Below are 144,179 nucleotides of genomic sequence, written 5' to 3' on the forward strand. Positions count from 1 at the left end.
TTTGTTATTGGCTGATTGAGAGGTCATTCCAAAAACCCACACCGGCCCTCCATGGACCAGGATCCCCAGCCCTGGTTCACAGAATATTCAACTGGTTGGTTGAAACAGAACCTTGGTTTGGATTCCACGTCTGTCTGTAGTGGGTGAATAAGTTCCCCAACTCAGGATAAGAAGGTGCACAGTAGCTTAAGAGTACAGCAGATAGGTTAAAATACATTTGCTTTTATCCAAAGTAACTTACATCTTTGAGAAATAAGATTCAGGCAGTCAGCAAACATGCTTTATTTGCCTTTTCCACACATATACTGTAGTGCTTCTCTTTACCTACCTTATCTTGCTCTCCAAAGCTTGGAGGTCACAGTGCAGGGTCAGCCAATATGCAGGCGCCTCTGGAGCTGGGGGTTGAGGGCCTCGCTCAAGAGCCCATGGACATGTGACTGTTCAGGCCAAGGCTTGAACCAACAACTTTCCAATCAGAGGCACAAAGGCTTAGCTCAGTGAGCCACTCACCGCTCACTCTGTGGAGCAATGTGGGGTTAAGGGCCTTGTCCAGTGATGCAACCACTATGCTGGCCCTGGGATTTGAACCAGCAACCTTCTGATCATGGACGCAGAGTTCCAACACATGCAGCCCATAAATTATACATTCACAAACAAATTGTGTCCAAGTCATTCTCGGTGTGTGGAGTTTGCATGTTTCTCCCATGCTGAGTGACTTTCCTGCTCATGCTCTCAATTCCCCTTGAGGTCCAAAGACAAGCAGGTGGGATAATTCGCAGCCAATGCCGTTTCTGTCTGTGTGTATCCTGCAATAAAATGACATCACATCCACAGTGTACCCCAGACTACTGCCCGGGCCTTGCCTGTGATAGGTTCAGGGCCCCTGATGACCTCACACCCTACCGATAAGCAGAAAGAAGATGTATGTAACAATATTATATGAGCCTATTTTAAAAATGCATTTTAAGTATTCAAACAATTTTATTCCTCGTCCCCCTTTTCTGTCTTGAATAAGATAAATATAGTGAAATTGAGAAAATGAAGTAACCATTAGCCTTGCATAAAGCTGAGGTCCATTAGAACCCTAACAGCCTGCATAGTAATTATCTTTAACGTGTCTAGCGATGAAGAGCCTGTGATTGCGTTCCCGCTAAGTCCGGGGGCCCCCGGGCTATTGTGAAGGCAGAGTGGTTAGTCATTTATAAAATTAAAAATGAGCCAGAAAGCGATGCAAAAACGAGAACAGTGAAATGTTAAAACTACTGTCCAAGGTGACAGCTCTTGGAGGGTAAAGACCAAATCTGCGCCTTAGACGGAAGCGTAGGTCAGCGCTGATGGATTCGTCAAAGTGTGCACATTGTTACAATGTGATTTTCAAGTATTATAAATGGCGGAATGCACTCGGACACTGCCGCGTTATGTCTTTATATATCTCGAGCACAGTAATAGCCGAACAATGGGGGAGAAAGCGATTCAATTTTGAAAAGTGGAAATCAGCAGTGCTGTGTGGGGGTAATTATATTACAAGTAAGAGTGTAGCGGGATGACCCTAACTGCCATCCCGGGTCTTTTAACCCAAAGGCGACGTTCATGTCGCTTGCATCCAGGCACGGTGTTAATTGATATGCAATTAGGCAGCTGCAGCTTACGGATACCAAAGCAGTGGGGCGCATCCGTAGGTGGCGGGGAGTGGAGGGGCACGGTGGGAGGGCGGTAGGCGAGATGTACTGGTGAAGCTGGCAAATATATACCTGCTTATAGTCGCGTTTCCTCTGATTGTCCAGCATTACCTGTCCGATTCGAGCGAAACGGAGCCGCTGCACGTCCGCGCCGCTACTTCTCCCGGGGTCACCCATAACGCACGAGCGCTTGCATTATTTATTTTTTAAAGCTAAAATTCATTACCGCAGAGTCCCGTAGAAGTAGCCCATGTTCTGCAGTTAGAATTGCATTTTATATATTTTATTATTCAGATTACTACACACGTGGTAATTCGATTATTCCCAGATAGCAAAAATCATTTGGCCCAGATCTGGCCCAGATCCTTCCTAAGTTCTGGGCCAGATCCGCACAACGGACTTGGGCCGGTGTCCTTTGGCACAACGGGCCAATACCGGCGCGGATCCGGTTTTCTTTATCTGGACCAGAACTGGGCCAGCTCCAGACCAGATGAGGATTCTTTTATAGTGATTTGGCCCAAATCTGGGCCAAATGTGGACCAGTTCTGTAGTGAATCTGGTCCACATTTGGGACAGATCAGGGCAAGTCTGGTCCAGATCCGTATTGAATCTGGACCAGCTCATTTCGTGGATTTTATAAATACTTAATATTACTAGTAAAGCAAGTAGTAGCATACATTTGCTGAATGTCAAGCTAATTTTATTATGCCACTAATTCAAATTAGTAACTAAATCACCACTAGGAACTAGATGCTTGAGGAACAAACTCCTTTACGACAATAAAGTGGCAATTCTGGGAATTTAGCAACATGACAGCACCACCTTGTTAAAATACATTTATATTTCAGATTGGAAACGTAGCATTTCTGGCATTATGAAATATGACTCAAGAAATTTGAACATTTGAAATTTATTACAAACAAAACTATACAAAATTACAATGGTTTTACATAAACATTTTGTTTCCCAACGTAGTGCTTAATCCTCAAGAGGCATCTGCAAACAAAAAGACCAAGAAAAAAAGCTGTTAGTTGAATATTAAAGATTTCAGCCAAAAACAATAAAATTTCAGGGCTTCTTAAGTTTCAAAAAGTTAAATTTAAGACTAAGATCTCTTTAGACCTCTTTGGAGACATTTCACATTCATACTGGCAAAAAAGTACAAAGGCTATGAAACAAAAGTGATCTGAAGTTTTAATCAAATTTGATTTATAGGTGACATGAGGGAGAGGTGGGTGATTAACCGATGTTCAATCATTTCAGGTAAATGAAGTTTTTATGTCGTCCAGCTCCTGTTTCTAAAAGGGTTTACACGGGTCCTTAAGTCTTAAAATATCTTATTTTTATAGTTCTTAAATGTATTGATCATGTCTTACGAACATGCTTTTTAATGTTATGTAAACTTTACCTCTATAATGTTGCATTAAATGACGTGACACCTGTGAGCTAATTCAGGCAGCCACACTTGAATCCTGCACTGTGCACTGCATTCACATGGCACTTCCTCTCATTGAAACATAAAACATCAAAGCGCATTAACCATGGCAGCAAGGTAGAGCACTGGTGTTGCTTTGTCACCCGGGCCCAAGATAACGGTGCATTTTGCTGGTCCAGAATACAATTTACGGTAGGCTAAAGTTTCGCTCAGTGTCAAGTGGCTGCATGACCCAGCTACAGACAGCCGTTTAGGAAATACATTTTGTATGGTTATACTGTAATATTATATCTTGCCATACAAATGTGCTGCAGCTGCATTCAGGGAGCACTGTTATTGTAGCAGGGTATGACATTAAATGCTAAATGTCCTTTTCCTTTTGGAGGTCAGCACCTATTGCTCAGAATATGATTCCACATACTAACTGTACTATGTTGTGAACACGAGTCAAGTCTAAGTCTCAGAATAACCAAGACAACCCAAGTTACATTTTTAAAATTGAACCAAGTGCAAAAATCAAAGCTAAAAAAACACACACTGCCATAATGCTTCTTCCATAGAAATTTCACCTCAGTTGATGCCTCTTTGGCTCTTGCACGTTCTTTCCGGCCACCTCCACGGTCAGACGCCAGGTTAAACCAACGGATGGTGTAAGAATCGACCTCACTATCTGCTACACCGGAGGAAGACTGGTTCTTCCTTACAGCTCCTGTTGAAAGAAAACATGCAGCACTTGAGAAGCATCCCCAAAACCCCAAGCTAATAAGGCCTTGATTGAAAGCTCTGGTGTGATGTAGATCAGGTAAGGAAAAAACAGCTATGTCAGTGATTAAAATATAAATTTTAATTGATCAAAATTGATCACATGATGCGCAACTTGAGGAAATACTACACGTGATGAATTACTACATGCTGTGCCTTTCTGTTTGCAAGGACAGAGATAGAGGTTTATGGACTCGGGTTGTTTTGCTCTCCAGGGCTAATTCTTTTGGCAATGAGTTGGTTCACTATATTTTACCTGTACAGAAACTCTGTATAGAAATAGAAACTCTCAACCATCAGTCAACTCAAAGACATGCATAACCTAATGCTGAGACAAAACAGAGCTGCCCAAGAAACATTTATAGCCAATTGTCCAATTATTTGAGTTCTTGCAATGTTGAAATGTTTAAAAGAAATACTAACTTGCATAGTTAAAAAAACTGTTTTAAAAAAGTAGCATCTTTGCCCCATGTACCATGAAATTCACATCTTTTATAACAGTCCTGCAAGAAAGGTGTCTAATACCCAGCTTCTCTGTATATACCATACTTACTGATCAACAAACTTCTTGTATGCATTTCTTTAAAGCACTTTTTCCCATTAACTCCTTTCCAGTTTATTTTTTTGGCTACTGCATCTGAGAAAAGTCTTGAAAGTATGTTCCATGTGACTCGTTTAGCGTTTTGTCCTCCTGTAGCACCCAGAGCAGAAATCTGAAAAGACAAAAATATTTCATATAAAAAGGCAAAGATAAGTATACATACTAACTGAAAACCAACTGTAGAAGATCCTGATCGTACATCAAATCATGTCATACAAACAATTCAGGGTTTATTAAACCTAATTTATTATTCGGTTTTGCTGTTTTCATTAACTATGTTAAAGTTAATCGATGTAAGAAGTCAGTTTTCAGAGATCTGATACAATAAGCAGTATATTGGCCCAGCAATGATTGTTTTATTTAAAATTAAAATTTAAAAAGTTACAATACCATGTTTTGCTTAGCATGCGAGTTTCTTGAATCTTTAAGCCACTCCTCCAACTCCTCAACTTCAGACATGGTGGCCAGTGGCAAACTGATATTGGGAGGCATTTCAGCAACAACAGTGTCTGTCGCCATACGTGCAGCAAGATTATTAACGATAGCAGCAAGCTGCATCTGCTGTTCCTTGATATGTTCCAACAATGTTAGGATGTGCAGTTGAGCGGCTACAAAGAGTTGGGAAAGTATTTAATTAAAATAGTTGATTTACATATTTTTTATAATGTGGTCACAAGGTCAATATTATCTACCAAGTTCTCAATATTTATTATTTTAAACATCGTTTAGTCACAGACTCAGTTTCCAAATTAAAAGAATTTTACCAGAGCAAGGAATAGGTCCAGTGCCTGTCCTCCCCAGTCTAAACCTGGGGTTAAATGAATGGTCTTGATGTTCTTCAGAAATAGGTGTAGCAGAGACCTGGCTCATAGAGCTTGAGGGCATGTGAGAGATGGGGGTGGTAACTGCATGCACTGGAGCTGGAGAAAGGAAAGCAGAATGCATGTAAGTGATCGCTTTCATGAGCAAAGCCTTATAAAGTAATCATAAAAGTATAGTACCTGTGTAACGGCCGTGTTCAGAATGTCTAATGGAGAAGTGGTGAAGAGGACTGGAAGGCATGCCAAGTGTCGTAATGGGGGCAGGTGGCACAGCTGGGAAAAATGACAATCATTATTTTTATGTGAATATTAGAAATAAACACAGCTATTCGTATATAAAATAATTCACTATCATAGCAGTAAATTAAGTTTCAATGACTCATCTGACTGAGTTCTGCTAAGCACATGAAATTACAGTAACTGTCAGTCCTTCAGAACTAAGCCGACTGAATAGTAATATTAATGTTTAATAGGTGGATATTAGCATAACCGGTGCTTACAGAATAATTCAAAGACAACAGAGGAACATACTCGTAAAACAGGGATATTCAGTATGCCTCAGGTTTAGCAGAGGTCCAGTAGAGGTCTGGCAAGCTGAATCAGAGGGTATGTCAGGAGTAGGTGGAGGAATAGGTGGTGCTGGTGCAGAGGAGATACTGCTGCATCTCCTCTTTTTACCCACTTCTAGTTCATTGTCCGAGTCTGTATCACCAAAAACGTGCCTAACAAACAAAACAAATCAAAATCAAGCACAGTTAATTTTTTGGCACGACTAAAAACAGTCAAAACCGACAGAGACTCCTTGTATCAGACTGTGTTCAGTTTGTTTAAACTACATCAATAAACTACATTAAAATGAGTAAGAATTGCTTAAATTCAACCAGGCACTAAATATTCAGTCTACTCTATAGATCTTGTCAATGAATCCCTGTGTCATTTGAAGTTGTGCAGAAGTAATAACCACACTACAAACTACCTTTTACGTATTTGATAATTAGGGAAAATTACCATAGCAGCACAACATATCAGTTTTGCAACACCTAGTATGTCCTCTCTGGTTAAATATATCTGCCTAAATGTTCTTATATTTTCAAATGTTGCCTATGTCTCACATATCAAACCTTGGCTTAATTTTTCTTTTCCTAATCACTTCTTCCTCGTCGTCTGTTTGTAACTCAGACGTGTTACAGGTCAGTGAGGCCCTCAGTTTCTCTCTTGCCTTTCGATAATCACCTGATCAGAATTCACAAAATGTCAATAAATGCAAACTCACACATAAGAAATGCTTAAATGTATCACTTTACACAAAATACACAAGCAGTTCCATTTTGTGGCATGATCTGGCCCTTTAAGTAATGCTGTTTTCATGCATGCGAACTCCAACATGAAGGCTACAACCTTACCTGCTGTTGTGTCTTGCAAAGCAGATTATTTACACACTGAGCTCTAGTTGAACTATTATTTCCTATTGGTCACTATACTAGCTAAGTAGTTTATTAAGCAGAGTACATTTTTAAGATTCCATTTAAGAAATAATTTACACTGCTGTCCTTTTCTCTTCTTTGAAAAGAAACTAATGCCAAGTTTATAGCAAAAAAAATAGTATGTGTTCCAACTCAACCAAATGCAGACTTAAATTTATGTAAATTAAGGGATACATTAACATAGTAACAGACATTTGTATAAAGCAAGTAAGCAAATCTTGGTAAAGCAAGTTCATAATTAGAATTTTAATTGTGTTCATAATGGAGTCCGTATATTTCAGAACACAGTTGGGTTGAATTTTGTCTCTACAAGAGATCCTTACCAGTTCTTGAGAGGACTCGAACATCATACTGTTTCCAGCCTGTTCTTGGTTCCTCACACTTTTGTACAGCTCTGTTTATGCGTTCATCATTACTATAATTTGGCCACCAAGTGACACCATCCTCAAACCATGACTCGGCTATAATATTAACAGTCTTGGTTTCCAGAAATTCAACAACCAAAAACATCTGAAAAAGAAATTGTTATACATTTAAATACACAATCCATAAAATATTACTACCCCTTTTGAATCTATGCTCAAACCTTTTTGACCAAACCTCAACATTTTCTTTCAATAGTCATTTCATGTCTTTACATTCTGTGATGAATTCTATTACAAGCAGAGTCTGCCTTTTGTTGCAAAACATTCAAAATGCACACGTACAAGGAATTGTACAGTGTAATCCAGTGTTATGGTACATAATTTAATCTTATGGTTAGAAATCTTTATCACTTGCTGTCTTTCAGTCACAACAGGGTTAAGGTACAGTAAAAGCAATGGAGAATGGGCTAACAAATAGCACCAGCTTACTCTCACATCAAGACCTCCTCCTGTACTAAAGATATGGTTGATTGATAAATGTATGAAGTGCAATTAATAATATTGATTTTGCACAATATTACCCAGCCCCATAATGTTTCAACATGATCAACAAGATTTACATATATTATTATGTATAAGATTTAACATATATTAATTGAAAATGTTTCAAATGGGCTGCAGCAGCTAGTTTTGGCACCACTTTTATTATTATTCACTGGGTATACTCACATCATCAAAATGCACATACATACAGAAACTTTTGTGGAAAAAAACAGTTAATCTTCAGTTCTTCAAAAAGTTAAGTCAGTTGTCAGTCAACATAAATTTTGTCGCCCACTACTCTGCTCCCAAACATAAACTTTCCACAACTCCACCTATAACCTAGTACTAGAACTGTTGATATGTAAGAGGGGCATGACAACAAACCTCTCTTTATAAGGCAAAAGCACACACTTATGAGAGACCTGTGATGCTTTGGCCACCTTCAATGGCCCTGTAGGTTGAGACACAATAAATATTCTGAGAAAATCAGAGCTCATCGGGTAGTTGAAGAAAGTTTCCATTTGTGTAAAAACTTTAATTACTACATATATTCCGTCCACAGACTGAATGATGTTATGTATGACACAAATGTCTCCATCTATAGCAAAAACATTATCACCTGTGGAAACTTTCATTGACCATTGCTCAGTCTGCAGCTCCCTGTACTGTGCTGTTGCTTGAAGGCCATCAGGAACAGGTCCAACATAATGTTGCATCCTTAAATTCCTACAGGGCATCTCAATAATACTGATCTTTTTAACCTCAGATAACCTTCTTATAATTTGTGCAAGGGGAAATTCTGGCTTTCGTACAAACCTCTTCAATTTACGGAGATAATTTTCATATGGAAAAGCTGAGACAGAGTCCAAACAACCATGCAGTTGGGCATCTGCAGATAGGTGGACCAATGCATGGACATTATACACTAAGGCATCCTTGCCATAAAGTTCCCCAAAATGACTTACAAATGTTGTAAGTAATGTGTTTGCATAGTTACAGTACAAGGAGCACAGCTGAGGACTGACAAGGATGCAAATACCTGTATAAAATAACACGAAATTGTTATATAAATTACTATCTAAATGTGGTGCCAGAGCAATAGAGCCAGTATACAACAGAAACTGCCTTAGTTCAGTTGCTTTCCAACGGTCTATCTCTCTTAGAGACCTTGGCTTCCTTGCAAACTCCACTGGTATATATGTACGCATCTGAATCAGACTTTGAGAAATTCTATCAACGACATTAGAGGATAAGCGAAATTTCAAAGGCCCCCTCAGCCAAACATTTAACAATCTACGTGTGACACCTAAACATGCGAGGTGCATGTAATCTAGAGGGAATCTAGTTACCATACCAACATCTAGACCAGAAAATCCATGTGGTCCATTGTGGTGATGGTCCTTGTCAACTCTGTCTGAAAATGATGAATCATTGCGCAATACAAAATTATTTATGGGGTATGTCATTCTGTTGTTAACGTAAACACCTGGCTGGCAACACTTGTCACATCCATGATATGCATTGTGAGCCTTTGTGTTTTTTACAAATGCCCTAGCAGGGGTATCACATACAACCGAAGCCAGTTCAATGAAGACCTTTTTCCCTCTAAAATTAAATCCTTCCTGCAGCTGCTTTAGCTCATGGGTAAAATCACTTAAAAATTCATCAGGGGCATTTGGTTTTTTTGTACCACAAAAAAGGCCAATAACAATGGGTTCCTTCATCGGGACACTTAACAAAAGTCCTAAAATGGGCCATAACTGTATATTTGTGCTCTTGAACAATGGCAAGCCATCAATATTTATCTGTAATCTAAAAGTAAAGCCATCTGCAACATTCTTAATTAGCTGGGTTAGTGTGTCATGCAGTGCTGTCAAGATACCTCTATAATGATACAAACCACCACATTTTTGTTGGATTTTATATTCAGTGTTTGTTTGAAGGATGGTTCGAGCATCCTTGGGCAGTTCTGGGTGGTACACTCTCAACAAACTAAGGAGGGCTGTGAGTGCTACTAAAGAAACTCCAAACTGTACAGACCAATTGGCTAAGCTTGCAACAAGGCTGACTGGCTTGTCAACAAACTGAGACTCTGACTCAGAATCAGACTCTGAAGCATCTAGTCTCTCTGCCTCTCCTCCAGTATCATCTGTGCAAAGTGCATCTAAATGGTCATCTATCGGAGAGAGACTTGAGTCACTGCAGCTATCAGTGTCATTGGTGGTGAACTGAGAGTCAACTCTGTCAGCTGTTGTTTGCTCTGATTCTATCAGACAGTCTTCTGCAATGTCATGCAGTCGTTTTTCTAAAGAAATGCGAGCCCTCCGCCTGACTCCAGAGCTTGTTAATGGAGATTCCCTCCTTTTCATTGTCTCTAAAAAGATTTAAGAAAAACAGCTTTACAGTGCATATGTACTGCAGGAATATGTTGCCACTAGCCAGTATAATTTAGCTGCACGTGCCTTTAATGCGTGTGTGTGTGTGATATATATCTCAATGACTGAAGTCATTTTTACTCTAAAAAAATTTTTCACATTCAACTAAATGAGCAAAGAAATATGAAGAATAGAAAGCATGAAATATACAACTATGGTACAGTTACAGAAAGAACGTGAATGGCTTTTTCACTCAGAACTGATATCACAATTATCTCACGATTCTGCCTCGAAACGCTAATTTATAATGTTCAGTATAAATACAGCGTTCAATACATGTCTGTATGATTTCTGAAGGTATATGCGAGTGGAGCATCGGTTTGATTCACAGGCGAATCTAGCCAATAATACTCAAAACAAAAACCAAATGACACTGAGACACTGACCGTGCACTGAGATTCTGACCTATTCATTAACGTTTAAACGTTTCCCCCCTAATTTGTATTGTATAATTATCAGACAACAGTTTTACACGGTGGTATTTCAAATTTTTCCAGATAGCTAGAATATTACAATAAAAAAAACACTTACCCTTGGATATGTGGTCGAACCTAAAACGGAGAGAGTATGCTATTGAATGTCAAATGTCTGCACTTTCTCTCGATTAATCTACTAAATCACCCGAAGAACACAATTAATTGAAATACATAACATATTTCATGGTATTATAACTCTCAGTTACCTTTTATTAACCGACCCACGCTTATTTTAGTAAGAGCTATAGCTAACAGTCAGATCAGTTGCCGGTTAACAAACTATATAGCGACAAAAGTCACACATTTTAAGATTAACTTAACAATTAACGACCCACCATAATCAAAAAGGTATTAATTTACTTCTAACACAGTTTAACCGCACTGTGTGTCTTGTACGTACCGGAATAAAACTGTTTCCTCAAACTTTTCCTGCGCCTCGACCCAAGCTGCGGTTATCCTGTCAGATTCCAGAAAATGAAAATTCGCGCGCTCGTTCCCCGGATCCGGCCCGTAGCTGCTTTGATTCTGCTGACATTATTGCGTTCCCGCCACTGAAGCCTAGGTCCGGCCCTTGTCCGTATCGCAGCTGTAAAACGGATTTGACTGTAACGCGGATTTGCCGGCTTAGATGCGGATCCGGATCGGAGTCAGCTGCTGTCTGGGTTGTTATTAAGACATTTTTAGTCGTACAACCTGTACACTGTCAGACAAAAAGAGTACCAGTCTGTACCTCTGTTTATCAATGGGACTGTACCCTCAAGGGTCTGCCAATTGTACCCTATAGCTACAGGTACATGTATACCTTTTAGTATAATTTAAGGTACAGAAATGGACTCTGAGGAATGTCCCCAAGGTACAAACAACATTAATACCCCAATGATACAAAAATGTTCCTCAGAGTTCATATCTGTACCCGAAGAGGTACAAATACCTACAACTAAGCGTACAATTTGCCAGGGGGCTTTTCTCAGGCTTAGCCATACTGGCTAACCCCAGATAGGATGGTAGTAGTAACACACTCATTAAAATAATCAGTCACATTTTTATATGGTCTGTTGTTTAATTTTAGTATTTCTATATAACAATTTTCCTTAATTTATGCTGTCACCCAGAAACCTGAGCCTTGAAAACACAGGGTGAGTATTTCACTCAGATTAAGCCCCAATTAACATAGGGTGAGATGGGGTTGGCTTGGCTGGGGGGTTAAGATGATCGGTGAAGTACAGTATGGCTTTGGATACTGCGACCCGAACTCATTAGAGAGCTATGCTGCCCCCCCACTAAATATGTATGCTACTTTGGTCTGAAATAAGTGTAATATTATTATCGTTATTTACATTTATATATGTGGGGTAAAATGTTGTGCGCTGGGAACAGGCGAAACACGAACGTAAGCACATTTTCTTGACGGATTCTCGACGCGGGTGCGCTGGGTGGCCGAGTCGCTTCACTCGGCGAAAAGCGATGTTAACAACAGAACGAAATAATCAAGCTTGTGGAAGCAAGACAGTCTTAACGAGAAATCAGAGTGAGACACATATTTGTGAAATGTAGTGTAAGAAATACTGGGAGGACATTAAGGTCAAATACATCTGCCCCCCCCCCCCAACAGAACAATTGGCCCCAGTCGGGCCTCCCAGTTTAAATTGTCTAGAATCATGACTGTGTTGAGGTATCCAGAGCTTGGTTTACAGTGGAATGCTTCAGTGTAGAAATCGCAATTTAGTCTTGACCAGAATATCTATTCAAAGTGTAACGACAGTATAAACAAAATTGATTTATCTGGTCTGTGACGCCATTTTCCCATGTCGGCTGAAGAATCGAATTCTTCGTAATAGTGTTTTTGTAGCCGCATCCATGGACTCCTGCTGAAATGTTTACTTTTTAAAAACGGGCGTGCTAATAGTGATGGATGATGATGAAGATGATGACGATGGTGATGGATCGCTCTCATATAGTGCTTTCCGCATGGCCGAGGGCCGTGCATTGTTTATGGGTAGTAGACGGAGCTTAACTGGCACTGATATCAAGCAGCTCCTGGGTGATGAGCGCGAAGATATGGTATTATTTTAGCCAATTAATGTACAAGGTGATTCGATAGCGTTGGCTGTAGATTAATTACACATCAACAGCGACATCTCAGATGAGATAGGTTAATGCAATGCCAATATAAATTGTTATCAGTGACTAATTATTGTGTAAAAAGGCATTTGGTTTTGAATTCCTAGCAACCAAGAATGTCATTTATAGGGCCGCAAATTAAAAGAGTATAAATCAGACAGACACAGATAATGACACCACATTTAAATACTTATTGGAACATGTTGAACATCATTAATTGTCGAGCCGGGCCAATCGATACAAGAAGGAACTTTGAAATATCTCCCGGTGAAATGTGATCAATAGTCACTGATAAATTGTTCTCTAAAGCACCGTACTAGGGTGACTCTTGGGTCCTTGGGTGTTTGGGGCAAAATTAAACTACTTTGTCAATCTTTAGCACTACCGTAGTTGATACTTGATCATGTCTGGATGCATTGAGTATCGAGCTAGAATGCTATAGGTGTTACAAGAGGGCTGCACTTGAAAGTGTAAAGACTGCCTCGGTATGGGCCTTGCCCTAAATGCCTCTTTTACTGGGGTGGCAGACCAACACTAATTCCCCGGCTCAAATCCGTAAAGGTTGCAGGCTCACCTTGCTGCTTGCAGTAATTCTCCCCGTTAATCCGGTCTCATTTTATCAGAGCTCCACTTTCTCCGTTGGGAAAATTCTGCCCGGTACCAAAATCCAGAGCTGTAAGGCGTTTGTTGTTGGTGTTCACTTAATCAGTGCGAACAATTTGAAGTTTAGCCCGTATTTCAATGTTGAATATCAGCTTTACTGAACACGGGCACATACATGAGAGATGCACTACGCATATGGTTAATTATAAATGATAAGAATAGTAAGATGCGTCAGACCTGCATTGAGTAAGAAGTTTGACGAATGAATGGAAAATAAAATAAATGAATTATTTATATATGTATTACTTGCATCTTTTATTTTGCTGAATATGTACAATATATTCAGTTTTAATTTGCAAATACCATCCATCCATCCATCCATCCATGAATCACCGTTTCCCCTCTGCTTATCGAAATGAGGACAGAGGCTCCTCGTGCAGTCATGCCTGAAAACCACAGTACACCAGATGAACTAGACAATACAGCGTCTCTAAAACGTATTTGAATTAATAATAATAATAATAATAATAATAATAATAATGATGATGATGATGATGATGATGATAATAATAATAATAATAATAAATCTGCGTTACGCGTCCACGGGGATCAAGAAAACAAAGATGCGCGATTTTCGTGCCGTTGTCGGGGAGAGATTACCGGTATGGCGTTGTGCAGCCTTCGCAGTTTCAAGAAAGAAAGAAGAACTGGCACAAGTTGTGAAAAAAAATGCGGTTGCGGCCAGTAAGGGGCGACACTGAGGCGCCTGTGTGAGCTTTTCCGTACCGGAGTTACTGCCTCAGTATCACACCGCGATCTCAGTACGGAGCGGAGTGCGGAGCCGAGGGTACCTCATGCTGCCGTCTTTGTTGTAGGAAACATTTTAAACCCGTCAGTCCCGAGCAAGAAGGATACATCTCTCACGGATACGCCTAAAAAGCGGGGAAATAAAAATATACATCCATGTTCCTGAACGAGGGCTCGGGAGCGCTTTTGCTTGCGCTCCTGGCTGCTTTGCAGGTAATATTTCCAATACGATTCTTATTTGTTTCATTTTTATCTTTTGTGCGAAATGCTGGAGTTGAGTTGGGACCGTGGGAGTGCGCTTGCCTCCCTTCGAGATGCTGCCGGGAAGTGTCAGTGTTACGGGCTTAGAGGGTCCGCGACGCGATGTTTTTTTAACCTTGGACATCATCGGGGTTTGAAACATTTTCTTTTATGTGCCTGGTTACTTATTGCACAGCGACTGAGTTATTGTACGGCGACTGAGTTATTTCAGTAATCCTAGACCGGGTTCGTACAGCTAACATGAGTAGCGTTAACAGCGGCAGGTTGTCCTCTCTCCTGCGGGTTTCGTGTCTCTAATCACTGGGGTTGCAATAGAATCCTTGCACCTTTAAATCGCTCCTTTACATATAAAATACGCCTTAAAAACGCTCACCCATACTTTAAATTTAATATTGAGTACCGCAGAACAAATCGTATATGATGAATATCACCTAACAGGAATGATAAATAGTAAATGATAACGTGCAAATATACATATACTGATGCAACCAGTTTGGAGCATCCTATGTATATTGAATAGCCGATAGGGTAGAGAATTAACCTGGGGTGGCGTACTTTATAAATGGGGCATTTCGTATTTTGGGAAGGGGCCCAGAGATATGTGGGTGAATTGCAACATCCGCGCTGTTTTTCCCTGCGAGAAGTAACAAAGTTGGTTTTGTAGCACAGTCCATCTTCACAAATATAAATAATGACACTGACGATTAAATTGCAGCTCCTAAGGCACTGTTTCTTTTATATATAAATATACATAAAAAAAACAGCAAGCGAGCTCCAGGGCAATTGTGATTTTTCCGTTTCCACCCCTTTAATCCTTTTTAATGTCCCATCGTCTACATAATTGACCTTCCGTTAGTTCTGTGAACGCAATACACGTTTTGGGTTACGAAGAAGAGGAGGATTAGTTGTTATTTATAAGTGATGATGTCTGCGGTGTTTAGATTAAATGACCTTTTAAAGCACTTCGTCAGTTTAAGAACGCTGTTTATCAATAGTTTATAGTGGACCTTGAGTCCCCCCCAACTCCGTGTCTTTAAAATTGGGCACAAAGTTATCTTAAGTTTTAAGACCGATCTGTTATGGTAAAATAACAAATAATTTATTAGCGAGCATTTCGTCACGAGGAGACACGTCGAATAATAAATAAATAATGAAAACGCACATTGGAGGTGTTACTTAATATTATGTTTACATTTAACATTTGAGGGTAATTTTACGGGATAGGCCTAATGCCTTTCACCCTATTGCCCTTGCCCCTGAAGGCCCACACATCCACGCCTGTAATGTGGATTAGGCTGAAGTGGTCGAATACCCATTCAAGTGATTGAAATAGCAAGTGGCACGGACTCCCACAATGCACTTGGCTCAGACCACATTCTTCCAGGGTCCCATCATTGGGGGAGGGGGAACTAGTGGTATAGGGACAGGGGTGAAGGGGCTTGAGTTTGCACTGCTGGGTACAGACCAGCCGCTTGTTTAAAATGTGATATACTTTATTAATTAGCAGATCTGGTGCCATCAATTATAATCATTTTATTTAAATTTATGTCAGCCTGAAATTGAATCTATATTAAGGTTTAATATATCTCATTAAGATGCATATTATGAGCAATGCAGGTCATTCTGCAGCAATTATTTCTATTTATTAAAATGAGTTATATTGTTTGATTAAGAACTGGGAGTTAATGGATGCATGCTTGTGCAATTTTTAAGGTACTTTGTACAGATAAGACAAAAGCAGTAAAACACTAATGTGTGCTAATTAAATGTGTATCGTATTTAATGAATCGCCATCCGTCAGTCTCTTCGGCTTGCATCTGTAGGACGCCTTTGTAAGTGGCTGGATTATGCATGCTTTGCGTTCAGTGCTCAGTGGGTTACGGGTCGATCTGAGATTCCTCCCAGAACCCCCCCCCCCCCCCCCGCCCCCCCAGCACCGCTTTGTCTGAAGCCTTCCTTAAAAAAAAGAGAGCAGGGTGTGAGAAGTGAGAGTAAACTGGACGCATGGCTGTAAAGCACCTTCTGCTTTGCACCCCGACACTCAGGGCGGCTGCTCTGCCCTCCTACATCCTGATTTCCTCTCCTGCTCGCTCTTTATTCGGAATATTAATCTGCCGTGTGGCCGGCCAGGTGTGAGCTGCCGGCAGGCCTCTCTCTCTCCGCCTCTGCCCTCGCTGAGAAATGTTTAACCCATTTGGCCCCATTATGCTAATTGGGGACCCCTTTAAAACAACAGATGAACCCCCCACTGGGTCTTCCAGGGTGCGTTCGGGGAATGATTTATGCACTGTTGCCTCCCCAGGTCTCTGCAGAGGGCAGAGGGACCCCAATGTGCCAACCTGGATTTTCGGAAGACTTATACGACGTGACCATCTCTGGGAATCCCACTGAAGGACAGCCTTTTCTCAGAGGTAATTTATTTCTGAGTTTGCCGCCGCTAGCGGGTCTGTCACTCCGCCCCCTCTGTGGGTGGTCAGTGCCGGGATAGAGAACGCCCCCCCCCCCCTCCACGCACCCACATTACACACTAAGGGAGCCCGGTTCCTGCAGATGATGTCCCAATCAGCCAATCCTGCCTTCAGTCGGCGAGGAGGAAGGTGCACAGAATATCGGAATAAGAAAGTCTATTAGATGGCGATGTCACGAGGAAGGCGGGGGTGAAGCGTCCCAGGCTCTGTGCTTCTGCTTTTAAACGGGTATTTCCCTTCTTCCTCATTCAAACTCCGGTCATGTCGCCGTGTCCAAATCTGAGTCACGGAGCGTCCAGTGGCCCGCAGCTGGCGGGCTGACGTCACGTCTCTCGCGGAGCCGCAAATCCTGCCGCAGCTGTGCCCCCCTCCGACAAGTCCATTTTAGTAACTCCCTCCTGTGTGACTCAGGGACTCTGAGCCCATCCATGTGCCAAGGGGGGAGGGGGGCGGACAGTGTTCGTAGATGACAGTTTAGCTTTGCATTTTATGGTTAAAGTGTGTGTGTATATATATATATATATATATATATACTACACAAGTCACCCAGTTGTACAAATATAAAGGTATTTTAGAGGAAACTTTATTTATTTGCTTAATATTTCTGTGCTGAGGAACTTTTAGCCGTAATATGTGATACAGTTCGTATGGGAGTAATCACCCAAGCCCAAATGTCAGATAAGGGAGGTACCTCTTGCAGGAAATTAAGGCAGGAGGTTTAGTAGGTGCATCGCACCTCTGGGGCTACAGGCCCTATCCGACTCCTAGATAAGCTGCTGTAACAGTCCACACTGTCTCTGCTGCATTGTGACGGCTCCAAGAGACAGCTGGGGCGAGCGAGGGAATGTAAACCACCCTGATCGCGGCCTGTCCGCGTAGCAGTGCGTGCGTTAGCACGGCCTACCCTGATCGCGGCCTATCCGCGTAGCAGTGCGTGCGTTAGCACGGCCTACCCTGATCGCGGCCTATCCGCGTAGCAGTGCGTGCGTTAGCACGGCCTACCTTGATCGCGGCCTCTCCGCGTAGCAGTGCGTGCGTTAGCACGGCCTACCCTGATCGCGGCCTATCCGGGTAGCAGTGCGTGCGTTAGCACGGCCTACGTTGATCACGGCCTCTCCGCGTAGCAGTGTGTGCGTTAGCACGGCCTACCCTGATCGCGGCCTATCCGGGTAGCAGTGCGTGCGTTAGCACGGCCTACGTTGATCACGGCCTATCCTGTCTCACACCCTGCCACGCCCCCATGTCCACATGGACAAAGAGTGGCAGCCGAAGATCTATCAGAGGAATTCCAGAAAAGGGACTGCATGCATTTTCCAGCCAGGGCGAGGGTTCAGCCTCTTAGCGATGCCGTTTAAACTAATTTAAAATGGAATCGATTTTTAGCACCTCTGTCTTAACGGCCGTGCGTCTTCCCTAGTTATTCACGTCCATGCGGAAGAGCACAACAGTGGCACAGCGTGGTACACGACAGTCTAAGGGAGCGTCACACGCATCCTTAGCTTGGGTTGTATAATCAATATGGCCGCCTAGCTCAGAACCACTCTACCGCCACCAGCATGCTGTGAAAGGGGCTGGAGGGCAGCTTTCTGTACTAAAGATGTCCTCTCGCTCTGGATTGCTCAGCAGGTAGCGAAACTACCCAGTCTGACAGGATTTTAGGTTGGGTATCAGGGTGGGGGGGGGGCATCCGATTAAGCTGGTGTATTCAGTCGCCGTTTGATGTTTTGGGGTGATGGGTTCTCCTTCGCTGGGTCCGCAGTGGATGAACCCCAGCCTGCTGTAATCAAACGACCCTTTGTTTCGCCTTCCTATTGAGACCCCGATCAGTGGGAATCAGTCCTCAGTCATTTCAATAGACCAGTGGGGGGTTGGGGGTGGGTTTGTCATGCGCTGTGGAATAATGGTAATGAATTCTCATCTGCTAATGAATGGCTGCGATGTTGACTCCTAATAGCTTTGTTATTGGGGCTCTGCGATCAGTTTGCGTCAGGTTTTTTTACACATTTGATTTTACTTCTGGTTGCGTGTTACGTCTCTGCTACTTGTTCCAAGCACCCGAGGCTTTGCGAAGATGAACGTGTGTGTGTGTGTGTGTGGGGGGGGGGGGGGGGGGGGGATGGGTCAGTGGAGCTCTGTAGACTTTTTATGGGGGTCTTTGTATGTACAGTAGCGGGATTTGACCCGGAGTGTGTATGAGGAGCCACTGTGTTATTTGAATGATAAAGGATGAGAGTCTCTTGGTTCACTAATCGGTGACAGGGACCCCAGACCTTACATTTGTGTGACAAAGAGATTTCTCAGAGCTGATGGCAGCCGGGAGGTAGAGAGGGCAAGCGGGGAGGCTCAGGAAGGGTCAGCGGGGGACATAGGCGTGTTTAGCTTTTGGTCTAGTGTGATTCAGGACAGGCCAGGAGGGGGTGCGGGGAAGCGATGGGGGGATGGACCTTTTTAGCATTCAGAGTGGGGTTTGGGGCGCAGGGGAATTTCACAAGAGTGAATACCACAGGACGGGTGCACAGCAACCCCCTAGGACCCTCCCCCAATGGACGAACAAATAAGAGTTCTTTCCGGCTGCCGATATGCTGCACAATAATTCCGGGCTGGGGTGGGCCCTGAATGTGACCTTGTGAGACAGAGATTGGGTAATAGACATTTGTTGGAATCTGCCTAAGCCAATAGCTGCTGCTTTAGCCTTTAATGGCCTCAATCAGCCAAATTTGATAAAGTTTAATAGGAAAGATGAGTGGGAGTCAAGTGAATTATTATTTAGCTTGAGGCTACCGACTGCTGAAGTGGGAGAGGCGATATCCCTTCACCGCTGCAGGGTGCTCCCAAATTATCCTTTGACATTCCCATGGTCTAGTAATGATATAGTGGTTTCCCAACGAACCTTAGCGGAGAAACGACTCGTAAAAAGTTTTTACCGACAGCTGCCCACAGACAGTTAATTTGCTCGTCTTAATCTCCGTCACCACGCTATTCCGACACCAAGCTTGATCGAAATTGGATCGCTTAATAGGCGCCGTGGCAACATGGTTGATAAATAGTTCATAATATCAGGGTTTTTGCTGCAAGCTTCTGTTGACAGCGTGGAACACCACCTTTCAAAGAGCAATGACGTTCCCAGGAACACGTCTGCACATTTGATTTCATTTCGCTCCAGTAACGATGTCGGTGACACAGCAGACAGGCTTTGTGTTAAAGTCTGGTCAGGTGTTGATGATGTGTATACTTTATATATATTTGCAAGCTACATGTAGCGAGAGCTTCCAATGCTAACACAATTAGCCTTCCAATGCTAACACAATTAGCCTTCCAATGCTAACACAATTAGCCTTCCACGGCTAATATAGCCTGAGTGTAATATTCTGTTGTATTAGCTTTGTTCTCAGAAAGTAGGCTAATGAAAACCCCAAAAGTCTGACTGAATACACCTTTGTGTATTCATCCCCATCCATCCCCAATGCTCCTGCCCACTTGTATCCTACTTTCCCTTCATAGGCTAAATTTTTCATTTAGGATTTAGCTAATTAACTAGCGCTACACCGCTAGCAGAGAAATCCCGTGTCTGTGGACTGTTTTGCCTAGGGTTAGGGTGCCCTTTAGCGCCGGCATTGCATTGTGTGAACATCACCGCTGGGAGCCGGCCGAGGGGAGGGACACAGTTGGGGGGGGGGGTTTACGGTGTAGTTTAAACATGCGAGGTCAACAAATCCGCACGGGTGGAGGAGAGAGAATCAAACATGCGGATTTAGTGATCGCCCGCTATTCTGAGAGAGAACCAGAGGCCTGATACCGCCACTGTGGCATCTGCAGATCACAGGGAAGCGGATCCTGCTAAGCGGCACCTCTGTTGCCTGATCATGGATTGAATGGTTACTTACATTTTTTTTTTTTATTAAGCAGGGAAAGCATCCATTAAGGGAGCTGAACTCCTGTGAGCAGCGATTCCATTTGCGCGCCGTTACTAATTCCTGCTTGCTCGTAATGTCCCCTTGGGTCCCGATACATCTTCTGCTGCTGGTTTTGTAAAAGTGTGTTTTTTTTTTTTTGTCCCACACCAAGTGTGAACCCAGTTAATCTAATGTTGTAAAATTGGCTGGTGGGCGTTTAGTTCACCCATTTGACAGCCGTTGCTTCAACCTTTTTTATGTGAACGGGAATCAAGCGATGGCACGGATACATCAGTTTATACGGCAGTAAACCTGGAAGTAATATTTCAAAATAAGAGTCTTTATCCGCTCCTTCCCGCTACAGATATGGAAACACGCACTTGGTTCCACCTCCATCCTTTTTAATGTAATGGAAGATTAAATATGCAAATAAGGCTGGAGGACTTTTGATGAGGCGTTTTGTGACTCGAGTTCCATCCGTAGTGTCCCCTCCCCCATCACTGGCACCCGTTTCTTTCCCGTTGGCATCTCCAGCCGCGCGAACGTTATCGGCCTTTGATTGTATATTGCAGACAGTTATTTATTTATTATGAGCCGATCAATAAATTCAGGGTCTTTGTTTGGCCTGATCAATACCATGTAATGAAGTCTGCGCTCCAATTCCCAGCTAAGCAGTTCTGTGGGGGATTGAAGTATTCGACTGTTTTATATCGTTATGAAGCACAATAGATTGAATCGTGCGCCGGAGTTCTGGCTCCTTGCATCCTTCGGATGATCTTCGGCTCGCGCCCATGCGCAGTCACGCTTCGGTAAGGTCGGTGGGAGGTTTGTCCATAAATTTCAGGGGTCGCCATCGGCCACCGAGGTCTGAATCGCTGCGTGGTGCTGTATGAGAGTGGGGCAGGGGGTGGGGCGGGGGGGCGCTTATTAAACTCCATCAGTCTGCATCTAATTCGTGTGTCCCTGTGCTTCCCAGCCGTGCGACAGGAGGACATATTTTATTCATGTTTGACCTTTTGCCATCGGTTCGTCATCAGGCTACTTGTCTCTACGATGCTCTGGAGCAAGGAGGCATCGAGGAGTCCCTGCTGATGCAGAGGACTGGTTACACCCCAGCACCCCCCCCCCCCTCACCACCACACACACATGCACATATATCCATACCATGCGCCTGAGTGGGTGCCGGCGGTAAAAGTTGTGTTTGTGTCTGGGGGGATGGAGTAGTCAGGGTGGGTTGGTGGCAGTAAATTTTTTCGAGTGGGGCTGGGGGGGGTTATTGCGTTTCCTGATCCTCATCTTCACCAGGAATTCTGCCAGATAGTCAATCCAACATACTGCCCATTATATTCTGAAGCCAGTGTTGGTGTTGAAGCGAGTATTTCATTATAGTTTTACTTGCACAAACAACAATAAAGCCTTTGAATCGTGAGGTGTTGTTCGGACCAGCTGTGTCCATTTTGAATATTTCAGCTCATTAAAAAAACGCTCTTCCGTCCGGATATCCTGCAAAGGGAGTCTAAGCGCATATATAACTGCATATGTTAAAGCTACGACCGTAGCTGGCTCGCCTTGCCCAGCTTGGAATTCCTTCGTATGAAACAACGTGTATTCTTCATCCCTGGCTTTCGGGCTGGCAGTGGAAGCATCTCAGAAAGATTCTCTTTGTCAGTGGCGATTAAAACCTATTTTCTGTTGTGTCTTTGTGTTTTCTGAGCCGTTTTTCGAGGCTTGATCCGGCAGTTGGGCCCGCGAGTCTTGATGAATGCTGTCCGGAAGCTTCCGGAAGCATGTTACATGAACTCAGTGTGTAATGACGGCGTATATAAATAGCCATATTGACCTTGCTTTCAGCAGACTTGCATCTATTTCCTCCCTTTTGAAACCCCAGACGCAAGGGGGAAAAAAAGACAGACCACAGCGTAGACCATAATCCGGGATTGCTTGGCTGTTTTGGGCCTCACAGTGAAGAACGTACTTCTGTTTAGCTGAGATTTAAAGCTGCCCTCTTCGCTGTTTCCTTGGCGCCGGAGGCTTTAAGAGTGGAGCACATGTCCCGGGCTGCCGGTGGCTTGTTTTTCCTTGCCGTGCGAGCTGTGCATTTCCATCAGCGGGGCCTCGGCTCTTGATCACGCTGCCGTGTCTGGGAGCGTTCGTTAGTGGCGGGGTCGGCTTTGTAATTTCTCCAGTTTCCTCCTACACCCCCGACATCGATCGAATGCTGTCCTGGAACCGGCGGTCGGATCTGCAGTCCCGTCGCAATTTAAAACAGCAAAACATCGTGTGTCTATCTAAGTGGCTGACTCAATTTGTGTATTCAGCGCTCGCCTGGATCTTGTTAATTATCCAGATGAATTTTCAGAATGTCGGTGTCCTTCATGAGCCAGAATATATGTACATAAATATGCCTATATATGCTCGCATTCCTTGGAATTTGGGAACACATCTATTTACTAAAACAGAGCAGCAGAGCTTTGCATAATCGATACTGCAAGCAGGCCACAGGATTGATTATGGATTTGTGTGCTCCCTCCCCCTGTATGACTATAACCCCCCCCTTCCACACACACAGAAGAGTGTGAGAGTAATCGTAGCTGTCTTGATGGACCAGCCCTCGTTTGCCGCGGTCGGGCAGATCCCAATCCCATCACGGCGTGGGAGCCTCTCTGCCGTCTGAGCTGCCTACCCCAGCCGAGTGTGACTGTCTGACCCAGGATCAGTACACTCAGATTTACGGGTCCCCCGACACCCTGGGGGAGTGAAGCGCTTCTCTAGTGAGGTCTTCATTTGATTTCGCTCCCGTTTGCGAGATGCTTGATAGCATTCGACCCCCCTCCCCCCACCTACCCCCCACCCAGGAGAACGCGTCGGCGTGTTAGCGCCCCATTCCGTTCCACCCATGGACCGACAAGACTCCCGTTGTCGACAAACCCCTGCCGTTTGTCAGAACAGATTAAGCCGAGTGGGTCTGTGCCAGGAGATGCCGGTCATTAAATTAATCAAACTATGTGTTCATCAAATACTTCCTAGAGTATATTGCGGCTTGGTAATGAAGCAGAAACTCTGTGTGCCAAGTGGCCGCTGCCCATATTATCCCACAGTACGCTGAGGCTGATTTTATCCACGCTGTTTTTTTCCTAGACTTTGCTTTTGCATTTTCAAAGCTGGGATATCCATGTCCGCCGAAAAGGCTTTTGCGGTCCGGTAGTTTGGCTAAACAGCCTAAACAAACAACAACAGGGGAGAGTGATAGTGGTACGTGACACAGGTTTGCCCATCTGACTCCGCCACATATTCCCGGTGTCCTTCAGCCTCATTTTCCCTTGCGTTGTTATTTACCGCTGCGGTCGGAAGGAAGATGCACCGGTAGCTCGTAGGTGTGCAGCTTCAGCACAAAGGCAAAGACGTGTCACCTGTGAGGAGCCACCCACCTCGAGTCTCAGCACTGGGGGTGTAAATCTAGAGAAATCCTGTCAGCAAGACGCGCCCCGCCTTAGGAGCTTCCACCGGTACGGCAGGAAAGCAGGTCGATGCTCGAATTTGAATCAGAATTTTTTTTCCCGGATGAATTTCCGGGGCTTAGTAGCTAGCTTGAATCCATCATGGAGGTCTGTATGACCAGACCTACTGAACGAGAAGGTGGGACCATAACTACCCTCAACGAGGGACCTGGCATGCATCGAGTATGCTGTCTCTGGTTGCCTGCTTTCAGGGATGCATCCTACCATCTTCAAGGCCCTTGGATGACTTTACGACTATCCCCTTTCCTTCCTCAGCTTTGACTGTCTCTCCTTTAAAGTTCTGTGACCTTTCTGTGGGAAACGAGATACCTCAGCCCACCTAAATTGCTCCAAGAGACATTATCTCCATTAAGTTTAGACAAACCAAAGCCATATAAACACCATCTTCTGAGGTTATTGACCTCCCTCAGTTGTCTCAGGTGATATACGGGGTCTGCAGAAAGATGCCCAATATCGTAAATAAATATAAAAAGATGACCTTTCAGGACAGTTGACCAGTCGAGCCCCCTGTAATAGATGTGTAATTCTATCTCGGATTCTGGTGAAGACTTGTCCTGACAGAGACATTCTCAAGGGAACATCAGAGAGGAGTAGAGGTCACCATTTTGTTTGTTTGACTTTCATCAGACCAGAGTTCCTGGTGAGGCAAAAATGCCTACACGAGTGTCTTCGAGAAGCTGCAGTATTGCTGTAGGTTATGAATTTACAGCCTGCAGTGCTGCTTTTAATGCTCGCACTCACAGTCAGATGTAGAAACAGCGGTGAATGCTTTACACTGTTTTCTAAGTGACTCCACTTAGGAAACGAGGTCTGCTCAGCTAGCTGGGATCTGTATCTATCGATCCGCCTATGAAATAAGATGGCCGACTTAACGGACATGACTTCTGCCCAGTGCGACCAATAAGAAGTGGGGTAGTTTGTGCTTCGGGGAGAATCGCCAGTCAATCCAGATGAATGTATACCACATGCTCTGGGCACTGGGGCCGTGTTTTTTTGGGTTCCCTGCATGTCAGTAATTATCTGCCTCTCCTCTCGTTCCGAGAGACTTGTTAAATTTTTCAGCCATCCATTATCAGGTGAGTACCAGGGGCATAAAAGAGGGGAAGTGCTCGTGGAAAGTTCTGGATGCGGGGGTGAGTTCCGGCAAGCGGAGGTTGACGATTTGGTGCATCAGGCAGATTTGGACCGCTAAAAAGAATGTAAATAAAATGCGGACACGATCCAAACATCCAACCGCAGCACGGCATACCTGTGCCGCGGGGCTAGCTGTGTGAGTTGGCTGGTGCTGGCAGTGACTGTTTTCCGCCTTGACTTGGAAGTGGCACTCGACCTGCTCCATTTCCACTCTCCCAGACATGAAAGCCCCCTGTATCGCCCCAAGCCAAGAGAGAGCCCCCTGGGCACTGGGTGCAAATATGACATATGTTTATAAAGTAGTACACCGGCCTTCTAATTAGTATAACCAGAAGATGAAGTAATTAGCGAAGTATTACTCTGTGCCATGATACCGTAAGAAATCGATGCGTTCTGAATTGCGTTCACCCTTTCCTCATGAATAACACAGTGAGCCTCAACAGGCACAACGTAGACCTCATCAACTGTTGCTATTACCAGCTTCTATCGAGCGTCGCTGGCTTCAAACCTCACAGCGGCACTGTAACAAAAACAATAAGTGCTCTTAAGTGGAAATCGCTGTAGGTCGGACGTCTTGGCAGGTGGCTGAAAGTCTATTTCTGATTGATAGAACAGAAATCATAGCTGACGAAAGGAGGCTTTTGTTTGATATTTAGCCTGTTTCATTTGGTTGTTACTTACGTTGGTTGTTCAGACACATATTGGCCATTTACACACATGACCTTATGGTTAGCTAAGCTTTTTTGTGATTGGAAGGTTGCTGATTTGAATCCTCGAGCAGCAAAGTACCACTGAGATACTCTGAGCAAGGTGCCGCCCCCAAGCACTGCTCCCCGGGCGGTGAATTAGCTGCCCACTGCCATGTCACATATGGGTTAAATGCAGAGGACACATTTCACTGCGGTGTGTCAGCAGTGACAGTTAATCACTTTCACTATTTACTTTCGCGCTATTAAATCATTAATAATACCTGATTTTTCTGACTGATGGACAAACACCATCAACTAAGGCAAGTCTCACACACACGTGTTGTGGAGCCATGGGATGAAAATGGAATTCAAATTCAAGGAAACTTTCACTGTTTACCATGAGTTATTTTTTTTCCTGACTCTATCTCATTTTTATTCATTTCCTCTCCCAGGGAAGTTCGGGGTTCATGTGAACGTACCTATTTATTTCGGCACCGTCTTTGAAATCACGGAGGCGTGGTGTTTGACAAATTGTCCCAGCGAGAAAACGCTCGCGAACACCTCACGCTCTTAACCAAAATCAATTCGTGAGATACGAGTGGAGCTTTAAGCGATATGTTTACAGCCGGCGTGCGGCGCGTAGCTTCCACTAAGAGCTTACTCATTTTACAATAAACTTGGGGCCCAGAAGCTGAATGGGAAAGAAATTGAAAATCGAAAGTGTCGCAGACGGCATTTCCTGCTTGGTTGGCATAATGGTGACCTTTGACCTAGGAAGTGATTGTTGCGGAGGGTAAGCCCAAACCCTTCACATGTGAGCCCAGCTCACTGCTCCCTATCTGGGCTTCATCTCCTCCCCTCTCACTTTCCACAGATAAGGACAGGAAGCACCATCCTGGGCTGTCGTCTTTTGTCCGCGGCTACGGAGGAAGCGCCACTTTGGCACGTGTGAGCGGAGCTGGAGGTGCTAATTGTTAAGGGCCCCCCATGTTAAGCTATCAGCTGGCAGAAATGCTCAGGGGATTACTCCCTCTAAGCCTCTTGAAGCGGCACTCCTAGTCCCATTAGAGAAATGGCTTCCTCGCAGCACTGCAGATTGAATATTTTCCAATTTTCCCCCTTAAAGATTAAAATTGCGCCCGTCCTCGTTTGTTCTCCTCCAGCTTCTGTTCATTAAGACATCTGCCGTTTCAGCCTCGACACAGTGTGCAAATTAATGCTCACGCGAAATCCCCATCCAGCGGCCTCAGACTCTGTCCCGTCTGCGTTCTGTTTACCCCTTTTTTTTGAGACACGCGTCCCTCCGAATCGCTAATGAGCCCCCGGCGTATGGCCATTTCCCATTCCGTTCCGCTCAGCCGCTCTGTAAACATATGAAGCACACGCGTGTCCCATATCTTAAACTCTGCACCAGTTTAATGTGGAAAATTTTAAGCAGAGGAGCGGAAAATGTTGAGATTCTCCACCAGGTGGTGAGTTTTCTGTCTGTAGCTAGAACCTTGGTGGATTATGGAGCTGATTTCACTGACTGGGCCGTCTCTGGTGTATTTAACATAGCTGGCTTAACATAGCCGGCTTAACATAGCTGACTCGGTATTTCGATCTTGAGGGAGGGGACGGCCTCAACAAACTGGTGGTCGTGAAGGGCGACCACAGTTAAACGGTCTCTATGATGCAGTGTGGCGAGAGGACCATGGGCGCGTCACGGCACAGCATGCGCGAGTGTCCATCCCCACATCCGGTCAGATCCGGTCAGGCACCATTGGGGCTGGGCAGTGAAACAAATGAAGTCGAGTCAAGTCAAGTGTGCTTTATTGTCATACTATTCATATGCAGGTATACAGTGGCATGAAACTGCATGCCCCCAGGACATTCAAACCACACTGACAATAATAATAACAATTACTCTGGACAGTGCAAAACAGGGGAGGCTGGACACAAGGGTCTATACATAGAGCATTAAAAGTAGTATGTAAAGAATAAGACCCAGCACCATAAGTGGCAGAATAGTGTCTGCTGACATAGTGATGACAGACGTTTGGACGGGGATGGGATGTTGGACCTTCTTCGGACATCATTTTGGGGGGGTTTCTGGTTTGAATTATAAATATACTATATTATAAAAAGCAAGCAGGATTCTTGACCCTTAAAATGGCAAACGGCCATTAGGTCCACATTAGAGGGAGGAGGACCAGATGTCCCAGGGGGGGGGGGGGGGGGGGCGTCTCTGCTGTGGGCTACGACGGAGAGCTAATAAAACCCAGGCTGGACAGCATACCTCATTAAGGTCCGTGGCCCGGCCTACGGGGCATAAAAGCCTTTAACGGGGGTGTCCGGCAGCTACCCCGAGAGCCGTAAAGATGCGGGATAATTAACCGAAGTCTCCAGGACTGGGTCCTCGCTGCCTTTGAGCACCATCTGCCTAAAGCCAATCAAATCTAGCGCCTCGCTCTCCCATTTTCGGCCTCCCCGAGATCTGACATTGACGTGACACACGTCGCGCCTTCGCCAGGCAGCAGCGAGCGGCTCCCTCAAATGATGGCGGGGAGTGGGGGATGGGGGGGGGGGGGGATCTCTCTCATCGATCATGTTTCTGGAAACGAGATTTATCAATGCTTTATGCAGAGTCATTAAATGCCTCAGATTTATGTATGGAAACCCAACATCCATCCATCCATCCATCCATCCATCCATCCATTTTCCAAACTGCTTATCCTGCTGGGTCGCGGGGGGTCCGGAGCCTATCCCGGAAGCAATGGGCACGAGGCAGGGAACAACCCAGGATGGGGGGCCAGCCCATCGCAGGGCACACTCACACACCATTCATGCACACAATTCAGCAACTCCAATTAGCCTCAGCATGTCTCTGGACTGTGAGGGGAAACCGGAGTACCCGGAGGAAACCCCATGACGACATGGGGAGAACATGCAAACTCCACACACATGTGACCCAGGCGGAGACTCGAACCCGGGTCCCAGAGGTGTGAGGCAACAGTGCTAACCACTGCACCACCATGCAGCCCATCGCATTATTATTATTATTATTATTATCCATCCATCCATCCATTTTCCAAACCGCTTATCCTACTGGGTCGCGGGGGGTCCGGAGCCTATCCCGGAAACAATGGGCATGAGGCAGGGAACAACCTAGGATGGGGGGCCAGCCCATCGCATTATTATTATTATTATTATTATTATTATTATTATGACAGCAGCCTTGTATCGGATAAATTGCTAAGAAGAGTGTAATAATTATCATGATAATAATGAAGTGTGCTAGTCTTGTTCTGGTTCGCTATGTCCTGGTGCTGCTGGGGTGGTCTGGGACCCCGAACCCCCCCGGCAGTGGTCCTGCTGCCTGAAGCAGCTGTCGCTCCCTCCCTCCCCGCGACGCGCCGAGCAGCCATCCTTTCCACCCCAGCGTAGCCCAAGCTTTTAATCAATGGACATGAAGCACAAAGGTCCTCTTGTGAGAGGGAGGCGTCCGCGAACATGCCGGAGGGAAATAAGGAACAAGGACCGCAGGTCCGGATGACCCTCACAGAGCCCTCCCCCACCTCTGCCGCCGGCAACCCGCCATCCGCCGTGACACGTCGCAGATGAAAATGCCGGACACCCTCCGCCGTCCCTTCGACTTAGCCTTCCTTCAAACAGGCCTGCCTGCGCCTCTTTTCAGGCGGGATGGAGAATCTGACAGCAGAGATGATCTCCTGAGCCCGGCAGCTACGGATTTCTCAGGTTCATTAATAAACGCTGAAAGAGTGAGGCGGCCTGGTGACCTCGCAGGGGGGTTTGACTCCTCTACCTTTGGTGTTTAACCCGAATGGCAGTTTTGTGTCCCCCATTTGCCTGTTTTAGCATCTCTGCCATTGTAAGCCCCCCAGCAACCCCACTGCCAAAGGCCCGTGTTAGATTACATTGGCAGGCAGCTGATAGCTCTGAAAGGTCGGCGCAGTGCTGTGATGTGTAGCTGTGTGTCTGGGGGGAGGGGGGGCAGCTGTCCGCACCCCTTCCAGTCATACTGCCCCTGCCTTTTGTGTTGGGTGGGGGTGGGGGGGGGGGCGGTTGGTGTTTCAGAAGGAGACCTTGATGTGTGTAACCTATTGCCCTCTGCATGAGAGAGAGACAGAGAGAGCGTGTGTGTGTATGTGGGTCTGTATGAGTGTATGTACACATGTGTGTGTGTGTGTGTGTGTGCATGTGAGTCTGGGCATGCGAGTGTGTGTGTACGTGAGTGCACATGTGTGTGTGTGTGTGTGAATGTGAGTCTGGGCATGCGAGTGTGTGTGTGTGTGTGAGTGCACATGTGTGTGTGTGTGTGCATGTGAATCTGGGCGTGCGAGTGTGTGTGTGTGCACATGTGTGTGTGTGTGTTTGCATGTGAGTCTGGGCGTGCGAGTGTGTGTGTCTGTGGGCACATGAGTGTCTGTACACGTGTGTGTGTGTGCGTGCATGTGTGTCTGGGTGTGTGAGTGTGTGTGTATGTGTGCATGTGTCTGTGGGTGTGCGGGTGTGTGTGTGTGCGTGTGTCTGTGGGTGTGCGAGTGTGTGTCTGTGGATGTGTGAGTGTGTGTGTCTGTGGGCACATGAGTGTCTGTACACGTGTGTGTGTGTGTGTGTGCGTGCATGTGTGTCTGGGTGTGTGTGTATGTGTGCATGTGTCTGTGGGTGTGCGTGTGCGCAACCGGGTATACCTATCCTTATGGGGACACGATATCCCCATAACGTGATAAATATCCATTTTTTTTCCCTTATGGGGACCGGTTTCCTGGTCCCTCTAAGGGAAAACTATATTTTAGAAAAAATCAGTCACTGCTATGAAAAAACTAAAAAACTCTTGTATTTTGCTTCGTTACTTCTGGTTATGGTTAGGTCAGGGTGGGGGTTAAGGTTGTCATAGTTAGCGTTAGCATTTTTCCCATAGAAGTGAATGAGCGGGCCCCATGAGGATAGGTATACCCTACATGTGTGGGTGTGCGAGTGTGTGTGAGTGTGCGAGTTATAGAACAGACAGCAGCCACGTCCGCCAGGCAGAACCTGACCTCTCTGGCACTCAGGTAACTTACAGGCTGCGCGTTATTTGAAATTTCTCAAGGGAGTAACCAGAGACTCCCCCCTCCTCCACCTCCACCCTGCCCCGAAAGCTGGCATTGTCCACAGAGCACAGCGGACAGGAGGTACCTCAACATAGTGAAGGGTGTAGCTCACAAGCCCCGCCCCCTTCTCCACTGTCACGGCCTTTGTAACCTCCCACATCACGGCCTTTGTAAACAGTCAATAAGGAAAACTTATGTCTAGCTGTATGCCTGGTAAACAAAAGATGGTTAATATAACCTGTTCTCACTTAAGGTCAAGGTCGTTTTCCTCAAGCTCCCAAAACATTACTGTGGTTCCATTGGAGGAAGGAAGCAGATAGTTTAGTATCCATTTACTCATGAACCGAAATGCTTTTGTCGCGCGGCTGCTTGGTCACATCATTTTGGCATTTCGGGGACTGCTAGGGCAGCGACCTTTGATTCGTCCAGGCAGCCAGGCAAATGGCAAATCCCGACATAATTCCGTGTTGTCCAGCCTGTGTGAGGGGATGCCGAAGACAGCAACGTCTGTAGCGTTTTTGAAAAGTGTGAAGCTTTAATTGCAAAGAGTAGAGGTGGTTTGAAAAACCATCAGAGTGAAGTTTGGGGCCGTTTGGTTCTGATCAGGGTTGGTGCTACATGCAGCCGGTTACGAGAGGCAAAAAAAATCATCTTAGGAATTCTAAACCAATTATTAGAACGAAAGGTTTAATAATCCCTGAGCGTAAGGACCTGGGAGTTGCTTCTTGGCCCCCCCCCACCCTATAGATACCCAGCTACTGAGCGCAGGCACTAATCATCCATCTATAATTGAGCTCGTGGATTCAAAGCGACGCTTCTAAAGGAACAGGCTGGCTCGATATGCCTGCGCGGGAAAATAATTAACATTTGGGAAGCAGTTTGCTATTCTTGTGCCCTGAGCTGTTGCAGGAGATCGAATGTGATGTGGGGCGCCAAAATGTGTGACATGTGGCCCCATGCAGGTTCTGGAGGCGTGCGTGTGACTCCGCCCATGGCGAAGACGGTTGGTGGATTTGTACCCACCTGGTTCGTCACCCTCGCCATCAGCCCCTCCCTCCTGGAATTCTGTCATAGTGATTCTATGGGAATGCTGTTTTGCATGACTGGTGTTGGCCATGAGTTTCATTTTGCCTCAGCTACTGAGGCCCAGCCCTCGTCAGTGACGAGGTCAACGTCCGTATTCATGAAGCAAATTTGCGAGGATCCACAATTGTGGTTCCGCCATAGCTTAGCCTTTATCTTTTGAGATTGAAGTTGAGTTTCTTCCAAAACAGAGCCTGCCGTGAGTTACCACGCTGACCCCCCTTGCACTCTGCATCCATTCTTCTGACTTCTGTCTCCCGGAGGACTGTTTCTTGGGGTCGAATCAAACGCGAAGGAATGAATTATCAGTGTACAAATTAATTGCATTAATCACAGTTTATGTTTTGCCTGTTACAAGCTAGTAGCAGATGTGTTGAATTTGCTGGGTTCTGGGTCTTTAAATCTGCTTTTTATTGTATCCTTGAGAAAGTACATCTGCACCATTCTCCGAGGGACTGATTAAAGGCGTGGGGTTTTTAAGGCTGTTTTACCCTTTCCTCTGCAGTCGCCGGGACCAGTGCGAGAAACCCCACCATAAAATGTGTCATTAGCTGCACCGTCGTGGCGGCTTTGCTGAGAACGCTCCCCCTCCTCTTCCACCACCTACATTAATGCTCAGTGGGTGTTTATTAGGCTAACGACTGGTACACATTTAGTTCATAAACGGGAGTCGTCACGTCGAAACGAACGAGAAGAGAGAAAAATAACGACGTGTGGCAGTGCCACCAGCGGGGAGGAGGCCGTCAGAGGGCCTCTCAAGAAGCTGGGCTTTTGCCTCGTGCCGTAGCGGAAACCGCGAGCGTCGACAGCGTCGCTTCTTGTAATTTCAGGAGTCAAAAACTGTCTGCGGGAGAGTTTATAGCTTATAAAACAGCCAGATGGCCCACAAAGCAGGAGCGGAGTAAGACCGGCAGTCAGTCCCGGTGTCGTATGCTGGGTTCTGAGACAGAAAACCTTCAGGCCTGAATCTCTGCTCCCCCCAGCTGAAAGCTGTCAAATCACTCTTAGTTCTTTGGCGGACTCCGTCATGCATGACGAGCCGCCTCACTGCAGGACCCCCCCGCAGCAGTCCGGCACCTTAAAAACTGCACCCAGACCACTCATGCATTCACTCCTTATTTATTTATCTGACTTGCCAATTTGCAGACTTCCCGGTAGGGTGTGTGTGTGTGTGGGGGGGGGGGGGCAGCGGCGATCTCACACTCAGCCAAGCTCCACATTTCACGTTGTCATTCTGTCGTCACCTTTCTTAATTCGCCGATGAAGGGGGGGGGGGGGGAGTTGGTTACGTGACCCAGTTACATACATCGGTTTGAGGCACGCTCCGCTTTAATTGCCAAAGCAGATGGAAAACGCCTCCACCCCTCCCTTGACAATTTCACAGCGTCCTGGCGATCGCATTCCAAAGCTATCTTGACGAGGGGGGGGGGGGCGGAATTTTTGAGAGTTCAGAGCATGTTAGTGGCTGGCAGTGATGTAGCTAAAACTCCCCCCCCCCCCCCCCCCGCCAGTTCATTTGACACTTCCATCTGAAGAAATATGAGTCCCATGGAAGATGGAATTTGCTGGTTCATTTTGGGGCCCCTGTACAGTGCTGGGCCCCTAAATCTGCCCCTGGTCTTCGCTCGTGGCCCAAGGAGGACATTGACGTATTTATTGTTGTTGAAACAAAAGGAGCGCGAGGGATTGAAGAATGCTAATGTGGCTTTCGGATATACGCAATTCATTCTTGTCTCCACCCTTTGCTTCCTTCACAAACCTTTGATTTAATTGCTTTGGGCAGAGCCCTGCCTGCTGAAAAACTCACCTCCCACCGGTGACCCTTCCCAGGCCAGAAGTGATCCCCACAGATCTTGAGAAGCAGAATTTTTTTTATTAATAAATTAATTCTAAACACCGTCAAGCTATTGTGGCCTGTTGTTCCGCTTCTGGAATTTAAGAGAACAGCAATGTTTATATCGAGTCTTAGACGCCGGTAAGAGCACCCGCAAAACAGATAAGCAAGGCCTGCAAGATCGAGCAAATTCAGGCGTCTTCCACTAAATCAAATTACACACGGTTCTGCGGTTCTTTTTATATTAAGTCAAGTGATAATAAGTGACAGTGCATTGCGGATTGGTTTATTCATGATATCTGTCACATTATTTCCATAATTAAGCACCGCACCTTCTGAAAATAGCAACGGTAGCGCTAGTGTAGTACTCTCCAGATGCTAACAAAATCACTTTTCATTTTCACCCACTTAATTTCTCATCTAAGTGGGATGTTTTTTTTTTTTTTTTGCGAAAATATTTCCGTGCAGGGCGCCATGAAGCGTCGATAACGATGTGAGGATTTTGTCAGATCTGCCTAAGGTGGATTGTGACCCTACTGTGTAGATCCCCTCTTTAACTCCTAGCAGGTAAGCGTTCTGTAAGTCATGTTGGGAGGGATCTTAGGAGAAACCCTAAGTGATGATGAATAATGAATATATTCGCCTTTCGTTCTCGGGGAAACGCCGCGTGAACAGATGGGTGGTTAAATTTGAGAAATAAGACTACCGCGCTCGCCAGCTAAGCTCATGAAGAAGGCAAGGCCCATTGAGTTACCTCGGCAAGCATGTCAGAGGCTAGATCGCAAAGTAGATAAGTCAGCATCCTCGTCGTGCCCACTGGAACGCGGCTAGAAGAGTTGCTTTAACGTCGCCTCATTTCCGGATGACAGATCAAGACGGTTTTGGCCCTTCTTCGCACGTCGGACCGTCAGGGCTAGCATGCCGCTGCGATTCTGCGACTTTGCAGTGGTGGAGTGCCGTGCCACTGCATGGCCGATGGGTCCATTGGAAGGCTGCGGTCTTGGTGAGCTTTTCCCTTCAGTATCACTGTAAAAGTGAAACAATTAAAGGTGTTGTTTATCTCCATCAAAGATTTGTCCTCCGGGACCTGGAGCGTCTTTCTGGAATGAAAAATGCCTTGTGTTTGCAGCACATTCCACCTAGCGTTATTATCTATAGCTAACTGCATAACTTGGCAGGATCTCAGTGTGACACCTTCAGATACCGTAGGAGTACAGCGAGTTAAAATAAGCAGCTGCGTTACCATTACTGCATCGTTCACCATTCCCCGCTGTAATGGGGAAAGAGATAACTGCTGGCCGGTTTGGCCCGGTTTGCCCTGGTTTACCCTGGTTTGCCCTGGTTTACCCTGGTTTGCCCTGGTTTCCCCCGGTTTACCCTGGTTTGCCCTGGTTTACCCTGGTTTACCCTGGTTTGCCCTGGTTTCCCCCGGTTTACCCTGGTTTACCCTGGTTTACCCTAGCACGGCCTCACATTAGCGTAATGGCGCCTCCAGAGCCTACAAACAATGCGGGTCGAAAATGGACACGCAGCAGACGCATGAGTGCAGCGTGAGTCACTCGTTCAGTAAGACGTCATGCCACCAGCATTCCCATTATGAACGCCGTATCGAGGGCCTGCCGAAGGCCGAGCGGATACATGCCTTTGCCCCCCAGAGCACCGGAAGAAACCCTGATTATGAAGTTTAATTTCCAAATTTTAAATCCCTAAATCAATGTACAATGATCGTGTCATTGGAAAAAAGCTAAAGACTCTGAATGTAGACAGGATGTTCTGGAAAAATGCAGACCATATGTGGAAATTCACTGATGGAAGTAATAATAATAATAATAATAATAATAATAATAACAATAATAATAATAATAATAGTGCAATGTGCCTTGGTTTCATTTATTTGTTGTGATGAGGGATCCTGGAACCAGACGTTTTGAAAAAGGGAAATATATAATTTGACCTTATTAGGGAACTATTCCTCTCCCAGATTTCAGATTCTTGTTCTTCTTCTGCCATTTTCTGCACTTCTAAGTAATGACAAGTAACAAGAACATAGATGCGAGGAGCTCAGCTTCTCTCAGGGTGTTTTTGATGCCCCCCCCAACACCATTGCTTGTTATTTTGCATTTGAGAAACATATTTTGGTCTCAGAGCTTTATTCATGCCGTACACAGCCACTGTTAATCGCAAGTAAGAGTCACGCACTGCTTCAGATAACGAGAGCGCGGTACAGGAAGGTGCGCTACGCGGGATTTCGGAAGCGAGCATCTCCCCGGGACACGTCTTGCGTGTCCGCAAGTGTGGCTGCCATCTGAGCCGAATGGGTCTCTCCAAGCTCCGCGACTCGAGAAATAAAGCTTAATTTCAAGGGTCCTCAGCATGCCCACCATCCCAGCCGTACGTTAGCACGCGCTACGCTACGAAGGCGATAAGAAGGCAAATAACATTATTATCGGTGGCTGGAGCATAAATGGATGCTTTTAAAAAATATTGCGGTAGCGTTGAGTTTTTTTTTTTATGTCTGAGTTTTATAGTTAAAGGTAATTTATCACAGGGCTGCAGGCTGCTGTGCTTCCCTGGGCCGTATTCCGCTAATGGTCCGTCTGGTGTGTTTGCGTTTAGTTTTTTTATGCGCGTTTCCTCATAGTGACCCACTCAGCACAGACACACACACACACACACACACTGAAGTGATAATTAGCGGCTGCCACACATTTGTAATAGCGCATGTGGTCTTGTTAAGCCCTAATTGTGTGGTAAAATGGGCGGCGTGGTCCGGCGAGGGAGGCGTCCCGTTGCAGAGCGACTGACTGACACACGTTCCCGCGGAAGTCCACGGGAGGCCGACCCCCCCATGACCTCGTTGCCCTCGCTCAGCTGTTATCAAGCTTCTTGTCACGGGGACTTTGTAAACTCACACACTCCCCCCGGGGAACGGGAGCACCGAGGCCCTCTTTTCCATTTCACTGATGTAGCACAGAAGCTGTATCTCCCCTGCACCCCCCCCTCCCCCCCAACCCCCGCCACCCCCCCCCCCCGCCTGCTGGGATCTGCACCAGATCCAGTGCCGACCGCGCTAAACCCAAGGTCCCCATCATTCTGTGACATCTCTAAGGTCGACTTGACAGAAATTATCAGCCGCTTGAAGTTAATGGCTTTACGTTGTCATTCTTAGATCAAAGCTCTTATTAATAATAATTTTAAATCACATCCCTGGCAGATTCAGCGGCGGCTTGCTGCGGCGGCGCCTCGGAAAAAAAGCCAGGAGGTTTAAACTCGGGTTTAAAGTGATTTTTAGCTATAAGGCGTGTTAACCGCTCTGTTTCTGAAGGAAGATGGCGGGAATTTTCGGGAATTCCGAGGCGGGTCGCCAAAAATTGAGAAAGCCTCTCACAGAGTTGCGGTTTATTTGTGGTGATTTAGCCCAAAGCGTGCACCCGGCGGGCTTAAGTCTTCGAGTTTACTCGCTCACTCAGGTACCAGCTGTGCTGCTTAGATCTCACACCGTGGTTGTTGACATGAATAACTCCACAAACATCCACCTTCATGCAAAGCAGATAGAGTCACTCGCTACATGCACGTGTCTTGCCCAGAATCGATGTTAAGTGGAGTTTAATTACTTCGATTTTATTTGTATTCCTGAATACTGTCAATAATGCATTACTGGTTTCATTGCAAAGTTTTCCTCTTATAATATTAGAGAAATCGATCTAATTATGTTTAGTATGACACTTTACCCCTATACTGCTAGCAGCAGTCAGTTTATTTTCTTCCATGCCACAGTCAGTGAAATGAAAAGTTTATGGTGTGTATGTCTGTAGACCCACCCATACTGGCCAGCAGGTGGCATTGTGGTTAAAGGTGTGGCTTTTAAATCTTAGCAGGGACACCATTTCTGCAATAGGCTTCACCAGCAACACTCCTGTTTGAACATCGATGCCTGTAAAGAGGTTTAATACTAAATGCTGATGCAGGAAGGTTGTATTTGCTCACATTTTCTTTGTATTAGAGGCAGTTTGAGGGTGATGTCAGGCAGTAGTGACAGATCATTTTAGGAGCCTGAATTGCCTCATTTCTGGAAACCAGAACCATCACTTTGTGTATTTAGTACTTCGGGAAGTGTTCAAAGTTCAGAGGGACTGGTCGATCTCTTATTATTTTGCAGTCTGCGGTCCTGTGGACTGGACCACCACTGAGACGAGAATTTCGCTAGCAAAAGTGGCATATTATTCAAGATTTAATTTGTAAAAAAAAAAAAAAAAAAAAAAGAAAATTTTGGGCCCTGACCCTGGAGGCTCTTAAAGTAGTGGTGATTGGATTTTCATACACCCCCCTCAGGAGGGAGAGAATGGCGATCAGATGGGATGAGAAAGGGCCCAAACCGGGGAAGTGTGATTAAAATGAGATGACCTGTTTTCAAAGGGTCCGCGTTTCCACAGATGGGGGCATGCGTGCAGGCAGCATCTACTGCAGTTATTTATATGGGGCGGTTGGGGGGGCACGGACGCAGCTCATTTCCACGCTGGTTGCATGCCTGTCTCCCATAATTCCTGCAGCCTCTGGTTTAAGGGTGAAGCTGTTAGACCTTCAGATGAAAACCAGCCACCTCCAGTCTCTTGTTCGTAGTCGCTTCCATCTAATCGCATAAAGACGTGGCTTTTTAAAACTTACAGCTTTTCTTACGCCTTCTGTAATAAATCACGATTACCTATAAAAAGGGGAAAAACATCGAATTACAGTAAGCGGGGAAGGGTGACTGCGGTGATAGATGTGAGGGAAGTTCACCACGCCCTCTCTCCCCTCTCTCCTCTCTCCCCTCTCTCTTCTTTCTCTCTCTTCCTGTCTCCCTCTCCTTCTCCTCTCTCTCTCCCTCTCTCCTCTCTCTCTCCCCTCTCTCTTCTTTCTCCCTCTTCCTGTCTCCCTCTCCTTCTCCTCTCTCTCTCCCTCTCTCCTCTCTCTCTCCCCTCTCTCTTCTTTCTCCCTCTTCCTGTCTCCCTCTCCTTCTCCTCTCTCTCTCCCTCTCTCCTCTCTCTCTCCCCTCTCTCTTCTTTCTCTCTCTTCCTGTCTCCCTCTCCTTCTCCTCTCTCTCTCCCTCTCTCCTCTCTCTCTCTCCCCTCTCTCTTCTTTCTCTCTCTTCCTGTCTCCCTCTCCCTCCCTGACTCCTCTATCCTCTTGTCCTCTCCTTCTCCTCTCTCTCTCCCTCTCCTCTCTCTTCTTTCTCTCTCTTCCTGTCTCCCTCTCCTTCTCCTCTCTCTCCTCTCTCTCCTCTCTCCCCTCTCTCTTCTTTCTCTCTCTTCCTGTCTCCCTCTCCTTCTCCTCTCTCTCTCCCTCTCTCCTCTCTCTCTCCCCTCTCTCTTCTTTCTCTCTCTTCCTGTCTCCCTCTCCTTCTCCTCTCTCTCTCCCTCTCTCCTCTCTCTCTCTCCCCTCTCTCTTCTTTCTCTCTCTTCCTGTCTCCCTCTCCCTCCCTGACTCCTCTATCCTCTTGTCCTCTCCTTCTCCTCTCTCTCTCCCTCTCCCCTATGTCCTTTTTCTCTCTCCCGCTCTCTTCCTTCTCCCTCTCTCCTCTTTCTCTCCCTCTCTTCTTTCTCTCTGACTCTCTCCCTCTGTCCATTTTCTCTCTGCCTCTCACCCTGGTCTCCATATCTCTTCTCTCTCCTGCTCCCCCTTTCTCTTCTCTCTCTTCCTGTCTTTCTCTCTCTCTCGCACCCCTCCCTCCTCAAGGGCAGAGCTCTGACCGGGCCAGCTCGAGAGGCCGGCAGGTGTCATGCCCACGTAAACCCCTGCAGGCCCAGGTTACCGTCTCGTCTCTGTCCAGCCGGGACTGGAGGCTGCTGCCCGGGGTGTGCTGGATTAGGGAAGCGTGCAGTAGCTGCTGTTCTGGACCATTAGGAGCTCCGCTGACTTAGTCTCGGTCCCCAGGCTTTGTCTGACGGTTCCAACATGAAAAACCGACACTATGCCATGTGACCTGCCCGCTGGCCTGTGGTGGCGGCCGTGTCATTTACGGAAACATGCAGAACATGCTTAGAAATCCCCGGATTTCTGCACATGTAAGGATGTGCTGCATGTTCTCCTTTTGTCCATGGCCATGATCCGGGAGCAGTTAATAGTAGCAGTTTTCACTTGAAGTTTTCTTATTTCATGGAAAATATCCTGCTGAAATGCCCTCTTTACCCCTGACACCTCGAATCCAATCAGAATTGAACAGGCGCTTTTAAGGTGAAATCGACGGTGCTGAATCAGGACTGACCTGCTTCTCACTCCCTTCCTGGAGCCGGCTGCACCTCCCCGCCCGCCTGATCTTCTCCCAATCACACCGAGAGAGCACAGCTGCGTAAAAGTGACGTCATGCTGGAGCGGGGCAGACCCCTGAGCAGAGAGGTCTCTACAATACATGTAGGATTGCAGTTGGAACTGTGGACTGAAGTGCGCCCCCTACAGGTAGAACACGGCTGGCGCCATTCCGGCATTGAACGTACTTGTGACAGAACGTGAGCGTTTGTAGGCGTGATCAGCAGATGGCCGCGGTGGGAGTGGTCGCTCCATCATGCCTATTCCTCATCACGATGGAAGCACACCCTCCTTTCTATTTCACTGATGTTCTTTCCATGGCTGCATTTTTCCAGCGTGCCAACAGACTGATCCAGCTGGATATATTCTGAGGCTCTGCGAGGCTCTAAGTGTTAAAAGGTGCGGCGTCCTTCTGAATGACATCATTAAAAACCCCTAGCTTGAACTTGAGAAAACAGTCGATTTATAAAAGCAAGAGTTCGTTAAAATGAGCTCATCTGTACATTTGCGGTAACGGGCCAGGCAGTGTTGCTCAAATGCCGCTGATAGATAAACATTCTTTTAATCATATCCTGTCAGCAGGGGCACATGTATGCAATAGTTTTAATCTCATCCCCATTTGCCACGCCTCTGTGCTCGAAGCTGACTCTGCAAGGCCACATGATGGCCGGAGCAAAGAGGGCTTCAAAGGTTGCCATTCAGTGCGGGGGGTTTTGGCCTGGAATGCGAGCGCTGAACCGGGGCTAATTTAAATCCGCGGGATATGTCTGCAGCATTGGCCTGGCCGTAATGTGGATAGCTTCTGGAAAACAAGCCATGTAAGGCAATTAAGGGGAACAAATGGATATCGGAATGCATCTGCTTAACCCTGCTGACTGCTGGTGTAACAGAACAGAAGATGATGTTCTTTGAGATTGGGGGTTACTTTGTGGCCTTTAGTGCTATGGGGCCTGTACGCAGGGTGCCTGCCTGTCGTTTGGGGGGTTTTACTCCTTCAGCGCTGCCCCATTACCTACTGAAGAGCCCACTGGAGGTGTGGAGAAGGGCCTAGCTGGGCCGCTTCAGGCATTTCCAAAAGCTGGTAGAGGGGGAACCGGGGGCAGCTGTATCCTCTCGAACCCTCTCAGCCGTCGTTCACAGAGGCGGAGCGGCGGCGGCGCGTTCCGTTGCGCCAGCTCTGCCCCGGCAGGCAGAGGGGCCGTTACCGAGGCAACCAGACCGGGGCAATCACGGGCGAGGAGAGGTGCTGCGGCGGCGTAATTAAATTTCCCCTAAAAACAGCCGGGCGCCCGTTGCCAGGCACAGAGGGTCTGTACATGCGGGACTGCGAATCAGCAAAGAGCTTGGATTAATCATGACCTGCGAGGGGATCAGCCTTCGGGAGGATCAGCCTTTGGGCGGAACAGCCTACAAAGGGATCAGCCTGTGAAAGTATCAGCCTGTGATTGGGTCAACCTGTGTTGGCAACAGCCTGTGAGGGGATCAGTCTGTGAGGATTTCAGCTTGTGATTGGATCAGCCTGCGATGGGAACAGCCTTTGAAGTGATCGGCCCGCAAGGAGATCAGCCAGTGAAGGGATCATCCTGTGGGAGGATGAACTGGCGAGGAAATGGCCAAACCAGCTAGGACCGTGAGTCCAGAGCTGAGCTCAGTTTACATGATTGACGGGCAAAAGCAGAGCAATAAATGAAGTGTAGGGAAGAAGTGACGCTGTACCACATGCATGGAAATGCATCTGGCATTTTACAGCATATTTTATATTTACCTGAGTGTGTATTTCTCACTGTGACCCGGCAAGATGAATGGATGGATGTTTATTCCTTAACAACGTATGACTGTGTCGCTCTGAATTATATTTACCCTCTATAAGCTGTGCTGTCAGCAAAACATCGCCTTCCCTCTCTGTGCTCCGGCTGCCTGGTTTTCTGATGGTGCCATTTGTCCTCCTTTGTAGCGCGGTGAGAACATTTTGGGTTTGGAATCAGCGCCCTGTACCTGGCGAGACACCCCCCCCCCCCCCAGGGTGGGGCTATGGACACACACAGTGGGCTCTAGCATTGATCTGATACATGATCATGTACAGAAAAATGCCCTCAGACTCCACCTAACCACTGTCATTCTATATCTCCATCGGCTCGTTGCTGATAAAAACTATTGTGCCTCGTTCTGTCAGTGGTAATTCCAGTGTGTTGTGTTCTTTTTCTGCCTCTATGGGAAATCATTCAGTAATCAGAGCAGTTGCCCTGTGTGGTTAAGCGAATAGACTCATGGCTGAATCGTGGCCTGGCCTTTCTCCCTGATGAGGCGACGTTATACCATTGGGTGGCAGAGTTCCGCAGTGGAGGGAGACTTTTTAATTGGGTAAGAATGAATGGGAGGAGTCCACTCAAGCCATCCTGCCTCTGTAGGTATTTGGCCATGTACAGTGTGTGCGCACGTACATGCCCTGGAGTGGATCGGCATCGTATGCAGGGTATCTCCTGCCTCATACCCAGTGCATCCTGAGACAGATGGTTAAATTATGCCAAGTGTTACATATAAAGTACCCCAAGAGTGGGTCTTACTTATACTGCTGGGAAGACAGTTCAACCCGCCCCCCCCCACCCCCAACTTTTCGTAGGATCATGTTCCTCAAACAGTGCTGACAGAATTACAGTGAAGAGTACTGACTTCTTTGGTTCGTCTGCAGATTTTATGCGCTTGGACCCTTAAGAAAGTGTGAACTGAGCGAGCTGCCTCGTACGAACACGTCTCCTAGGCAACAACAAAACATAATGCTTCTCTACAGCTGTGGCCTGATCTCTCCAGAGCGCCCTCTAGTGCTTCTCAACCCGCCAGGGCTGACGGGATAAAGGAGACCATAACTCATGAGCTAATGTGTGAAAGCTTGACTGGGGCACTGCAGTTAGACGCAGTTGAGCAAGATATTTCCTCCGCCGATGAGTCATTGTTCCCATGCTGCTGAGTCACTCCCACCTCCCTCCGAGCGATGGGTGCTGTGTTGGGTTACAGTGTCGGGCAATGTTTATTCTCTCTGATAAAGGAGCGTGCTCTGAAAGAGAATACCAAGGTCTGACAGGTGAATTGAATGAGGTCACCATCCTTAGTGTGGGGAGGGGTTCGCCTGCGTGCCCAAAATCACTGGCACACAAGTAGCATTACATTGACGTTTAATCTAGTAGACGCTCTTCTTCAAAGCAAAGTGCAGATAATGTCACATAAACTCATCGAAACCCACAGAAAATACCACCTTCAGCTAGCCGGCGAGTCCCCAAGTCTTCCTGGGATACGTGATTAAATAATAATGTTTGCCTTTTTCTTAAATAATGTAGTTATCATCCCGCTATCGCGCTCGGACCTTAAATTTGTTTTTCGCCGAAATGTGATTTATGTTTCCGTTTTTAATTTTTAAGTAGAACAGGTGGATCATCCTTATGTTTCAGGTCCTCTGGTTTTTTTCCCCCCCTGTCCCTCAGTTGTGCTTTAATAAGATGCATTCGGGGCCTTTGGAGGGTTTTCTGTTCCGCCGTGATAAGGTAAACTGAAATTACATTTCCATTCATCACTTGGAGAAGCAAGAGAATACTTTCCATTTCAATACCTTTTAAGTGTTGTTTTGGGTTGGCATTGAACGCGGGGAGAAAGTGGCTCTATATTCATTAGTCGCGAACTCTTTCTTCGCCTCTGTTTGCTGGAGAAACTTGAAATGAAGGGGGGGTTTTTGGTAGACGCTCTTGGAGGACCTCTCTGTGCAGTCGGGTGGGTGTCTGTCAAGCTTAGAAGCTGGAGCGAACTGATCCTCACCTCTCCAGCTTTCTTGCTGGTTCTTACCGTGCCCCGAGACAGGTCTGGGCACTCTGCTCTGTGTGTCTGTGCCTTCAGACCTCTTTTTAAAATGTTTTATGAATAGGATACGTCCGGCGCGTCCCTCCAGCTTTATTGATCGCCTGCAGAATGGAAATCGGCGCCGCGTGGGCGCTGGACCCTTTTAAGACCCCCTGATCCTACCAGTACTCAGGTTGAACCTTGCAGCTGAGTCGGTTTCCAGGCATATAGACAGGGGCACATTCGTCATTGAAAGAAGTTGCATGCATATTCATCCGGGACCTGGGGAATCTGGCAGAACTGACGTCTGACAAGGTCGTTTTGAGAAAGTGCACAATTACTGACTCCCAAGTCACAGTGCGCCCATTGGCTCCTGTGATTTTCCTGCACACTTTTCTGTTTTATGAGGATTTTATAATCTTGCTGCCAGACAGCAGTAGGAATATGACCAAAATATGAATACGCAACCGGGAGCTGTAACGACTTCCCGGCACTGACCGCCTAGCGGACAGATGGCTGACACCCACTCGGTAATTTCTTGTTCTGTTCGGTAATTATCTTGGCACGGTCCCACTCTGGGGTGGCTCCATGGGCCCCAAAACTACATTGTGGCCTTGTCGTTTGATCGTTAATTAAATAAATACACTCTGTCGTAAAAAAAAAATAAAATAAACCCACTTGTCCTGCTGGTAGACTGCCGTCATGCAGATGAACGTGGGCATGCAGAGGGGGCCTGGGAATGAAGGGGGCGTGAGGGGGGTGACAGGGATGGTGGCCCGATGAGGCTGCTATGTCTCGAAGGGGTCCACACCAGCCGTCCATCCCGGAATCGCTTCTGAAACCGCAGCCGGACTTGTAATTAGCAGAATTCCGTGTTTAGCATGCGCCGGCGTCTGTGCAAGGCCTTCACAGTGTCCTTTCTAGTTTTTACGCTTCGCCGCTTTTAAATAATATCTTCAGCAGGGTAGGAATGATACATGGCACATTCACACCAGCCACGATCCCCTTGGCCTGAAATGCTCCAACCCGCCCCCCCTCCCCAGCCCCAAGCGTTTGTGTGGAATCAATTCCACTCAGTGTTTTTGTTCTCTATTCCCCAGTGAAATTTGTTGACTGTGGCAGAAGTGGGCGCCTGAGGTTCAAGACCGGCGACCCGCAGGACTTCCGGATAGATGGTGACGGAGTGGTCTACGCCGCCAGGAATTTCCAGATCCCTAGCGCACGGGCCGTACTTATTTATGCCCAGGATGTGGACACTCAAGACAAATGGAGGACAAAAGTGAAGGTGACCCAAAGAGGACAGGTGAGCTTCTGGTTATGGCTCTGAGTCGCTTACTCGTCTCATTTGACTGCATGTGCTGTGTCCTTTAATTTCCGTGGTGAGGAAACAGAAGTTTCCAAAGAGTTTAATCGCTTACAGCTGCAGCGGTTATTAGTCGGGGGGAATTTAGAGATAATTTGTCATCGGAATTATAGCAACTCTATGAGACCACATAGACTGGCAATTTCAGCAGTATGCAATATGACAGTAAATTTAGCGAAACCAGCGGAGGAAGCGTGAGAGGGTTGACCTGTGGCTTGTTTGAAACGTTAGCATGTCCGGCTTATCCTCGCTAGTTACCAGTACATGGGAATACTGGAGAGTTGACCGGGCATGCACTTTCGGGTTTCTACGAAAGCGCTGCTTTCTTTGTTCTTCACGTCATATTGGTTTGTTCAGGTGACTTAGGATTTGACCTGTAAGTTCAGTTGGGCATTTAATTAGATTGGTTCCGGTTAAATACCCTCCTGGAGGACACAACAGCTGGGAGGACTTCACACAATTACGCATGCCTGAAGACTCCGGATAGCAAAGGTCGGAGGTCAGGGGAGAACTTAAGTATCCATTGCGAGAACTTTGCTCACCTTGAATTTTAATGGATTCAATGAGAAATTCTCTTCAAGGATCTGTTTAGTTTTTTTTTTATTATTTATAAGCTGCAAATGTTTTTAGTAAAGACATTATTAGGTTTCCGTATATTGTTGTTTTTTAGCATGAATTCCCTCTTCTCCCAAAGGTAAAAAAAGCAGGAGTGTAAATAGGGTTTGTCAGATAACTGCCGCTGGCCATAGACACATGGTGCCTCTGTGATTCTGTTCAGTTCGGTCACCCAGCTGACAATGAGCCGCTGAGGTACAGCGTACATTGTCGTCCATCAGTCAAGCGTAATCAAGGAACGTCCCCCAGGAACACTGTGCGTGGCATGTGGAATGTAAGATGTTTTCAGTGGTGCCGTGAGTGTCTAAAATTAGACGTCGCACGTGTTTGTCTGGGTCAGCCTAACATCTGAGCTCTGTAGAGGTTCGGCCGATGTGGTGTAGTGAACAGCGGACTGCTACTGACGTATGTGGGCGGAGTTCTCGCCCACGCTGGGGCCACGTTTCACCACGGCAGTCAGTGGAGTTTAATGCGCTGTTAATCCAACTTGGACGGCGACCGCATGGGTAGTTAGTTAAATCGGCAGCTCAGTGTCATGCTCAGTGTCAGGAAATGTGCTCTTTACTGACATTTATTAGATTGACACCATCCATCCATCCATCCATCCATCCATCCTCCCTAAGAGGGCAGATCAGTGAGCATGGAGAACCAATTTTCTGCATCCACTAATAAATTAATACCTTACAGATCAACCTAATAAATATTTCATAGAGAGCAAATAGCCCATATTTTTTGTTAGGACAAATAAAGCTTTAGTTTCATCTAACTTAGAGTGATGATGGTCCCATCTGTCTTGGTGGAGCTGAGCAAAAACGTCATGGGAGAAGATCGCAGGCCCCTTAAAGGAACCCTACTCATGTCCTCCATGCTTTGTGCTCAGGACGGTGTTTCTATCTGGCGGTCTGTCTAAATCTGCCACAGAGAAATGCGGCTGTGACCCAGGCAGATGCCAATCGCCATGGCGAACGCGAGTGTCACACCCCAGTCGTCAGCATGAAGGAAGCTATGAAGTTCGTCTGGGACTAGGCCTAAGGCTCCAGTCCAGAATGAAGATGGGAGGGGCTACTGCATTAAGAACTACTTCACTCATCTGTGGTCTGATGAAGCTTGCGACCTATAGCCGGCGCCAGACTGTCAAAAGATGTTTAATTCTGAAGAAAAGAAGAAGAGAATTGGTGCTAATGGATGGATGCCGTACTGCCATCAAAGACCAAGCCTTTTGGGAGCCATCTCTCGGGGAAGTGGGACGAGCGAGCGGGTGGTCCTGAAGAAGTATGTCGTACACAAATCCCAAGGAGAAAAGATGGAGTTGAACGTCAGCGGTCACCCAAAACCCCCCCTGAGATGGATGTCCACACCATCCCACTGGCCAAGCACATCATTAATCATCTCTGTCACCAGGCTCGAGCCAAGCACACAGTCACTTTCAGCATATCGCCAGCTGGGGTTGCCTCGCTATGCTGAACTGTGCTAAACCACATCAAACGCATTTCCCATTAACAAGCAGTTGGGTTTGGGCATTCCCGAGGTTGGGATACAGTTGTTTTTCATCACTTCTCCTACTGGTACACTTTCTCGAGGGTTGGGCTTAGCTTCTTGGCTATGCTGTTGTTTCCCTACCAGCACGTTTGGCATCATTCAAGATATTTGAGGCTGTAATCAGCACAGGCAGCGGCCCAGGACACAAGAGAATTTTGGAGATTCCAGGCAAATTTCCTCACATATAACCAGCGTACCTTCGTCGTTAAGGCAATGTTATGTCACAACAAAATATGCAGGCTGTTAATAAATTAAGTCCTGCACATTATTCCAGTTAATAATCCCTGAGTCTGTGTCTGTGTAATTGCCGTCACGGTCTGAAAAGATGCCGGAGGTGTGAGGAATTCTGGGATGTGTTACATCAGTTAATGCACAATGGAGGGTTTGTAATTCCAGCAGGTGGAGGAGACGCAGGACACAGGTGCACCTGCGCCGATCCGGGAGATCATGTTCCCGCTGGGGCACGGGGATGGCAGCGGGGGCCTGAAACGCAAAAAGAGGGACTGGGTCATCCCCCCCATCAACGTGGTAGAGAACTCCAGGGGCCCCTTCCCGTCCAAGCTTGTCAGGGTAAGAATGTTCTGAGTCCTCATGTGCATCCAGGTCATGCATATACTGTTTAATTCACAGAATTAGGAACTGACAGTGCTCCGACTGTACATACTCTGTACATTCAGAGATGATATTTCCAGTATGGAGAAAAAGAAACTTTATTAAACCAATTAAACTTGTGTAATATATAGGACCCTTTAGGATTGTTAAGGTTATTGATCACTGCTAATTTACTTTAATTTGTTGCCTTAATCTCTTTTAATTTCATATATCTGTGACTGTAATGAGGTATTTGATTCTCCTCTTCGCCATCCCCAACATGCCCCGCCCCTCTATTCATGAACACACACCCCTTTCTCACATGCCCCGCCCCTTTGTCTTTGTTGCCCACCTTTTTCTCCATCAGGTCACGTCCGACCTTCAGATGAAGCACGTTGTCCGATACAGAATAACAGGCGCTGGTGCAGATGAGCCCCCAGCTGGGATCTTCGTGATGGATCCTGTCTCAGGAGAGCTGTCTGTGATGAAGTCCCTGGACAGGGAGCAGACACCTAGCTTTCAGGTGAGACGGTCAGCCATCTTTGTCCAGCTCAGCTGATGGTCCTTATACCAGAATCATTTTCAGAGTCTGTCTTACAAAGTGAACATTCCTTCACATCGGGGACTCTGGATACACTTTGTGACTTAAATCCATTTCATAATGTTTATGTTGAGTGAGAAGAGGCAAATTACTCCAGGTTTTTTGGCTTTAGACTTATTCTTTTGTGTTTTATGGCTTGATATGGTAGCTTAAAGTTACAGAGATGTGGTCAACTCACACTGATTTAAACGCAGAAGAATTTAATCCTTTCTGACATAAACTTGGGTCGGTCGATGTTTGCTTAGCAAAGCCCTCTGAAGGATGCAACAGATGTCTGCATTTTTTACCTATGCTTTTGAAGCTGAATAATGAATTTACAACGCGTCATTGTTGAGAATATGCACCTGTCCACTATTATTTGGTCTGAGGACTATTTGCCAATCGCAATCAAGTTTAGCGCTTAAGTCCCTAGTGTTGACGCTATGTATTTCCTGCAGCTGAGAGCTCACGCACTGGACCAGTTTGGGAACCAGTTGGAGAACTCCATCGACATCTACATCAATGTGATGGACCAAAATGACAACCGGCCTGAGTTCGTGCACCAGATCTGGAGTGGGAGAGTCCAAGACGGTTCCAAGCCTGGTAAGGGGCCATGTCTGTCGGAAATTAGGTGTCATTGGATTAATTGATTGTGTATAGTTAATTCTTCAGCAATTATTTCAGCTTTGTTTTTGTTACCTTTTAAGGAAATGAAGTCTACCTTGTTTTAGTGATACAAAGCGTGTTGGTTTCACTCTTAGGCACCCATGTAATGACCATCACCGCCACCGACAAGGATGATGCTGGAACCTCCAACGGGGCAGTACGGTACAGGATCCTGGCCCAGAGTCCGGAGATTCCCACCGGTGGCATCTTCTCCATAAACAGCGAGAGCGGGACCATCGTCACCATGGTCGGCAGCCTGGACCCAGAGGTAAACCAGCTGTTCCTGCAGACAACCTGAGGTGAGGCGTAATGAACTCTGATTCGAGCCCTTCTGTAAATCCCTGGAGGGGTTCAGTGAGCTGTCGGAACGGCAGACGTAAGCGAACGAGGGGGAAAATGTCTCCTGCTTTCCTCTCCTTTGACTTTGCTCGTGTTTGTCAGGTGGGAATACCGTTAGGGACCGGAGCACCTCTGCCATTTACTCAGGAGGACGGAGAAATGTTATCTGAAATAATGAACAGTGCTCTTTATTCTCTCGATATTCATATGCTTCTAGGAGTAAATGAGCCGTTCTCATTCCTGATTAATACCTATAATCAAGCAAAGCAATTGACCTACACATATTTATTTAGTTTAGGACTTGGAAGCGTATGCTTGATTAAACTCCCATGATGCATCTGAGCTAAAAATGGTACAGTGTGCCTTTAATTGTTCTGAGTCGCTCACCGTAATTTTTTTTTTTTTTAAATGGGAAAAGCTCTGTGTTTTTGGCGAGGGCAATTTCATTTGTTCCATTTCAGGGGAGATAAACTCCTGGACTTCAGTTACTTATATTTGGTAGCCCTGTGACCACGAAAACAATCCCCTTGTTTATCAACTTACTGCATTTATAGAAGTTAGCAAGTACTTCCTGGCTGGGTTTCTGAATACAGGAGTGGATTGTAATGTCAAGGCCCCTCATCGTTTCTTAGGATACCGAATAAAAGAGAGCTTAGTGCTGACCTTGTACCACCCCGTAATATATGTATAACCGGTGCCACCATTTTTTAGGAAAACTGAAGATAAAGTGCTTGTCTGTCCTGAGCAGGATTCGTTTTTTTATCCACAGTCCCTTGCATTGAAACGTATTTGCTTCGCCTCGTCTTTTCCAGAAAGTTCCGGAGTACACCTTAATCATCCAGGCAACCGATATGGATGGCCACGTGTTATACGGTCTCTCGAACACAGCCACAGCCACGATCCAGGTGACAGGCGCCGACCTCCCCTCTTCCACCGCGGTAAGAGAGAACGTCTTATGAATATTCATGTGCTGGTTCGCTCATTTGCATACGATGGTCACAGCAGAGGGTGTGCCAATGAATCCGTGCCTTCGTGTGACCTCTCATTGGCTGAGTATGAGACGGCCCACACAGAGCCCCGCTGACAGCTCACAGACCGCTAACTGCAATTCCACATTAAGTGGATCTTAATGCTCTCACACAGAGGTGCTGACCGCAGAGTGTAACAGTCTGTCATAAGGTGTCAGTGCACCCACAGTGATGGGGTACATCAAGGCTTAAAAAAGACCTTTATAATAGTCAATATATTGCTAATTATTAATGCTATTATGCCATGTTTTTTTATTTGCACAACAGAAATAAAAAAATACAACATTGAACTGAATGGACTGGATGTGTTTAGCTTGTGGGTGCAACTTCTGATTGTTTAAGGTTTGATCCAGAGTTAATGGAGGGCAAAGGGTTCTACCGAGATGTCGAGTACACCCGGCATGACGGGAGGAAGTTAGATCAAGGACTTCCCACGAGCGCTTCTTCAGGCTGCGGGGGTGTTTCTGAGCGGCCCGGTTGTCGTGGCAACAGCATACCAAACAGATCAACCGACGGGAAAAAAAAAATAAATGAAAAAGAGAGGAAAAACGCACCTATGACAGCAGCGTCCATATGGCCGCTGTTCCGGGAGCAGGCAGCCTTTAGGAGCGAGCGAGACGCGAGAGAGATCCTTGAAGTGACATCTCGGCTTCCTCGCGTCGGCGTTTCTGCTATCGTGCATTTGTGATAAATGAACGGTACATAATTAGACGCATATAAAGATGCTCCTCCATCATATGGCTATGGATGCTGAAACGCCGCACTGTCCCGGACGTGTGAAAATGACGGACTCGCCCCAGCAGGTGAAGGAGATGCAGGACACAGGTGCACCTGCGTCCATCCGGGAGATCGTGTTCCCGCTGGGGCACGTGGACGACAGCGGGGGCCTGAAGCGCAGGAAGAGGGACTGGGTCATCCCTTCCATCAATGTGCCGGAAAGCTCCAGAGGACCTTTCCCGTCCGAGCTCGTTAGGGTAAGATTGCCCTCCCCCCTGCCTCACCCAGAGTCCTTATGCCTCCTCAGAACCCTGGAAAATATCATCTTCATGAAATCCCAAGTCACACATATGAGTGACAGTTCGCTCATCTCGTCCCCTTCATTTCCTGTACACCCATCCATGTAAAGCAGGAGACCAAAAAAACAAAGCAAATCAGTGCCGTCTAGGACCATAAAGTCACATTTTGAATAAAATCAGCCCCATTACACAGTGTGTCCTAACCCGAGTGCATCCAGGCTGTCTGCATAATACCTAATCCTCAGAATTAGGGACTGACAGTGTTTTGGTTTATGGATGTGCTGACACATGCAGGCAGGGTGGTGTTTTCTGCATTAAGAAGGAGAAAAAGAGGATAGACTGATGGCTCAAACTAACCCGTTTTCTATATACAAGACAGGTTTTTGGAACAGATTGGAACCCATGGGACTGCTGATTCGATTGGTCTCTGCTAATCAGTTTTAATTACGTTTTAATCACTTTTATAACATTGTATTCCTATGAGTGTAACAAGGTAATTGATAGACCCTCCTGTTCACCATCTATTGCACATCCTGCCCCACATCCCACTCTCACATCCCCCTTTTCACATCCCCAGATCCGGTCAGATCACGACAAGAATCGGTCGCTCCGATACAGCGTCACCGGCCCCGGTGCAGATCAACCCCCGACTGGAATCTTCATCATCAACCCCATTTCTGGGGAGCTTTCCGTGACAAAGCCTCTGGATCGGGAGCAGATAGCCAGCTTCCACGTAAGACGAGCACATCTCTCCTCTTGGACATGTATTTACCCCCTTCCCTTTCAGAATCCTTCCGATTAGGGAATATGCCATTCAGTCCAAATTCAAACCATAATATTTAAAATAAGTGGGAAGATACCACGTTACCCTGACTTGTCTGTGTTCAGAGTGTGGGCAGACTTAAAATATAGCTTCTTTGTTGGGGAGAGGGGGTGTTGAGCTACTTTTGAAGAGACTTGGCAATCTCATCTTTATTCAGTCTACAGATATTTATTCATTAATGCTTTGTTTAAATCAGTAATCATGCCACACATTCCAGAGTGCGCTGCACAATGCGAAAGATTGATTGAAGAACGTTGAATTGTTGCTAAGCACAGGCTCTGGGGAACATCGGTTAACTGAAAATCTGTTGCGTTAACGAGCAGTATGAAGTGCTTAGAAAAAGCGTGTCGTATCGAGGCGGGAGATGAAGCCGGACTAAGGCAAGTTTCTTTGGCGTTAAAAAGCTTTCTAAGCCATGATAGGAGAAAACGCAAGAGTTATCTGCTCAGCTCTGCCACAGAGTGAACGTGGATCCTGGCGGCTGAGGTCCGATATTTCCTGCAGCTGAGAGCCCATGCTGTGGACCTCAACGGGAATCAAGTGGAGAACCCCATTGACATCTCCATCAATGTGATCGACATTAACGACAACCGGCCCGAGTTCGTGCACCAGATCTGGAACGGGACTGTGCCAGAAGGTTCCAAGCCTGGTAATGGACTAATCGTGTCGTAAAAAAGGGCAGGCTCATGACATCATCAAGGCGATCGTTTATAGTTAGTTAATCTCTGCGATTTTACGATGCGAGGCGTCCATTTTCTTGATTAACTGTGTTAGGATTTCCAGGAAATGCCGTCTAGCTGTCGTAGACTCTTTTTTTTTTAAACAACAAGAACAAAAATATGATCTTGTTTTTCTGAAATCGTTAAGTTGAGTGATAGACTGTGAGCTTTTGTGATCTTACCGACGTGATCTTTGCTTGCACTCTTAGGCACCTATGTGATGACAGTCACCTCCATTGACAAGGATGACCCCAAAACAGTCAACGGGATGCTACGGTACAAGATCCTGGCCCAGAGTCCAGACACCCCCTCCAACAATATGTTCACCATAAACAACCAAACTGGAGGCATCATCACCATGGCTGCCGGTCTAGACCGTGAGGTGAGTGTCTAAGATGAAGGAGTCTACGTCTTTGGTCTACGACTGAATCTAATGCCTTGCAAATGTCAAAATAATTTGAAATGAAATAAAATGGTCTCCATTATCCTCTTATACATTCCGCTCTAGGACTAAATTAGACGTTGCTAGTTGTGATTAATACTGATAATTAGGAGAAGCTATTGACCTATGGGTATTTATTTAGTTTTATACCTAATGTGTGTGCTTGATTAAACTCCGACTTTACAATTGTAATATAAATGGTGCAGTTCTTTAATTGTTCTACCTCGCTGACTGGAATTTGGAAAAAAGGCCGAACTCTGTCTATTTGGCAGTTTGATTAGTGTCCATTGAGGCGACACTGCTGGACTCTCGCTATGTACATTCGGCGGTATTGAGAAATGCTAATGGCGTGATTGTAATTTGTCCTGCTTTCTCAATAGCCAGAAAGCCGGTACTGATTTTGAAAAGGGAAAGGATTTGTAATATCCAGCACCTCCCAGTACTTTTCAGGGTCTTAAACGAAGTGAAAAGTGGCGTCTCCCAGCTCTGTTTCTTGATTTTATAAAGCAGATTAATGATAGCTATAGTGGCTGTAGTTATTTTCCTGCATTACTACTGGGTAGGCGCTCAGTAATAGTGAAGAGACGTGAGGATTAGTCCCCTAAACGGTGGCAAAATGGTGACTCCTTACGCATATTAATTTCCGCTTAGGCTGCCTGGCATTACAGCCTAAAACCTTCCTTACCCTCCTCCACTGGACTTTTGCAGAAAGTACCGCAGTACACCCTAATCATTCAGGCCACTGACATGGAAGGAAATGCAATGTACGGCCTCTCGAACACAGCAACCGCCGTGATCCGCGTGACTGACATCAATGACAACCCTCCGGAGTTCACGACCTACACGGTGAGTGAAAAAGAGAGAGATCCTCATGAATATTCATGCTTGCCATTGCTTACTTGCATATGATAATGAGAGCAGAAGGCTACTGGAGGACTGATGTGACATTCTGGGGAACATGGGTCATGGGGACTTCACACCTTTACGCGATCTAGTCTTTGACAGACAGGCTGGAAGTGGGGCGACCCACGCAAAGTGGCATTATGTATTATGGATATGTAGTAATAGCCTATGAATTCTGTCTTAATACAGGCATTGAAATGCTTCTGTATTGTATTAATGCATCATTGTACATTGTAATAAAGCAACTTGGCACACTGCCATGAGAATTCTGTACTACAAACAGCGTCCAAATATCAGCAATCTATTAAAGGAACATGCGTGCAATAATATTCACATATAGCTCTAGTGTGCCAGGAATGTACCGGCAACGCAGTTTCTAGATTCATGTGTGTGTGTGTGTGTGTGTGTGTGTGTCTGTGGTGGTGAGATATTTTTTGGACCACGTATCGTCCTCCTTGCAGTTCTACGGGGAGGTTCCAGAGAATCGGGTAAACATCGTTGTCGCCAACTTAAGCGTGACTGACAAAGACCAGCCCAACACACCTGCCTGGAATGCGGTGTATAAAATAATCGGCGGGGATCCTACGGGCAGATTCACAGTCCGCACAGATCCTGCGTCTAACAAGGGCCTGGTTACCGTTGTCAAGGTAAGGCTCGGTGTGCAAGCCTTGCTGTTTGAATTCTTAAATGCACAGAAGGCCTCTTTTAGTATTTGTCTGAAGCAAATCTGTTTTTTGATTACAGGCACTGCTAATGCAATTGAAAGTTAATTTTTTATATATTTCATATTTTTTAACGAAAACAAGCTTCGGTAAATCAAGTGGCACTATTTTATTGTTTGTTATGCTCTCTTTGGTCCCACTGGCTCCTTTCAAGGTTTAACAATGGACAATTATCCATTTCTTTTCCAGCCTATCGACTACGAGGTCAGCCGGACGTTTGTGCTAACGGTGATAGCAGAGAACGAAGAGTTCTTAGCCAAGGGCATTCACCTCCCCCGGCAGTCAACAGCGACTGTCTCAATCAGGGTCATTGACGTGAACGAGAGCCCTTACTTCGAGCCAAACCCCAAGCTCATGAGGCTGGAAGAGGGCATGCCAGCGGAGTCGATGCTAACTGTCTTCACAGCCCAAGATCCCGATCGCTTCATGGAGCAGACAATAAGGTTCTATTATATGCCATTTTAATGCTGCCGGCTTCTTGAAACCTATTTCACATCTTGCAGGAAATGAAGTCTTCCACTTATTTTTACTTGACTCATGACTTGACTTTTCCTGTATCCTTACCAATGCCAAGACAGTGTGCCAGTATCACTCCACAAATAAGGCAGAATAAAGTTTGTTCAGTTTTGTCTTCTTGGTGTTTATGTTCTCAGATACTCTAAGCTTTATGATCCGGCCAACTGGCTGAGGATCGACCCAGCGAACGGCCAGATTTCCACAATGGCTTTGCTAGACAGAGAGTCACCCTACGTCCAGAACAATTTATACAACGCCACGTTCCTTGCCTCAGACAACGGTAAGTCGGCACTTCTCTCTCGAGGTTGTGCCGATCGTTAGGCGCCTTGATGGCTTAATGACCCGCTAATTGGTCCTGGCGCTGGAGAAGTTGTCTCTGAACAAGTGCATCTTCTCAAGGGGCATTGAGACTCAAGCAGTAGGTGAGGATTCCTGGGAGCTGGATACTTTCATTAATCTGCTCGAATAGGAAGACTGCCCACTAATTTGAGAAGCTGACTGAATCATCCCGTGAATACATAGAGGGCTAACTGTTCCCCTGCTGCTCTCAGATCAGTTTTGTTATTCCAGCTACGTAGTCCAATCCAGATGGATCACTCACCTCCAGATAGATGATCTTCCCCTGAGACGTGGCTCTCAGTTTGTGATTAGACCTGAGTGCATTACACCTTTCCATGATAATTGCTCTTAATAACCTCCTTTTACATGTGCCATTTTCCAAACTGCTTATCCTGCTAGGTCGCGGGGGGTCCAGAGCCTATCCCGGAAGCAATGGGCACGAGGCAGGGAACAACCCAGGACGGGGGGCCAGCCCATCGCAGGGCACACTTACATACACTTCACTCACACATTACAAAATAGTTACAATACGGTACAATGCACTATGCAATGCTCAATCCAATGTATGTCAAAGCATACTCTATATTGCACAATGCGATACAGGAAGGAGGGTGTCCAGAAGTCTCCATGTACAGTAGTAGCAATGATTTGCATCTAGGATAGGTATGGTTAATTATATGTACACCATGAGGGTGTTTGTGTTGATTGCATTCTTATGGTCTCTAGACGGTTACCAGAGTGCAGTTTTTGGAACAGGTGTTGTCTGCGGCGAGAAAAGCCAATGATTTTCCCAGCGCACTCTCTTACTCTGGATTCATAAAGTTCCTGGATTGAAGGAAAGCTATAGCCAGTAATCTTTTCTGCAGACCAGACAATACGCTGTAGTTTCCCTCTGGAATGATTGAGGATGAGAGGATGGACTCAATGATCCCACTGTATTATTGGATTAGTACTGCTTGGGGAGGGATACATTTCTTCAGCTGCCATAAGAAGTACATCCTCTGCTGTCCCTGATTCATGATATTGGCGATGTTCTCGCCCTGCTTGGGGTTCTTGGAGAGGACAGTGCCCAGGAATGACTCAACCATGTCAACTGTTAAGTCATTTAAGACAAGTAGGAAGTGCAGAGAGTGGCTGCCTCTAAAAGTCAACTACGGTGCCTGTTGCCTTCTAACAGTCCAGTCAAGATCTGGATCATTTTGATGGCACCAGGATGATGCATGTTCCACCACTTGTCCCCCATTGGAGTAAAGACCTATTCAAGTTACATTGTCAGCAATTATTTGGAGTTTGACAGACTGGTCATCAGATATACAATCACTTGGGCCCAGAGAGAAAAGGAGAGGAAAAACATGCGCCCCCCCCCCCCCCCCCCCGAAGAGAATCAGTGCTGAAGACCAGGGGGGGTTTGACATGTGTTTGCCCAGCTGCATACATTGTTTCCTGTCTGTCAGAAAGTCTGTAATCCACTAACAGATGGAACCCTGTAGGTTTCGCTGGGTCAGCTGTGCTATTATCTTCTTTGAAATGATGGTGTTGATTGTGGAGCTAAACTCCTGGTGTATTATGGAGCAGGGGGTTTATTAGTTCTATATGAAAACTGCAGGGCATCAAGGAGGCTTACATTTTTTACATTTTGTGTGGTGAGTTAGATATCTGAATGTCTTCATATCTAGAGATGTCAGCGTGAGAGGTCTGTAGTCACTGAGGCCGGTGATCTGAGTACAGGGATGATGGCGGGGGCCTTACACAAGCAGGCAGAGTACATAAGACCAGAAATTGATTGAAAATATAGCCAGAGACAGTTGATCTGCACAGTACTTGAAAGCAGTAGGAGTGATTTGATCAGGACCATTTTCTAATGTTTCGTTTTTTTTTCGAAGAGGTGGTTGACTTGATGATTATCAGGGTTGAGGGAGTAGCTGGGTGGAATGGTTTTCACCAGCTGGAAGCACAAATAGCTCAAGAGTTGCGGGGTGCAGGGGAGGAGGTCTGCACCTTGTTGTTTAATGAACTGTGTTCTTCTAAAGGACCATAAAAATGGTTTGATTGATTGGGCATTTCAGGGTCTGCTCTGCAGCCAGGTGATTTCATTTTGTGTTCAGTGATGTATTGAACTCTCCTCTACACTGTTGAGCAGTCATTGGAGGAAGACTGTCCTGTAGTCTGTCGGAATATTGTTTTTTAGCAGTTCTTATGTTTTTCTCTAGAGACCAGACATTCGAGAGAAATATCCCCAGGACCCATGGTCTGAATCCCTGCCTTCTCAAGCGCGAGACCATTGACCCCTTCTGTGCTGTGCTTCTTGTTTGTGACAAATGTTCTCCCAGATAATATAGTTAGTATTTTTACTGATGTTGTGAGAATATTCAGATAAAGGTAACATGATATGATGTGTCTAATACTGAGAAGCATGTCTTAAGTATGTGGTTCCTGGCCCTCCCTCGACAGGCATCCCACCGGCAAGCGGAACAGGCACACTGCAGATCTTCCTGCTGGACATCAATGATAACGCGCCGCATGTGTTCCCACGTGAGGCAGAGATGTGTGAGAGGCCTGAACCCAATGGGATTAACATCACGGCCATCGACGGGGACATCCACCCCAACGCAGGACCCTTTGCCTTCGAGCTAAGCAGTCGGCCCTCAACCGTGAGAAGGAATTGGACCATCACTCGCCTCAGTGGTGTGTTACCTTGTGACCGAATCGCTTTCTCAAGTTTGTATTTTGTTGTCGATATTTTTGGCTTTTTTTGTTCAGTACTAGTAAGAGGACGACACATTATTTGAAAAGGACATTGCTGCTTAATTAGTGCCAATCAGTGTGTCTGAAGGGTACGAGTGTTTAGCAATGAAGGGTGACAGTCTCTTCAGGGTTATCACTTGAGCGTGCAGAATTGATAAAAGGTCACCTCCCCCCCCTCGTGACGTTTCAGGGAATTATGCCCAGCTGAGCCTAAGAATCAGCTACCTGGAGAGTGGCATCTACGAGGTGCCCATCATTATCACAGACTCAGGGAACCTGCCCATGGTCAACACGTCGTACCTGCGGGTCAAGGTGTGCCAGTGTGACCACAACGGCGATTGCGTGGACATGGAGCGCATCGTGGCTGCAGGCCTGGGCACCGGTGCCATCATCGCCATCCTGCTCTGCATCATCATCCTGCTCAGTAAGCCCTGCCCACATTGGCCCTTCCCCACCGTAATTCTGCCCACTCGTGAGGGAGTGTATGGATTGAACCAGACCTGCTGTATCTTAATGCTAATAAGGTCTGAAATAAGATCTGGCGTTCATTTGCTGACCTCTTGTATGTTTGCTTTGGTCCTCATTCTGACCTTCCCCATGTCTGCTTCAGTCCTGGTTCTCTTGTTCGTGGTGTGGATGAAGCGGCGGGATAAAGAACGGCAAGCCAAGCAGCTGCTCATCGACCCTGAGGACGACGTCCGGGACAACATCTTGAAGTACGACGAAGAGGGAGGTGGCGAAGAGGACCAGGTAGGCCGGCCCCCGCAGCAGGAAGCAGAGCGCAGAACCGTCAATGACATGGCCTGGTTCAGACAGAAGTCCACTAGGGTGTAATGAGGCGGGCCCCCACGCTCTCTTCCCCGAAGGTGGAAGTCACAGTGAAACTGTAAAAGACGCTGGGGGAGGATGACGGTTGTCTGCAGTGTGTCAGCAATCCTGGTTCATATGTCGGTGTCTGTGCAAATAATCGCAGCCGGGGAGCCGCATGGCAGGCGAGGAACCTGCCCTTCTAGCCCCCTACTGTGAGGGAAATTAAAATGTCATACTGATCCAACGCACTCGTTCATTTCCACTCAGCCGGCTCCTGCACACCCACTCACTCTGCCGGAAGCCGGCTTTGCTCAGCTGGCCACCTCGTCCGGAGACGCATCGCCTGGTCAGACTCCCTAAAGCGCTGTGTCCGTTTAGCGTAAATAACTGGACGTTTTCTGCCCATGCTGAAATATAAAACTCGTGATCTGGGAGTGACCAGAGGGCAAAAAATAGGGATAATGCACCAAAGTGCGTATCTCCGTCAGTGTGAGAGGTGCCAGATCACCTTGGTGAGGGACAATTCCCACCAGGCCCATGTGATAGGCAGCACAAAAATAAATGTGAATGTCGCTGATGGTCCTCACTGATCTCTGCGGCTGGGCCGATGCCGTGCCATGTTCACCTGGTGTTAAGGGAACAACGAGAAAACCAAACGCCAGATGAAAACAAAGCTTCTTACGGATCATCTGTTAAGTTATGACTGTCCTTATGTGTCCTTCTGATTAGTGGATTGAGGGTTCTGTGCCTCGGCGGTCTAAAGGGGGGTGGTTTCTTAGCGGAGACGTTCGATACAGAAAAGGCAACACAGAAGAGGTGGTGTTTCAGGGTGGCTGTTTGGAGCCGGCAGGGTTAGGAGTCCGGAAGCTTCTATCGGATCAGTTCAGTTTCCACTCAATGGTTCCAAATGCAGAGCTGGGGTGGGGGTGGGAGGGGTTGCAAAGGAAAACCATACTGTTCCGGAAAACCCTGACCTCCACACTAAAGCCGTATGGAAGAAAAGACTTTTTCAGCTCCCAGTTAAGAAGGACACATGCTTTCTGGCATCCATTAACTTGCCCTGGGGGCAAATGGGACACAGCACAGCTAAGAGGAAAGTCGACTCAGTCCTGCTTTGTGTGCATAGTGTTGGGGGGGGGGGGGGTAGGGAGGTGATAGATTACTAGGGGTCTCATAAAAAATAGCAATACATCATAGGGAGCAGCCGTTACCCTCAGGGAACCGAGGCTGCAGTGTACGCATTTTTTTCCAAAATTGCGACTGATTTGAATCTGCAGTCAAGCTTCTTCAAGTGCCCGCCGTGTTTACTGCTCATCCCGGGGTATATCTCACTGCCGGCGTAATTCAGACGCCGCGGACTATTGAACTCGAACGTAAATGGACATTAGGAATTGAAGGATCTTAAAGAATACGCTTCCATTAATGTCACACGCTAGGACTGTGCCGAAATCTAAGGTGAAATGGACACGCAGCCCGGGATTAAAATTAATCAAGTCCTCCTTGCCTCGTCATCTCGCAAACATTCACCATAAATCAGTGATTATGTTTTGAATGGGTCTGGAACCGCCCTCTCCCCAAGAAAAGTGGGCCTTAAACTGCCATGTGATTAACAGGATTACGACCTGAGTCAACTCCAGCAGCCGGACACGATGGAACCCGACACCATCAAACCCGTCGGCATCCGGCGTCTTGACGAGAGGCCGCTGCACCCCGAGCCACAGTACCCGGTCCGGTCCGCCGCACCCCACCCTGGAGACATCGGCGACTTCATTAACGAGGTACTCTGGGGAGGAGGGACAAAAATCAGCCAGATTTACTAACTCAATGGGGAGTCCTTGTTGTTTATGACGCTAATTTGTTTACGCCGTTCATTAGAATATGCGAATGCTGCCTGGGACCGCATCTGATAAGCACATTTACAGGAACGCAACAACTGAAAATCAACCTTAAGATATTAATGTGGGACTCCTTGTCATCTTGATAGCCTCACACTGTGAACTCGGTCTGCACCGGAGAAGGAATTTAATATTTTAAACAGGGCCACACCAAACCAAGCGCTAATGAGATTGGTGAGAGGCACGTTTAAATTAAATCGGTAAAGAATTAAACACTCGCAGTAGCAGGAAAAACCCAAAGTAATTATCCTCGATCTAAACAGCAAGTTCTGTGGTTTAATCGGGTCTGTATGCAAATTCATAGTCCCGGGAGCAAAAATTTCACCAGGGTGGTTCACATTCCGGACAGCTTGTTGGATTTTCGTTTTCGGTTCTCTTCAGATAAATATGTCAAGCATTTCTATCCATCCATCGATCCATCCACAGTGTATTCAGTATAGCTGACAGCCTGGAGTCCTTGCCAGCAAGTTCAAATGTGCAAAGGACGATAGTGTTAGACGAATCTCACACGAAAACACAAGAAGAACATGCAAACTCCACACGCACATAGGCGGGGGTCATCCCTATGCTATGTCTACACACCCATATCCGTATAGTTTCAGCAAAACTTTTCTTAGAGTATATTTCATGAAAAGCAAAAGTTCATTAGGAGCTCTATTCAACATCCGTTGGCCGTACTGATCAATATTTAAAGCATCTTATGTGCCTCAGTAGCTTAGGTAGATCAGAAAGCTTCTCAGAAGGCCTACGAATTATAGCACTCCCACTCTTATTCTCGGTTGTAGGATGAGAGCCGGATGTAGCTCATTTGGTTAGGCATTTGAGTCTGCCTGGAAGGTCATGGGTTCAGATCCCATGGCTGGGAGAATAATTGTATGACAGTCAGGCTCTTAACCCCAACTGCCCCAGGGGCACTGGCCAGCCCTGCTCTCTAGCCCCAGTCTTTCCTCACGCATATGTCACTGGACTAAAATGTCTGAATATGCAATCAGAGGTGTTCACCTTTTGTTTCTACCTGGTTTGAAGTCACGTAGTTCTGAATAAAGGGAAAAGTTTGAATGTCTGGCACTTAAGGTCATTTTGGGGTGACCCAGAAGCGGTTGCATCAGCGACGTCACGCACGTCTGCACCCACGTGCCGCGAGTCCTCTGTAACCTCCCGTAGATACGCCTGGATATTGCTGGATCCAGGACCGCCAACTGCCAGGCACCTGTCAGGCATGGGGTCTGACCCAGTCAGCATCCGACATGTAGGGCTTACAGTTCTTCAACTAGACAGCCCCTGGGGAGTACTTGGTTCAAGTCCCAAGGGGCACTGTGCCTGCTTAGGTAGTTACTCACTGCTCATCACTTACATTTCGGCTCGCAGAAGAACCCGAACGATGAGGTTTGGGAGTGAGAGGAAGTCAGGAAAACACTGAACTTAAGACTTTTTTTTTTTTCCTAATATAAAAGTAATGTGCCATTCAAAAGATTTAAGGGGGATAAATCATTGCCTGTCAGGATTGATCCTGTGAGCTGATGCAGTGGCCAGCCGAAGGGACGACTGCAGGCCCCACTGAAGAAGCAGCTCCTCTGAAGTGCGTGTGTGGAGGGCCTGCCCCCGCGGCCAGGCTCCCTTCATCCGCACTCCCCCAAACACCAGACACAAAACATCCGGCAGCCAAGACCGACAAGCTCTGCTTGTAATCTCTCTGATGGGGGGGGGGGGGGGCCGCATGTGGCCGGACGTTCTTACATATCAGTGGTGGGGGGGGATGGGGGACAGATGTCAAAAAAAGATATTTCTCACCAACTAAAAATCAAATATGGTATTTGAAAGCTTGCCTGACGAACTGTGGGATATATAGTATTTTTGTCATATGTATGTAGTTCCCAGACTTAAGTCCCTAGTCCCCCACCCCCCCAAGAGAGCTTTGTTATCCATGCTATGTTTGTGTGGTGGTTTGTTAGACAAAGGGAGCTGAAAGTAAGGCCTGGGAATCAGTGGGAGGGCCTTCCAGCCCAAGCGGGCGATCCCTCTCGTCAGGCCATGTCAGACGGCGGAGAAGAGACAGCTTTCACTGTAACGAGTGACCCATCTGTCATATTTAGCATTAAATTATTAGTCTTGTAGCCCTGAGCAACCGTTTAACAAGAGTTAGCGAGCAGAAAATCATTTCCGAACCATGGTGGCGTCTTCAGGCAATTACAGAAATGCTGGGTGTGAATCGGGCAGTAAATCATTCCTGCGCTGAATAAATGCCTTTTCCGATTCCAACCAAACGTCGTTTTCAAGAGTCGCTTTTCGCCCGGGACATGTAACGGGAACATGTAGGGTGATAGAGTGACCCACTTCCCTCCGTTCCTGGGGACGTAAGACTTTTACATAAGCCGTGTTTTTGGGGCACTTACCCAAGCGTGTTGGGTGGGTGGGTGGGTGCGGTGCCACACGCTGGTCCAACAAAGCATTGGAAACGGATAACGGCTCACAAAAACGTCTCAGGAATCATGCCTGGCGGCCTCATTCTTCAAACGAGCCCTGGTTTATAATCGGGCCAATTTCCAAAACTTTTCATTTTAAAATTTGTTTTGAGGAATAAACACTTTGGTGCCTTATTTGTGGGATTCCAAGTATAAAATAAATAGCACAGTGATGCTTTATTGGTCCCCAAGGGGAAATTCTCTTTTCTTCCATCCCATCTTGCTCGCCATGAGACGCATAGACACATATACAGGTGAGAGCAAGTTTGAGGGTCGCAGCGTAGTCAGCCCGCATGCAGCAACCATGGAGATTAAGGGTCTCGCTTGAGGACCCAATGGCCACGTCAGCCTGCCGGCCCAGGGATTCGAACCAACAACCTTTTCATCCCAGGCACTAACCTGCTAAGCCAGTCATGTAACAGACCTGTAGTGCTGACAGAATATAGGGGTAGTTGATTTGGTAGTAAACAATAACTTTTAAAATTTCTTACAGGGACTTAAGGCTGCTGACAATGACCCCACAGCCCCGCCCTACGACTCCCTGTTGGTGTTTGACTACGAGGGCAGTGGCTCCACGGCAGGCTCCCTGAGCTCCCTCAATTCTTCAAGCAGTGGGGGCGACCAGGACTACGATTACCTCAACGACTGGGGGCCACGCTTCAGAAAGCTGGCCGACATGTATGGCGGGAATGACGACTAGCCAGGAACATGGCAGGCAAAGGGAAAAAAAATTAAAAAAATCAACGATGAAAATAATAATGAATCAAAAAATAAAAAGAAAAAACGTGACATATTTTCTTTTTTTGTGGGACGTGGACTCTTAAAACCGAATATTCCCGAAAGAGCTCGAGCAGCAGTGGGTAAAAGGATACGAGAGTGAAGCTAGCTCAATGTTGTCGTCTTCTCACACGTTCACTTGTTGAAGGCTTTTGCCCAGGCCGCTGTCCGGCTCCGGGGGTCAAAGTGCACATCAGAGGACTGTCGGTTCGGTGTTAAGATCGCCCAGTTACACTTGAATTACACAGTACAGAAGCACTGGGATTTAACGTGCCTTTTTGTACATTTTTGGATCCGAATGATTAGTTTTGTTTGAGGCTTTAAGGGTACTGAGTTTTTTTTTTCGGTGATTTCCGAAACGTGTTCAATTGTTCGCTCCACATGTTTTTGGTTAAAGTTGCAAAGTTAAAATGTTTGTTGGCGACAGTTATTTCAGTTCATTACGCGAAGTCAGAGACCAACAAAAGAGAGATTCGGCAAAAGTAAAAAAAAAAAAAATCTAGACAATGTACAGTTCACTTCATTAATATTTTCTTTTTTTTTTCAGTGGAAAAAAAAATGAAGCAGATGTTTGCAAATTAAGGGAGTCATGAATGCTAATTTTGTAGAGGAATAACTTTCTTTTCTGGAGTGGTGTAGTATTTTACACAAGTGTTTATTTTGTTCCGATATATTTCAGTCATCCTATGTTTTTTTTGTTTAATTTCCCCTTCTGTAAAAATTTGTGTACATACTTTTTTTTCTTTTTTGTCATTGACTTCAGAGGAGTGCATAAAGTTCAAAACTTGTATATGTATAATTTGGACTACAGAAAAAAGTTTTTGCATGTTTCTATCTTTTCACTATAAAAACGTATTTCCAAAATTTATTTACAAAAACACGAAGGACATGAGACGACCGGGTACATGTATCGAGTACAATGTATGAGATTTTTTTTTTGTAAAAAAATGACAAAAAATAAAAATAAAATAAATAAAAAGGCAAAATTAAACACACCGACACAGCCGTTTGGATTTGTACTGAGATATGCGTCGTGGAACTGTTGGCGCTGATGTCTGAAGGAGCTTTAAGGCTGAGATGCTTTTGTCAGTGGTCTTTTGGACAGTATGAAAAGGATTATACATCTCTGACCCCCACCATCTGAATTAAGCGGCCGTTTTGCAGCTACGAACTGTATTTTTGTGTGTCTGAATCAGCTCAAAGGAACAAAAAAAAAAAAGATTTTCTCACAGTGCCTGGAGCATTTCTTGGATGGGACTTCATTTTTCTTTTTTCTGCCCTCTTTTCGATTAAAACCGGGGGTGGAGAGATTTGAGCAGCCCCCGTGTGACTGTGACATCCCTTTACTCGTTCTGAATTGTTGTAGGTGTGTTGATTTCCAGCAGCGTTATGTCCCAGAATGGAGAGTAAGCCAGCTGGTGGGAATGCAGTCCAGTCAAAACCCAGTTATGTACTTTTCACATGACGCTTGTTCTGGTCACCTAACTGCTCTCAGGGTCCACAGCTAAATGAACCGGAACGTCTATCATTCCCTTCTGACCACATCCCCTTTCCGTTACCCAACAGGGTGGTCCAGTCCATGTGAATTTCCTCCAAAAAAAAATCCCTGGGGTGAACACTAAAGACCCCCTTAGATTTGCTCGTCCTTCTGCCATGTTGCTAAGTGAAACGGAACAGGGCTGGCGTAAACCTCCGCAAAGAGCAACAACCCCTCTAGCATTTGAAAAGCTAACACTGACGCATCGAGCAGACGTATGTCACATATAAAGAGACAGAAAGTTCAATGGCCATATCATCTGATCTGTAATAACATTTGTCTTCAATGAGTGGAATTCAACCAGTATATTTTCACTGAGGGAGATTTTATTGTGTCCTTTGTGAAGCTAGTCTCATTAATATTCTGTCAGGACCCACATTATCATCACTGGCCTTCTCATAAAAACCTTCTATTAATTGTATGTTTCAGTGTTTTTTTTTTTTTTTAATCACTCCCACCTTTTTTTCTTCGCTGCGAAATCTGCCAGTTACTCTGTGTGCCGTGTGGGGATTTGTCCCAGTCATTTACGGCGAATGAAAATATAGCTCTCCGCTAATTTAATTAGCATCAGAGAACATTTGTGAAGTAATGTTCTACTCTCTTAAATTGGATTTCTAAATGAAAGTTAGCGACTCAGAGCCCTGAAAATCGGTCCCCAGACTGAGTGACCGATTTTCCTCCACACTTCCTTGTCAAACACTCCTGTTTTTGAATCGCTTACACTTTCACAGGTGTAGTTGGTCACAGACTTTAGGAGACTCGGGATTTTATGGACAGTTAGCACCAGGCATCGATTTTATCCTCATACAGATGCTCCACAGATATTCATTGTGTGGATATTTACATAAAACTTGATGTTAGGAGAATCTACCTCTCCCATATCCACGTGAGGCCGCATAAAACCCACTTTAGCTCAGAACAAACATTCTTAGCTGACATAAAAGGAAAATTACACACAAAGCCCCTGTTAAGACCACTGTTTTCATGACCTCCAGGAACAGGAACCAAAAGAAACCCTGGAGGTTAATTTTTAATCGTGGATGGAGCTCCTTTTGAAAGGAGCTGTCAGTACTTAATGACCTTTGAAGGTCTAGCACTTGACCGCCACACAAGGGGGGGGGGGGGGGGGGGGGGGGGGGGGGTTACAGGTTTTGCTGGCCTGACTCTGGCTGCTGGATTGATTCCCCTTACAGGGTTCCGGTCACACGCCTTCTGGCGTCCAGGTGCCCATCGAGTCTCACACTCCATGGAAACAGGCCTCTTGTAACCATGGCAACCAGCTGACCCCCATCCACATGGTTACTGGGGCTGAGCATTTGGGTCACACCCACCTGACCACCTCTGTCTGCCACCAGCATAATAGAACTTTACTGACGCTAAACAAATATCTTCATTGGGCTGGGGGGACGGTGATATTTATTCATGCTTGTGCTTATTTTAAAAATAATTAAACCATTCAAGTGATAATTACTACTGGGAAATAGCAGCAAACAATACAGTTTTAAGAACAGTGTGTACAAGCCAAAGGCCAGGGAAATACATTTCCACTGTGGAGACAATTACAGTGCTAAGTTTAACTGAGAAAGTGCCATGTCCCGGAAAGTGCTAGAACAAGGCAAAGATCAAACATGAAGCTTCTCTAACCCTGATCCTTTCAGCAAATGTGTAATTTTCAGTCTTTGGCGATAAAACCCCTAGAATCACACACTCGCACAATCAGACTCGCGCTCACACAAGAAATCTTACGGCAAATCTATATCATTCCATTATAAACTTACAATTAGCTACATCAAAACCACTGAGGTAGTTTTCTAAACCTACCGACTAATTTCAAGGTAATAAAACTGTTACATACATGTAAATGTGAGTGCAGACGTGTCTTGAATTGAATCATTCATTTCATTATAGCCATCCATCTTTTTACGCCAAACCCACCTTATGTTTATTGCCAAAATTCTCCATTTTTGTTTCATCAGACCATTGAATTTGGTTCCAGTCAAAGTTGTAGTAGTGTTTCGCAAACTCCAGCTGCTTACATTTGTGGTTAACTGACAAAAAAAGCTTTTTTTCTGGCAAACCTTCCAAATAATCTGCTAGCATGAAGGGGGCTGATAGTTTTTTCAGAGATGTGGTAACCTCAAGATTTTACTTGGTCTTGCAATTCACCAACAGTCATCCTTGGGGATTTTTTTTTGCCTCTTATGATCCTCCTCACTGTACGTGGGGGAAAGGTTTGTAACAGTTCCAGTTCCAGGCAGGTTTGTAACAGTTCCAGTTCCAGGCAGGTTTGTAACAGTTCCACTACCAGGCAGGTTTGTAACAGTTCCAGTTCCAGGTAAGTTTGTAACAGTTCCAGTTCCAGGAAGGTTTGTAACAGTTCCAGTTCCAGGCAGGTTTGTAACAGTTCCAGTTCCAGAAAGGTTTGTAACAGTTCCAGTTCCAGGCAGGTTTGTAACAGTTCCAGTTCCAGGCAGGTTTGTAACAGTTCCAGTTAGGTTTGTAACAGTTCCAGTTCCAGGCAGGTTTGTAACAGTTCCAGTTCCAGGCAGGTTTGTAATAGTTTCAGTTCCAGGCAGGTTTGTATCAGTTCCAGTTCTTGCCCACTTTTTTTATTATTGCCCTAACAGTAGAAATTTGCATTTTAAGGCAAGTAGCTATTTTTAATACCCATTCCCTGACTTATGAAGGTCAACACGCTTCTCCCTCATTTGGTTTGCATGTTCTCTTATCTTTCCCATGTTGATGGATGACTAAGGGAATTTGGGCTCTGTGCCACCTCATGTTCGTATCCCTGTTAACCAGGAAGTCATGGATGACAGCTTGAAGGTTCCTATTCACTCCACTCAACTAAAAGATGTACAATTTCCAGGGGAAACATGCTTGCATTGTGTTCACAATAATTTCCAGAAGTGCCAATAATCATGGCTCATGTGTTTTTGTTAAAGATAATTATTTCTTGACGAAGGTTATTTCTTTCTTGGAATAAATTTATGTTAATGAAGGGTTGTATTTTTCTAAATTTTTCAGTGTAACATGAAGCTGCTTTCTAACCATTTTTACAAATCTTTTAGTCGAAGTCAAAGTTGGCTTTATTGTCATTCGGACCATACAATTCGAGAGTGCACAGTAGAACGAAATTGCGTTTCTCCTGGCTCAATGTGCAAAAACAAAACAAAATACTACAGGCTACATACACACAATACAGAACTACACAGAGACTACTGTTCAGGACAGAGGTGAATCTTGCGCAGAGTAAATATTGCTCAAAGTTAAAAGTGAAAATTTGCACAGTGTCTCACAGTTGCCGTATTATAGCACAGAGTGCAAGTGCAGATTACTTAAATATAACGTAGAAAGGGTTGCCAATAATTGTGGAGGGCACTGTACACACACACACACACACTTGTACATCCCAGTAAATATATACTTTCTGCTTTTGGTTTTTCCTTGTGAAGGCTTCTTAAATTGACCTTAATGTTCTCCAATAATTATTTACACTAGATTGCCAGCATTAAGAAGCAAAAGACAATTTTGAAAACTGATGTTAATTATGCAATGCTTCGCAGTCACATTTTACAGTTTTTACTAACGCTGGTTTCTTTAGACTGTCATGATTCCACTGTTGCCCCCCAGGACCTACCCTGATTATTTAACATCAACACAATTTAGTTTTACGTTTTCGTGTGTTACTTTTGATACTATAAGGTAGAAGTAGTCCAATATTAATGAACTACGGAACCAAAAGTCAAAAAGTTAGGCGTTGTAAAATTGGCTGCGGAATGAATATTTTAACTGCCAGAGACGGGGAAAACAGAAAACAGCCACAACCACAGTAATGAGCTTAATTGAATAATGCTAATAAAATGCGGCAGCAGACACGTTCAGCAAATACGCCACGTTATCTAGATCTCTGTGGGGGGTTTTTGTCACACCGATACTTGGGGGATGTTTAGAAGTAGAGATTTGTTTAGTTCTTGCTGTATTTTTGGCGCAAAAACAGCTTCGATAAAGAGCGAATATCTTCCTTTCAAACTGGAACTAATTTTCCCCGTAATTGCAAAATTCAGCTCGCGATGCAGTCAAATTCATTTTGTTTCATATGGATCATTTCACATTGTTCTGCTAATTCACAGACAAGTGATTTGAATAATATCAATATTATGTTAATCCTCTGGAAATCAAGACAAATGTGTTTGTCCTGTCGTTGTTTACCAGTGCGGGCTCCACGTACAATGAAAAGCACGTTTACCAGACATGCTAATATTTACGGCTTGTGCAGTATACCATCAAATTGTTGTCACATTTTTGTTTGTGTCTATTATTCAGTGAAGGCAAAATGGAAACAAGTAATTGGGTAATCGCTGACCTTATTTTTGTGGCATTATAATCATTGTACCCCCTCTAGTTAAATTTACTTTGAGGTTTTGATTCTGGATTGTCGGCTTGTGATTCACGTCGGGTTTCCCGTCAGCAAAGCCTGAGCTGGGAAGTTTGTTCAGCTGTTATTCACAGTCTGGTCTTACTGGAATAGCGCTTTGATGCGGCGGAAAAGACGCGTGCTTCCATTACACAGACAGTCGCATGAAATAAAGAACATCCTATAGAAAACAAAATCCGTTATCACAGAGGGAAAAAAAATAAAATTGTCAAAACAAGTAACTTCATAAAGGGTGATCTCAGCAGAAATGGATTGCAGAAAGGTCACTTCCTATCGGGAAATGGAAAGTGTATCGCATTGCGCTCCCTCGAAGAGGAAGAGGTGCGTGTCAAAGCGGGCGGCTCATTCAGTGCATCGCCCCCCCCTCCTCCCCAGGGGAACCTGGAGTGGTCACGCTGTGCGCGGCCCTTGGGAAGCCCCGAGACACCGGCTTCCATGGGGGGTGGGCGGCAGAAATCTGCCGCGTCGGCATAGCATCTTTCTCAGATAGCCGGCCGCCAACTGGAGAAACCTGCAAGTTAGACGGGAGCAGCCCTCCACTGCGCTGCCTGCTATGAATCACACTGCTTCCAAGATGCGGTTTGTGTTTAATCTCCGCTCATCCAGTCAAATGTGGTCCACGCCCCCCAGGTTTTAGCAGGATTGCTCTAATGGGGGCTGCCCCATCGGCTCAGTGCCCTAGAGACGAGCGATTTCTATTGGCTCTTTTGATATCCTGCATAAAATGCAATGTGCCCCCCTACGTCGTGCCACAATTTTGCCTCATGGATTAGGCCTACCTCCAATGGATACCCCCCCCCAGGAAACATCAGATACAGGGCCGCGCTGAGCTTACTGGGTAAAAGGAGTAAAGGTTTAGGGTAAAAATATGCAACTATGTCTGTAGTAGGAGTGTTGTGCTTCTGTAAAAGTTTTACACGTATTTACTTAACAGATGATTTTGTCCACATAGCCAGACATTCAAATCAGAACACAGTGAGGGCTGGACATCATATTACGCAGTGATGCACAGACAAGCGATACTACGTGCGGCAATCGATTGTTGTAACACCGCACATGCGCAGTCATTTTATGTGCTTTTGCGCTGATATAATCGTGCACTTTAGCGTTTATAACTCCTACTTCATTTGCGGTATTAAGGTTAAAATGCACGGCGATTTCTTGTCATAGCAGCGGAAATGCAAATAAATACGTATTTGCGCTGTTACAACAATCGATTACCGCACGTATCGCTTTCAAAGGTCAGTGCGTACTTGCGTACCAGTTATGTGCATCCCTGCTTATCTTTACACGTTATACGTACGTATGCCGATCGGCTGTTCTCCTTCTGCTTGACGATTTGTGTCTATCACGTCTCCAAACATCCAGGGGTTTTACAAGCAGTTCTCAGATTCACGGATTCCGGGTAAACGTGATTAGCGAGCACTGGGCTTTGCGGGGTAAACCGCAGGGTCACGGACACCGTTTGAGAGCGCGGCCGCGTGGCGGTAAAGGCCATTCAGTGTCCGGTTCCCCTGGGCAACAAAAAGCTAGAAAAGACGTCCTACGAGTGCTTCCCAAAATAACGCAGACAAAGTGACTCAAAGTCCAGCTTCCTGTTACCACTGCTTTGTAATGTGGAAACCGACTACAGCTGAGTGCGTGAGCCCAGGTGAGGTCACCCATAGTTGATAATAACAATAATCCAGCCATCTGCTAACCACTTACCCTGCTCAGGGACACAGGGGTCTGGAGCCTGTCCCAGGCAGCCGAGGACACTAGGATGGGGTACATCCTGGATAGTAGCCCAGACCATTGCAGGTCAATAGTACTAATAATAGTAACAGTCATAATAATAATTATGATAATCATAATAATAATGTTGGAATGAAAACAATCCCAGATATCATCAGGCAATAAATTGTCCTCTACATTTAAAATGGTGCATTTATACAACACGCATTTACTTGTCTCAGTGTAATTTAGCGTTTCTTTTGTGCTCTGCCTCAGCCTGGAGCCGGATTCGCACTCTGGGAGCTGTGTAAGCCAAGGGCATCGTTTTCGTGGGTGCCTGGCCCTGAAATGTAGAACCCACCCCCCCGCCCCCCCCCAAAAAAAACCCCACTCTCTCTGGCAAGCAGGACCAGCGGACACAAAGGCCAGCCGTGATGGATCAGTGCGTTGTAGATATCACTACGGTCCGTTCTGTTCATTGTCTTTATAAAAAAAAAAGGAGAAGCCAACCACCAGGTCTGGCCTCCTGCCTGCTTGCCTCCTCTCCCATCATGGGCTCTTGCCCGTGCAGATTGCCCCAGAGCCTGGAGGCTGTCTAGAAGCCTCCAATGAACTGCCAGACCATAAAGAAGGAGACGGGTCGCACCGAGATTAGCATCGAGCGCGGTGTGTTTTTCTTTCACCCAAGCGTGACTTTTCGGACTCGCCTGGGAAATGCGACATGCGATTTGGCTTTGAAATGTAAATGGCCCATGACTCTGGAAGGAAATCAAGCATGTTCTGGAAACAATAAAGCACAATTAAAATCTGAAATGTCTTCCCCTTTACTGAATAAGGGTCACATTTTTATAACAGAGATACAAGTCGAAACCACATTTTAGGTTAAGTGCACAATAATAGTTTTTTTAAATTAATAATTTATTAATAGGGTTGTAATTGAGTTAAATGCACTTCCTGGCTGCATTTAAATGACTCGATATTAATCAGAACAAACACCAGCATTTAGTGCTTCCCTTTGGATTTCCAGGTGCTCTGTGTCTTTAACAATTCTCTTGTTTGGCTCAGTAAGAACACTGGATGTGTCATACTCTGCCTTGGCCCCCTTTGGCGCCCTCTGGTTTGGGAGGTCTGCCTCACGAGTACTGCGCTGAACAATACTAAACAGATCAGTATGATACTGGCAATCAGCTGTATGTCCTGGCACAGTTGTTCACTGTGATAAACACACATAAGTACGGAGCATATTTCTACAGCAGCAGTACAACAAATTAGCACCATTATAGTGCTAACAGGGTGTAATGTGTGGCTGGAGATGAGGCATTCAAGAGCTGTGGGGTCAGTGAACAATTACGAGAAAGTTACACCTTGCCAGCAGGCCATCGTGCAAGTGCCCAGCCGCGGCGCTAGAAGAATATCGCAGAACAAGAAGGCGATTCCAGAGGTGAATGATTCGGGTCCAGAGAGTATACATCCAGACCAGGATTTTGTTTCCACCAAGTAGTTGAGCATAAAGAAACACAGCAACAGAGTGTGCAACTGGATGGTTGCAACAAAATCTTGGTCTGGAGTTTTACTCTCTGGACCTGAACCTTGAACCCACCTCTGCCAGATTCAATACAATCCACTCAAAGCAGCAAAGCATTGTCCCGACCAAAGCAGTCTGCTATCGGTGGGCTAGATTTGACGGCAGTGTGAGCACGGCCATCCTGACAGAAAACATGAAAGTATTGATAGCAACCCACACGTATCAGTATGCCAGAGCTTTCAGGAGTTTCATTAGAAAGTACATTTAACATGCAGGGTGGTTAATTTTACAGGCATTAGGAAGATGCAGATAGATCCAAGGTCACAGATGGACGACAAGCCCCCTCATCTCCCTCATCGCCTCTCCGCGAGTAAATCGCATCGGCGGAATTTGCGATTTAATAAAACATCCACACTTTCTTCCATATTAGTTGGATGGAGTGGTTCTATTAATCAGAGGTGTGAACGATTTCCATGGTTACTGGATGTCTGTAGTAGGTGAATATTTAACTCCCAGAACTTCATAAATAGATGGACTTCGTTCATCCCGAGTGGGAAATTCTGGAAAACTCCACACACACACAAAGCAGGGATGGGGTTCTAGCCTCCAGTAACAGTGCTGTGCATAGTGTCAGTTTGTATACTATTATAAATACTGTATTTCATTGTTTCCATTGGGCAGTGGGTTTAGCATTTAATTGTTTACATTGGGGTGACATAATTAATGATTGCATTGGTTGTGCATTTAGTTTGGCGTGTGAAGGAGGAATATTTCAGCTTGTTACCATGCATCTGATCTTCAGTGGATACAGAGTGTGTGTGTGTGTGTGTGTGTGTGTGTGTGTGTGTGTGTGTGCATGTGTGCATGAAAGAGAGTGAGAGAGGGAGAGAGACAGAGAGGGAGAATAAAATCTGTCATTTCCCCCAGTTATGCTGCAGAACTTTTGATTAGTTGTGAGAATGTAGGTGCTCTTTACACCTGCAAAAAAAAGAATTATTCAGAGACAACCGAACTCAATGGCATATTTTTAACCTATGCTCTTTCATAATAAAATATTAATGTACCAGTGGCAGACTTATGATGCCCTGAATGAGGCTCCGACTGGCTAAAATCAGCCAGACATTTTTATTTTTTGATACTTAGATTATTTGGCCTTATTCTACTGGATACACTGCCAAGAAGCATGACCACAGCATCGGAGGGCTAACGACAGGCCTGCTGCTGTTGGCAGGGTCCGATTCTCTAATCAGAGTCAGCCAGGCTGTTTCTGACATGTAGATATGTCTGTTATACCTTGAAGGGAGAAAAAAAGATCCATCATCCCTGCAGATCGTGGTGAGCCAGGCTGGATGCCAGGAGACGGACATGCAGGGGGATCTTCTAAGATAACGGCTAGCGCCTCGTCAGGCGGCGCAGGCTGAACTTACATCTGTCAGCCTGTCAGTTGCTAATGAGCGCCGTTATTTCATGTGTGTAGAGGTATTGACACAGAAACACACATACTGTATATATATATATTACATACACACACAACCTGGCATTAAGTTTAAGTAAAAACTCACAAAAACTATGACTTCCTCAGCCTGATACCAGCGTTGACATATGTATGCAACAATTGCCAGAAGATTGCTGGTTTGACTCCCATCCTTGGCAGGATAGTCACCCGTCTGTTGGGCCCTTGAGTAAGGCCCCTAACCCCTGAAAATGCTCCTGGGATGTCAGATAAATGGCTGACCCCCCCACTCGGGTCCCAAGCTTCACTGTCAGCTACATATATATGTGTGTGTGTTTCTGTCTGTCTGTCTGTGATTATGTTTATATTACATAATCATATATGTTCCCCACAATGTAATAAAGACCAGTTACTTTGAAGTTGTAAAGACCAGTCTCGTATTTAGTTTGGTTACCTATGGTTAAGGTTTGGGCTGGGTAGGGGTTACGGTTGTCATAATTGGGATTAGAGTTTTCTCCATAGAAATGAGAGTCCCCACAAAGATATAATGACAAACCTGTGTGTATGTGTGTGTGTGTGTGTGTGTGTGTGTCACAAACACAGGCAAGATGGAATATGTGGAAAGAAGCCTTCCAATACACCTGTACTCATACTTGTGCAAATACCAAATAATGCATTGTTTCATTTCATACTCAATCATATCTTTCTTTATTCATTCATTTGTTTGTGAATGTATCAATGTCCATTTTCCTGCCTGTGATGAATGAAGTATGTGTATATAGAGTATATCTGTGATTTAATGTGAAAATATGAATTGCTTGTTGCAGGTCTGTTACTTAATGCGAGCTGCGTCAGCATGCCTGGCGAGACCCAGGGAGGGTGGGCTGCATCAGTAGCCCCCGGGTACCCAATGCTTTGGCTGTAGTCAGGATCTCTCTTCTCACCCAGGCTTAGCGAGCAAGAGGCACCTGGTCAAAAGCGAGGAGAGCAGCCAAAGGCACACAGCCGCATCTGCTAGAGGTATCAGAGCCAGGCGGGAATGACAAGGGGGATTCGCCGAATTACAGAACTCGCCGAAACCTTCAGTCTAGACCAGTCACCTCAAGACGGAGTACAACGGTGCGTTGTTTGGCTGCTTAAATTGCGAGCATTGAAACTGGCGGGACTCACACATAGAGGTGCTGCCTCTTACAGGACAGGAGGTCCAACAACATAATTAAATGCCTTTAACACCATTTAGCCCCTGACATGTGGAGTTTGTCAGAGTCGCCGAGGACAAGGCAGACACTCAAAATCCAGTGCGGCTAATATACTTGATGCAGTTACAATTAGGTAACCGATCTCCTTCAGCGGCCCAGTGAAAAAACACCGTCCCTGATCAGGGGCATCCGGATCTTCTAGCCGCGTGTAATTGGGAAATGACCACTGCAGCCAGCCCTCTTTAATGAGCTTCGCAAACTCAATAACGCTTTAAATAGGCGTATTAAACAAGTTTAGGACACCGGATGTCAGTTAATGAAACGTGTTACACGGCAAAACCGACAGTGCAGATATGGAAGTGCAAAATCAGATCAGACTACGCCTACATGCTCTGGTTTCTGTGATTTAATTAGGTGCTAATACCACCTATACTAAAAAATGGAACTTCGGTGGGATTTGGAGGGAAAGTAAGGCCACAGAGGTAAGGGGAGGAAGGCTGTAAATTTTATTTTGCTTACTCCCCTGACGCCCTTCATGGGCATCATGACACAGCACAGATAAAAGCACAGATGACCTGGGAGAATTCGTACATCAACCACACTGTTGAATAACAGCTCTGTGCGTACAAACAATGTCAGGCGCGCCACGAAGGATGTCAATATGTAATCTGCGATGACATTTCATTTATGCTCAACTGGCGAAATTAAATACTCTCTTTGAATTCCCCCGTGAGGGCGTGTAATGACAAAAGCAGGCATATACTTCTGTCAAGCTCGGCTTTGAACAGTCTTAAGTGGGACCCGGTCTTTCGGAGTGGAACACAAACAGTGGTAGGTGGGTTGACGTGTTTATCCATGCACTTTTGGTATTAACACCAGGCGGGAATCAAACACCTTCTCCCTCTCTCTCCTTCTCTCCCTTTTCTCCCAAACAAAAAAAAAAAGCAACCTCCATATATTTAAATATTTCAAAGAGGAGAAGAAGGTGAGAATACAGATCAGATAGAATGTCTAAAAGCTGATCCCTCCACTTGTGTGCTGAAATCGCCCTGATGAAGTTCAGCTGACCTTTGTCCGTTTGACATTCCTGGGGCAGTTTTGTCAGTCATGGGAAGCCCTACATTGTGTGTGTGTGTGTGTGTATACACACACACACACACACAGATATATATACCAAATGGTTTGACATATTCCTGCAAGCTAAAATGACTATCTAAGTGTATTAAAATGAAAATATTTGGTATCTATCCAGCTGTAGGGCTTTGTTAGCCCTCGAGCTCAGAGAACTGTGTTGATTTCCATTCGGCGCCTAATTGTTTTAATGGACACTAAGTCAGCTCACCTGGTGTTTCACTTGTAAATCAGGCACTAATTAAAATGTCCTCTAAAACCTGCACGACTCCAGGCCGTTTTGGTGTAACCTGGTGTAAATGTGATTTAGTACTCGTTTAGTTGCCTAAACCGTACTGTTCAATTGTGCTACTAAAGAACTGATAGCCAACACAGGACCAGTCCTGTGCATAAAACTGTCTGAACAAAATGCGTATAAATGTGTATGAGATGTGAGCACATGTTCATCATGGCTGCTCAACAGCAGTACATTTAGCAGTCTGTGTCATGACCTGCGCGTCCAGTCCTCGTGTGTGCCACGCCCCCTGATTATCCTCGTGTGTGCCACGCCCCCTGATCATCCACTGGTGCTTCCCCGATTCCGATCACCTATTTCCTATTATTTTCGGCTTGTCTTGTGTATTTCAGTACATGTTCAAGTCAGTTTCCCCAGCTCTTTCATTGATGTTGGTTCATCGCCGGCTGCCCTGTCTTCCCTTAATAAACCCCGTATCCAGCATCCTTGCCTGCCTGCCTCTTCCTTCCCTGTATCCTACCTGTTCGCCGACCCTGCGATCGTTACAGTCTGCATGTAACAGGAAGTAGCTATCATGCCTTTTCCTGCCTCACACACACATGTCTGTATCCATATCTTTGTGGGGACCGTACATTCATTAGAGCAAAACCCCAATCCCAACAATGATAACCTTAACCCCTACCCAGCCCTAACCTTAACCATAAGTAACCAAACAAAATACAAGTCTTTTGGCATTTTTAATTTTTTGATTGCAGTCCCAGATTTTTATTAAATTTAATTTCCCCTTTGTGGGGACCAAACAAATGGTCCCCACAACATCAAAACAACAGGGTTTTACAACATTGTGGGGACATCTGGTCCCCACACTGTAATGTGTACCTAGACCACACACACAGACACACGCCGGGCTGCTGCTGCTCTTACACAAATTAATTCAGATTTTTTTTTTTTGTTGTAGAAGTCATTCAACTGTGATAGAAGATTTGAAGTTAGGAGCATTAGCATTTTACCAACAAAGCTGTTTGTTTGGCTAATTAAAATATGCTACAATTTGAGGGTTGATATGAGAATGTTTGTTGTGGGGGCATTAGTGAAAGCTAGTAATGGGAATTAGAAGGAACAGAATTTTCCAGCCATCATGGAAGAAAATTAATAAGCTTGCAGATCTATGTGTGTCTTCCTTTTATCTTTTACTACGCTCTTAATGCTACACACCTTAATTTGCCATTCTTCTGCTATGTCTGGTCCACACGATCACATGACCTTCCTGCCTGCCCATTGGACCGCCTTCTTCTCTAACACATTACATCGCATGCTGCCGTCTCTATGTAAATTGCGATATTATTTCAGTTTTTGTACTGGTGTTTTTGTTTATTAGGTAATTATTGTCGGTCTCCATTGGTCTGTTCATTATGATAGCCTGTGACTCGTTCTCATGAATAATTTTTATTGTGCTTTAATGCCAGTTTTAACAACTGTGTTATTCTGCACTCAGAATGCATCATAGACACGCTTTGGCAATGACTCCTTATTAATGGAAATTGCCGGTTGTTCATTGTTTGCCGTTTGTCTGCATTCTAAGTGCCTGAATTGCACGCTTAACAAGCGTTCCTGGAGTCTGGTGGGCTTTTTTATTCCTGTTCAACATTTACATGTCAGTCTGTTAAACATTTTTCGTTCATTGTTTTCTCTTCATCCTCAACCACAATGACTCCTAACCTGCAGGGACACCTATCAAAAAACAAGATCTCTATTGTCTTTTGTGCGTCCTCCAGTTTAGGGAAATCTTTTGTGACAATGAAGCTGATTTAATCAAACATGAAACCATGACAGAGCCTATGCTGGGAGGGGTCTGTGCATCTTTCAAGCCAGCTGGTCCACCGCTTCTCTGTTATGGGTCTTGTTTTTCTTCCACTGTTCATTCGTTTTATTTTCTTTAGGCTAATGAGGATTGAGGTTGGGGTGGTCTTCTCCTTCTGCTCTCAAAGAAACCTTTTCTGGCACCTTCTGTTCTGCTGAAACTAATAATCTTAACGTTATTTGTGGGAGAGGGGAGCTTCAATTTTAATCCCCAACAAAGATCAACCCCTCAAAGTCACACAAAGATGCAACGGTGTGTGATGGGGGTGGGGTTGGGGGTTGGGGCTGGGTGGGGTGGGGGGGGGGGGGCGATGTCTACAAAGGCACGGATTTCACAGTCACAGAGATGATTACTCATCCTGCACCCTTGCTATTCCACCGCTTCACTGCTCATTTTTCATCACCGTGAGATGAAATCACACCCCATAATGAACGAGAGTGCCTCTGTTTTCTCTTCTCTGCTCCCCTGCAGTCATCTGTCTCTTAATCATATCAGGGTTTGATGATTGTCTAACTAGTCTAACAAACTGCTTCACAGATTCATATGCTTATTTGTCAGCTCTAAGGAATTGTTCTGGGGGGAAAAAAATGTTAACTCCTTTTTCACTGAATGCGGTGGGTGAGGGAGCATCATTTGATGCTGACTGGAAAAAAAAGCAATTAGTGACTGCGTTTTTGGCGAGTTTTGTGTCCGCTATTGCAGTTCATAGCTTTCCAGAGAATCAGTAAGCGTGGAGTTCTCTACCTTGTGCCCTTCGCTACCTGGGATAGTCTCCAGGTCCTCCTTAACCCTGACCAGGATAAGCAGTTTGAAGATGGATAGATGGATGGATGGATGCATTCATACATCGATTAAGGTTTCTTAGCAGACCACAAGCTGAGCGAGACTATAGTGTTTACATTACCAATTATTAAATCAAATCATTTAGTAAATAAAATAATCAGATGTTATCCCTGACTAACATGCATTTTATCTGAAGAGCTGATCCAGGTTTTGTAACATCCTTCAAGGTGTTTGCATTCATTGAGAGGATTTCTTTGTCCGGTCAGCAAAGCAAAGTAAAATGATAACAATGAATTTCCTGTTATTATGCAGAGGACCTAGGTTTCCGCAGTCAATGAAATAGAGGAGCAGAAAATGTAAATTAATGAAAACACGAGGCCTTTACACAAACCCGTCCCTTTTTGATTTCGCTGCACTAGCTGAGGTCATGTGCCCTTGGACAATTGTGTTTGAAATTCACTGGATTGACCTCACATGTAATTGTTGGCAACATTAAATATTAGCATTTTCTAGGTCGCAGCTGGATGGATATTCATAGTGTATATTAGCTGAGGTCTGAGGGTGTTTTAAATATAAATAATTTAAAAGAGATGATGGCTACAATTATTTACAATGACATTCTCTTGTCCCAAGTTCATTAATACCATATTAGTTAGCTACTTGTGCTTAAATCTCTAGCCTATCACTTAACACAACCTGTTTTTTTCCAGTGAAGCCATGTTAGATCAATAAGCACTACTTATCACTATTGTTGTGAGTATTAGCCTAGCACTTCTGTCCTGTTACTGTGAGCCATTAGCTTAGCACTTCTGTTGTGTTTGTGTAGACTGTTAGCTTAGCATCACTTTTGTGTTACTATAGAGCATTAGCCTAGCAGTACGGTGGAGCACTAGTAGAACCTCATCTCTGCTGGGCCCCCTTTACTCCACATCCTCTCTCTTTAAATGAATCCTGCTAAAGAAAGCTGTTGGATACTCAACATGAATCGTGTGTATCGTGGCACCCGCTGGATTAAAAACAAAAAAGTTAAATCGACACACTCCGAGAGAACTGTGTGAATTAACGCATCGCCTAAACATTAATCTTAATATGTCCAATTCCTGATGAAAGACACGTTATGGGAATTACTGAGTCAGAGAGCGGCCGTCAGAAATAAGACGTCCGCATAATCGGCAAAGACACTCAAGTCTCTCACAGACACTGCTGCACCCCGCGTTAGGGCTCGTCTCCGCTCGGTTGGGGACGCGAAAGGACGGGGGTGATCGACATGCCACAGCTGACGGATGAAGACGGAGGCTAGCGTGGATCATAAAGACACGGAACCGCAATGGGCCCGATGTGACTCCGGTGGCGCTGAAAGGACGCTTATGCAGACGTACGTGATCCTTTCCGCAAACCCTTACGCGAGTCGAACTTCACCTAAGTCGGATTTACCTGCCTTGAACATTTACGACACCGTAAAGCGAAAGACTCATAAGCCACAAATATAACAGTAATAGGTACTAAAGAACGCACATTAAATAAACGAAAAGATGAAGTGTAAATTTACTGGTAGCCTTTTTTTGCGTTAACGCTTTCATAAATTCTGTGAATCCTGGATATCGCTTGTGTAAATCCAGATTTACTTAATTCGGGTTGACGTAAATGAGAGCTGCCTGCAATGCTGTTACTTCTAACTATTCTATCTACATAGGGATTATGGAAAAGCATTCTGAGATGGGGGGGGGGTGTCAGTCTCCTGCTTTAACTGTACCCCCCATTCATGATATGCAGCGCCAGTGGCTCCTGTGACCCTTCTGTCACCCCTACATCTCTTGCCGTGATTGTAGCCATTGTTAGTCCCGCTATTACCATCATCTTCTCATGCTGATGCTCTCACTATTAAACACATTCTTCTTCACCTCCCCCCCAACCCCAACCCCATGGACAACCTACTTTCTGCAGCAATGGCCTATCCCCCCCCCCCCCCCCCCCCACAAAACCGGCTTCAAAAGGCCAAGCAGAAAACTCCTCTCCTGTCATGCTGACGGAAAGCACCGCCGTTAAACTTTCTCTCCCCGTCAGCCAGACTCCGGTCCCTGATATTAGCCATCTCAGGAGCGGGTGCTCAGAGGCGCTATGCCGCCGTTAGCGGTGAGTTGTGTTCGGCAGATTCTCGAACCACATATGGATGCTCAGGTTGAATTGGCCCCCAGGGACTTGGGACATTAGGTGATGTATCCCTTAGTTGCATTTTAAGTCCCATTTACGTAAAAAAAAAGGCTTTTCACGCCATATATCTTTGAAGCTATGCTATAGATGGTACTGACGCCTATGGTATTTGTCTCAGTTTCCGGATGTTTCTGACTGCGAGAGACCGCTGGGACCCAGCGCAGTGTGATTATGAATTCTGCCTGCGCCAAACCCTTGGGCAATTCCAGGCACAGTATACGATGAGATGACATGCCTGCCCCCCCCCCCCCCCCCCCCCCACCACAGACGTGCTGCAAAGATACCGCGGTGTGATAATGGAGAGGGAGAAGCCTAGATGCATCTCAGCTCCCTCAAAAGGCATCGTTAAAAAAAAAAACAGAGACCTCTGATTCTGCCCATGCGGACAAGAAGTTTCCTTTAATCAGATCAATAGGAGCAAGCCGATTGGCTGGATCCTGGAGTACGGCTCTTATCCAATCCGTGTGCTTTCCTCAGCATCTCCCAGCCCGCTCATGCTCCCATTCAGAGGCGGCTCTGCTTCACATTCGTGACGGATGACGCCACTCGCCCAGTGTCAGGCTCATCAGGCCGTCCCCGTCCTGCGTGGTACGTATCGCTCTATCGCTTGCTTCAGCAGGAAACGAAGTGAAACATACACCCATCCGCACGGTCATGAGGCCTGCTAGGAAACTTTGGGGGGGTGGGTTCGGATTTGTCGATGCGTGATTGATTTCAGATTTGTTTCGCATTAACTGGAACCACAAGACCAATTGTCTGCATCAGCACTGGGCCAAGGTTGGAGGTCTGAGATGATCAGTCTGTGTGAGCTAGACTTCCATCCATCCATCCATCCATCCATCCATCCTTCCATCCTTCCATCCATCCATTTACCCATAGAACCAGGGTGACATTTTTAATTAATAGGTCCCTCCCCTCACTTACGGCTGGCCGAACCACTTCCTGTGCTAATAATAAATTTCGCGTGGTGGGGAGGGAAATTTGTTTCTGAACCCCTGAAAGTCATTCCCTTTGTCCCCCCCTTCTGGGTGGCCCTGCAAAGAAGTCACCGGTTCATGGTGGGCCTGGATCCTATGCCAGGAAGAAGAGGGTGGGGGGGGCCACCCTGGATGGCATGACAAAATGACTGCCTGCCATTATTTATGATGTATGCAATATTATTTTTAATCATGTCCTTCCCCATTTAACTGAGAAGCTAATCTTTACATAAACAAGGAGGAATTAACAGCCCAATACATTTATGAATCATGAGCACAGATATTACAGATCAGATACTAGACAAAATCAGTCCTCAGATTCGACACATTGTTTTTGCAGCCCTTTTAAAAATAAACAAACGCTCTTGCTTTTTCGCCGGGTTCAAAGCGTCCTACATGAAAAGGCTTTGATCAGCGTGAGATGCTCGGAGGCAGTTCATTTCCTGATACCCCCGTCTGTGGTTATTCATGTCCGTTACGCTTATCTATGGGAGTCTCTTTATTACATTTGAAGAAAAGCGGAGCCGGGCCCTCGACGCGTTCCACAGGACGACAGGCTGGGGGGGGGGGTGATGGGGGGGCTTGGAATTAGCTCCGCCAACGCAGATTTAGTGGATAAGAGTGACATGTCGAACACCCTGGATTTTATGATAATTTTATGAAAGCAAAATGGCTGTTAAATGAAGATTTCAGACACAAACTGCACCGTGAAGGGATTTTACTCTCAACTTCACTTCTTGTTTAAATTCTGTGCTGAAAAAGACACACACAGTGTTAGAATTTGACCTTAGATTCAAGTAGGGGTGCGTACAGGGGCGGGGCCATAAGAGCACCGGCCCCAGCTGAAAGCTGATTGGCCCCTGGAGTGCCCCCTTCCCTATCACTCAGCAATTCAAAACATATTATTGGCTAATCATAATGTATGAATGATGACTCATCTCATGCTCCCCCCACCTTAAAAAAAATCCAATAATCACCCCTGGAATCAAGTTTCTGCTTCAGCACTAATGTGTCGCATGGATTTTAAAAAGACCACGTTCCATCCATTCATCCTCAAACTGATTATCCAGTACAGGGTCATGGTGGGGGGGGTGGCTGAAACACATCCCAGGCAGCTTAGGACGCAAGCCAGGAGACGTGATGAACAGGACTGACTTCATCGTCCTGTCTCCGCTGTCCTTGTTCTGCTTGGCCCCTGTTATTCTCCTTACCCCTTGTCACTGCAGTAACTTTGATCACACATAGTCGGGCTGGGGGTGGGGGGGGGGGTGTAGAGGGGGTGCTATCACATTTACCCGTTTCTCCCATTAAAATGTCCACGTGTTGGGCTGTGCTGGCAGGGATCCTCTGGTCACTGTTCCCACAAACCGTCTCCCAGGCAAAATGGACTCGGAGAGGCGTTCCGTCTGCAGAGCAAGGCTGGAATGTTTAATGAAGTAGCTGAATAAAATGGATCTGCTGTGTCTTTGGGGGGTGGGGGGAGGGCCTGGGGGGTTGCTGTATTGCTGGAGGAAAGAAGGGAGGCCAGTGGAATGGCAACGATACCACTTTTAGAAGTGGAACTGATGGACTTGGAATGTACAAGGATGAAGAAAGCAAAAGCAGTAGGGTCTGGTTATGAGGTCTGCTTGGTTTGATGTAGGCAAACCAACAACGCCTTGGTGGTCTCCTACACAGTGGTGCAGTGGTTAGTATGGACCAGGGTTCAAGTCTCTGCCCCGGTTCTATGTGTGTGGAGTTTGCATGTTCTCCTTGTGTCGTCGTAGGGTTTCCTCCAGGTTGCAGCGCATGTGGATCATGTGACATTTAGCATGAGCGTGACTCCGGTGACCTCGCAGAATTATGGATTCCAAGCAAGTTGGTCATTCAGTATAATTTCAGGAGATCGAGTTTGTTTCTGAGATCTGAAGATGTTCAGTTTGAGTGGGTTGATGTGTCTAAAGGGCATGTGTTATAGAAAATGCATGTATATTAGCATATTCTCGGTTTCAGAAGGTAGGAGTTTGCCGTATATTTAACAAATCTGGATAGTCGCCCTACCTCAGCTGGGCTTCATCAGTTTGAAAGATTTACTTGGTAAAGTAGATGCACCTCTAACAAAAAAAGGGAAAAAATCTAATGAAAGTCTGCTCAGTGCTGAACTGCCAACTGTGATGTGAGTGCAACCATCTCAGTCACGCCTCTGCAGATCTGTCAACAAGCTCCCCCCCCCATCCCCCACCCGGCCATGAAGCCAGAGAAGCAATACCATAAAGGCTGGTGGCAACTTTCAACACCACGACCTGCCCACTTGCAGCGTGACCTTACACAGATCCTGAGAAAATGAATGAAGCCAGGAGCATACAAACATGCTCTCCGCATCCTTGACATAACGCCGAGCAGGGATCCTGGCGGAAATGAAAAAGAAAACGACAGTATATACAAGACAGATGCACAGGCTGGATAATAGCCACTAATATTCCCAAGAGGTGCCACTGCGGATCGCGACCTTGGCGTGGTGGAGGGGTTTGTGTGCCTCAACGATCCACGGAGATCTATGAAGTCCTCTAGAGCTCCTGGTTGGGCCTCACTTGGCGAACAGGTCTGTGGAGAGAGGTCAGACAAAGTGATTATCACCCCAGATAAAACCAATGTACCCTGGCTGCAGTAGGGTTACTGAGACCACCGCTGTAGGCAGCCCAGGGGGGCGCTATGATCAACCAGCCAGGCTAATCCCATAAAGCAGTGAATCTCAACCCATGGGTCGCGACCTAAATCTGGGTCTCAGCAAGTTCTGAAAAGGTCGTTGGAAATGCAAGCATTTTAAAACCAGCGAGCTCCTATTCTAATCCATGATCAGATTTCCCTGCCCCAGTCCTAGAATTAACCTATATAAATGAAGCCTGGTTCTGGCAAATGCTTAGCGTTCGACTAGTGAACACACAACCAATCCAAGAAGCCAAACCACAGATGCTTAATTTAAAATTCAATGACACATCAAGTCAGATTTGTGCTATAGGCTGTGAGCCTACAGGTTAATTTAAACCTACACTTGATATAAGGCCGCAGCTGAGCTGGCGTGGTAAAGATTGGGTCGCGGTGCAAATAAGGTTGAGAACCACTGCCGTAAAAGCCACTAAGAAACTCCATGGTCTTACTGTGCAGAGCGATGGAGATTCCAGGAGAGGCACGATTGGGAAGAATGACCTCCCAGAAACAGACTCGAGTGCTGAACTGTTATTGCGGTGCAAGCGATTTATTATCTATAATGAACACCATGTTCGAAGCTAAGAATGCTCATAATCGTACAGGGTGCCAGACACAGGCAGACAATAGGGAGTCACTGCACACCTTGGGACTTAGTTTACTTGGCTGTAGTGGATAGGCTGCCACAACAGGGTCGTAATCAGGACCCAGGAGAATCAGGAACAGGGCTCTGTGCAGACAAACGGCTCAGGCATTCGGACCCAGAGGACGGCTGGGTGACACAGTCCGCTCAGTAATCTGGAGCTACCGTTGGCCCAACGTACACCAAGCAGAACTCAGAGGGAGTTTACCTGAAGAAGGAGCCTAGTCCTTCCCGGCATGGTCCATGGGGGCAACAGAGAAAAACAATCCAATCCTCGGTTGTTGAGAAAACCCGAGATACACACGCCAACCCGACACGACAAAACAGATCTGGTGGCTGCCGACACATGAATACGTGTGCAAGTGGCACATGAGAGTGATGTCACACAGCCAGGTCCATTATGCACAGAACAGCTGGCTACAAATAAACATTGCGCTCCGAGATAAGTGGTGAGGAAGATGCAGATTAAGGACGGCTTCATAATCGGCAGTTGGACGACCTGCAGCTCATTGACATGATAATGAGCAGCCCTTATCAGGTAACGGCCATTCTGTAACATTTTTTTTGGGCTCCTTCATGTCCATTTACACCATTAGCTGTGCCGCGGATGCGATTGTTTCCGTGCTTCTATTTGCTAAGGCTTGTTGTTAGCATCTTTCAGACATGGCGAGCCGCACGACGCTCACGTGAGCACTGCAAGGCAACATAACAGAAGCATGATAATTCAAATGGCCACAAAGTGCAAACCCTCCAAAGCCCTTATGCTGTACCACTGCTAATGGGATTTAAGCTCGCCTCGAACACTCCAGATTTGCTTTAATATGAAATTGAGGTATTGTGAAAGTTTTTTTTTTTTAAATAAACTCGTACTGTTTTCTCCCCCCCCCCCCCAACAAAAGCAGCTGCTTTAAAATTGCCAGATAGATTGCAAACACGTTACACATGCCGCTGAACATTTATTGCTTTTTGTATTACATATAATTTCCATCACAATAATATAAAAACTGTCTGAGTACCACTTAAAGAAAGTTATGATCGCAGATTCCTTAACTCCAAATCAAGACAGAGAAACAACATTATATGAAACTCAGGCATGTGCCTTTTCACAAATATTTTAAATGCTATTGTTTCGTTTCATTTTAATGTTGTCCATGTATAACTTATAAACGGATTTTCATGGCTGCTCATGCGGTCTAAAATAATTGTTTTGGCAGATTTCCCAAGAGCTTAAGGGCAAAGTCAAGTGTAAATGGGTTTTCTGGCCTATCGGAGTCCCTACAGCGACTCTCGTCAAAGGAGTCAAGCCAAAAGCCTCTGTGACATATAAATTTAAGCCTGAGACGTTTAAACTGTGTTCCTCTGTGGGGCTGCCCTGCCACTAGGGTCATGGGGCCACTGTATTTACCCAGTGCTATTACCAGACCTGGACCTCCTGATCATCTACACAGTGCATGTTGTGCCTGGTGTTTACAAGCAGGTTCTGCCCCTTCATGTGACTGGGGTCCTCCTCTGTCTCCACTGTGAATAGGCGTGTATATAGGGGTGGGGTCATGGGCGTCGTCGCCATTAAATCTGAGGAGGACGTGTCCCCCTCGCATTTCATAATTATTCGTTTGGAACCCACCCCACATTTAACAAAAAGTATTTGTTTTATGCCAGTGCGCCCCCCACAGTGGCACTGGCTCCAGCTAAATCCTGATTGGCTGCCGAGTGCCCCTCCCCCATCACTCAGCAATTGAAAACAGATCATTGGTTAATGACAAGGTTGGCCCCTCCTATGTCCCTCACCTTAAAAAAATCCAGTAATTACCCATGGATTCAAAGTCAAATCTGGCGTAGTATGTTATCGGAAAGATAACATTAATCTATTTAAAGGTTTTATATCGATAACAGTTAAAAATAAATCGCCAGATGATCTTTAAATGAAAAACATCTATTTTAAAAATGTAATATATAGTATTTAATTTAAGAAAGTAATGTGCACGCAGTTATATAAAATTAAAAAAAATATATTGACATTTAGATATGCCCCATTTAAGTGTGTTTTTCGGCACACGCAGGATGTAACTAAAATGTGCTAAAAGCCTCAAAACAAGCTGCGGGGGAATATTTCCCTTTTCATATCAAAACAACATTGTCCGTGGTATAATAACGAAGGGAAAGGTGATGGGATAAGCGGGCGGGGCCGGCGCCGCGCGGCGCTCTCCCCCTCGCCTTGCCTGTCTCCGTCTGTCCGTCTCCGCCGTTTTATTGACCTCGTGGGGTTTTTGGCTCATACTCGGCTACGTTCCGCGAGCCGCCGTCCCCCCCGGGAGGGACCGGCAGGCGTCGGAGACTCGCGATCGCCGGGGTCACGCGCCTTTATCTTCCACCTGTCACGTACGAAGCGGCCGCGCCGCCGACTCGCGCGCACTGGGAAATAAATGCCCGTCTTTACAATCGCTCCCGGCGGCTCGGAGACGGCAAAATGTCACAGCATAAAAACACGTCTAAAAGCCCCAGTTCCTTTGATTACACTAACAATGCAAATGAAAAATACATCTTGGCAGAAAGCTGTGTATTTTTCCCCTGCCACTAAAACTTTTGAGATGCCTATCTGTGTATTTTTCTGTATATTTTAAATTTTTTCTTAGAAAATAGCTGGCATCCCAGCCGAGATGCCTTCTGCCTCGTGCCATGGGCTTCCTGGGATCAGCTCCAGACCCACTGCACCCTGTATTGGACAAGCAGTTATAGAAAACAGATGGATGGATGGATGAACGGATGGATATATTTAATTAATTACCAGAGTCCAGTTCACTTGTCATGCTTTATAAAAGAGTAAAGAGTCTCTCACATGTTGCAGGGAGACATAAACCTAAGCCCACCATGGACAAGCGTGAGACACACTGAGGGAATTCTTGCTGCAGAAATGAAATACAGCATTGATCTGTCCCTTTGCTTAACAGAATAACAGACTTCTTGTATATTGACAGACACTTGCTGTTAAACAACTAAAGTTTAATCAAAGACTGTGTGATTTCTGCCTGAGGGCACCTGGGTAAGCGCTTTGTAGTCTGACATGAAGTTCTAAGGTTCTCTCTCCACCGACATCATCCCACCACATTTTTTGATTTATTCAAAGAGCTCTCAAACTTTCACTTTTTTTCCCCACCTTCCCTCGGATCCTGCCTTTCCCTTTCCTCTCCGGGTAATCGGAGTTTCACTTTTTGTCCTGTGTGTCCTCTGAAGCGGAACATCCAGGTTCCATCTGAGTTCTCCAGAACTCACTGGCTCCGCTGTGCGGATTTGACAGGGACGTCACGTAGGGGGAGTCAGGAGGTGCCAGAAGATTCTGGGAGACAGGATAACAGCCCATAGTTTCCTCTCACTGGTAAAAAAAAAAAAAAAAACTTTCACTCCCCCAGCACTGGTTTACAGGGAAGGCGCAATAAAGATTCTACAGTCTAACCTTTATATCAAAGCATCTAACATCTCCCCTAACAATTCATGTCATGCTGCATCTGTAATAGCGAACACACCACTGTAAAAAGCAAAGGCCGAAGTCAGCGATTGCATCTAGCTGTTTGTTTTGTTTGCATGCATTTTTTATGTTTGCTTGCATGCATATATTTTGTTTACTATATACATTCTGCTGCTCCATTATCAGCAATAGACATTTCCCACATTATACAGGGTGCACTGATCTAATATATAGAAATATACTGAATAGAGTTGAATCTCTTAGCATAATCTTAGGTTGAATGTCAATTCTTTGTGCTGGAATCAGGGGTTTCGCTGCATATTCTGGCGCCATGAAAGTTTATCATATTGGGCCCCCAACCCAGCCCTATCAGCTATAATCCATTTTTTTTTTTTTTGCAATTATCGTAACCTTAACCCCCACCCCCAGCCCCCCTCACACACACAGGTGGCCAAAAATATGCAAAAAGGTCATTTTTGCATTAAACCTGAGGAATAACAAGGATGTTTCCTGTATCTGATGCCCATAATGATGTGATTCTTTTGTTCCTCCTGGTGACCCAGTACTGGATATAATGGAAGGAGCTGGATTAGTGGATCTCCTGGCTGAAATTGCGTATGCGTGCTCCTGAGCCTATGTCAGGGGTGTTTGAAGCCTGCCCAGCCCCATCCATTACATTTACTGTTCTATTTCAACTCCAACACAGCTAATTATGGGCTGGAAGATGAGATAATTAGTTTAATCACGTTTGCGTGTGGTTCGAAGAAAGACCATAATTCCAGCAGGACTGAGGTCTGGGGAACTTTCTTTGATATTCTTGTTTCTTTTCTAGCCTAAAAGGTTTGACTTTGTGTTTTTAGTTGAACACTTCTTTCGTCCACCGTAAAATCGCCACATGACGGCAAAAGAAACTGCAGCTTTAAAAACGTCAAAAGCGATACCGCGATAGCCTGCTTCTTTAGCCTTAAATAGCAAAAACGGGTGACTCGTCATGAAGGGCGATTACTTTTCCACATAATCTAAATTTAGATCAGCAGAGAGCCTGCCTCATAGATACCGTCTAACAAATGAACCATTAGGTAAGGCATACATTTGGCAACTGCAAACATCTTCTCTCTGAACAACAAAGTGCTCATTGGAATGAAAATTTGCTTCATTCGCGCCTGACAACTCATTAACATACATATGAGATGTTAACTGCACAGTCTAAATTAATGTACTGTGTGATGCAATTAGTTTTGCAGAGGAAGGTTTTTTTTATTATTTTTCATTTTTAGCTTTACTTTGAGTTATGTTTAATTCAATTACATCTGATCAGGGAAATGTCTGATAAGGAGATTGTTGTGTCCTGTGCTTGTACGGTTTCCGCCCGCCCTTCTTGAAAATCCTGGGGGCGGAGTGGTATGGCCCTGCCCCTCCCCCAAGGAACCAATGATCAGGTCAAATGCAGAAACAGGGCAGGTGGATTGTGGGAAATGAATTAGTTGCGCCACGAAGAAGGTGTACAAGGCCACCAATGACAACTGGTGCACAGAGACATGGGTGTACATTTTTTTCAGGGTGATTATGAAACTGAGTGTCATATTTCTCTTGTGCTCTGTGCATTATGGGATTGCTTCCACTGTGAATAGGTGGGTGAATATAAGAGTACTATTTCATTCATATAGAATAATATAAGGCTTAAGTTAGCTACGCTGATGATCTACGCCGATAACAATAGCTTTGAAAAACAAATCAAATGTTTGCAACTGTCAAATGTTTACAGCACTTACAGAGGCCTGCTAATCAGCAGTCATTGACCCTAAGACCACAACCAGTGACTTGGAATGCAGCAAATGGATTTTGCTCTTGTGGCACCATTGCCATTTTCAGGCTAAACATACTGAGACTGTGTCCATACTCCAACCCAGGGGTAGATAGTCTTATTAAGGGAGAGCTGCTGGTTATGTGGGTTTCCAATGCAAATCCCTAATTAGATTACTAATGAGAGGACTGGTTGGCTGAAGAGTCCTCACACCTTTGAGTAGCTGATCTAAAGGTCACCCCAAAAAACCTGCATACACACCAGCCCTTTGCGGATAAAACTGCCCACCCTTGCTCTAACCACTAGCGAATCACTTGTCAGGGTGCTTTCTGGCCGCACGGCGCTGGATGTGGACTCTGTCGTCTGCAGGGCGGAAGGGGAACACAGCTCGGTGAGTCAGAACCGTACAGCAGGGGAGGTGGAGAACAGAAGCTCCGCGGGGGGTGGTCGCCACCAGCTGACTGACTGCGCAGATGTACTGCGAGGTGGGAAACCGCTCTACAGAATCAGGGCCGCAGGAGATTCCCGTCTGTGTGCATTAGGAGAGACCTGAGACCAATCCGCTGCCCCAGAAATCATTTTCCCCAGCTAATATTATAATATTACCACATCGAACAGTAATTATGAATAAAGACAAATTGCCAGTGTCCCTATTCAAGCCCATTTTTTGAGTTATTGTGATATATATATATGGGTTTTAAAGTAAAATGTAAAAGCTCGTTTTAGTGCTTGAATTTTAATTCCAAAGTTAAGAACTGTGATTACGTGGATGACTCAAAACCAGGATCACAGAGAGAGAGAGAGAGAGAGAGAGAGGGAATACTCTGTGTTAGAAAGGCTAATTTCAGATCCTGCACATTCCTATCCATTAGCGAAATGCTATCCAATGTGATATCTACATATAATTTTAAAAAGGTACTTACCATATACCTTTAGCCTACTTCAATCTAATACGGATGTAAATTTGAAATAGTAATTTTCAGGAGTAATTAAAATATTTTAGTTTATTCGCCACCCACAAGGACCCAGTCGGTCTCTTCTCTGTTATTTGTCATGTCTGACTCAATGTGGTGTTTGTGTCCCCTGTGGATTACCAAACCACGGTGGTGACCGGAATATTCTCTGTGGAAAAAAAACCCATTCCCATGTTCGGATTTAGAAGCAGAACGCAGGCACAGCACATGAGGGAATTCCTGGATGCTGACTTTGGGGAAAGGAAACAGCGGCCAGATCCATTGTCTGGATGTTTTGATGTGACTTTCTGGGTTGCCGTTCAGTGGTAAAACTTTACCGTGCCTTTGGTTCGACCTTTCGCCGAATTGTTGTGGCTAAATCGGATCACATTTTAACCAAACGCAGAATGGAAAAATTATTTAAACACATAGATTACTAATGTTTATGCATTTCTCTTCTCGGAGAACCAAACTGCATTGAAGTTAACACTGCTGAGGGCTCAGCCTCCTGATCTGTAGACAGCAGCACCTAAAGGTTACATTTTCAAAACAAAAAGGCCTCAAATTATAATCAAATTTGGCACAATGATAATTAAGAGTCTCTTGCTTTTGCTAACAAAGCTGTCTTTCAAATTAAACACGACAAACAACAGCGTAAATAGACGATGAACTCGGATTGCTTCAGGGTGTGTCTGACCCTGCTCTCTGATTGTAAGTCGCCTTGTATGAAAGCGTCCGCTAATTAAATATAAATGTAAATCAAACGCGGCGGAAAGCGCCTCAAGTGTAATTCTCCCCGTTAAATCCGCACATCGCAGGTGACTCGCAGATTCACTTACATCAGCGCCGCCGGTCCTGTTTCACAAGTGGAGTATTTTTTATTGGCGTCTCTGCCCATGATGAATCTTCAATAAGATTAACTTTGGTTAACCTTGGATTAGGCACGACATGTGCAAATGTGTATTTTTTTTTAATGAAGGGACTGCAACCGCACAAGTTTCTAAGTGGGAAAATTTTAAACCGCCAGCGATAATAAATTCCAATATCCTTTTTTCGCAAGCTGGAGTGTGTGTAGAGGACACTCATAGAGAAGAAATCTTTACCTCATTATACACGCATTATGTTACAAATCGTCTAACGTGTAAGCCGTCTTTAGCTATTCGTGCTAACCGAAGGATTAGCAGGTGTGTGTTTCATAACATATTTTTTAATATGCGGCATCCGTTTTGCATCACCCCTAAAACTCAAGGCATGCTGTGTACTCTAAGCAGCTCCTCCCTTCGCCTTGTTGTTTACACAGGGCACAACACTCCGTGAATTAGTATGGAGATTAATCTCCTCTCATGTAACCGTCTTTAAGGTCAAAACGTCAGCGAGCTCCGCTACTAATCTAGATTCATAACCAAACACATCACTGATTTTTCTTTAGTTGGCCTGTCAGTAGAGTTATGTAGTATTAATTCGCTGTCGTGCATACACAGCGCCAGTCAAAAGTCTGGATACCCCTGCATTTAATGCAGTTATCTCTGTGTTGTTCACCTTATAGCAAAAGGCCTGGAGGCAATGAAGTGTCACATGTAAATTATTGCGACGATCAAGAGAAGTGCTCAGCATTTCAAGACTTTCACAAATTATATACTCCTCAAAATAGCCCCCTTTTGCTTCGATGGCAGCGTTGCAGACTCTTGGCGTTCTTTCAGTCAGCTTGCAGATGTAGCCACCTGGATGCTTCTGCAACAGGCCTGTAAGGGTTTCCACAAGTTCTGGGCACAAGTTGCCTACCTTGCTCTTACTCTTTGATCATTTAAGCTCATTTCAAACCAGGTCTATAGGGTTTGGGTCGGGGGATTGTGGGGGCCAGGTCATCTGTCACAACCCTCCATCTCATTCCTTGTTCACAAGATAATACTCGATTCATAATGTCAAGGTGTGTTTTGGGTTGTTAGGGCGAAAAACAAACGAGTTTCGGCAAAGTGTGTCTCGATTTCTGCCTGGAATTATTTAGCTAAAGAAGCCTGTGATCTCCATTAAGCAAAAAAATCGAAAACGTCCAGCTTGTCTGCTATGTTCTTCAACTTCGTGCTTCACGTTTCACACTTTCTTCCGTGGCCCAGTTTCCACAGCGATGCCACCAAGAACGTGGCTCTGAGGAGCCCGTCGAGGCATCAGGAGTGCCCTGGGTAAGGAGGCCCCGCCGTCCCCTCCTGTAACCAGGAGAAATCTCCCGGCAAGATTGTGAGGATGGTGAAAGCAGCCTGGCCGGTGGTGAAGCGAGCCTTCAGCTCATCTCGAGCAAACCAGCGGCCACATCCCTTGGCCTGAATAACAGACGACAGCCTGCTGCGGTCCTGCTGCGTATGAAAATCGACACTAGCTTTTGGGGACACTGAAGATCGGTATCTCCTCGGTGGCAGATAATTACTGCTGGTTCTGGTATCTACCGACACATGCAATCCGCAAGGGCTTTTTATACAAACCGGTTTGAAATAATCTAGCTGTAATTTAAGGAATTTATGGCACATCATCCTCTTATGGAAGTACTTGGATCGTGCGTGGTTGCCATGACACCAGCAGAGAGTTAAAGAACTTGTAAATTTATTAAGAGGAAGCACTGACAAGGGGTCGTATCGGAAAGTGCACGTACCCGTTTGGCAGGGTTTTTGGCCTGTCAGCCCTTTCTCCTTCTGCTGATGGGCTTCCCAGTATTCAGTCGTGACAGGACCAGGCCCGCTGACTGTGAGCTATGCAGCTAGGGAGGCTGTGGAGGACTCAGATTCTGAGGAACGAAGGGTAGGACTAACATTTGAGGGACTAAATGAGGCCAGGAGATCAGGACGAAATAACTTATGGTCCAATTAAAGCAGTGCTGGCCCGAGTGAGCTTAAATAGACTGATAGATTGTCTGCAGGTGAGGGTGATCATGGATTGAAGCCATCTGGAAGTAGTTGGAGCCATGTACGATTATGCAGCTGGTAGCTTAAGTCATGGATTCTGGACCGGATTTGATAGTGTTGTTTCATTTTAGCCAAACACAGTATTCCAACTTAAACACGGGGTGGTTATTTTTAGATATTTTTTTAATGAAAGGGTTGTATATCTTGTGAACAAATACCGTCACACTATCCTACAAGTAATTTACATTAAAACACATTAACATAATCAATCAACACCGTTAATGCAAACGAAGTAATTTTGTTCACACACAAAAAAGCACTCTTGTAAAAAGTTTTAAACTACATTTTTGTACGGATTCTGGAGTAAGATATCTAGCTTCCGGTACCTGAGGGAATTGAATTGACTGAAAGTACAATGTGCTTCTGTGCTGTAAACAAACCAAATGCCTATGCGGTCCTTTACGGAGACGACCAAGTGCAGGCACACAGATAAGTTATCGGTCTTTATAATAATCTGCAGTAAACCCTAATGCAGAGACTGTAAAGACCATCACTAAACACATACACATATATAGAAGGTGAGACACACAGTCATATATCTTGAACTGGGTGTTTTTCATACTATTTATATCTAAAATAGAGGAAAGGCCTCACAACAGTAAAATGGCTTTTCAAACATTGTAATTCCAGGGTGATAATATTTATTAAATATTCATGGAAAGCAGCACTTCTGTTCCCCTAAGGAAAGGCCTTTATTCATATGGCAAACGTCACTTAAGGTGGCCACAGAATGCATCAACATACCCAACAATAAATAAATATATTATAACAACTGCTAGCTGCTTAATGTTATTTATGCAGTCTATGTAAAAACCCATGTATACAGACACATACAGACGCTCCTCTATTTACGAATGAGATACGTTCCGAACGGCTATTCGTAACTTGAAATGTTCATAAGTCATTATTCCACGTCATTTTAAGGGTATACACAAGTACAAAGAACTAGCATGCTGGGAGTACGCACGCTACGCTGCTGCGCGGCGGGAGTAGCGGCCAGAAGTCGTACCAGGCGGAATTGGCGGGCAGAAAAAATAAATGATGTTGCGGACGGGAAACGGGAGCCGAAGGAACACAGTTTGGAATTAACAGTCCTCTTCGTACGTATGTCTGAAACTTCGTAAGTTGAAAGTTCGTAAAGTTCATCATATTTGACATTTTTGATATTTTTACTTTAAAGTATAAATTTTAATTAGCAATTAATAATAAATAATCACTTATTAAGTGGCTGTTTATCCTAATATTCTGCGGTCACCACCCAAGCCGTGCATTTTCAGGGGTCCAGAAGTGACCTTCTGAATGGGGCCCCAGACACGACAACATGTCCCCTGGTTGTGATGATATTCCTTACGTTGCCTCCAAGAACTGGCCAGCGAGTATCTGGAAGATTCTAGCAGGTGGCTAGTAATCATCAATCCGGTCTTACTAGAGAGATAGAGATGGTGGACTGTGGATGGGTGGACAGCCATGTGGTGTTATGAGTATTTCAGGGCAAGTTGTGTTTTTTGTGTTGTATCCCATTAAAGGGAGAAAACACCCTACTGTGAATTAGCGGGGTGGGGGGTGAGGGGGTGCTGAACATTCCCACAGTTACACAGGATGGAGGTTAGATGGTTAAGCTTGTTGACTCTGGGAAATTTGTTTTCATGTACTCTGGAGCTGCTTGGCAGACGAGACAATCCCACAGAGCTAAAATAAAAAAGACCAGCAAACCCAAAAGCCTGAAAGCTGTTCTTCTGGAAAAATAATTCCTCTGTACATGATGCTTTTATAAGGACTTCTCATTCTTTGTTCATTGCTTAGAGATGTTATTAGATTTACACACAACCCATACATATTTAATTCTACATACCTCCCATTAACTACTTGTATTTGATCTCAGCGATCCATGGGTTGGAAGGCTATGGAAGAGCAGCCTGTCTTTCGCGTCAGGCAAACTAAGCCATTGGAAGGATATCAAATGGAACAATGATTCTGAGCAAAAGAGCGAGGAAAGCATCCCCCTGCCTGCTTATTAGCTCTCTGCCCTGAAGACCAGCTACGTTCCTTTGCAAGAGAAGAGAGGAACCAGATGTTTTTAATGGGTGAAGAGCACACACGCACTGGCACACGTGCCAAACACAAATCATCGCTCGCAGCCCCATCCTTAAATTGTCAAATTGGTTTTCTTGTAAAGACTCATGTGGAGCATTGTAAAAAAAAAACAAAGAACGTTAAATGAACGTTGGCCACGGATCACGGGTTTAAAGCAATAAGCCGGTGTTTTGCCAGGCATGAGCGCGGCTAAACTTTGGTGACTGCTAGTCTAGCCGTCAACCGCTGTCGTGGTAGCTCCTGGCGTCCGTGCAAATTTGCGGGAGCCTGACCACGACGTTACGAAGGTCTGTTTTACGAAGGTCAGCTGATTGGCGTTCCGGGAACCCATCACATCGTCAATCCGGACCGGAACCTTCACCGCAGCTGTCCGGAATCTTTACAGGGCTGCTGCATCTTGACAAGCCCAATCCGTTTATTGGATCCTGCAGATGAGTTTGAAAGGGCTGGGATATCTGGGGGCGGGAGTGGGGGGGGAGAGACACAGTCAGAAGCCTGACAGATTCCGGTCGATTTCAAAGCACCCGGGCATCCTGCCCAGGATTGTAGCTACTCCGTGTCAAGGAATATCACTGTCACGGGCAGAACGACGGGATTATTTTTTTACCCCCTTTCCAGCCATTCTCCGAGTCGACAATGACATGGACAGATGTTCTCCCACACGCATGTGACCGTGAATAATCCAGAAAGAGCACATCAAAGGGGGGGGACAAACCGCTCTTTTCTGGCACCGCCGTAGCCGCCACATGTGCTTGGTGTAAATAAGGGTCCGCACCTACTGCCGTGGCCTGTCACCCATCCCCAACCGGCCATCGGTTAAACCTGTAAAACCACGAGCCTCATGCAGCGTGATGAAAGCCATCGCATGACATCCACCACCAGCCCCAAAACACTAAAAAACAATGTCTGTTCTGCTGCTTAGAATTCTTCCTAGGAACTTTTAAATTACAGTAATTGTCATGAGCTGAGAGCAGGATATTGATATGTGACATTAATATCGGATCCCATCTATCTGTTTTCTATTACCATTTTTGAAGGCGGGGTTGTGTCATGGCTGCAGCCAATCACAAGGCAGCGTGGGCGGGATGTCATTTCCTCACGTATGAGTACCTGATGGGGATGATATGAGGAGCACTGAAAGGGATATTAGGGTCAGACTCTTCATTCTGCAGTGAGTCTCTCATGGGCAGGTTGCATATCATCAGTTTTGCTCATGGAAACTAACATGAAAAACACACATTGCAGTCTTAGCAGGATTCACTTGCAAGAACAAACTGTGTGGGAGAGTCGACGTCTGTGTGGGAAACTGTTATTGAATTACACTGCTTTGCATTTCCTGTTGTATTTTGCAAAACGCCGCTGTTTCTGGTGGCCCGGTTAGCTGCAAATGTTCATTTTAATGGAAGCTAAAAGGATGTATGCAACTTTTCAGCGTTATTAGCTTAAGGTCTGCCAACAGAATATTTTCAATGCATACATAATCCTATTGAGTATTTTTTTTTGTTTGTAGCATAACATAAATATACATATATATATATATTGTGTTGAACAGGTTAAAATTATTGTAACAGTTATTGATCAACAATTTGAAAGGGCTGTTTCCATTTGCTGGTGTAAATTAGCCAATGAATTTAATACAGTGAAAATTTATAAGGCAGCAAACATTTATCTGGTGGCAGGCTGTCAATAGAGCTGTTTTTGGCTTTGACTGAAAGACAGGGATAAATCGTGATGTCGGCAGTCTGTGCTGTCAGGAAGTGTCAGGAATTCTGTCGTTCTGGGACACAAGTTGTCAGGGCAACAGGCTTCAGCACCCTCCCTCTCCCATCCTTCAGTCAGCACCAGCCAGTAATGCTGGGGTAGTTAGCTCCTTCACCCAGCATACAGAACCTGGATTCATTTAGCATCCTTTAGTTGCTTATTTAAAGGAGAGAGAAACTCAACACTGTAAAATCTTGTGTTGCAGTGCTGAAGGACACCAGCAGGGTGCGCTCAAACTCCCCCACCCACACCCTCCATAATGTTTTCGGCCATATTGTTTTCCAGCAGCTCACCCATAATTGACTCAGTGCTGTAAATAAACAGAGGAGGCTTTGGGGAGCCTGTGCACCATTCACCCCATCGCCTGGATGTTGCTTGGAGAAGTCCCTGTTAAAATGTGTCATTCATTTGCGTTTAAGGTTTGCCTTCAGCAAGCACTGCTTCTGAGACCTTTGCTCCGGTTTCAGAAGAAAATCAAGGCTGAACCGATTACTGTAATTTTTCCAGGTGCCCTTTGTGTTTACTTTGTGGGGGGGGGCATTGCTTGGGGGGGGGTGCACCTGTGGGTTGACTCGGCATCATAATGATTTTTTTAGGGCGCGATTAATGTTTGGGGAGACGTAAACATCAATCGACAGAAGTCAACAGGAACTACAAACTGATACTCCATTGCAGCTTGAATGACATGCTGGTCCAGCAGGCTGATCCTGAATGTCCTGCTCCAAATTCCGGGGGAATAGTATGGAAAAACAAAAAGGACAAATAACTGCTGGGCAAAGACATGAGAGTGAAGAGAGTGGATTAACGTCAGCAATAAAGAGATAGTTATGCAAATAATTTCTTTGATCTTACATCTCTGTGTAGGTATATTTGGACCCTGCAGGACAGCAGGCCTTACACACACGGATGAATTCTGACCCAGCTTTTGCTTCTGAAAGTTGCCACGATGCTTGCGAGCCCGGGTGCCCTTAACTCTGCCTGTCACAGAGCATTCCATAAAGGTGAGACGGATCAATACGGAGGGAGAGATCGGCTCTGCTGTCACCCTTCTTTCACGCCCTTATTGTTCCTTCACTGCACGTCCATCCTGCTGCGAGCATCCATCCTCCCACGTACATGGGGAATTGTGCGATCCAGCCTGCGCGATACGTCTGGGAATGCCACCATGGCTTACTGGGCATGAGTGAAACTTTCCCCGTGAGCGAAGGCTGACGCGTCTCCAGAACTTCACAAGAATAATAAAGCGAACCTTTTTTGGCCAAAGATGTTTCTTGCCAAGTGTGTTGGACTGTGACAGCAGACGGAGAGGCCTTCTTGACACAGTATATATGCTCGTAAATTAGCTAAAATAACAGGGCCGGAGTTCAAACACATCCTCACAAATAAATAAAAATAACAGGAATGAGTTTCCGTTACCCCCCCATCCAAGTGCTGGTGTTGTGTTTTGCTTTGCTAGACCTTTCCATCTGTAATGTGGTCATCGTTAAGTGTTTATTTTGGAGCTAATATGTTTGGGCTTGTTCTTCTGTAATGAAGAAACCTCACACTCCAGGAACAGGAGGTTATGAGCTCCTTGCTTCTTACCCCCAGCATTTCTGTTAGTTTTTTGTTTTGTTTTTTTTTCTCTCCCCCGGCAACATGCTACAGAGAAATATGAGATCTACGTCAAAGAGCATGTCTGATGATGCACAGGGATCTTTGGGTAATCGGATCTGTCCTGATTCCAAGCCTCGACGGGCGTGGGCTAATTAGCACACTCCACATCTTTCCCAGCCGCCCCTTTTTAAACCACGGACAATCACCATGGTAATGGCACCTTGCCATAATCATCCACTTGCAGTCAGTGGGCCAACTCCCTGTTCACATGGCATCTGTATTAGTCAAATGAGAAGTTTTGTATGCACTATTATACAGTATAACAGTATACCTACCTGCTAAGACACCACTACACCAATGTTGGTCTTGCATCATCAGCTGAAGTTTGCTAGCCTGTGATTAGGATAGGGCTCGTGGTGTCTTGGATGAGAAAATCCTCGATTTATAGCACGAAGATTCTCAAGTGTACTCAAGTATACTCAACTATACTCAAAGGTGTATTTCTGAGGTCAGTCCACAGTTTTCTGAGAGCCTAGTTTTCTGAAGTGAGTCCCATCGTCCGAGGCAAGTTTTCTCATCACTGTGATAAGCCTCATGATATTTGTCCACTGTTTCTCCTTTCGTTTGCAACCTCTTTGACCGGAACGAAACTGAAACACTTTAGATTGTGGGCGACCGGTGTGCATGTCTGTTTAGTAGGGAGCAGCGTGTGGCTCTGTGGGCTGTGCCTGTAATCAGAAGGTCGCAGGTTCAAACCCCACCTCAGACTGTGGGTCCTTGAGCAAGGCCCTTAACTCCCAGCTCCCTACGGGTGGCAGCCCTTCGCAGACAACTTCCTCTATGAAAAAAGAGCAAGTTGTGGGAGGCGTAAAGACAATTTCCCTACGGGGACAATAAAAGTATCGATTATTATTATTATTGTTATTATTATTAGTATGCAGAAAAAGTGTCTAATAATCCTTAATCCAGGAAAGAGCACCACAGACCGAACAATTCAGCCTGATGCAACCTCCCTGCTTGCGTGATACCTGCAAAGAGGCTGGCGCGTTTGTTCGCGGAGGTGAAAACTGGCCTAAGGTCACGACTGAGGACCATCGGAGTCGGATTTGTTAAGGAGAATGCGGTGATGTGAGACGGTTAGATGCTAGTCCCCAGAGATCTCCTCTATTCTTAGCAGCTACCAAACACACAGTGGATGCTTCTGCTTGAGGCACTCTTTGACGGTGGGGCTGAGCTTCCCAAAGGACCAGGTCGGCACCCTTGTTTTTGTTTAAGCGGCATACCGCTGTTTGATGTTCAGCTACCAAAACTCCCCCGAGTGTGCTGCATCTCTACCAGTACCTCTCTGACCTCAAAACAACAAAAAGCATTTAGCAAACCGTTTACTCGGTCTGCCTGTTGAGAAATTTGCATATCAAGAGAGAAACAGCTGAGATACCATTATCTAAAAGCAGTTTAATTGCTGTTAGGCTCGCTGACAGACTCCCTTTAAAGTTTTAATGGTTCTGGTGGGGTTGAGGGAGAGGCCCCGCCTTTGTCGAGGAATTATCCTAAACTGCAGATCTGCGAGCATCGATCGTCTGTGCTCGCGTATGTGTGTGTTTTCCCTTATTTGATAGGGGATTAACAGTAACAATTACTTCGTCTCCCTCCCCTTTTGTCGGCAAATATTGACAAGCCTTGCTGCTGCTTCCCGCCGGGCTATTTGCACAAGCCTGTATTCAATTACCGTGGTCATATTTGTAAAAAGACCGTGTTTGCATCCACGATAAAGCCTTGTCTGTGAGCTCAGTCCGTCGTTCGGTGAGTCCTGTGCCAATCACTGGCTTGCTTCTTATTTACTGATGCTCCTTTCAGGGTAAACAATGCTAAGAAACCATTAGCAGAACATGTAGGTCAAACAGATGAGTCAGGCTTAAAAATCCATAATTTTAAACATAATTCTGTTTTTCAAGGTATTCTGTTTATATACTGTGTACTATTTAATTTTGTTTGCGCCATTTTTACTTATTTTCACTTTGTTTTTTGTCTGTTTTAGACTACATGTATGTTCGTCTATGCACTACTGCTCTATGCACTATGCACTGCAGTGCTCTATGCACAAGAATAACAAGAGTTCATCTTAATCTTTGTCAACTTCAAATATACATTTTACACGTATCTACCTAATATGTACTCAATACATTGTGTTTGGTAAAGAATGGCAGTGAGACGTGGACACCTAACTTGAAGTCTTGAAAGCCGGCCAAGCCCGCTACGGATTCTGTGAAGCAACACCAAGTGTGGGCGCCCGTGCACATGGGATCGCCGTGGACACCTATCTGTGGGAGGAAGGGCACCCACACCTACATGGGGAGAACATGCGGACTCACACTGAGGCCGTGCAGGCACTGAAGCCATGACCATGGAGGCGTGAGACCAGAGCACTCTCCTGAGTCATGCCAAATCAAAGTGTATGCTGCAGAAATACTATTAGCGAGAACCTGTACTATAAAAGAAATCTATGGATGCTTTTGTTTGCTCTTGGTTCAGGTGACTCTTGTCAAAGTATCATTGTTTATCTCTGCTAATTGAAAACACGCTGGCATTTTCTTCCAGGAGGGAAATCTGTAGAAACTCGGGGAACAAGACAGATGTTCGCCATCCTGATTTCACATCAGTTGGTTATAATGAAAGCATCTCTTTTCTCCCTCACCCAAATTCCTTGTTTTGTTAGCAGATTTGCTGATAAGTTTCTACAGCCTCAAAGTCACTGCAACCTTGACTGACGATCCTTTCGTTTAAAAGCATCTGTCATTCTTTTTCTTTTGGCCCATATCTATTATAATTACTGGAGCCAATACATTAATTTCCTGTCTTTCGGGGTCCAACAAAATTTGGGATTCACATCACCGTCCCATATGAGGCATCGTTGCCGGCATTTAAATGAGGCCCTGATTGATGGGAAATACTCGGAATTAATGCAGGGATAGGACAGAAGGATGGTGTTGGGTGAGGGAGGATGCTTGCACAGCTCACCTCCCACGTTGCCCCCTAGACGGATGCTCCACACAAAGGTCTCCCACCCCCTAGCCATGTCCACAAAGCACAAAAAAAAGGTTCTGAGATGTTAGAAGATTTTCAGCAACTGAAGTAGAATAGCAGCAGGTATAATGGCAGAAGAGAACAACGTGCCAGGAAAGGAAAACCGGCTGTTCCCACGCTTTCCGAATTAATGGCATCTTTCGCTTATTGGGTTGGCTGTTTGGACTGATTGGTGCACCATATGATGCTAGCTATTCCCGGCTTCTGCAAACGTAGGGAGATTTATGGCATGGGGGCAAGAATCAGGACGATGGTTCACGCGTGCATTGCGGTGATGGAACTGGGACATTTGTGTTCGTAAAGATCAGAGTTTCTCATTGGTAAAAATAAACATCCCTCCCCATATTTGTTTTATAATTGAGCTCTAGAGGCAGTCCTCTTTGACCTTGCTACATATAATTTAACCAGCACCAATTCAGACCTTTGACAATGTACTTCAGTGCTATGAGGTACAGTTGGCTCTCAGTGGCACGGACTTTTGGACGTTTTTGGATAATTGGCACAACTGATATATAGTTTGTTGTAGTAGCAGTTTCATCCTGGGGGGCAAATGTATCCAGACTACTACGTCTGGTGCTTTCAACCACAGTAGTAAAATCCCAGCTTCATTATGTTGCTGATTAATCGTAGGGAACGGCCTCACAAACTGGGCATAAGGATGAAGCACGTGGACCGAGCGGGAGGGGATTACTGTGATCGATTAAGGGGGACGTCGCTGGCCAAATTACACAGCCCTGTTGATTGGGCCCAGCCTGTCAACGCCCATGTGGCTTAACATGACGGAGGGCCCCATGTTTGGCAAACACCCCCTCCTCGCGTCTCTAATGCCCAGTGCCACACGCAATGGGCTCACATCAGTCTGAAAGAAGCCATCGGGAACAGCGCGGGTGCAAGTCAGAGCAGGAGGGCGCTGCAACCCACTGCTATGGGGAGGTGCTGCACTTACGCACATACACGCACAAACACAGAAACGCAGACACACCACACACATTCACTCGCACATTTCGGCTGCGCTCCCTTTATTTATTTATAATTTCTGACTGGGGGATTTTAAAATTTAATGCAGCGTAACTCTGTGCACCACGGACGACATGAAAGAAGCAGGCGGCATCTGAGTGCTTTTTTCTCACTACTTCCCTCCTCCAGTGACACCAGTGCTCATCTGGGGGCAGAGCCCAGGGAAGCAGCTCCGACACTGTCCCCCCCCCCGCCCAAGTGATGCAGTGGCCAGCAGAGCACGTGATGTCCCCCCTCCCCCCCGCCAACAGACACACGATCCATGTGTTTTAATAAGCAGGCCTCTATTCTGTACTCTCATCAGACAAGCTCACAATTTTTCACACTTCTCTACAGACAGATACTTCTCCATATTCATCCGAAGGTACTGCAGCCATATATCGTTAAATACTCTGTATCTTTTTCAAAATCTGTCTTTATTCATTAGCAAAAGGTTTGTTAAATAAAATATCTTGCCATTCACCTACAAAACCACTGGACTTGTGGTCCCAGTTCATTCACCCCCTATGTTACTGACTCCCAGCTGTGGGTGTCAGGAACTTCTATAATAAACCAAAACCTGACAGTGTTCCAGGGGTGATTGATGTGATAGAGACAGGCCCTAAACACAGCAGGTCAGTCACAATGCCTTCCTTTACCAGCAAGAGCTTGCGCACGTTTACTTATTGATTTATTTTGTTTGTTTATAAGTTGTTTTGTTTTCAGTAGAGAGCTGGTGCATGGACAGAAGTCAGCAAAGCCTTTTCAGAGAGCAAACGATGATTACGCAGCCCGTTCGGATGCAAGCAAGAAGCGATTGCTGCGAATCAAAATGCGGTCAGAGGGCGCGCAGTTAATTTATAATTGTCCACTGTCTGCTCCAATCACACGTTATTGAATTATTGGAGTGGTGAAGAGATTTTTTTTACTGAATGAGCTGGTTGCTTTTTCTAATTCTGTGGTAAATGCTAGTGAAAGAGATAGATTTTAAAGCAGAACAGGTTTGAGTAGATTAAGCAACCCAATATTAATCTCGCATGTGACATATTTCTTGTTGACTTCTGGATATCCCCATTTTCCCTGCATCTCTGACCTGTGGGCTAATGCAGAAGCCCTGGCTACCCTGCAAAGCCCCCTTTTGTCATCACACACTTCCCTCTATGGACCTGGCTACATCCATTTTCTGGAATTGTATTCCGGTCCCAAGAAACACTAAGAGTACTAAACAGTACCCGTGAAAATAATGTCCTTTCCTCTAAAAAAAAAAAAAAAAAAAACCTGAATATTAGTTGCCCAGTTGCTTGGAAATGTGTGAATCCCGCAGGTGCAGCTCAGACACACTGTCAAATTTGAACTTAATAACATTATATAATCAACACTAATTATTTGTTTATAAAGCAACAGTCTGTCAGCTGCCTGTGAAGAGCGAGTGCGCCTTTCTGCACAGGCACAGGGATAGCCCGCTTACAGCAGGGGCCTGACAGCGGAGACAGCCAAGGTGACCTCTTGATCCTCGTGTCCTGGATGGCCATATGCAATTAATATGGTAATCAAAAGCCATTAATAATATAAAGCAGGTTCTTCCCCACGCAGGGCTGATTAGGTTGGGACGCTCACCTGAAAATAGCTGAGTGCAGCTGACTGCGCGGGTGCCTCGTTAATGCGACCGCATCTCCACTTAACGGCTACCTATCAATTATGGAGGGCAGGTGCGTGTGTGTTTTTTGTTTCTTCCGTGTCCATTCTCTAATAAGGACCCCGTCTGCCAAGACTGGGGTAGACGCCTACCTCGGACCTGAGGAGACGTCCCACGAAGCGTGTTGGAACCCTCTAACCGGACCCCACAGTGGGACACCCCCGTCCCAATGGATCACGTACCAGGAGCTATTTACAACCAATCATAAGCTCAGCCCACCTGGCCCACCTCTGGAAAAATGCAACGGCTAGTTGGTTAAAGTTATTAGGTTGATCCGCCCGCCACCCCCAGTACCTCACCCGCTTGGCAACTTTTACCCCCAGGCCCCTTAGATAATCCTGTAGGCCCCCTTCATAATTCAAAGCTGGGTGAAAATAATGAGTCAAACTGACCAACTTTGCCGTTTGTTTTCATCCAACTGGACTCACGCTGCACTGCACTCTATATTTACGCTCTGGCCGAAAAAAGTCTACGTGAGAAATTCACCCTAAACACCTTTCCCAGAGGTTACACCATTTTTAACATTTAAGAATGTCCCCCGCATAGAGTAACCTGACAGGCCAGCCCTCTTGGAAAGGGACAATGCGAATTTGCACTGTGCTATACCGAAGACAATAAAATATAGTGCTTTTATATGCTATGAGAGGGAGACAGCCCTGTTTATGAGGAACAATGGGGAGGTTTACGATGAGGGCACCAAAGAAGTGTGCGCTGAATGACATAATTCCCCTCACGACGAGATCCTTCCAGCTAGCCGTACACTGCATACGCTGCCGGGGGTGTTCACAGCACGCCAAAGCTCAACGTGCAGACCACTTCCCTCGACGGACGAACTGTTGCCAATGGAGACCGTCAGAAATTTCACTTTCACATCTTTCCCACAATGGTCACATAAGTCACTTAGATTAAGAGGTAAATGCATCCATCCATTCTCCATAACCGTGTTCCTGTCATGGATCGGGGTGGTTTTAGTGGCATGATGCAGGCGGGGGAACAGAAATGGACGACCCACTGGCGGCTCACAGGACAAATGGGGATTTATTAAGCAAACAATAAAACACAAGAAAAGACTCCAAAATAAAAAGACCACGAGGGGTAAAAAGTAAATGGGTATAAAATAACTAACAAAACTACACAATCTACAAAGGGTAACTAACTACACAGGGAAACAGGCAGGGAATCAAAAATAACAGAAATCATAGTGCTGAGATGATAAGCAACAAAACACCGAACAAACACAAACAATGAACCACCAGGAGCTAAAACTCAGACAGGAACTTAAATACAAAGAAACTGAACAGGGTAATAACAAGCAGGAGTGAAACAGATTAACCAATAGGGGAAGGTGCAGGACAACGAGCATTCAGGGAAACACACAAGGGCAGACACAAGAACGGGCAACAGGTGTAACTAATTAACTCAAAGGAACTAAACAGGGAAACTAAGAACTAACCAAGGAAACAGGGACAGAAACTAACACTGGGGAATAAAAGAGAGGTAGAAACACAAGCATGGGCACAAAGAGTTTAACCAAAACCAAATACAAATCAGAAGAGAGAGGAACTAGAAAAACTCATACAATGAATCACTAGGGAACAAAATCTACAAAACTACAACAATAGAGGTGAGATTCACACACAAGATAGAGGCGCTCACAGGTAGCCACATGTTCAATGCATTGAGCCATGCAGCCGATAGGGAGCAGGGGAAGAAGACATAAAGACTGACAACATAAGGGACAGGATGACCAGCAGCGCCTGCTGGCCAAATTGTGAAGGGACACGGAGTGGAACACCAGCTGACCCTGACAGTTCCATCCATTTTCCATAATCGTGTTCCATCCATTTTCCATTATCCACTCATCCAGCACGGAACTGGAGGAGCTTGGAGCCTGTCCCAGACAGCACAGGACACAAGACGGGGTAGACCTTGGACGGGATGCCATTCCAATCGCATAGACACATACGATTACACACCAGGAGCAATTTAGTGACACCAATTAGCCTAACTGCATGTTTTTGGATGGAGTGAGGGAACCGAAGCACCCAGAGAAAATCCACGCGCCACAGGGAGACCATGCCAAGTCAACGCGCACGGAGTCACTGGAACACTGTGCCGACCTGCAGGTAAATGCATAAAAATATAAAATGTAAATAAGATCTGCTTAATAATGTAGCACGAATAGCTTTATGCTTCATAAATATATACACAAAAACTAAATTAAGTAAACCGTAATGCATGGCTGGTCTGGAAAAAAAAAAAAAAACAATTACAGAAATGTGTCTGAAGAGAACTGCATTATGGGTATTTAAGGAACGGGTGACTGACTGCGACCCAGGAAAGGAGCCAGGCAATCCATCAGATGTAATTATAGTGAAAAAGCAAGACTGTCCTCCTGTCTTGGCCCTCCCTAACTTCTGTGCGTGTCGTATCTGTGGTTTTATTTTTGATTTAATGCCAAGAATGCTTCTGCACTATCCGACAGAACCGGGGATGATATCGAAGTTAACAGGACAAAGGCGCACTTAATTATTGCACGAGCTGACCCTCTGTGGTGCTGCTGGGGGCCTGTCATGGCTCACCTTTCAGTCTAATCTGCCAGGCCATCTTTTTTCCATTGAGAGTGTGTATTTTGCAGAGATAAGGGGGCGGGGCCACTGGCATGGCGACGGCAAACAGGCTTTTCTGGCTATTTTGATTGGTTCCCACTCCAACAGAGGGATTGTTTATTTTTGTGCCTTATATCCATTCAGCCATTTTCTATAACCGCTTGTCTTATTCATGGCGGTTGGGGTGCGGAGCCTATCCCAAAGGCTATGGGCGCAAGGCGGGGAACATCCCCGGATGGGGCGCCAACCCACCACAGTGTGCCACATACTAAATTGTAAACTTGAATTCTGTGTGCTCTTCATTCAGCTTTGAGTGCATTTTGGAGCATTGATTTAATCACTTTAAATTGTCAGTGCTTTCCATTTAAATATGACTTAAATATAACGCTACATTGAAATATGACATCAATAAGAACATTCCTCTGCTGCTGTGTCTAAATCAATTGGAAGGCAAATAAACAAAAATTATGCATTTTTGCAAAGACGTGCTCACTCATGAACACAACATCGTCGGTTTTATATATTCGGGTTTGTGGCATTAATTTGCTGTTAAAATTTAAGACTGCTGTGCTGCCAGTTGGGGGCGCTATTCAACACACAGGTAAGAGTCGCCCCCCTCTGCTATTCTCACTATCCACCCAGAGACATGGGGGGGTTGTACTGCCAGCAGCAGCCTTTTATCGGTACAGTGCAGGTGTGAGCCTGCCCCCCCCCCCCCAGATAGTATTAACACATACCCAAGCGCCCGCATACATACACACACACATTCCTTTACCTATCATGGTAAGTACATCAAGTTACACATGAATGCAATATATGATTCCTAATTCCAGCCCCACGAGACTCAAATAAAGTTGGTAATAAATGAAACTCATGAAAACGGATTATGAGAAAGTTTGGCACATTTATTTATTTATTTATTTATTTCCAAAAAAGGCCGACTAACTTCAAAAGGAGGCATTGTGCCTCATGGGAAAGTCTCCGGCTGTACTTCTTCAGCGTTTGTTGTCCCAGTGGGTGCATATTTCGCCACTAGGTTGGAAGAACTTGCACAGACAGGTACAAAACACACCTGTGATCTGACCTTTCAGTTTTCCAGTCTGATTCTCATATTGACATTTATGTATTTAGAAGGTTCTTTTGTATAATGTAATATACAAGTCAGTGCCTTCAAGCACGACAACAGATGCGTGTAATGTCATCAAGACTGAGCTTATCTCCCAAAATAACATGCACGGTTTTGAGTAGCTGAAGGAACTGGACTGTAATGCTGAACTCGGACCGAGCCGGGAGTCAAACTTGTAACATTCTGACATGCCTGTGTTTTTTTCCAATGATCCCACCTGTGCGGAAGTGAGGGTGGGTCGGACTGACCTGAATCAATCCGCTAGACAGAATGTGCGCACACATCTCACATCTCGACTTCTGCATTAACAGTGAGCGATGGAATTCACCGTGATGTTTCACATCCACAGATATGAGATGGAAATATTAAAACGCAGGTCCTGAAACGCTGGGGATCGTGGCTTGGCTCAGTTTGGCGTGAACTAGCGTTTACTTCTGGTTTAGCACTAATGTTTACTAACTGATCCTTTCACTTGAATGGCCCCAGTTACTAAAGCTTCTGCATGACTGCTTGACTACAGAATATTGACACTCTGGTTAACTTCTTTCTCGTAGTAGTCAAAAATATCAACTGTGGTGTTAACTGAGAATTTTTCTGAATGGACTGCGGAACACATCTAGACAAGGGGGGCATGTTGGGGAGGGGAGGGGGGGGGGTGGGCGGGGCATAGAGTCATGTTCACTTGTTTTTTGCTTTTGAAAATCTCAAATTAAACTTTGTGCTTAAAAATACAATTATTTCAGACTTAATAAAAACTTAATAAAGTTTATCGGTTTCTATGAAATTATTTATAGCTTATTTTCCCATGATTTTTCATCACCACTTTGTTAATATTGCTCCCAAACATGGGGTGACCCCCCCCCCCCCCCCCCCCCCCCCGATTCAATGGTGAGATTACAATGGATAAAAAGTAAATTGTTGTTGGTGCTATTGCAAAGTATTGAATATTTTAAGCCATTCTTTTTTTCAAATGGTGCAATCTTTTTTTATATATATAAAAATTACTTTGAGCATCCAATATTCACAAAATGAATATATCAATCAATATATGAATTTAGAAGATAATTTAAAAGGTAACTAACTGCCTAATTATCATTACAGCTTTAAGTGGCAAGATTAGGTGTAGTATAATTAAAGAAAAATATATTTGTCAGTCAATAATGAATTAATCATCCAGGTAATTGTTGACAATAGATGAGAAGGACAATATCATTAGCACAGCTATTAAAAGTAATCAACCAGCCTAAATTTCCAAGATGTTTTGTCGCTCTGTGACCAAAATATATACACACACGGACACACAGACACAGACACACACAAAGGTTTGTAATTATCTCTTGCTGGAGACTCTCCATTCATTTCTATGCGGAAAACTCTAATCCCAACATGACGACCTTAACCCCAACCCAGCCCTAACCTTAACCACAAGTAACCAGACAAAATACGAGATTTTTTTTGGCATTTTCAGTTTTTTAATTGCATTCACAGATCTTTGCGGGGACGTGAAAAATGGTCTCCACAACGTCAAAATAACAGGTTTTTATTGCATTGTGGGGAACATTTGGTGCCTGCAACGTAATATATACAAAATATATATTATAATAATATAATATACAAAATCCACACACACACACACACACACACAGTATATACACCTTTGGAAAACAATTAGTTAGTTTCGCCATGCCAATTAGTTAGCTCCGGACCCCCCGTTACCCAGTAGGATAAGCAGTTTGGAAAATGGATGGATGGATATATATATATATATATATATATATATATATATATATATATATACATATATATATATATATATATATATATATATATACACACGTGGACAAAATTGTTGGTACCCTTCAGTCAATGAAAGAAAAACTCACAATGGTCACAGAAATAACTTTAATCTGACAAAAGTAATAATAAATAAAAATTCTATGAAATTTAACTAATAAAAGTCAGACATTGATTTTCAACCATGCTTCAACAGAATTAATAAAAAAAAAAAACTCATGAAACAGGCCTGGACAAAAATGATGGTACCCCTAGAAAAGACTGAAAATAATGTGACCAAAGGGACATGTTAATCCAAGGTGTGTCCACTAATTAGCATCACAGGTGTCTACAATCTTGTAATCAGTCAGTGGACCTATATATAGGGCTCCAGGTAGTCACTGTGTTGTTTGGTGACATGGTGTGTACCACACTGAACATGGACCAGAGGAAGCGAAGGAAAGAGTTGTCTCAGGAGATTAGAAAGAAAATTATAGACAAGCATGTCAAAGGTAAAGGCTATAAGGCCATCTCGAAGCAGCTTGATGTTCCTGTGACTACAGTTGCACATATTATTCAGAAATTTAAGATCCATGGGACTGTAGCCAACCTCCCTGGACGTGGCCACAGGAGGAAAATTGATGACAAATCAAAGAGACGGATAATACGAATGGTAACAAAAGAGCCCAGAAAAACTTCTAAAGAGATCCAAGGTGAACTTCAAGCTCAAGGAACATCAGTGTCAGATCGCACCATCCGTCATTGTTTGAGCCAAAGTGGACTTCATGGGAGACGACCAAGGAGGACACCATTGTTGAAAACAAGCCATAAAAAAGCCAGACTGGAATTTGCCAAACTACATGTGGACAAGCCACAAAGATTCTGGGAGAATGTCCTATGGACAGATGAGACAAAAATTGAACTTTTTGCCAAGGCACATCAGCTCTATGTTCACAGATGGAAAAATGAAGCATATCAAGAAAAGAACACTGTCCCTTCTGTGAAACATGGAGGAGGCTCTGTTATGTTCTGGGGCTGCTTTGCTGCATCTGGCACAGGGTGTCTTGAATCAGTGCAGGGCACAATGAAATCTCAAGACTATCAAGGGATTCTAGAGAGAAATGTGCTGGCCAGTGTCAGAAAGCTTGGTCTCAGTCGCAGGTCATGGGTCTTCCAACAGGACAATGACCCAAAACACACAGCTAAAAACACCCAAGAATGGCTACGAGGAAAACATTGGACTATTCTAAAGTGGCCTTCTATGAGCCCTGACCTCAATCCTATTGAGCATCTTTGGAAAGAGCTGAAACATGCTGTCTGGAAAAGGTACCCTTCAAACCTGAGACAACTGGAGCAGTTTGCTCATGAGGAGTGGGCCAAAATACCTGCTGAGAAGTGCAGAAGTCTCATTGACAGTTACAGGAATCGTTTGATTGCAGTGATTGCCTCAAAAGGTTGTGCAACAAAATATTAAGTTAGGGGTACCATCATTTTTGTCCAGGCCTGTTTCATGAGTTTTTTTTTTTTATTAATTCTGTTGAAGCATGGTTGAAAATCAATGTCTGACTTTTATTAGTTAAATTTCATAGAATTTTTATTTATTATTATTTTTGTCAGATTAAAGTTATTTCTGTGACCATTGTGAGTTTTTCTTTCATTGACTGAAGGGTACCAACAATTTTGTCCACGTGTGTATATATATATTGTAAACTGCAGCCTGATTCTTCTCTGCTTCTCATTAATGAAGAGCTTCTTCCTTGCTTTAAGGGACTTCAGTCCTGCTTCTAGGAGCCTGATACGAACTGTCCTAGCAGTGCACTTCACACCTGCACGTAATGTTTCCAATTCCTTTTGAAGGTCACCTGATGTCATCCCCTGATTCATGACATGTTGTCAGTTGACAGTCATCTCTACCATCACAAAGTTGCTTCTGCCCTCTACCTGACTGGTTTCTGGTAGTTTCCAGTGTCTCCTGCTTCACCTTGTTCTTGTGTATTGTGGACTTGGAAATTTTGAGCCTGGAATCATCCTGCCACTCAGCGTAGCCTTCTGCCAGCAGAACCAGGATTAAACCAGGATTTACAAATGCAGATTTTATTTTTTTAAATGTGTTTGTGTGGATTTGCATAGATCACATTTAGGGACCAAAATGCATGGTAAAACCTAAAACTTCCTTAGTTTGGGGACATTTTTTAGGTCCCCATCTGAATAACCTAAATTTTATCATAACCTGTGAATCCAATCAAAAATGGAAAAATGCCAAAGGTCTTTGTGTTTTGTTTGGCTACTTATGGTTAAGGTTAGGGCTGGGTAGGGGATAAGGGTTTTCCCCATAGAAATGAATGGAAGGTCCCCATTTAGATAGGTACGCTAAGTTTGTCTGTGTATGTGTGCTTTATGTTTATATTACATTGTGAGGACAAAATATCCCCCACAGTGTAATAAAAACCTTTTGTTTTGACGTTCTGGGGACCATTATTCAGGTGCCCAGAATGATTTTTGAATGCAATCAAAAAAGTAAAAATGCCAAAAGTCTCCTATTTTGTTTGGTTACTTATGGGTAAAGTTAAGAATTGCTAGGGGGAAAGATCGTCACGTTGGGATTTGAGTTGTGCCCATAGGAATGGGCAGTTCCCATAATGATGTGAGTACAAACATGTTTGTCTATGTTTATTTATTTATTTATTACATATTCTAATAAATACCTAATAGCCTTATAAACATACAGATTATAGATCTGAATATTGGCGCATTAAGCAATGGACTCGGTAGCAATAGAACACCCAGTGTAAGAACGCTAAAGTCTCCCTGTGCCGCCAGACCAGGGGTACAGGGCGTCCAGCTGACGGCAAGAACAGAGTCCTTCTTTCATCCCCCCTCCTCGGTGCCTGACTGACTCCCCACACCAATATTAATCACAGGTCTGCCACAGCATCCCATCCCAATGAGCCACATGTGTAAAGCGAGCTGCCGTCCTTTAATGATCTCACAAAGAAGGAAGGAGAGGGAAAAGCCCCGCTGACACGTCTGTGAAATGAAACATTTTATTATATCTTTGATGAAAAGCGAAGAAAGACTGGGCTATCACGTCCGATGGGAGGATGGAAATCGAGTTCTCAATATTTGCGAAGAACGGGATGTTATTTTAACACCGCGTGTGCTTGGTCCATTTGACACCCCAGCACTTGTGATTGGTCATTTTACCACCTCAACACGTGTGCCTGTTTACTGCGGCGACTGTCGTTGATCATGTATGAAAAGTAAACGAGGGAGCACGGAACATGAGCTTAAAGATGTTTCAAGAATCGCGCCAGGGTGATATTTATATAAAACGGGAAATATCTTAATGTTTTCAGTTGCTTTCTGCTGGACTGATCGGCGGTAGAAACAGATCGACGCATTTAATCTTGCAGTTACGAACATTGAACCGGCTATCCAGCTCTAACAAATGACAGTCATACGGAGATGAAATGAATAGCAAAGATATTCTTATACGACTTCAGTTTTCCCAATTCGAGTATCAAAAAATAAAAAGTCTATGAAGCAGGTGCCGGGATCCGGTGCAGTGAAGCAGCTGCAAGCGCCGCCATGGCTGCAGACGCTGTCCTACAGCTGAACGGTGTCCTCCTCACACAGACATCTGGAGGACAAGTCCGAGGTCTTAAATCACACTGCTGTGTGGCTATGCTTGATTTAGGTTTATGCCAATTTAAACTTGCACAGATCCACTAAGGAAGGGTTTCCGTTTAGAATCCGGTATCAAAACATTAACCCACCCATGCGATCATCCATGCTTTTTTTCCGGGGAAATACTGGTCAAAGTGTCACTCTTAAAAGAAGAGCGATACGGAAAATCCTCCCATGCTAATGCAGAGCCTTCACACTTTGTACTGTGAATACGGAAGCTGAAATACACAGCCCTATATTCTGATATCTTTCATTAAAATCAATATGTTTTTCCCCCATGGTTTGACACAACCTTGTCCCGGGGATGATGAAAGAGAAGCGGAGGTTTAGGTAGCTCGGTTCACGCAGGGACACCCTCTTGTCGCTGATTTTTAAGGGAAGACGTTTTCGGGCAGGCAGTAAGCCAGTCGGTAAGATTGCTTCAGCGGGCGCTGGATGAGACTCGGATCCGCCAGGCTCTGGGGACACGGGATTAATGGGAGCGCGTCTCCTGGTGCCAAGAGCTGCAGGACTCTTGCCATGGAGGGCACTCGTAAGGGAAGAGGGGGGCTGACGACCACAAAAGGCTTGGCATCGAAACACCTCAACACCGGCCGCACGTAAACAGGTCCCCATGTACCCATCCGCACGTTTTTTTTTCTATTTTCCATTACATTGCACTACATTTATTACATTGATTGCTTTATTGAAACATGTTAATTTATACTTCAGCTTTGTGTTTCATTTTAATTTACTGGTGGCCGGAAGGACGTACAGAGTAAGATTTTCACTGCATAGTGTATCTGCCTGTTTACTGTAAACAGAGTGTAGTGACTGTTTGTGACCAATAGTGGGCCCTCAAAGTTCGGCGGCCCCACCGAAAAGCGCCGTTTGCGTAGCGCTAACCACCAATAATTAATCTTTTCTCAACCGTTTTTTTTTTTTTTTTGCAGGAGCAGTTTAAACTGTCGCGCCCCCATGTAAAGGTAGCGGTAAAGGGTCAAGGCTTTAAACCTGGCGGCTGTGATATCTGCCCCCCCGGAAGCATTAATAAGAGAAGTTCTGGCATAATGTTAAACGATACTGTAAATTACTGCAATAGACTGTATTTATTTGCTGGGATTTAGAGAACAGCCTGGAGGGGAAACTAATATTTTATAAATCCATTGCTAATAACTCAGGAGTGGCCCTTCTGTTATAGAAAACTCTAAATTTAATTCCAGTGTATTTGCTTTGTAAATAGAGCTGTGGCAATTAGTAATTAATTATTAAAAAGTTATTACTATTCGATTGTTGTGTAGCATGGGAACAAATGGCTGTACAATTTTTAATTAGAATTAAGGGTACCAAGAACAGCCCAGAAAATCCTAATAATCAGAACTTGCATCTGCGGGATGCTAAGTCTGTCTGTGACAGTGCTATGTTCAAATGAAATAGTGTCTGAGCCTCCATTCATCCATCCACTAAGCATTTATCCTGGTCAGGGTTGTAGGGGAAGCTTCATCCTATCTCAGGCAGCACACGGCAGAAAACTGGGGTATACCCTGGAGGAGGAATGGACATCCAGGAAGTGGCATCACCATGCCGACTTGTCAGGAAGTCTATTTCATTGACCCCCCCCCCCCCCCATCTGGCTCTGACGAGGTGACATGCAACAGTGGGTCGGACATGACCAATGCCGCGTGACTGCTGGGGATTATGTACCGCCATCTTCTCATCCGCTCTGGGTCAGGTGTCATTAGCGGTTGCCTGCAACAGCAGGTTTAAAAACAGAGCAATTATACTGGATGCTCCGCCGGCCACCTGCGAGGCAGGTATGGGAGGATTGTCTCACAATGACAGTGTCTTTATTAACGTTTTTAATAAACTACTTTATATATACTTAATTGGTAATGTAGGTTAATTAGTATCTTCATTTCTACTTGGTTTGTAAAATACAAATCAGACCGTAGAAAGATTAATTAAGAGATGTTTCATTTCTTTCTGCTTGCAGGGTTGTGTGAATGAAGGGGAAGGACAATTTGATTGAATGAGCATGGTGGCGACTGAACTGATCCTGCTGGCCTGTTAGAGGGATCGAGGAACACGGACAGAGGTGGCTTGAGTCTTTTGTAGCAGTCTGGCTTTGTCATGGCTTGCTCATCCGATCCTCCCGTGTGCTACGCCCCCTTGTTACCTCGTGTGGAATCCCGGTGTTCTCAGCTGTGTCTAGTTGTTCTTAATCAATTCTGGTATTTAGTGCTTCCAGGTCTGTCTTGCCTCTGTCCGGTCATTGACGTTCGTGCTTGCGCTGTGTCCTGTGTTTTGGTATTTTTCCAGAATAAACCCCCATTTCACCTGACGTCACAGTTTCTGTGCTGTGTCCTGGACGCAATCTGTCACAGAATGACCGGACCTGAAAAGAAGACGCCTCCCCTCAGTGGGGCGGAAAACCTCGACCTTATGGACATGGTAATCTACTGGCTCGGACAGCCCGAGGTTAAGGAGGACCCCACGGCGCGAGCCATTGTTTTCTGGTCGAGGATCCACAGTTCGTGGAGAAGGTGCAGAGGAATTTGACCCAACGGAGAGGCTGGGCCGCTGAGGATATGATCCAGCCGGGCAAGTATAAGCTGTGGCTTTCCTCCTCCCTTGCCATGCGAGCTGCTGAACCCTCACAGCACCAGCTCGCAGGAAGAGAAGGAAGCGGAGATTCAGACGGGAGGACACGCCGGGTGTCTTCCTGGGGGCTGTCTCGATCTCTACTACCTCACCTGCGGCGTGTCAGGAGGAGCCCCTCCCGATACTTGACCCCGCGGTGTTTGTGCCCAGGGCTCGTCTGCCTGCTGCTTCGCCTGCAACCTGAAGCCTTTGCTGTCGCGCCTGTTCCATCCCCGTGATTCCTGTCCCAGCGGTCCCTGCTTCTCTGCCTCCGGCACCTGTCCCTGGTGAGGTTCCTGATCCCCTGGAACCTGCTCCTGCTCCAGTTCCCATGGCCTCACTCCCTGTCCCCGAAGAGGTCCTGGACCATCGGACCACCACTCCTCCCCCCTTGGAGATGGAGGAGGAGCTTGAGTGAGATCCCTTGGGGATGTTCTTCTTGATTGCCCCGGTCAGCCCCTCTAGTGGATCACCCCGACCACCACCCCAGCATGGCAGATCCTGACCGGGTCCTCGTCTGTTGATGTCCCGCAGAGGGAGAGGACATCAGCGCAGGGGTCAGGTCCCACCAGCCTTGCCCCCCGGCTCACTGTCGGTTCCACTAGATTCAACTCAGCGGTCACCTGCAGTTCCTCCAGCTCCTGCTTGGTGGTCACCTGCGGTCCCCCTGGCTCCTGCTTGGAGTTCGCCTACGGTTCCCCCTGCAGTACCTCGTCGGGTGTCTGCAGTCCTGCCTCTTATGCCTTGTTGGTTGTCTGCAGTTCCTCCTGCTCCGTCTTGATTGTCACCTGCACCTTTGCCGGTTATGGCTGTGCTGTTGCCTGCCGCGGCTTCAGCTTCCTCCTCGCCTCAGTCCCACCTTCCTCCTCGCCTCCTCTGGTGTCCCCTTCCCTCCTCGCCTCAGTCTCACCTTCCTCCTTGCAGTTGCCAAGGGTCCTGCCTGCGCCAACCTTGCGGTCACCCGTTGCCCCTGCTGCTTACGCCTTACACCCACTGGGGTTCCCTCTGGCTCCCTGTTTCCCCCTCATCCTTCTGTTCCACCTTTGTTCCCTCCTGGTTCCTTTGTTCCTCCTGTTGGTTTTCTGTCCCCTGATGTGGCCCCTTCGTTGTTTCTGTCTTTGGTGTCCCTATGTCTTTCTGCATTCTCCATGATTTGTCTGTTATCCTGGTTAGTGTCTTGGTCCTTGTCCTGCATGTCAGTGCTGTTTCCCATGGTGTGTTAACATTCTTGTTTTGCTCCCCCAGGTCCTGTCCTCTGCTGTCTCCTGTTCTATTCCCTCTGGTCCTTTTAGGCGTGCCCGGTGTGCGTGCCTTTGGGGGGGATTCTGTCATGCCCTGCTCGTCCGATCCTCCCGTATGCCACGCCCCCTTGATGCCTCATGTGGAATCAATTCTGGTATTTAGTGCTTTTGAGTCTGTCTTATCCCTGACCGGTCATTGTAGTTCGTACTTGTGTTTTGGTATTTTTCCCGAATAAACCCCCGTTTTACCTGACTTCACGGTTTCTGTGCTGCTTCCTCGGACACATCCGTACTGTAACAGGCTTTAGTTCTGCCTGATACGCATGTCCCCATTAACCTAACTGAGGTAGAAACAGCACAGAGTGTGATTCTGCAGGTAAAGACAAATCCCCTGGTTGGCGATTTCACCTTTGGGCCCCTGAGCAAGGCCCTTAACCCCAGTTTATCCAGGGACCGGCTGACCCTGCATTCTAAATTGAATCTAACGTGTCAGCTAAGGAAATGGGAATGTTTCATTTGCCATCGCAGCACTGGTCACTTGTAGATTACTGCAGATGTTATCTAAAGACAAGCATTGTCTTTCTGTTCTTAATGTTTTGCCATCATGTATAAGGAGTTTTTTTTATGTCTTCAAGCAACGGAATGGGAACATTTTAGACAATTTGGTGAAAATGAACCTGTGGGACCTAAGGATGCCTTACACAAAGAAAAAGTCAGACCCTCCCCATGTTGATGAATTTACTTGGTCTCTATGCCAGCAATCAAAGTCGTGTCTAATGGTTATTGACTTTGAAATAAGTTTTATATATTTATTATATAACGTACTGCAGTATAACAATACCCCTGCAAATAACTTAATAAATTCACTCCACATAATTATAATATGCTGGCAATATTACACGTCCTGTATCTTTTTGTGAAATGATCAAGCTCATCCTGTCAGCTGACACATGCTCGCTTTGAAAGAACATTCAGGTTAAACGAGGTGGTCCAGGCTGAATAAAAGGCGGCCAGGGGTTCCATGGAGAATGCCAGTCCTAGAGGGGTGTGAAGAGTCACCTGGGGTCAGTGGCATGGGGCAGGATGATTGATGCGCTTTTGCAGACTCATGTGTTAATGGGTAAGTTGAAACCTCTGTGACCCCAGTGAACAGACAGCATCTTGAAGTTTTGCGGCGTCTGTCATTTTGATTGTTGGTTACATGAGGCAATATATTCATCCTGGGTGAGGGTATCAAGAAAAGATTCAAAGGTCTTCCAGAAGGGCACGAGGTGCTCAAGACCTGGAATGGGGAAGAAGGTTTTGCAAGAGGTGGGGCTACCACTTTACACTAAGCCTCCCTTTTGCCACTTGTAAATGGTAGCAACTCAGGGAAGCAAGGTTTTGCAAGGGGTGAGAAGGAGTTGGGTAGGAGCAGCAAATGGAATCACGGGAAGGTTAAGGAAAACTAGCGGTTTATCGACCAGGTTACCCTCTTAAAGAATAGGTTAAACAATCTGACATGAACAACCCCGGTCACTTACACACTTCATTTTCTTTGTGGAAAGATCACGGTCATACTTCTGAATCAATGTTAAATACACTTCATGATCAATGGCACTCCTGGCACTGAGCTGAATGGCACTCTTGCTTGTAGAGTTGGGTGAGGTAGTCCTGGGAGAACTATTGCTGTTGTACCCTTGAGAAGGTCTTTAATCAAACTCTCTGAAGTCAAAATATAGAGCTGTGAGACCTGGAGAATTTTTCTTATGCTCAACAAATAATTCTCACCACATTCTCAGTGTTGTCGTGACGTTCCAGTGGCGTGTCGGTAAACGCGACATAAAACACGAAAGCACGCTTTTTAAAAATCATGCTAATGTGATTAATTCCCAGTACAGTTAATCTTGTTTTTTTCCTTCATCAAAGTACATTTCCTGCCAGTAGGTGTTCCTTCATGTGATGACATTTGATCATTGCGCAAATAAATTTTAGAGTCATCAGCCGCAATCAGAATTAAGTTTATCTTCAGCACAGGGGAGAGAAACACAGTCAGATATTGCATAAAATAGGTCGTCAGCCTTTTCTCCTGTGTACAGTTTTGTTATGGAACGTCTGGGTGTTCATCTAGCTGACCAGGAGGATCTTCATATCTCCACGATGAGGGTGATTTCGGGAAAAAGGGGCCCTGGATTCTGATAGACTGTCACGCTCTAATTAAGGCAGGTCTGAATCCATCGATGGAAAGATGCATGTGTTTTTGTAAACAAAAGGTTAAGTCAGTCTGTTATCTGTACAGGTCGGCCCTCTAGATCAGAAGAGATCTTTGCAAGTTCATCTTGTATTCTGCTCGCCCTCGGAGCTCCATGTAGGAAGGAAACATGTTTGGACTTAAAGCCAAGGTTGGCAAATTGCCCAGTGTTGCACAGATGAGAGTGGCCTTTTATTCATTATGATTTATTTGATTTCTTTCAAATTGTTATTTTGGTGCAACAGATGTTAAAAATAAATTAATGGCACGGCGCACGACACCACTTACCAGATAATTGTTTAATTTGTACGTTCCCCCAACTGACAGAATGACTAGGAGACGGTGCCCCCCGCGGGTGACCGGACAGTGAGAGCTGGGTATCTATTACCCCTAAGCACCCCCTGTCAGAGAAAAGGTGTGTGCTTGGTAATTTCTGAGCAATTGACTAGACCTACAACCATCTCAGCTATTTGTCTAACATGCCAAATAATGGAGAATTAGAACATATGAACCTAAAATATCTTGTATAACACGTTATACCAGTTGACAGTGATTCTGTGAGTTCATACATGTATATAACTGATTAACAGTAGAATTTTTCAAGGGTTTTGTTGAAATCGCTCGTGTAATCATATCTCGTCACTGCTTCATGTTCGCTACAGGATCAGTTATAAAATTTTATTTAAGTCTCTAATGGTTTAGCTCACTCTTATCTTGTTGATCTCTAATACTCTTCTTCTTCCTCCCAGTCACTTAAGTCCTTTGACCTGATATCGCTGCCTGTGCAGATGTCTAGGCTTAAGTGCAGAGGTGTTTGTTGTTTGTTTTAGTCTGTTTATTGTGTGTATTTATTTGTCTGCTTATGGAAATTGTACAGTATTCTGATCAACTGCTGTTGTTTTACATGTGCTCTACAAATAAAATTGACTTGACTTGTTTCTCTTTTATCAAGAGGTAAAGCAGAACCAAGTCAGGAAAAAATGTTAGTTTGTATACATCAGCATGGTCAATAGCGTAGAAGTGGTTCACAACCACTGGATGTCCTTTTGTCTTGTTGCTAAAATAAGAAGCAAAATGATTAATCGGTTTTCGTTTGCATTTTGTTTCATCTGTCCCAGCTCCACTCGGCCTCCATCTAGCCCCCCCACACCCCCACCTCATGGCACACAGTCGGCCCGAGCTTCACTATGTACAGATCTGTTGACTGGTTTTGTTGCACATAACTGGAAACCAGAAACTTCCATTTGTCTACCGAACAAAACCAGGTGTGAATCGTGAGCACGGCGTGTCGTTTACATAAACAGCTGTGCGCTGCGCAAAGGATGCCGCTTTAACTCGATTGAGAGCTTAATCCGCATCTGATCAATTTACCACAGGACTCCCAAAACACAATCACGGCGTGGGCCGAACTCTGTCCGCGCACTCATTTATTTATCAGAAATCAATAACGCCGTGCCGTGACAATTTCACGGTGAGCAGGGTTCCATTGAATATTCATCGACACTGAGCACAGGCGGAAATGGCTCTCCTGATGAACTTAATTACTGGGGCATTGAAATGCAGACTTCACTGCTTGAACGGGGAGCTCTGTCACACTCTATTAGCGGGTGCCGATCGCTGCAAACGTTAGACAAAAATATTGTTTGAAAAAACTTCCAGCTTGGAGAGGTGAGATGACTCCTTTCTACTTGGGGGAAAAAAGAAGGAGACAAAACAAGCAGTGGGATTTACTTATTATCAGGAGTTTCCAGTACCTGTGTGAAACAACAGGCTGACCACGGCTATTTACATGGTATTTAGGGGTTGTTTCATGTTATCATAAAATCTTGTATATGACACATAGGCCACCTGAGGAAATCCCAACAAACTGTCCATTCGTTCGTCTGTCCATCCTATCCCAAGAAGTACAGGGTACAAGGCAAACCTTGAATGGGATGCCAGTTCATCACAGAGTGAAACACAAGCCACATATGTAAAAGTTAGTTACGTTAAATAAACAGCCCTACATATACACACACACAGCCAAAGTCTTCTTCAAACACTTAATGAAACACAGCGTCACTCTTTCTGTGAACTTAAAAGATTTGTTTAACACTTGCACACTATTAGGGCAGACAGTCTGTAATATCAAGCTTCTTTTAACCGGTGGAGTTTCTGTAAGCGCTATCATCCTGCAGCCTTACTGGAAAGTGGGATAGGGATTTACACTGTGCATTAAATCAGGACTTGACATGTGTTAACAGAGAAAAGTGCAAGAGCTCCGGAACAGATAAAGTTGTTTCTAAAATGAACTTATCGAGTAAAACCGGCCTCGTTTGGGTCCGTTCCCTCACTGCTAGCCTTTTATTTGTTTTATATATAGCATTATTTGGCAGAAGAGTGCAGGAACAGACTGACCTAACTGATGCTCGTTTAAAAGGAAGTCGATGGCCTTGTTCCGTCCTCTGGGTGCACTGGGATTTACGCATAAATGAGATTTAGGCCTTAGCTTCCTGTCATTATTTGCCAATTATTAATAAAAATTATCAGGGTCAGATTCCTCCCTCTGAAAATCCAGTTTGTACAGCTTGCTGGGCAGAAATTGCAGTACACGGCATCAGGAAACATTTTCACGCTGTTCTTACATTGAAATGCATTTAAGCAGTATATCCTTGCTTGTAGGTGACCTATGAGGTGCCAGTCCAGTGCCGGGAGCACAGATGCCGATTCGGTCACCGGTAGCCCTGAACGGTATATTTATGGACCGGGAGGCTGGGAGAAAGCCCACATGATTGGGTAGTGAGCCCCAAGGTAGTGAGGCGACTAGACTGGTACCTGGGGGGTAAGTGGGCCTCATTCAGAACCTTCATATGAGCCAGAGCTGATGTGGACACGGGTTTGGATCAGAGGAGGCCCAGCCCGGGCCCGGCACCCCCAAGAGGAGGCAGACGGCATATCAAAGGGAGCAGAGAGTGACAGGAGCTTAGCCGAGCGTCGCGCCGGAGTGCTTTATCCAAGAAGGAATTCACAGCCGAGACCTGGGACGACTTGACCTGGCAAAGGACATTAAACTCAAAACTGTCTGTTAACCCCAAAAGGTTTCTTTACTGCCATGGGTGGGGGGAGAGGGGAGGGGGGTAATGGAATGGTTTTGACTAGATTTTCAAGTATGAAGACCCTGAGAATGGAATGTTAGGAAAAATCTGGACAACCAGAATTAGAGAATAGGGAGAGCAAGGAGGTGGTGGGGGAGGGGGGGGACGTCCATTTTTCAGGCATAAATAAGGACACCCATTTTTAATGTTATATTGCATTACTTATATCCTCCTGTATTATTCATTTCCTGTTTAATTACTAGGTGGGCTTAGGAGAGATCTTGCACTGTCGTCAAGGTTACAGGCCACTGTAGCGGAGAAGGTTCTTCAGTAGCAGAAAAGCAGCTTCTCAGGATGGAGAGCGGCATAAACGGTGCCGGTTATCCCAGAGACCCGGGATTCGCGGCAAGCGACGGCGGCCGGCGCACCTTTGCGCTGGAACCTCTGTTGTTGTTTTTTTTTTTACTTTTTGACTCCCAGTTCAGGCTGCGACTTTCGGTGCCGTCGCAGCGCTCAGCGCAGGTGGAGCCCCACCGGTTTTGATCCCCCCTCCCCTCTCCACAGCCACCGGCGGGGGCACGCGCTCGGTGTGCCGGATGTATCATTAGGCGACGAGGAAGCCGGCGGCCTGGAGAAGATCCCCAGTCGAGGGCGGTGACAGATAGAGGCTCCGGCGACGGCACCGATAACGAACGCGGCTCTGAAGGCGTAGCCTTTGTTTTGGCGCTGAAAAACCACGGTGCCAGGATCCGGAACCTCCCGCCGTAATGACACATTAACATGGGAGCGAGGTGCACTGCGGCAGGATTATTAAAAATACATGTTTTAAGGAACTATGAAATATACATTATACACCCCAAAGTGCAATTATGCCTTATTTTTAACCCCATTTGCATAATTGTTCTTTTTTCCTCTATACGCCCCGCATAGATGATTAAGACAATGCGTGCGTGTGCATGCGCGCGTGATTATGCACGCCACGCTTTAAAGTGCGAGTTAACGACTCTGTTCTGTACTGATGACAGCTCTCTGGCAAAAGCACGGTCAGGAGGAATGAGGATCCGGAGCAGGGAGCTGCTAATCAGGAAAGAAAAGACCTCCAGCAACCGGATGGGGGGGTGTCAGAACCCGAGCCGCCACCCAAACCGCTGTAATTAAATTCAGCAGAGATTCACACATCATTCGTGGCGAAGGGCAGACACCTGTGGGTAGTGAGGATACCCCCTCCCCCCATCAGGAAAGGTGCGAGGTACATGTTGGCTGAAGCCCCCCCCCCCATTTGCCATTCCCCAGCTCTGCGCCACGGCAACCGAAAGCCCGCCTCTGCTGCGTAATAAAGTCCCTGCTAAACAGAAAGGCAGCTGCAACATGTCCCCCTGTAATTACCCTGATTACCAAATTAAGAGAATTGGCGTTATTAATCTAGACTTATTAGTTCCTCTAGGACTGGTTTTCGATATGTTTATTATGGGATGGCCATTCGCGGTGAATATAGATTGAAACGGTGGCACTCCATAACAGTGGGATGACTTAGTCTGATTTGTACCTCAAATTGGATTGCCCCCCAGGCTTCATTGTTTACTTGTTATTGGCAAGTCCTATGGCGTAATAAGATGGAAATGTGAGATGGCGTTTATGAAGTCCCACGCGCTCATGCACGCACCCGTCTCCCCTGACAGGGGACACGACGTGTCTGTAGAATGAGGGATTATGGGTAATTGTCTGAATCATATTCTCAGACCAGGGCAGGCAGGCAGCCTGCTTTCTTCCCCTTTCCTCTGTAATGTGTCGCTGATCTCTAATGCTCCAAGGAATTTTCCCGCATGAACATCGGCCCTCTCGAAATTTTATTGCTATACTTTCAATCCCCGAAATGGGAGAGATACGCTTTGAAATGCTTCGGAATAATGCAGGGGGAGAAGAGGAATAATGCAAAAACCCCGTTCTACTCTTCGCAGCACAATAGCAGTTCAAAAATCGGTCTTATTGTTACCGCTGCAATTCTACAGGTGCTGCAGGGGAAATTAAAGCATGGGACACCGTGATGGAAACTGTCATCTTTCACAATTTAACAGACATGTCTTTCTTCCAAACACAAAGACCATTACTTTTTTGTTGGAGTCTTTTTTTCTTATTTTAATTATTTATTTTCTCCCTTCCAAGTCACGGTAAAGCTGTATCAGGGTAACATTTCACGTAAGCGGGGTCCGCTTCAGGTCAGAATCACGCATAATAACTGCGTTTGCTATCGGATGTCGTATCGATCACCCCGACTAATGAGGCTGACTTCTGGTAAGTGTAATGTGTCGGAGCGTTGCACATATTCTCTTCATGTACCTTAAAATATATTACAAATTCAATGATTTGACAAACCCTCCTGCATGCTTGTCTGAACAACAGTCAGAAATCCATCGCATGCCTTAGGTTACGGAGACAGAGAATCTCTGTCCGTTTTTTTCGTCATTTGACTATGAAAAATTAAGCCCATTGTGCTTTCAGACTACAATTACTGGAAGCTACTGTGGAGAAAGTTATGTTAAAAAAAGGAGTATTCACACAGCAGCCGCTCTGGGAGAAGGCCCGCGTCAACAGAAAGCTAATGCTACATGCTAGCGTCGCGTAAGGCGCATCATTTATTATCTAACGGCATAATTATGGCTGTGTAATTAAGGCCTTCGTCGGTCTGAGTAATTGTATTTGAAATTGATGAATAGTGGGGGCGCACGCACCCTCAAATGCGGTGCCTGCATGCCGAACAGAGAGCCCGCCTTCGAAGCGAGACGCTCCTCGGCTGTCGCATTCATTTCCCCGTGATTTTATGCGGCCCGATAATGAATGTGGTGATGATCGCAGAGGGGCCCTTTTGTTTGACCTTTACTGGTTATTAAGTACTGGAAGATTCCAGAAGTTGGCCTATGGAAAGTTCTGTCACCCCTCCTCCCCCAGAGCATTTCATTAACCCAGCACTGTCTGGAGGGCACACGGGGGCATTTTTCAATGAGAACTGCACAGCTCCCCCACCCCTTCCCCCGGCTGTACCTGCGGCTGTGTGTGTGGGCATGCGCGTGTGCACAGCCACGCAGGCAAATCTGCACGCAGGCCCAGTGACGAGCAGCTATCAGCGCGTGCCACCCGGCCAAATCCCCCCGGAGAACGAGGAATGAAAATGTTTGCACGCCTGGCACGGATGGCTGCACACAGGCAGGCCAGGGGGGTGCAGATATCACCTTGCCCTCCCCCACTGGGACTCAGCTGAGCCTGGGGTGGGCGGGGTGGGGGGGCATGGGTGATTCTTAAACACTCACCTCCATTCTTACAGGAAACTTACTGGAGTACATCACTACTAGTCCTACTAACTGCTTATCCAGGTCAGGCTATGGAGAAATAATATTAATAATAAATTTAAGAATAATAAAACAGCAGCACGTGTACTTGTGATCATGTGACCCCCCCCCCCCCCCCCCTTCACAGAGAGTCTCCACAGTTCTGTGCCAGAAGCCCAAACAGGTTCAATCAGGAAAGGGATCGATCCTGTAAGGAGCTCAGTGCTCTTTTAATGGGGTGGGGGGCTCATGTCCTGCCCCCCTGGGAGCTGCCTTGGAAACAAATGAGTCCAGGTTTCTGGCTTTTTAAATCGACAGAAATGCAACACAGTTCCATGGGGGCGTTTTATAAGCCAACCCAGAGTGTCTGTTATTCCCGAACAAAGTCTCATTTTCCTCCTTAAGACGGGAATTAGGGGCGAAGAGGCACATTGTGCTGTGTAACTCTGTTAGACTGTCCTGCTCTTGGTTCATATCTATCAGTTTCTGAGCATTATTTCGCTGCTCTGCTGTTTTTTTCTTTTTTCAATAATTCCATTGCCCCCCCCCCCCACATAATTAACTGTGAATTTCTGTCTTGAACACGAAGACAAACATTTACATTGTGTGTATTTTGATACAATCACTTTGATCAGATCCTTGCAGAATGGATGTCGATGCCTGAACACCAGTAAACCCAATTTAAAGAGCAAACAACCTATTATCTATCCTTTTGTCTAACCAATTCCTAATATAAGCATAGCATTTCCTATTAAGTACAATTTAGAACAGTTCCATGCCATTTTTCAGCGGAAGCAGGATGAAAATTCAGGTGTATATCATACGCCTCTTTTAGGCTTTCAGGCACAGAAACACACCCATATTGGCGTGAAATTCAGAAGCGTGCTCAGCCAAACATTGCACATTATCAGCCTGTCAAACATGCATTCTAGCGTAAAAGCAATTTAACCCGCAATTGCAATGCCCCCTAATTGCGTGGAGATATGCGACGGCCATTTTTATTCCCCCCGAGACAGTTTGATGCACTGGCGCTTGCCTTGACGCTAATCCCCCACAGAAACTTCCGGGAGCCGCGGCTACAAGGAGACAGGGCGCCAAATCATCCCCGATGATTGTCATGAAAGTTCTAGCTTCCACTCCATAAATGATCCACATAATACGTCACAGGACGTTCACCCACCTTGCAGCCTCAAACCCAGGTGTTATGCTGTTCCAGCCCGTGAGGAACCTAACTACCGCCTAATTTACATTCACATATTTAGCAGGTCCTGTTTTCCGGGGGGGGGGGAAACCAGGGCGAGATAATCTCTAGAGCAACCGGGGGTTAGGAGCCCAACAGTGAAGTCATTCTGCTAAGCCTAGAATTTGATCCAACAACCTACTGATGAGAAACACAGAGTCCATACCTGCTGAGCCAAACACCGGGTGGAACTTCAGAAACACCAGTTAGCCGAGAGCCATTATGATGATAATAACAAACAGCAGTCGTACCTGATAAAAGAATAGCAAGATACTGCCCATAGACATTTCCATAAACCAACAGTTTCTCATCGAACAGTTAATCCTTCACTTTACCTACATGCCATCACCCTCAACACTTGGTTACCAAGGAGAAGAATTTCAAAAAATACTTTGCACATAGCCTTGCAGAGAGAAAGACATACTTTATTCATGACTTTTTCCAGATACTTCAGTCCAGCTATGGAACCGGAGCCCCCACAGTATGGACGGCGCATCCCAATACGATTGGCGATCCAGGGGCATGCTGGCCCTGCAAGAGTACGCCACGAAGCAGAGGTCATATCAATAAATCACGCAGCAGCGGTTTAGATGTTCATCATGTGTCCTGAATACAGTCCAGAGATAAAAAGGAGAGCAGGACCAGGAGAGTGTGGACAGACACGCCAACATGCTGCTAGTGCCGCATCATTTACATGTGGCGTGGATTATTCGTACCGCTGATTGTCGACGCCGCCACATGCGGCTGTATTTGACAATGAGAAAAATAACCTGGGAGGCCTCAGTTTAAAGGCAAAGCAGCTATAGAGGTCAGAAAATTACACGTAAAAAAGTGGATTATAAAAAAATACAGAAAAATTTATATGTGTAGTATACTTCACGTTAATTAGGGGAGATGTTAGGAGCGAGAGACTGGACTATAAATTTTTCTGCACTGTGAATCATTCAGACATCTCAAAACAGGATCAATTATACAACTTCTGATGCAGGCAATTAAGCAGCTAGTGATTTGCAGCTGTCGTAAATCTCGGAGTCTCTTATGCATATCTTTGGGAAAGTATCGCACTATAAAATACTTCTTACACCCGAGTCGCTGTTACTTATTACCTTTTTGAACGTCATAAAAGAGCAGAATGTTTGACTGCTTTAAGGAGATTTTGTCTCTAGATCCTTCAACGAGGAAACACAGCTCTCCACAGCCCACAGATGTTGGGCCCAGCTGTTTAAACACTACGCCCTCTACAGTCCTGATGAGCCCGGCTTACTGTCCTGGTAGTGAACTGAGAGTTGAAGATTAATTCGGGACTGTCAGTCTGAAAAATATTACAGTTTCAGTTGTTTTTTTTTCTTTCCGCCCTGGAAATACAGAAGCTGACATTAGTTGATTCCCACAGTCTGAGATTTATTTATTTATTTATTTTTTGCATTTGCGAGTCAGAACTGCCAAACAACAAAAAAGTGAGCAATCGCAGAAGCTTAAAGTGCTGACGACGGGGCTTTATAGAGATATAATTTTCCTGCTGTGTTGCCTTTGTAAACGCTGTCAGGAATCCTTGGGTCCGCGGAGAACGACACGGCACGGACCGTCACTCACTCGTCAACGGAGACAAAGCGGCATAAACAATTCCAATTTAATTCCGCATTTTGGGTGAATACAGGCCGACAGTCGATCGGCTGCGGGTGCGAGGGCGGGTGCGGGAGTGAGACGGGATTCATTTAACTCCGGCTGGCAGCGGTGTGAAATGTCCTCACGACGCAAACAGCAGATTAGACATGACAAGCTGAAAGGCTGCACGCATTGCATAAACACGAAGGCCCTAAATTATAAATAGACAGATGATTAATAATACATGATAGATGATATAGAGAGAGAGGGACGAGTCAGATAACGAGAGTTCGATACTTCCTCAGTGCCAGAAAGAACCCCGCGTTTAAGCCGTGTCCTGCTCGCTGTTTAGAAAAGGCTATCTGATCTTCATTCGGTTTGTTTGTTTGGTTTTTTTTCTCCAGGCTGTCCACGTCCTAGACATAGAGCCGCGGAACAGGCCAGCTCTCGGCAAGGTCAAAGGTCGCGGAGTCTGAAGCCTGCCGCCCCAGGGCTCGTGGATGGGAGCCAAGGACGCCCCCCCCTCCATCCATGTGGTGCTCTAAGCAAGCTTCACCGCAGGGACCCCTACCCTGGCAAACCTTACCACCCAATTTCACTTTGTTCTGGATGGTGCATAGCATGTTATACATGCTGCTCACGCCAGGACAGTGCTGGAAGTTTGCTTAATAGGCATCCATTCAAAAGATGGAGCCCTAGGCAGTTGCCTATGTCTCCTAATGTATTGACCGACACTGTCTCGGCGTCCCAGCCCTGTGAAGTGGACAGGCTGGGCATGACAGGTAGTCATACAGGTCCAGCAGTGTGAGGAAGAGGTTTCAGCCAGCGAGACATACGGTGGAGAGGAAGAGCAACAACAACATACTCTGGCCCGAAGCCTAGGACAATGTGTTGTTCCGAACCACAATGCAAACAAGCAACAGCATCTTGCCTAAGGCCTAAGACAAAACATGGACCCCATAGTTCCCCCTAACACTAGTACCATTCTTCCACAACAGCAGTCAGGTGCAGGAACTCTATTACGCCGGTTTGAATGTGTGAAGAGTTTTCCTATTGCTCATCCATCTTCACAGGAATGAAGATCTCACGGCTGTCGGCCCGATGACTGCGCTAATCAGCTACCATATTGGCTTTTTATGTATTTTACTAAATGTTTTTGTTGTTATTTTAAATTTGAAAATGCTTTATTCTAATAGCAGAGGTTAAAACGCAGGCAGAGAACCCGGTTAATCGTGACTTTTGTGCCCAACTCCTCCGACGCCTCCTTTAAAAATGAAAGCGAAGGCTTTGGGGTGCTTCGAAATGCCTGGCTTTTCTTTGCCGTCGAGATCATAGCTTGCTGTCGTTAGCTTTAGCCTTGCTTTAACTTATAACCTACCTACACAGATGGCAGTAAAACACAGCAATGTATTCGGTTTCTGTTTTGCTTCTTGGCCCGTCATCGATTACAGCTTGGGCAGAAATTAAGAGACTACTCCATATTTTGTAAGAATCTGCATTGTTAATTAAATCCTCGTTTAATCCTGGTTCTGCTGGCAGAAGACTATGCTGAGTGGCAGGATGACTCCAGGCTCAAAATTTCTAAGAATGCAATACACAAAAACAAGGTGAAGCAGGCGACACTGGGAACGACCAGAAACCGGCTAGGTAAAGGGAAGCGACTTTCTAATGCAGAGATGACCGTCAACTTATCCGACATTTTCTCATCATTCGGAGGATGACATCAAGTGACCTTCAAAAGGAATGGGAGACATTAAGTGCAGGTGTGAAGTGCACTGCTAGGACAGTTCGTATCAGGCTCCTAGGAGAAGGACTGAAGTCCCATAAAGCAAGGAAGAAGCCCTTCATTAATGAGAAGCAGGGAAGAACCCGGCTGCAGTTTACAAAAAAATGTATATTTTTCACAGAAGAAAACCCATAAACTCAGAAATGAGGGAAACTAATACTGTTGCCGTGATCTTTTATTTTATTCCAGAGCTATATATATATATATATATAAACCCAACCAAGATAAGTGATTGGAAGATGGATGGATGGATGGATGGATGGAAAAAGCAGTTGTCACTGTGTTTTTGTATTATACACTTTCTGTAACTTTGAACTACATGGGAGCTTCCAGCAAAAGCAGTTTGAAACCTTGGGCTGTGTAAGTACCTTTGATGTACCCATATTTGGACCGTACAGCCTAATTGCGCAGACTAATGGTAAATGTTTGCCCTACACCTTTCTTTGCAGCTCTTAAACTTTCTTCAACATCCATTCCACGTTCAGCAGGCTCCAAAGTCGCTCTCATGTGAGGTTTTAAAATTACGATGCCTTGGGTGGGAGGGCCTATTAAATAGGCTAATTGCTGATCATCTTTATATATGTAAACATGTAGTAGCTGTCATTGATCCCACGGAACATTTTGTGCCATTGCTGCTAAAGCACATGAACTGAGAAAACTTCAACCAGACTTAGAACAAAAAGACATTATTATGTCTGTTTTTCTGGAACATTCTGGCTCAGAATGATAATTCCATCCATTTTCCATGACCTCTGGATCCTGTCCCAGGAAGTACAGGAAACAAGGCAGGGGACACACTGGATGCCTGTCCATCGCAGGACACACGCCCACACTCTACTGGCAATTTTAGAGATGCCCGTTCATCTAACCGCACATCTCCGAACTGCGGGATGAAACTGGGGCACTTGGAGGAAACCCAGCCGAGCTACACAGACAGAGCCAGGGACAGAAATCGAACCAACAACCCTGGAGGTGTAAGACTCAGGTGCTGCCTGCTCAGGCACCGAGCTGCATGTGTTAAATCATGCGAAGTCGTGCCTAATTCTGGGTCGTCTGCTTTGTTGGCTGGAGGTTGCAGAATCAAATCAGCAGCCCTTCTGCAGGACACTGATAGAGGAATTTAAAAAGGGGTCAGGACATAGAGAGGTCACCTCCACTTTCCCTCCATTGACAGAGTAGATTACCTTCCATTGATTTTTCTGGGGGGGGGGGGGGGTCGAGGCTAGAAAATATCAAAAATAAAGGTCTTCGATGACTTTGGCTGACTAAACCATCTTCGGTGGCCTCGGTTTATAGCTGCCGTCCATCTGTCACCCAAGTCCATTATAGGGGAATGTACTTATTTGCAGCATTACCCACTACAAATTGCCACTACAGAGTACCTGGGGGGGGCACCTCTGATTGTTCCTCAAACTCTGTTCCCTGCGAGAATGGCAGTTTCACCAGCTGCTCTCTTTGTGCTGAAAATTTAATAATGTGAGAAAAAAAAATCATTAAAATCGTCTCCATAATTTACTAAAAACCAAAGTTTCTACACGGTATACTATGAATTTGTGTACTAGGGTTCAGCTACGTGGATTCTGTCGCCACTCAATTTATTGACTCCCATTATCCAAGTTAAGGCCCAAAACAATAATGTCAGATGTATATTAGAAACCTGGAGGTACCTTAATATACATAGAACTCTGTAGGGCTGAATTTCCATAGTAACAATTCCGTCAATCATTTGAAAACGTTTCTTGGATGCCTTCTGCTTTCCACAAGGAAACAAGGGATCGTGCCTCTTGCACATGGTCATACTGTCACCATCATATACTGCACATGGGGGCATATGGAGGGGCGGAGTCACTGGGCCAGGCTGAAAGCTGATTGGCCCCTGCAATGCCTCTTCCTCCGTCACTTACGACTCAAAACGTATCACTGGCTAGTGATCATTGGCCCCTCTTACGCCCCCTCGGCCTTAAAAAACCTTAGAATTGCCTTTGTGCACTTGTTACCAAAAACATGCACAGAAAAAAATACATAAAATTTAAAAAGAGAAGCCGAGGGGGTAAATTTCTGCTCATTAACAGCTGTGGGACTTCCTGTCGGCTCCGCGCCTGATTTCCTGTCGCAGTGGCGGGGCGACTGTAATTAGGGGAAGAGGCGCGCTAACACGCGCGTGCCGCTAAATGCTTGCTGTGTATTCGGGAGGAGTGTTCCCTCCCCGTGCTCCGTCCCCAGGAGATCCTCACCAGCAAATGTGCATCACGTTTTAATAATGAAACCACGAAGAATAAGAAATCGAGGCTGGTCCTGTGAAGAGCAGATACGACTTTTTCATGTCATTTATTTCCTTTTTAAACATGGGATTTAACTCACTCACTGAAATTACTCTTAACCGTGCTTGATTATAATTATATATTATATAATTAAACATAATTACTCGATCTAATAGAAATTCACTGTGTAAAAGTATGAATGAGAAAGTCAGACAGAATTAGAACATAATCTTCTATGTACCACTGTGTAATATATCCTCAATGCTTCTCGTTTACGTGAATGCCCCCTCTCCCCCCAAAACACACATATTTGCATCTTTTTGGAAACTTGATTCTCAGTTTAATGCATTTGTTCCAACATGCATCAAAACAATGCTCAAAAACATCCATCCATCCAACAAATGGTTTTTTGTCACTTAATATGTAAAGTATGTGTCTATGTGTGGTATTATACTATACTTTTATGAAACAAATTCCTTTGCGAAGTTAAAATGGGCCTTTTTAAAGTGACCGCCAGAGGTGGCATTTCCGCTCAAACGATGGATGGATGGACTGTACTGCATCTGCCTCTATTTTTTCCTTAATTATGTTTCAAGTTATCAAATGAAGATCTGAATGCAAGTTAACACACAGTCACCCACTTTTAAAATTGGTCATGGCTGTTTGTTTAAAAAACCACCCACTTCGACTCCCGTAATGAGGTTTTGGGTTATTACTGACTAGTTCAGCAGCTGCTGTTCCTGATTTACAGTTGTCCTTGATATTTACTCAATTCCCGTATCTCTCGGTTGGCAGTTTTAAAGATAACCATATAATCTAGTGTTAATGATTTATTTAAATCCTTTATTGGTACTTATATCGATCCCCGCCTTTGCTCCCCTGCCGTCCGTCGACTGGGGGCTGCAGTAGGATGCATAAAATACCAATATGTGGACAGAATAACGTTATTATGTGAAACATCTGAAACTCTCTGTCCCACAAGATAATCCCGAATTGCCTTTTGATTAAATCAGCTCCTCTAAAGATATTAAACTTACGCTTTGATCGCTGTTTGATCACATAAGCTGGACAGTAATGCATGAATTTAATGCGGTTATATGCCGAGCTCATTGGCGGCAGTTAGGCGGTGAATTATGCGAGCGCGACGCTCACATGTGCTGATTTACAGGACGTCCTTTTAATTCCTGTTCTACGTACCATAAGTTGCCTCCCATTTAAGCCCATCTGCCTACTGTAGCCTCACAGACTGGCACCCAGTATCAATTAGCAATAAAACCGGGATGAGAAACGTCTATGTCCAAACTGCACGGCGATAAATCAGAATTTTAATGTCCTGCACCTCGCGTAGCATCGCCCATCGCCTCCAAAGGCAGTCGTCGGAGAGAGGCGACAGGCTGCGGAAGGAAATGAGTTTGAATGTGGATAGGCATCTCTTTGGGCAGCAGGGGATGGGGGGGGGACTAGTTAGGAACCGAGAATAGAGTCCAAATCAATGTCCGACTCGCCATGCTCTGCTCCCGGATGAAAGGAGCTCCATAGGTAGTGAGAAATCATTATAAACCTGAAGGATCCGTGTGGCGCTTTTGTGTCACTGGAACAGGTTCGTTAAGAATTGACATTTTAAATACAGCGGCTATGATAACAAATAACAACAAATTAAAGTGGAGGGATTCGCTAGGCACCTAACAAGTTCAGGAAAGTTTGGCCCCATTTCACGGCAGCCACGTCTCCTGCTACCCCCACACACACACACACACACACAGACGCACACACACATACACAAACACACACATGTAGGGTATACTATGGGAAAAATGCTAACGCTAACTATGACAACCTTAACCCCCACCCTGCCATACACCATAACCATAAGTAACAAAGCAAAATACAAGAGTTTTTGCATTTTTAGTTTTTTCATAGCTCAGTCACTGATTTTTCTAAAATAGAGTTTTCCCAGGAAACCGGTCCCCATAAGGGAAAAAAATGGATATTTATCACGTTATGGGGACATTGTGTCCCCATAAGGATAGGTATACCCGCTCACACACACACAAACACAGAAGAACTCGCGGTGACCAAACCGTAGACCAAAAAATAGAAAATAAACGTCACACGACGTCGACAAGCCAGTGACCGAAATGTCAGTGGCCCAAGGCAGCCGATTACACCCCCCCATTGATCTCTGCACATGTCTACCCTCCCACCCCGGCCGATCCGCTCTCGGAAAGGCCACTTCCAAGGGCTTAATCAAGATTTCATTTTTTTTGTCTGGTTTCCCTCCTTAATGCTTTCAAGATCCTGTCCGTCTCTAGGCAACTCAGCGACTGTTGCATTCATTTGATCTTTATTTCCTTGCCTTGGAATCCCAATAAGCTGAGAGTCCTTTATAGCAGCAGAATCAAAGTCTCGACAGTGGCGTGAAGGAACTGGACAAAATGTTCTATCAGCCCCTAATAGCTACACTACGTCTTCCCATCCCCTTGTTTTTCATTTAGAGGATTTCATTTCATTCTTCCGCTTAAGTTCATTTGTTGTCATGGCGGTCTTCCAAAACATAAACAATGATGAGGGGGGTGGGCTGGGGGATGTCTGATTTACAAGCAGATGAAAATGATGCTGGTGTGTGTATGTGTGTGTGTGTGTGGGGGGGGGGGGGGGGGGGGTTTGAATTTCTAGCTATTTTATTCCTGTTGCTTTGTCGATTTCTGTATTATTTAAATCATTTTTATTCTGCCCTTTTTGTTCATTCTTTACCTTTGCATGCTAAATCCTGATAAGAGTGTATACACATATAGACTATTTTGACAATCGATTATCTACAGACTATATTGACAATTGATTTCATGGTATTATGTAGTGTTTCAGGATCGTGAACCGAATGTATTTATTAATTGATTTTAAGGAGGATGTAGGCAGATAGTAAGTCACTCGACATTCACAATTGGCAGTTTAGTCTCTTTTTAGCTAAACATGCATAAACATGCAAAAAGAAGAATGAAGATGAATCAAGGTTCCCTTTTTAAGACACTTTTTGAAAGATGGCATTGTGTCTCATATCTTCCAATTTTTTATTGTGGCCTAAAGGTCACATTTTGTATAGCCAAATGCTTGTTTTTTTTTAGATGTTATTTGCACCAGCTGTAGGGGAAAGAGATGGTCTGAGATGTAGACCTTTCCATGTTTACTTTCATTCTGGGGGGAGGTATCAGAACTGCTGACAACCGGGAAAAATGTTTAATGAATGTCAAGATCCTTTACTCCCTTCAAAAATAAACAGAGAAGGTCCGGAAATCCACACTGGACAGTTGTTATTTTAAAACGCAATGTGCAAGATGATTAACATTCCTCAAAGGTCTTTGTGCGCGTTTTTTTTTTTTTTCTTTTTTCAGATGGAGATAAAATACTGTTTGCTAAAGAAACAAATTGCAGGCAGTGGATTGATTTCTGACTGTTCGAGATATATCAACACTCTGACCCTAGTGCATTTAAAAATCAGCCAACAGCCTTATTAAAAGCAGATGGCCCACACATAAAAAAAAGTAATAGGTGGTATTATACATAATCAAAAGTAATTCACTATTGAGTTATGAGCCAATGTTAGGCAGTGTAATCCAAATGATTTGTTGTTCCATTATGAACTCAATGATTGGTGAGTCATTTTTTTTTTGCTGGAATAAACAAGATCAGAAACATCTACAAAGGTATTCGGATCAATTTCTCCATTGCAGAAGCGGGTAAGCAGTTTAATCGAAATACACTAAGGCAAAACCAAAACATAAATGTCTCTCCGCGAGTAAAGGCAGGTGAAATATGACATGATATGTTCTGAAACTCAGCAGGGGACTTTGGGACATTTTGCCTAGCATCTTCCATGGGGAAGTGTCGTGTTACGTCTGACTGAGTTGCCATAGATGTATGTATAGTTACACCGATCTCTGTTTGCTGATCTGGCCATTTCGAAACTTACTCTCTGAAAGCCACTTTTCTTTTTTTTTTGGGGGGGGGGGGAGTGGTGCCATCCATCCTGGGGAGTACACTGAGATCATATAATATATAATGCGCATGCTGTCTATCAGAAATGAAGAAAAGCAAATTAAATAATACTCCTGATGTCTAATCCACCCAAACCAGTAGGTAGAAGACCTGTCTTGAGTGGTCCGTCTGACAGATGTATTAAATCACTGATCTTTATCTGCCCTGAGCTGATATCACTATAATTTGCGTTGATACAAAGGTCTTTTTCTAGCCAACGTGTAGCGGAAAGACCCACAGAAGATGCAAACGGATCAGTTTAAATCCTTAACACACTTCATTGAGCACCTGGGTATTCCTCACTGCATGCTCTGATAATTTGAGAAGACCCTCTAGCATCCTGTCTGCATATACTGTACATGTTTAATCACCGTCCCAATTAACATCCGTTCCCCCAAAAAACCACACGCATCCAATTTGCCCGTGACGCTCGGCAGGCCTAAATGAGCAGATTTTTAAATCTCTCCTGGAAACAGCTTTTGTGAATTAAGGCTCCCCAGCCTTAACGACCCATTTTCAAGACAGACCGTAGCAACCATCATTATTGTAAAACAAAAAATGGGGCGTGGCAAACGAAGACACACTGTCTCGGGTCTCTGTTCGAGGAACAAGTCGTTAGGCGAGGGTAATTGGCTTAGTTTGTCAATTCCGAAGATCTATGATGGTAATATAGTGGGAGAACGCTAAGCTCTGCCAGACGGACGATTCCAGAAGAAAAATAAATTTTGCGGCATGACCAGTGCTGTGTGATGTTATGGGTTTTAGATCATCTGAACAGTAGAATGAATCTGCACACAGGGAAAATACTTTCCCTGCCACAATGAATAAAGAAAATAAGCAACTTATTATACAGAGAAGTAAAGCTTAATTTAAACAGCAGCCCTTTGGTGTCAATCAGCGCCATGAATCAGACAGGCATGAAGAAACATTTTGTAAAACTTGGCGAAATGCGTTGTTGATACTGTCTTGCATTCTACATAATGTGCATTCGCCCCTCTTTTATTTCATTCTGTCAACAAAACAAAGATTTAACATCTTGTACAGGCACATACTCAAGGGGGTCCCTCCCCAATCCCTGATCCATCACTGTTTTTAGGTATTTATAAGATCACACCTTAATGGTAGGGGATCCCTCTTAGGGATGGGCGATACCACTGATTTTATTTCTTTTTGATCTGTTTCAATCCAGTATTAAGTTTGGTATCACCGATATTCAGTACCGACCCATCCCTGACGGTAAAATTCGCCAAGCACAGTGCTGATGATAAAATTTGCAGATTGCTCCATTTCCTAGTAAATAGTGTCTGGGTTCCTGAAAGTCTCCCCTCCCCACCCTATGGGCAGCTCTGCCTGGTTTCTATACAGATCCGTATTTATAATAATAGAAACATTTTAATTACCAGATAAACAGAAAAATAATAATATTGCAACATATTGCAATTGGTTTGCAAAATGAAGCATTCACATTGAAGGAATCAGTGTTTCAGTCTTGATACGTATGTTCTTAGTCCCTAGCTGTGGTCTATGTTCATTTAGTGGTCGCAGGTTTAAGTAAGGATGAAGACCCCAGCCTTTAATTGTCACAATCTGATGACAGTAAGGTGGCAAAGTTTGAACAATTGAGTGGCTTCTGGTGCTGTTGGCGAATTCAGTCTTGTTTTTCTTTTTTTTTTTCCAAAACTTTGGTCTTTATTGATGCTGTTTTGAAGAGGCCTGGAACCTACGTCCATCACTCGAAGGATGTCGATGGCTCTGTCACAAAAGCCACCGGTGGGTGGACTTGTAGGAACATTAAGGTCAGGAAGTCAAACAGCCATAGCTACTTCCCGGTTGGTATGTGACTCATGATTTCTTTGTGTCTTTTTGGAGTTTAAGTTTGCCTTCATTTTGACTCTTGCTACTTTAGCCAGACATAGTTTGCGGGAGTTTTAAAAATGATCTAAGGGCAGAACATTGATTGCTTCAGAGAGATAACCAATCAGATAATAGAGGAGGCGGGTCCAAGCAACTAGAAGAGGCGGGACCTAGATATCTGATTGGTGGTTCCTGCCTCCTCCAAGTGATGTATATGTACAGCTTCACTCCTCTGATATAATCTCCTTGTAAGAGGTCATGATGTCAATCAATCTAATACACTATTTTGAGGTAGAAGATGTTTTAAAATGGAGAGCTAAAGAATTCCAGAGTTACCGGGTGTTTTCACCAAGCAGGTGTGAAAGAGCGCTCTCACCTGTCACCCAGAATATTCAGAGTCACGCAGAGAATTCAGATTGAAACAGATTCAAATTTAAACGTCCCATCTGCTGACAGCTGTGGCACCTGTATCCACCTCCTCCTGTTTATCCGGCCATGTTTCAGGAGCGATGCCAGATATGGGTGCCGGGTGAAATGCCAGGGGGCTTCCCACAGGCTGGTGGTGCCCTGTCTGGTCCCTGATCCTTAGTACCAGACATCGAAGTAGTGGATCAAGCGGGCGGAAAAAATAAATATGGAATAAAATACCAAAACAGGAAATGTGATACTCAAGAAAAGTGGAAAACATCAAGCTGTTTATTTAATCTTGCTTCTTTTCCCCTGACTGAAGTTTTCCTTTTCGTGGAACATAAGCAATTTCCTGTATCCAAACCCTTTGCTCTTATAAAACACCATATAGGTATTTTTGGCCTGTTGTTTTGGGTCCTCCTGGTCTTCGGCCCTGCGCATTGGCCTGTTTTATAGTCACTGCTGTTTCAAACTCCCCAGTAAGATGCTGCCCATGGGAACTGAGGAGAACATAGCCATAAAAATGTACATTTCATCGCTGGAGACGATGAAGCGTTACACGCTCGCAAGTAGTTCCTTCACACTGAGTCTGACAGACTGTGAAGAGTGTTGTTTGTTAATACCCCCTTTTCATACCTTCTTCCTCCCCCTCTACAGTCTTTGCTCTCTTCTTATTGCCGGGCCTTATTTTTATCTGCTGAGAGTCACATATCCAATATTCCCTTTTTTTTCTTCATTATTTTGCTTCTGTTTCAACACTTCCTCAATCCGCCCGGCTGATCCGTCCCATCTGGATTCTCTCCCTGTCAGTCAGTGTAATACGTTCTGCATCTCCCGGGTTTCCCTCATCCACTTTGGGTAAACAAGGGGCCCGGTCTCCTCCCCATCTGGGTAACCATGTGATCCACACCTGAGGCGCGTATTACAAAGAACCTTCACCCTTAGCTGGTATCATGTTCCCTTTCCTTTTGTCTTAGATCCAACCCCTTTATCTTACAATGTCCTGTGTTTTCACACTGTTTGAATTATTGCGAATACCTCCTTTTGTCACTCGCCGTTTGTATGTGGCACCTTTGTCTTCGTGCTGCTCTATACCTATATATGGACGGCATGACGACTCGAGGACCGGGAAACAAGGGAATGAGACGGAAATCTCACGATGACATGCAGAGAATATGCAAACTCCACATACATGGGGCCAGGCCAGAGACTCGAATCCTGGTCCAGAGGTGTGAGGCAACAAAGATAACCACCACATCATCCATGGTGATGGGTTTAATGATTATATTTTTGCTGCTGTTATTGTTGCTGTTGTTGTTACTTGCTCTCTATGTGCTGCATCACGGTTAATATTGTATTGTGCCAGTTTGCCCCTGTACATGAATGGCATGACCATGACATCCAGTTGACT

At 45.3% G+C, this 144,179-nt stretch overlaps 2 protein-coding genes and 2 long non-coding RNA genes across 12 annotated transcripts; 3 read left to right on the forward strand and 1 right to left on the reverse strand.

Moving 5' to 3' along the window:
• Positions 1 to 2,573: 2,573 nt before the first annotated feature.
• LOC125740712 (uncharacterized) lies at positions 2,574 to 11,266 on the reverse strand. 6 transcript variants are annotated; one of them, XM_049012246.1, is made up of 12 exons: positions 11,002 to 11,266; positions 10,657 to 10,676; positions 7,877 to 10,064; positions 7,106 to 7,292; positions 6,420 to 6,531; positions 5,830 to 6,020; positions 5,479 to 5,571; positions 5,242 to 5,397; positions 4,868 to 5,085; positions 4,430 to 4,589; positions 3,684 to 3,823; positions 2,574 to 2,675 (listed from the first exon to the last, which is right to left on the reverse strand). In XM_049012246.1, the coding sequence occupies exons 3-12, from the start codon at positions 7,895 to 7,897 to the stop codon at positions 2,658 to 2,660; spliced, it is 1,296 nt and encodes a 431-aa protein (XP_048868203.1). In that variant the 5' UTR covers positions 7,898 to 10,064; positions 10,657 to 10,676; positions 11,002 to 11,266; the 3' UTR covers positions 2,574 to 2,657. The 6 variants fall into 5 exon arrangements, 3 of the variants coding, with proteins under 3 accessions (XP_048868203.1, XP_048868201.1, XP_048868202.1); XR_007397741.1 differs by lacking the exon at positions 6,420 to 6,531; XR_007397742.1 differs by having other exon boundaries at positions 10,657 to 11,266.
• Positions 11,267 to 14,103: 2,837 nt separating this feature from the next.
• LOC125740709 (cadherin-2-like) lies at positions 14,104 to 67,062 on the forward strand. Of its 4 annotated transcripts, none has more exons than XM_049012237.1 (21): positions 14,104 to 14,345; positions 16,696 to 16,804; positions 45,319 to 45,521; positions 48,132 to 48,305; positions 48,694 to 48,849; positions 49,365 to 49,509; positions 49,668 to 49,840; positions 50,724 to 50,849; positions 51,740 to 51,913; positions 52,533 to 52,688; positions 53,283 to 53,427; positions 53,707 to 53,879; positions 54,648 to 54,785; positions 55,304 to 55,489; positions 55,754 to 56,007; positions 56,218 to 56,360; positions 58,871 to 59,104; positions 59,355 to 59,588; positions 59,775 to 59,914; positions 61,588 to 61,752; positions 64,825 to 67,062. In XM_049012237.1, exons 1-21 carry the CDS (start codon positions 14,289 to 14,291, stop codon positions 65,029 to 65,031), a joined length of 3,492 nt encoding a protein of 1,163 aa, XP_048868194.1. In that variant the 5' UTR covers positions 14,104 to 14,288; the 3' UTR covers positions 65,032 to 67,062. The 4 variants fall into 4 exon arrangements, with proteins under 4 accessions (XP_048868194.1, XP_048868195.1, XP_048868196.1 ...); XM_049012238.1 differs by having other exon boundaries at positions 51,743 to 51,913; XM_049012239.1 differs by having other exon boundaries at positions 50,724 to 50,816.
• A 42,942-nt stretch (positions 67,063 to 110,004) lies between these two features.
• Positions 110,005 to 120,992, forward strand: LOC125740232 (uncharacterized). Its single transcript, XR_007397474.1, has 3 exons — positions 110,005 to 110,026; positions 119,068 to 119,169; positions 120,960 to 120,992. It is a non-coding gene; the product is annotated as an uncharacterized LOC125740232 (long non-coding RNA).
• Positions 120,993 to 134,517: 13,525 nt separating this feature from the next.
• On the forward strand, positions 134,518 to 135,017 carry LOC125740231 (uncharacterized). The gene is made up of 3 exons (XR_007397473.1): positions 134,518 to 134,573; positions 134,663 to 134,720; positions 134,982 to 135,017. It is a non-coding gene; the product is annotated as an uncharacterized LOC125740231 (long non-coding RNA).
• The last annotated feature ends 9,162 nt before the right edge of the window (positions 135,018 to 144,179 follow it).

This window comes from Brienomyrus brachyistius, chromosome 4 (assembly GCF_023856365.1).
Source record: "Brienomyrus brachyistius isolate T26 chromosome 4, BBRACH_0.4, whole genome shotgun sequence".
In the NCBI taxonomy this organism is placed as follows: domain Eukaryota; kingdom Metazoa; phylum Chordata; class Actinopteri; order Osteoglossiformes; family Mormyridae; genus Brienomyrus; species Brienomyrus brachyistius.

What these genes read in the sequence shown, in the direction of transcription:
- LOC125740712 (XM_049012244.1), bottom strand. Translation starts at nt 7,897, where the DNA reads ATGTATGTGCATTTTGATGAT. An exon ending in TGTATGTGCATTTTGATGAT is followed by an intron (nt 7,293 to 7,876) that starts GTGAGTATACCC and finishes TTTCTTTTTCAG; the next exon opens with ATGTTTTTGGTTGTTGAATT. An exon ending in TCGAGTCCTCTCAAGAACTG is followed by an intron (nt 6,532 to 7,105) that starts GTAAGGATCTCT and finishes AATTCTGATCAG; the next exon opens with GTGATTATCGAAAGGCAAGA.
- LOC125740709 (XM_049012237.1), top strand. Translation starts at nt 14,289, where the DNA reads ATGTTCCTGAACGAGGGCTCGGGAGCGCTTTTGCTTGCGCTCCTGGCT. An exon ending in CCAAGACGGTTCCAAGCCTG is followed by an intron (nt 49,510 to 49,667) that starts GTAAGGGGCCAT and finishes TTTCACTCTTAG; the next exon opens with GCACCCATGTAATGACCATC. An exon ending in GCCTGGTTACCGTTGTCAAG is followed by an intron (nt 55,490 to 55,753) that starts GTAAGGCTCGGT and finishes TTTCTTTTCCAG; the next exon opens with CCTATCGACTACGAGGTCAG.